The 121,896-nt window shown below is 34.6% G+C and overlaps 11 protein-coding genes across 16 annotated transcripts; 8 read left to right on the top strand and 3 right to left on the bottom strand.

Annotated features, from left to right (window-relative positions):
• Positions 1 to 12,713: 12,713 nt before the first annotated feature.
• Positions 12,714 to 25,573, top strand: LOC105231054 (sodium-independent sulfate anion transporter). Its single transcript, XM_049447198.1, has 7 exons — positions 12,714 to 13,142; positions 16,990 to 17,485; positions 22,377 to 22,624; positions 22,761 to 23,174; positions 23,252 to 23,609; positions 23,693 to 23,995; positions 24,063 to 25,573. Exons 2-7 carry the CDS (start codon positions 17,353 to 17,355, stop codon positions 24,563 to 24,565), a joined length of 1,959 nt encoding a protein of 652 aa, XP_049303155.1. The 5' UTR covers positions 12,714 to 13,142; positions 16,990 to 17,352; the 3' UTR covers positions 24,566 to 25,573.
• A 1,262-nt stretch (positions 25,574 to 26,835) lies between these two features.
• Positions 26,836 to 27,609, top strand: LOC105231055 (60S ribosome subunit biogenesis protein NIP7 homolog). Its single transcript, XM_011212145.4, has 2 exons — positions 26,836 to 27,005; positions 27,066 to 27,609. Exons 1-2 carry the CDS (start codon positions 26,950 to 26,952, stop codon positions 27,550 to 27,552), a joined length of 543 nt encoding a protein of 180 aa, XP_011210447.1. The 5' UTR covers positions 26,836 to 26,949; the 3' UTR covers positions 27,553 to 27,609.
• Positions 27,610 to 27,831: 222 nt separating this feature from the next.
• On the top strand, positions 27,832 to 29,114 carry LOC105231056 (RPII140-upstream gene protein). The gene is made up of 5 exons (XM_011212146.4): positions 27,832 to 28,100; positions 28,163 to 28,328; positions 28,400 to 28,488; positions 28,550 to 28,820; positions 28,889 to 29,114. Exons 1-5 carry the CDS (start codon positions 27,919 to 27,921, stop codon positions 28,979 to 28,981), a joined length of 801 nt encoding a protein of 266 aa, XP_011210448.1. The 5' UTR covers positions 27,832 to 27,918; the 3' UTR covers positions 28,982 to 29,114.
• LOC105231057 (twinfilin) lies at positions 29,036 to 30,912 on the bottom strand. The gene is made up of 4 exons (XM_011212148.4): positions 30,758 to 30,912; positions 30,618 to 30,695; positions 29,772 to 30,547; positions 29,036 to 29,715 (listed from the first exon to the last, which is right to left on the bottom strand). Exons 1-4 carry the CDS (start codon positions 30,780 to 30,782, stop codon positions 29,563 to 29,565), a joined length of 1,032 nt encoding a protein of 343 aa, XP_011210450.2. The 5' UTR covers positions 30,783 to 30,912; the 3' UTR covers positions 29,036 to 29,562.
• Positions 30,913 to 31,143: 231 nt separating this feature from the next.
• On the top strand, positions 31,144 to 37,959 carry LOC105231058 (cyclin-G-associated kinase). Its single transcript, XM_011212149.4, has 12 exons — positions 31,144 to 31,563; positions 31,994 to 32,230; positions 32,293 to 32,423; positions 32,486 to 32,611; positions 32,678 to 32,903; positions 32,962 to 34,075; positions 34,137 to 34,519; positions 34,602 to 34,925; positions 34,980 to 35,230; positions 35,290 to 35,850; positions 35,918 to 36,079; positions 36,161 to 37,959. Exons 1-12 carry the CDS (start codon positions 31,374 to 31,376, stop codon positions 36,269 to 36,271), a joined length of 3,816 nt encoding a protein of 1,271 aa, XP_011210451.2. The 5' UTR covers positions 31,144 to 31,373; the 3' UTR covers positions 36,272 to 37,959.
• A 1,055-nt stretch (positions 37,960 to 39,014) lies between these two features.
• On the top strand, positions 39,015 to 42,341 carry LOC105231059 (protein HEXIM1). The gene is made up of 3 exons (XM_011212150.3): positions 39,015 to 39,230; positions 40,562 to 41,233; positions 41,296 to 42,341. The coding sequence occupies exons 1-3, from the start codon at positions 39,209 to 39,211 to the stop codon at positions 41,862 to 41,864; spliced, it is 1,263 nt and encodes a 420-aa protein (XP_011210452.2). The 5' UTR covers positions 39,015 to 39,208; the 3' UTR covers positions 41,865 to 42,341.
• A 1,312-nt stretch (positions 42,342 to 43,653) lies between these two features.
• LOC105231060 (eukaryotic initiation factor 4A-III) lies at positions 43,654 to 45,343 on the top strand. Its single transcript, XM_011212151.4, has 3 exons — positions 43,654 to 43,946; positions 44,017 to 44,575; positions 44,648 to 45,343. The coding sequence occupies exons 1-3, from the start codon at positions 43,805 to 43,807 to the stop codon at positions 45,153 to 45,155; spliced, it is 1,209 nt and encodes a 402-aa protein (XP_011210453.1). The 5' UTR covers positions 43,654 to 43,804; the 3' UTR covers positions 45,156 to 45,343.
• Positions 45,344 to 45,462: 119 nt separating this feature from the next.
• Positions 45,463 to 47,584, bottom strand: LOC105231061 (4-hydroxybenzoate polyprenyltransferase, mitochondrial). 2 transcript variants are annotated; one of them, XM_049447209.1, is made up of 5 exons: positions 47,419 to 47,563; positions 47,183 to 47,357; positions 46,669 to 47,116; positions 45,908 to 46,605; positions 45,463 to 45,839 (listed from the first exon to the last, which is right to left on the bottom strand). In XM_049447209.1, exons 3-5 carry the CDS (start codon positions 47,087 to 47,089, stop codon positions 45,615 to 45,617), a joined length of 1,344 nt encoding a protein of 447 aa, XP_049303166.1. In that variant the 5' UTR covers positions 47,090 to 47,116; positions 47,183 to 47,357; positions 47,419 to 47,563; the 3' UTR covers positions 45,463 to 45,614. The 2 variants fall into 2 exon arrangements, with proteins under 2 accessions (XP_049303166.1, XP_011210454.2); XM_011212152.4 differs by having other exon boundaries at positions 47,183 to 47,584.
• A 3,399-nt stretch (positions 47,585 to 50,983) lies between these two features.
• Positions 50,984 to 60,444, top strand: LOC105231062 (high affinity copper uptake protein 1). 2 transcript variants are annotated; one of them, XM_011212154.4, is made up of 2 exons: positions 50,984 to 51,327; positions 59,413 to 60,444. In XM_011212154.4, the coding sequence occupies exons 1-2, from the start codon at positions 51,259 to 51,261 to the stop codon at positions 59,875 to 59,877; spliced, it is 534 nt and encodes a 177-aa protein (XP_011210456.1). In that variant the 5' UTR covers positions 50,984 to 51,258; the 3' UTR covers positions 59,878 to 60,444. The 2 variants fall into 2 exon arrangements, with proteins under 2 accessions (XP_011210456.1, XP_011210455.2); XM_011212153.4 differs by lacking the exon at positions 59,413 to 60,444 and adding an exon at positions 54,351 to 55,072 and having other exon boundaries at positions 50,985 to 51,327.
• Positions 60,445 to 61,650: 1,206 nt separating this feature from the next.
• On the bottom strand, positions 61,651 to 103,785 carry LOC105231064 (paired box pox-meso protein). Its single transcript, XM_011212158.4, has 2 exons — positions 102,552 to 103,785; positions 61,651 to 64,593 (listed from the first exon to the last, which is right to left on the bottom strand). Exons 1-2 carry the CDS (start codon positions 102,559 to 102,561, stop codon positions 63,503 to 63,505), a joined length of 1,101 nt encoding a protein of 366 aa, XP_011210460.2. The 5' UTR covers positions 102,562 to 103,785; the 3' UTR covers positions 61,651 to 63,502.
• On the top strand, positions 70,170 to 72,097 carry LOC105231063 (hypothetical protein). 4 transcript variants are annotated; one of them, XM_049447216.1, is made up of 5 exons: positions 70,170 to 70,446; positions 70,520 to 70,610; positions 70,676 to 70,810; positions 71,816 to 71,909; positions 71,956 to 72,097. In XM_049447216.1, exons 1-4 carry the CDS (start codon positions 70,291 to 70,293, stop codon positions 71,893 to 71,895), a joined length of 462 nt encoding a protein of 153 aa, XP_049303173.1. In that variant the 5' UTR covers positions 70,170 to 70,290; the 3' UTR covers positions 71,896 to 71,909; positions 71,956 to 72,097. The 4 variants fall into 4 exon arrangements, with proteins under 4 accessions (XP_049303173.1, XP_011210459.1, XP_049303172.1 ...); XM_049447215.1 differs by having other exon boundaries at positions 70,172 to 70,446; positions 71,801 to 71,909; XM_011212157.3 differs by having other exon boundaries at positions 71,816 to 72,097.
• Positions 103,786 to 121,896: the final 18,111 nt, after the last annotated feature.

The raw sequence follows: 121,896 nt of genomic DNA on the forward strand, positions 1-121,896 counted from the left end.
ATCTATACGTGCCCACATACATTAAGATTTTCATTACAAGCATTACCCAAGGTGGAAGTTATGTTCGTCCAAGCTGTTAGTGGAGGCGTAAGCTCCATATCATAGTAGTATATACTTTTTTACATAAAAACTAGATATATACTACATTTAACAAGAGTTTTACGTAATGTCATACAAACTAATCAATGTGTAAGATGTTTCCGCGACTGCGCATGCGCGTCAATGCATATAGGCGAGAATGACAAGTAGCGCGCTTTCATTTGCATATGACGCAAGTTAACCGCAATGATCGCAGCATTAATGAACGACGTGTAAATAAATATATATATATATGTATATATGTACATAAATGTAATCTAGTAGGGATAGAAATGTGTGCAGCTAAAGGCTTTTCAATATAGTGGCAACCTTCATAGAAATGTGTTAATTTTCACACTAAGTAAAAATTTGTTTAATTTAGAATTCATACATCCTTATTGGCTTTCGATATGCCTCTATTTAATTGGTAGTTCGCCCAAATCGTGTAAAATAGGTAAAATGTACTCTATAATCAATGCTTGGGATAATTTTGCTTTGTTGAGTACTTTCTTTAAGAAGAGTGAATAATTATCTCTTTTTGACACTATTGACCGTTCAAATACTGCTTAAAACAAAAAAAAAAAACAAACAGCACAAATGTTGGAAGTCAACAAATACTGAGCGTACAACAAAATAACTTTGGGATAATGCAGTTGGTGACGTAAACATCATCGCAGGCTGTTACTCTTCAGATTATGTACACCACTAAAAATAAGGGAGAGTAGAATCGACAGAATGCAGGAAATGTGTTGAGGGAAAGTAGTAAATGAAATAAACCAAAAAAGCAAACCAGACGGCTGAAAATTCGAATGGTGGAATGGTAATACTGTGACAATTTTAGTTTCGTCGATTACATTCCTTTAATTTTAATATCGAAATATGCATCTAAAGGCCAAATAATTAAAAATGTTGGTTTAATACTGAAACAATAATGAGTTTGACCATCAAGTAAGCAATTTTCCTTGAGCTAAACATTAAACAAAAAACTGTCTGGAATCTTTCCAACAATATATGACATTTCCTTTAACTCCGGTTGGAACGAGGGGTCAATTTAATAAGATTGCGCAAAAACAGAAGCTCACTATATGGGTGCGAGTTAATGTTATAATCTACTAGATCTTATATTAAATCCAGCAAGTTTTTGAGGGGTTTCTGTGTGGGTCTCACTAGGGAGTTTGTTTAAGGGCAAGCTCTAGTGGTCAGGCCTTATCTTTTAACTAGCTTTTAAAGTAGTAGTAGCTATGATACAATTCAAATATAATTTCCATATTCGATCGAAATATTTCACGATTATTTATTACATATAAATCTGCCCTACGAATACTTCTAATAAATATATGGAACCATAGCTATGATAGATATTTTTATTTATGTTATGTGTAATTTCCCACATAATTTGGGTTTTCTCTTTCATTATAAAACTAAGCACCCACCACAATTAACAAACGTAAACGTTTCAAAGAAATCGCCACATCCATCATAGTGAAACTACTTGTATATGTATGTGTGTAACTTAAGCAATAACTAACCACACAAATGGATAATTAGAATTTCCATTTAATTGCGTTTAAATTGCCGTTGAACAACTGCTACAAATTTTACGAGAATCTTTTACACATATAAATTTATATATCAAATTCAATATTTAAACGAGTATTTAAATATTTAAAAGCTTCTACAATTAATAGCGGTGTTGACCGTTTTTTCCATTTGTTTTTATACCCTGGACAGGGTACATTAAATTTGCCACGAAGTATGTAACATCCGGAATGAAAATTCGAAAATTATATAAAACATATATGGATACATAAATGATGAACATGGAGAGCTATATTGATTCATGACCGTCTATCCTTCTGTATATAGTTCCTCAATTTTTGAGATATCACTCTGGTTTGCACACGACCTTTTCTCACCAAGAAACTGCTCATGGGACAGAACCGCCGCATTTATTTTGAGTGCAAAACTATTAATATGACTTTATAACTTAAAGAAAAATATCACACATTTGGACCAACCAAAACGGAGTAAAGTCGAAAATTAATCTATAGGATATATGGAATATATTGGAATCAGAGTAATGGATTTACTCAGATATATTTGAAAACCTATTTTCAAGCAATTTTATATATATAGATATTTGAATACCGCGCTCTCTCACTTTCATTACAATAGTTAACACATTCGCCGACATACTTTTATGTGGTAGAAAGTCAACAGGAAATTCGAAAATTTTATGTTCGGTATATGGGGGGCTAAGCCTGATTAGATTCAACCAAAGGACATGTAATTATCAAATACACATTTTCCACTAATTTCAATAATAGATTTGGCATATTGACGGAAATTTTCGGCAAAGCGTCAACCATACGCACTGTGGTCCACATTTTCGGTGTGTAGGGGTTGGAACAGCTATGTTGCAATTTTAAAAATTTGTATACTCGAGATAGACACGTTAAGAGCACTATGACCGCAGATTTTCTTCCGAATATGTTAATTAGTGAAAGAATCATACGGAATTTAAATTTGTTCTGTATAGGAAGTAGCCAAATTTTCACAATGTGACATAGATCGTCAGGATAATGTCATATACCAAATTTGGTTGAAATTAATCGAGTAGATCCCGAGATGTATGATTTCACGCTGACTTCTCTAAAGCTTTTTTTTATTATTATGTACTATATATAAAATTTCATGTTTCTGGCGCTTTTGGTTATTGACTTATAGGTCTTTAAGTACTTTATATCAAAGCTTCAGAAGCAGATTGAGATAAGATTGCTGAAACTTGGAAAAAATTATACCTTCACAGTTCAAAGTTTTAAGAAAATCAAGGAGGTAATTACATATAAAATATGCTGACTTTTTGTAAAAACGATTTTATAACAGGTAGCGTTAAAGTTTAGAAAAATTCGATTGGATTATTTAACTATAGACACCAGGTTAGGGATCTTTCAAATTTTTTATAAAATGTTTTTTTTTCGTCAAAAATATATTTTCTTTAAGTTATATACAGTTAGAATACTATATCTCCTATATCTCCGAACTGAATTCTCTGAATATAAAACACCAAAAAATTTCGTTAAATTAATGTTGAATCTAATAAAGTTAATCGAAGGAAGGGGGGTTTTTTGAAAGAATTTTCGGCTTTAAATTGTTTATAAAAAATATTTATCAGTGAGAAAAAAATTTCGTTAAATTACTAAAAAATACATATATTTAAGAAGCTCGTGTTAATTGTTTCAGACTAATCGGTTTAGCCGTTTTCGTGTAATGTTGGTCACCGACTTTGAGAAAAACGCTTTTAAAGTTTGGCCTTGTATTTTCAAGCACTCTCAAACGCCTTTTAAAATTAACGTGTAACTTCGAAAATATTCCCGAGAACGATATGAAATTTTTAAATATTTGTACATTAAGAAAATAAAATAAAATAATCGATTTTTTTAAAATTCTAACTGTATATAACCCCTTAAAATAAGCAACATTTTATTATTGGAAAACATAGTGTATTTGGAAACAACAAACGATTTTGTGAAGTAATCGTTACGATAGATTCAATATATCGGGTAGAACTAAAGTATTTATTTCTCAGAAATCTTGGCACATTACAGAACACTGTCATTATAGCAAATTTATGTAATTTAATTATTATTGCAAAGAAAACAATTCTCTATAAAAATAACGTCACCTCCATTTATCACCTTGACATAAGAAAGTCAGAAGTATTTATTTTTGCATTACGCATAAATGTAAACGTCAGTGAATGTGCGAGATAGATGGTACTTTTTATGCCAGTTTTCAATTCTTGGTATAATTTTAATTCAATTAATTACACAATTCTACTATAACTTCTGTAAATCCTAAACAATTTATGTATCTACGATTATCTATAATAGGAATACAAAAACAAAACAATATTGCGTGCAATATTAATATTATATAAGCATGCCGTTAGTGATGATGAAAATTAAATTAACTTAAATTCATATACCGCATAAAGTAAGTGTTTTGCACACAAAGTTGACATGAATTTAATGCTTGTGACAAATTAGACGTGATATGAAAAATACATATTTTAGGCGGCCGATAAGTGTGTGCATACATTAATTTAGCATTCCAAACGTTGATATTTTCACGTGATATCACATGCGCTCGCCTTACAAATACATACACACACATATGTATAATGTATCCGTTTTTGTTTTTTTTTTGACATTTCCGCATGCCCTGGCCAAAATCTGATTAATTTGTTATTATTTATGAATACCAACCTCAGGAGTCGTTGCACTTCTGACATAACTGAAAACATTATTTATATATAAGTATATATGTATTTATATAAACGCTGAGACTTAGAAGTTATGGTAGGGGAAAGGAGGATTGTGAGCAAGGATTTAGTAAACTAATTAATCCTAGCTGCCTGCCGTTCCTTAAAGGGTGGCAAATCGAACAAGCAATTGATATAAATTAAATGAGCTGGTATAAATCTAAGAGATAGATATAGATATTACTCGTTTATTTTGTGATATGAAATTTCTTAGGCAGTAAATTCAACTCGATTACTATTTTTACGAAAAAGCAGCTGGGAACTGGTAAAACGCAAATGACTTATACACATATGTTGTAAATACATAAAAGTACATCGATCTTTTAAGCGGAAATTGAAAACTCTAGTTTCAAAATGAAATAGCGTAGAAAAAGTGAAGCCAATTAAGCTTGTTATATCCAGAATGAAATCTTTCTACCCTTCTGTCAGAGTTCTCCAGACCAAAAACCTTGCAGTTCTAAGGCATTTGAGGCGCATAAGGTGCATAATTTCATATTTTGGAGTATCCCACTAATATAGAAAAACTTTCTCATAGTTATCACCAATTCCATGCCTTAGCCTTATGGATATTATATGCAATGTGAGGCAATTCAATTGAAGAGCTTGGCGAATTTTTGTCATTAAAATATAGAAGCTATAGTAAAGCAGAGAGGAGGGAGATCGAGACCATTCCTCTCGGGCCTGAAGCTCTCAGAAGAATACGGAACTTTGGAACATTGTTTTACTGATTTTTTTCTCCAACAACTCACTACAATTATCACCAGGCCCCGTTATTCACTCTACCCCCCTGATTACGAGGTATTCAAGTAGAGGAGAAGTGAGCTTCTTCACTGATGGGTTAAAGCTTGGGGGAACGTTGATGGAGGAACCTACTGTCAGTAGCTCACTATCAACTTCAGTTTTAGACTTCCCTACTATTGCAGCGTCTTCCAGGCCGAGGTTGCAACCTTTTACTGCTTCGGAGTGCAGCATCATTCAAGGAAGTGTCCATCCACTCATTTAGCAGAGCGGCGATACTAATCTTGAACTCATTAACATTGCGTTCAGAGCTGGTGCCCAGTGTTTTTGTGCATCGAGTGTTTTTGTGATAAGACTGGTATGGCTTGCAAATCACAGCGGAATCGCAGGAAACTGTAAAGATGATGAGCAGGCAAGAAAAGGCACCCTAAAACCGCTATCGATAGAATGGGAGCGGATCGGTACTCCCGTATCTTCTTGTGTTTTACTACTAAATACCTTGGGGGAAGCATCGAAAGCCGAAGTGCGGAACTTTAATCCGCTAAATCTAACCTACTCCCAACTCAGGAATCTCCCACAGAACCTCCGGCTAGGTATTACTTCGTAAAGGGGCAAGACATTTCAGTCTCCTCTATTGCGCGGAGTGACGGACGCCTAGTCTGTTGAAAAATCTCAGTTTGGTCATTATGATCGCTGACAGCTTTCCATTTATCAGTCGACTGACACATGAGTGTCGTCAAGTTATCGACCGTAAAACTACCACTGAGTGTGGTTTTTAGCTGTTCCCTTGTATTCTAAAATCGAGTGCAATGAAATAATACAAGTTCCGAGTCTTCTATATACTCTGTACATGTCGGACAGTTCGGACTAATGTCATTGTGGAATCTGAAAAGGTAGCTTCTAAAGCATCCATGTCCACTAAGTATTTGGGTGAGGCTAGAAATCCTACCAGGCGCCATCTGCAGAAGCTGTATGGAAGAAGAAGAGATGGAAGCAGCTCAACATTTCCTTCTTGACATCAAGACTTAAACACTTGGGAACGCATACCTTCTGACATCCCACCGAGCTGGCGGAAATGAAATCATTTGTATAGGCCACAAGCGTTTTGTTAATTTATAGCTCGAACACAGGAGTTCTTTTCTATGGAATCACAAAGGATTACATTACAATATGTTACAGGCGATCTTAGATCAGCCATCTAACCTAACCCTTCGCTTTCATTAAATTGGCTGAAAATGTAACATTTTATATACACACAGACTTAATTCCAAATATTAACAATTAATTTTTTCAATTGTCAATTCTAAACCTCTCCTCCTTTTCAAACATACCAGTTTCCCTCAAGCAAAGGCAAAGTTCACATCCCATAAGTGATTGCTTAGTCTGTCTTACTTATTAAAAAAAACAAGATTATATAATCAATTTATGAAAATCAATATTCGCATTGCACCTAGAATGTGTTTGTATGCACTTATCGATGTTCACTAGCACCACAATCACCTTTCTATTAAGTGCAATCAATTTCTTATTATTGATTTATTATCCAGTTTTCCCCACGTCTCTCTGTCAACCTAATACAAATATGTTTGTGTATATGTGTATGCTTTTCGTCCTCCTCCCAATTGATCTTCAATTAAGTTCGACTGCTTTTCAATTCTATTTACAACTTTTCAATTAAGTGGCAACCAACAGGTTTGCTGTTTGCTGTGGCCTATCACTGCCTATCACCGACGCTTTTGTTTTGTCTTTGTGTTGTTGTGTTTTCACTCATTTAAGAATTTATGAACATAAAGCAAAAATTAGCTTCAAGTATGTAATATAAAACTTATTAAGCAAACACACATGCATACAGGTACATAACATACATATGTATATAACTCATAAATCGGTCAGTTATGAATCATTATAGCGTATATTTATACATATATATTTTTGTTTTTACTTTTCAAAGTTCAATACACCGCTGATATTTACGACTAAACGGCAAGTAAATATAAGGAAAGCCAATTTTCTCACAACATACCTACATACATACATACGAAACACACACACACACAAAATTGTTGGCTTTCGCATGCAAAGTGTCCACTCGAATCGTTAATGGCACCGCACTCACATGCCTCGTGAATTATATTCGTATGTATGCATGTGTGTGTATGTTTGTAATACAATGCCTCGCATAAATTTAAAAATAAACAATCAATTTATGATCGCTTTAAACGATCGCCAATACACACACATACTACTAGGTGTCGCGTTGATAGCTTCAATACATACACATACACGTAGTTTGTTTACATAAATGTTCGTCACGTGATTTTGCCAACTCAATTACAAAGTTATACGTTACAAGCCAACTATTATTGCCTCTCTTTTTGAGCTTGTTCTGCTCATTTTCTGACACACATTTCTAAATTAAAAACAACATTCCATCCTAGGCATACCAGCCCATAGACTTACATGTACATATGTACACACATATATGTATTTATATTGAATTTTTATTTAAATAAATGTAAACTGCTATAATTAACAGACTTCAACGAACCTTAAACTAATTTTAAATTAATTAATATATTAGTAGGCATTTTGTAAACCAATGAATAACTGCCAATCGCAATTAAAAGCACGTTTAAGTTACACGTTTGTCTGATGACACGATAAGTTGTTGATAATAAGCGCTTGAAAAACGACTTATCTCAATACTTACAGTTTTTAAACATAACAACAAAGTAAGAACGAAAATATTTTATATTTTTGTGTTACACGCGATCTCCGACATCAATAAAAAAGTTCTTTCTTGCTGCAGTGATTTTCGCTTTCTCTGCGAATGCAACTTCAAAAGAATGTTACGCTAGAAGACATTGCCTACCATCGAAAAAAAATCAAAAATTGGCAAATGACGACGTATTTGAAGTAAATATTTAAATTTTAATATTTAAAATAAGGAAAAAATAATAAATTAATTTTTCAAAATTTTACTCTCAAATATGCCCCGTTAAAGTATGAAACTTTTAAGCCAGAAGTGTCGTCAGAAGTTTTCCAAACTATCGTCTGAAGTTTTTATAGCAACCTTTTAAACAGGGTACTCACCAGAACTCTATTTGCATTTTAAAAAGTGTGTTGAATATTTTCTTGATTCCTTTACATTATCTCATCGTCTTATTTCATCTAGTTTCCTAGATCTTCAGTGTAAAACCATCTTCTGGCAATTGAGTTTATTATATCCTCTTTCCATTTAATCGAAACTTACCGGTTTCGATTATCCGGTAACAAAGTATTAACATTGGATTATGGTGATTCGTGTTAAGGAAATTCAAGTGTTAGATATAATACAGCTGAGTTCCGAAAATGTGTGGACTTTTGTTTACTAGTTACGCCAACTACCGCATAGTATATACATATATAAAATGTGAGCCATTTCGAGGTTCCCTATTTTTTTAAAGGAATTTGTTCATATAGACTTAGACTTTAGACTTTACTTATCCCCACAGGAAAAAGTCTAACGCTGTGATATCACACAATCTTGGTGGTCAATTGACCTGCCTAAAATGTGCATCCATTGATTGATGTGACATCTGGGAAGAGGTTCCGTCTTGTTCAAACCAAATGTCGGCGAGATCACGAGCTTCAATATCAGGCATCAATAGTCTTGTCGCCATTGACGGTGACATTCTCACCTGCTTCGTTTTTGAGGAAATATGAACCGATGATTCCACTGTTCTACAAACCACAACAAACCGGTTGCTTTTTTCTCTCTCTCTCTCTTGAATCTCATCAGATTGCTCTCTGTCCAAATGCGGTAATTTTGCTTATTTACATACTCATTGCGCCAGAAATGGGACTCACCGCTGAACAAAACGTCGGATCTTCTTGGAACTTTTCAAGAGCCCATAGAGTGAAGCGATGTCACTTGGGAAGGTCGAGCGACTTCAGTTCTTGCACAAATGTATTTTGTACGCTTTCAATTTAAGATCTCGACGTAAAATGCGTCAAGTCATTAGTCCGAGTTGCTGCAAACGGCGTCGAATAGACTATTCACGGTCTTCGTGTACACTCTCAGTTACGGCTACTATATTTTCTGCTATACTATATTTTCTTCACTGCGTGCTGAACGTGATCTATTCGGTCGAATATTTTCAAAAAACGAATGTTGGGTCACAAGATAGTTGATGGTGTTGCGAATAGTACCCTCAGTAGGCCGTTTATGTTAACCATAATTTGAGCGAACCGCCCAAAAGACATTCTTAACACAACGTGAATTTTCGTAATAAAGTTGAACGATTTGTAAACGTTGTTCAATGGTAAGTCTTTCCATGATGAAATGTCAAACAATACTGAACAAAAATTACATGATAGCTTGAGGCGACTCACGCGCGATTTTTCAAAAAAAATGCTATTGAAAAATTTGCCTATACATGGATCACCGTTATATACGTATAATAATTTTTGTTATATTAGAAGACAAATATGTTGTTTAGTAGTGCTTGGAGCCATGCTCTCGTACTGTAGTAATGGCTAAAGTTAACGCAATACATCTACTATATTCCAAGCGTCACCCGAACGTTGCCCTTCCTTACTTGTTTTTAATTACCATACGCATTATTGACGTATAATTTAACATTGAGAGTTTTGAATTTATCAATATATTTTATATGTATATTCAATAGTAGCCTTATTTGTGTATAATGCAGCCTAACGCCTTTGACTAGCATCACATGACCTGAACACCTAGTGTGTTAATCTTTTAGGGGATTTTTCTACAACAAAACCAAAATTCAACGAAAATGTCAAGCAGCGACCACGCACACATAGACACAACCACAAACACATACATACAAGTGCATAATTGGAAATAAACGTAGTAGGTCATTGTCGCTATTGATTGGATTTCTCTTTGGCCATTGGGGTTTTTACACAAAAGAACAGCTTTGAATTCAGATGAATTTTAAACGCTATTTCTATTCTAATTTTCCTCATGAAGTTTCAACTAATATACAGTGAAGTGTAGAAGGGGGTTACCATATCATTTTACAGTAAAATTTTTTTTCTACATTAAAACGATCCACGCCCAAAACATCACAATGTGAAAGTGATACCTGTGTCGGAATCTACATTTTAATATACAGTATAATCATATCTATACATGTGGTAAATATATTAATATACATACATATGTATGTACATATGTAATTATGAATGTGTATGAAAGTATAACATCGCAAACCAGATCTAACAACAATTTCCATTCCAACCGCCTCAAGCAAAAAACAACTTCAAAAAATCCCCATATCAACTTTTTCCTTGAAAAGAATAAATGCCTTACGTAGACAATGGTCGATGAAATTAAAAATAATAGCTGGAGGCATAAAAGTTTTGGATAATAACTATAATGAGAAAGCACGAAATTAAAGCGAAAAAAAAATCATAAGAAAGAAAAATAAATTAGAAGTGTTTAATAGTAGAAAATCGGCTCACATTTTTGTTACATAGTTACCTTAACTTAGGTCTGAAAATAAAAAGAGAATTTTAGCAAACGAGAGAGATAATCGACAATAATAGCATTATGGGGCTGAACCTGAATAAACTAAAAAAGATCTCGTAAAACGTATAGAAATTTAATAAAACACATGAGACTAAAAATCCCAGTCACAAGCCTTGTAAAAGCGTGTTATTCCGCTATTAGTATTAACAAAAACTGTAATAAAAATTTAAATTGACTCTCGGTTTTGCAATTAACGTGAAATGATCGAATTAATTTTGTAAGCACTATAATTTTAAAATTATATAAAAATACGATAATATATCTGTATCTATTCTATATGTACTATTTATGCGGAATATTCAGAGGCTTAGTGAGAATTACGTTCCAGTGGGGAGACAGTTTTGTTGTGAGTTCTGCCAAAAAATCCAAAACTTCTGAAAGCCATTTTTTCTACACAAAGCTCGAAAACGACAGAAAGACTTTTTTGTTAATAGCTAATTCTATATGGGTCTCTTAAAGTTTTTAAAATGATATTTAAGAATAAAACTATGATATTTTGAAAACATCGATACAAAAATGCCTCTTATCACAACACAAATAAAAGTGTTGAAAAAGAGAGGGAACGCTGACTTAAATGAAGATATATGTATATGTATGTATAATAATAATAATTCATATAAGACAACAACTTTCTTGAGGATTTCCTCTATACGTAAATGAAGAAGAGACACTGTACGGGAGGAGTATAGTACCTCTATGTACACCGATGGGTTCAAAATGAAGAATGGGCTTCTTTCTAAGTTCATCTTGACTGCACCCAAACGCGAAGGCAGCCAAATGGACATAAATTCAATATTAAAATATTATATGAATGAAGTTATATTTATCTTTTTAGTATATAGTAAAGCTTATTTTTTGTTTTTAATTTTTTAATTTTTTTTTTTTTGTAATTCAAAATATATTCTAATTTGTTATGTAAACTCATATTTTCTATTGCAATATTTTACAAACCCTATAGTTTCTCAAGAGTCACACAATTTACTCAGTACATTTTCAAAGGTTTTAACGCCCTAAACGGATATTTAAGCAGCGAGTAGCAATTTCAATGCCAAATCAGTTGAACAAACAAAAGATTTCGACAACAAACTCGCCGCGAAATTCGCACACACTCGTATTTGTCGTCGTCGTACCCTTGCTGGTAACTTCACGAATGCTGTCGCCTTCTACGGCGACAAGGCATTATGCTAGAATGCCAACATCACCGTCAGCGCATGGTGACTACCTTGCGGCATTGGCGAACGCCTACTGTGACCGATAAGCATGTAGACGGCGACCATACCGACGAAAATATATGGCTCGTAGACATTTGGTGCACAAGCTTATGCTAATGATTGCTCTTCAAAATTTACGAAAGATAAAATTGTCTAAAAAACGATAACATAAAAGACAGACGAATGGAGCCTTAGAAAAACGTAAACAGAGAGCATTTGTGCGGTGAAATGGCAACCGGTTAGAGGCAGTTCGCAGGCAGTTTGACAGCCGGGAAGACACAAACAATGCGAGCGGAAACTACCAGCAAGCGACTAACGCACGCGTTGGATCTACAATGGAGGCGAAAGAGCGCAGGTAACACAATGCATACGCGTTTGTAAATATAACAGCGGCGTGAATTGAGCGCAGTGGAATTTTTGAAAATGCAAAACTCACTTGATGCGACGCAGTGTCTGCGGCATGAATAGCGTGAATTTCGAAAAAAAAGAACCTATCTCGTACAAACACAATTCGTTGAGAATAATGCAACAACAACAGTTGAGCAAACATACTAAACACAAAGTCGAAATAAACAAACAGCAAACCATACACGATCGTAAGTATGTGCGAGCTTTCAAAGCAAAAAAATGCAAAGCCATCAAAAAAATGAGTGTAAATACATAGAAATGTCAGTAAGAGCACAGAAAAGCCGAACGATCGATCCACTGCCGACTCTGCTTAGCTGCGCTGACTGCCGATCAACGACAAGCAACCGAAAGCGACTCGACGTCGACGAAGCAAATAAGCGCTTTGATTTTTATAAAGACACCGTTTGAGCCAAGTTCGAAAACAGTTTAGTTTGAAACATCGTCGTGACGAGATAACTATTTAAAAGTTAAACTTAGTAAAGCTATTTGCATATACGGAAAAAAGAAAGAAAAACTTGTGTGTGCCAGTATAAATAAATGATTAAATTCAATTGACAATAAAACCGTTGCAGCGTTTATAAAGTTAAACAGTTATAGTGTTAAACGGTTTCTGTGGCAATTTAAGCGGCCACAAACATACGTAATAGCGGCTCGGGTTGGGTGATATGAGCGTTTAAATCGCCTTTTATAAGTGAAGTGCGGCAAGTCGGTGTTTTGGCGAAAAACGCCAACAAATTTGTGCTTGTAAACTAGTGAATTAAGCAAAACCCTATTGAAATTTGCATGCATTCCCCGATTGTTTTGAATTGTGGCGCTAGCTCGTAATCAAGCAAAAAATGTAAGCATTCCTAAATACTTTATGTGTGCATATGTGAGTATGCATGTACATATATACATACATACATTCATATAATATGTAACGATTTAGGTAAAAAAAATAGTATTTCTTAAACGAAGTAAGAATTTTCGCTGCTTTTCGATATTTAAAAAAGTACGGTGTAATGGTTTACTGACATTAATAAAAAAATAAAAAAACACGCTTTGCGCGCCTGCCAGAGAAAAGTAAAATAATATAATTTAAATAAAAAACAAAGCATTTAAAATTAAAAAATTTATTTAAATATCCATATCGCTCTACGAAAACATAATTTTCAGTGTGCCCGAAATCTCAGTTTATATAATATTAGTTGCTTTGACTTTTGCTTTGTAAGTAAATATTTGTTTATATTCCATTTTAATTAATTTTTTTTTCATCAACGAATTTAAAAAATTCAAAAATTTTTAAGGGGTTTCCTCATATAAAGATTAACTATTAATCATTTTATTCGAATTTTTTATTGTTACAAACATACACTATTAAAAAAGAAATTCTGAAATTCTGGAAAAATATTTTAAACTCGGCCATTGCGGCGCCATTTCCAGTGACGACTCCGAAAAAAAGTCTAAAGTGAAAAATTGCTTGGTATAGTTAAAACTTTAACTTAGAGCTTGTACGAAGAAAAAAAAACTAAAAATTGTATTTTTGGCAGACATTTAAAAAAAATGAAAATTTCAGTTAAGATTTCGCGACATTTTTTTTTAAATAGTTGTAATCGAAAAAAATTCCTTCGTACAAGTCTTTAAGAATTGTATCTCAAAGACCTGCGTAAAACTTCATGAAGATCGGTTAAATAGTTCTCGAGAAATCTTGCCAACCGACTGCAAAAACACAGTTTCGAGAAAAAGACGGCGCACTTAGCCTATTACTCAGATCAGCTTGAAAGGACAATATTCTAGAGGTATTGTGGAATTTAATACGACAAAAAAAATTGATTTATTGAAACCCGTAAATCCCTTAAGAAATCACTGGAACTATGCAAACTTTCGTTTGTGTGCTAAAAGCATCTTTCGCTCATTAAAAAAAATAAATAAAAATACTTAAAATGAAATGAATTTTGAATACAATAAGCTTTAAAGTCAACAGAATTATTTAAAATAAAAATAAGATTTAATTTTATAAGGTTAATAAAACATAAATAAGTTTTAATTTTATACAAATAATAAGTAGTAAATATACATTAGGGTGTTTTTTTTTATTGAACTATTAATTTTTTTCAGTCCCGTCACGAAAGCTCCTACCCTACCCTAAAAAAAATTTCGCGATAATTTTAGCCCTTAATATTAACATTAAGAACTGGACAAAGGCCTGTAAAAATTCTCCATAGAAAATACACCACAATCGTGAGCTTCTATTTTTAAATTCCAACAGATCAGAGGTATTTTATGGCATCGCTTTGACTTTATGCGCATATTTCTCAGAATAGTTCACTCTACAAAAGTTCTCAATGCAACAAAGTCATAACTCACACCGGCGAGGTAGTACGGGGCTCTAAACCCGATTTTTCCAAGAATTTCGCATTTTTTTGTATATATCTCGTAAATGACAAGAGCTATAGAAAAAATGAACATGACAAATTTGTAGGAAATTTTATTTGCTATAAAAAAGATCCAAAGTCAAAATCGCTATCATTAATACTTCTCGAGTTATTCAGCTTTTTAAGTAAGGCTTTATAGAATTTTTATAGTTGGTATGTATTAAAAAATCTATGAAAATTGTATCGTCAACTAAAATGTAAAATAACGTATCATCAAAAAAATCTGAATTGCACTTTTTATTGCTTACGATTCATATCATATCAGATATAACCAATATATAACCATTTTATAACCAAAAATTAAATCTTGTTTCAATATGAGTGGTTTCAATTATATAGCTTTTCCATCGCCTGTAAATTTATAAAAAGTGATGTTACGTTATTTTGAATTTTAAGTGACGATATATTAAAATGATTTATAAACACATTTTCATAATATATTATTATTTTTTTTAAGAAAAAGAATTTATGCTTGAAATTCTAATAAATTCTAATGACAAACACTTATTCCTAAATGTTTCTAAACACCAAACTCCTAATTTTTATAAATATATATTTTTCAATTACCTGACTTCGGCTCACTAAGCTTTTTTTATATACCATACATAAAATATTTTTCTCAAATGCTCGCGATGCGTTTGTTTGAGAAATTATTTCAAATTAGATCCGATTTTAGCTGATTTCCTTTGATTAGACAAATCTTCAATCAAATTTTATTTTCAATTTCTACAAATTCAAACTCACAGCCATTATTCGCTTGATGGAGGCCAACATCAGCTTCAAATTTCCAATATACATACATATGTATGTACATACATATACCCATTATACCCGACTATACTCGATCCTTTTACAAAACCACAATAATTTATTTATTTTATTAGTAGTTAATTGCTATAAATTATGTACCCCAATATCCTTAGAGTATAAATCTGCGATCTGCCAACGCACATACATACATATACAGCTATAAATGCATTTAAATTACCAATACTTTTCAATACATATACTGTACGAGTATATTATGTAAGCAGTTAAGCAAGGAATCGCGTGCGATATTTGTTAGCGAAAACACGAATATACGAGTAGTTATTTATGTACATACATACATACTATGTATGTAAGAACATATATTAAGGCAAATTTCTTAATACACTAATTCACTAAAATAAATTAACTTAATTGATTCCGATTGTCGTGCGCTGGCTCAGAAATATACAGACATCCTAAATTTAGGCACCCGCCCGGCTGTCATTTTTCTTATAAAAACTTGTATGTCGGATTTTTTCCCCAATTTTATACAAAAAAATGTGTATTTATCATAATTAAGAGTAACTCTTAGTACGAATACAGTAATGCAAAGGTTTTAAAATACAAACAAATGCAATATTATGACGTTTTACAGTATGTACATACAAATGCCATATTATGCAATGTAAGTAAAGCAAATGTAATTCGAGCAAAATTGTGTGCAAAAACAAATGCCATAATACCGATATAGCTGTGGTAATATGTAAAAAAGGCATAAGTCGACTTAAGATAATGTGAAATTATGAGCTGGTTTGACTTAAGGGATTACATGAGTTTCCTCGGGTAAAAACACTATTTTTTCAACAATTTCCTTTTCATATAAAAATTAAATACTTTATTAGAAATTGTTGACATTTTTACAAAAAAATTAAAATTTCGCGATTTTTTTTTCAATTAGTCCTAATCGAAAAGAAGTCCTTTCAAATCTTTTAAGAAATGTATCTCAAAGACCTGCGTAAAATTTGATGAAAATTGGTTGAGTAGTTCTCGAGAAATCTCGCAAACCGACTTCAAAAACACAGTTTTGAGAAAAACGCGTTTAAAGACGGCGCACTTAGTCTATCTCCGAAACTATTTTCGGGTCGATATGAAAATGTAAGACATTATTCTAGAGGTGTTGTAGAATTTATCCCTAAACCCATATAAACCCTTAAGTTTACTTAAGCTTCTTTTAGTTACTTTTTGTCGCGTATATTATGGTATCTATGTATGTATATTTATGTAAATGCATGTCACGATAACTTAAATTCCTGCATTTTATATACGAATATATTCATTCTTTTACTGTACATATGTATGTATATCAATACTCTATTTACGTTTTGAAAATAATTTACTTAATACGCAAAATGTTCGAATGCAAAAACATAAAAATAATAACTCAAGAATGTATAAAAAAATAACAAAAGCACAAAACGGAAACGTCGTCATTAATCAAATCTCATATTTCATCCATTGCAGCAAAATTCCAAACTAAAAACGCAAAAGGAGTAAAGAACACCAAAACACAACAACTTTTTACAAACACAAACAACAAATATTTAATATAAAAAATCTGCACAAATATTTTCGCCTGCAATCTAATTACGACGTAATACGAGCAGCACAGAAATTGCAAAAACAAAAAAAAAACTACACACAAATAAAAGTGAAGAAACGACTACACACACATTTAGCAGACATTAGTGGCTGTGTGTGCGTCTGCGCGCGGATTCTACGCCAACGAGCAAATACTTTCACAACGTCAGCTAAACACACACACCTAAAAAAAGAAGTGACAAGTGACAGGTAGTCGTTTGCAGAAGTGACAAGTGCGCATACACAATGAAGACAAATCCCGCATTGGATCACGTGTATGTGAACGATGGTTTCAAGTGTTCTTCGATCAGCATTACAACGAACGGTACGGAACAGAACGGTGGTAGTGGCGGATCGCAAGGATCAAACGAGTTTATATGTAAGTAGACTAATGCTAAAGTGCTTGTGTTTCTATTTGTTTGAAAGTGTACAGTGTTATCAATATTTTTTATCAGTAAGTGTGTATAAGTACAAAAAGTCATTAGAACCAAAACTTAACCTAAAAAAATTAAGTGCTTATGATTTCAAATAAATGCTGGAAAATTACTGCAAAATCGTGTATCCTTAATAAAGTCAATTAAATCAAAGTAGCTGAGGTAATTATTTATAATAAATTCTTGTACTATAGTCCTTAACTTGGTTCGTCAGGCATCAGCGTGTTTTCTAATGCCAACGAGTTGCAACACGCTACACTTTTTTAACGATTTTTGATTAACTCGTCGGTGTGAGGTAGTGTAGTTGAAGAATATTTCAAATAATTTGTAATTATTTCGAAAAATATGTCTATGTTTAATTTTTTCTCATTTTTATCGTCTAACCTTTCACTTTGAATGGCGGGAATTACTGTTATTAAGAACGCGACGTATAATTTATTAATTAGTTGTATGAGTATTGAGTATTGTTAAATTTTTTTATTCTACACTCGTTGGCACATATACATATGTACATATGTACGTAATCAGAATAAACGACGAAATCCGAGTGATCGCCGAGGCGATAGCTTAGTGTCTATAGTAATATCTGCACAGTGCATGTTTATGCTATCTGTATTGGCTATTATTCCCAGAGCAATATAAATAATATAGAGCTGTAAATAATAATTTTGTAATTTTAGGGGTTACAAGGGTTTCCTCGGGTAAAAAACAGTCCTTTTATAATTTTTTTTCTCATATAAAAAATAAAATATTTTATTAAAATTTTTTATTGTTATAAACATACACAACAAAATTCTGACATTTTGGGAAAAAAAAATATTTTAAACTAGGCCATTGCGACGCCATTTTCGGTGACCACTTGGAAAAATGATGCGTTCGCGTTGGCAGTATAAGTCCTTACAGTATCATCTAAAAAGAAAAAAAAAATACCTGTTTTTGTTAAAACCTTAACTTAGAACTTGGACGAAGGGAAAAAACTGTATACTGGATTTTTGGCAGACATTTTTACAAAAAAAAAATGAAAATTTCACGACATTTTTTTTTCAAATAGTTGTAATCGAAAAATATTCTTCGTCTGAGTTTTTAGGAATATCTCAAAGGCTTGTATAAAATTTTATGAAGATCGGTTGAGTAGTTGTCGAGAAATCTTGCCAACCGACTTCAAAAATACAGTTTCGAGAAAAACGCGTTTAAAGACCGCACACTAAGCCTAGCTAACCACGATCGCACAAGTTCTCAAGGCTGTATCTCCGAAACTATTACTCGAATCAACTTGAAAATTTAGGACAATACAATTACAAAAGTGTTGTAGAATTTAATAAGACAATAAAAAAACGATTTTTTGAAACCCTTAAACCCATGTAACCTCTTAAAGGCCAATATATATAACTATAGCCTTAAAAAATCCTTAAGAGAGCCTTTAAGAGACAATAACGTTAATTCCTAAAAGGTGAGGAAACGGGGCTGAAATGTTTGTTTATAATAACTATGTGAACTCAACATCATTATACAAAAGTATATGCCATTTATTTAATTAAAAATTATATTTACTTTTAATTAAATGATTTCATTCGAAACTCTTCTCTTTAAAAAAAAATTTTTTTACTTGCAGTTTTATCACAAATTAATTTTACTGAAAAAAAATATCCATTCTGAACATGCAAGAACAAATTCATTCGAATGGCAACAAATCAGGCTTAGCGTTTGTTTTAGACACCAATAGAAGAATTAAAAGACAAAAAACAATGTTTAGCCATAAATAAATGTGTCATTCACCTTATTTAATAAAAGGCATGCACAAATATAGCAACAACTGTACATACATGCTTGTATATGACTTTATGTATGCTTGTTTGTATTTGTATTCGAAATCACTGTCAAAAGCCTGTTGAACGATCTCCACGTTGGAAGTGGCAAAGATAAATATTGAATATAATAAGTATCGATTATGGCTTATTTTGAATTCAGCTGTCATACAAATTGACACTTACACATTTGCACGCTTGCATCAACATATGTTTGTAGGTTTATATGTCAGCATAGACACAATTCCGCCGCACGCGAATTTATGTGTCAAACTGCAAATATTTTAACTGCTTTCCCTAATTACACGCATACAAAATTAGTAAGATTAAACATTAGGGATGTTCTGAAAAAAAATTAAGACAGATACGGACATGTATATGAAATATGTGATATGTATATAAATGATCATGATAACGGGTCCAGTTAAATTGTGAATGACTGTCTGTCTGTCCGTGCAAGCGATAACTTGTTTAAAAATTGAGATATATGTATGTATTCATGAAGTGTTCCTTGAAAAAAAGAGAACAAGTTCGAAGGTTTTCGTAATGGGATCACTGGATCACTGATTTGGCAAAAGGGATTGCAATAGCAGGAGAGACATGTAAACTAAAATTGTTGGAAAGATGTGCGTCGCCCGCCGTCTAATACGTTTAATATACGTAATTTCTAAACCATTCAAGCTATAATAACCAAACAGCTTTTAGACGAGCAAAGCTGTAGCAACATGTTGCAAGAGCATAAACATCACAAATTCTTCTCATATTAACTTAGTTCTAAATTTTCTATGCAAAACACATCCCTAATGTATAATTGTATATAAAAAGATACAAAAAAGTCTTTATACAAATATAAAGCACTTTTTCTACAAACACCCACATATTCCCTATAACAATACGCCGCTATCGCGTATGTGAAAAGATTGAGAAATTGACTAAAGTTCGTCGCATATTACGTTACCGCAAATATTTTTCATTTTTATTATTGCCCCCCACTTTACGGTTTGAGTAAAAAATCAAATTCCACACCGGTTCGCACGCCAACGCTATTAATCGAAAGGCGGACAGCGACAATTCGCTGCGCTATTGAACTTGTCTCCGCCACTGACCCAACAAAAAATTATTTATATTGAGAGTTAGCGTGCAATTGTGATTGGCAGGCGTTAAGTCCTACAACAAATATAATAAATATGCATATGTAAATATTGAAACACCAAATTAGTGCATAAATAGCTAACTCTGTATTTGCGCGTAGGTATCAACAAGCCATCAACAAAATCGTGTGTGAAAGATCAATCCACAAGCGCTTAAGCAAACATCGTTTATAAATTATTTCAACGTTGCCAAGCGGTAATAAAACGCATTTACGTAGATATCTTCATCAGATTTATATAAGAAATATTTTTCTGTTAGGACAAATATGTAGGTTTGAGAAAGACTTTCGTAATGGATCACTGATCCAAAGAGAAATACTTTTGTCATATTTGCCCGCGAAATTCCGCTCACACAAACTCCACCCTATTTGCCTGTAAACACTTATTAATTTACAGCTTCGTACTCTCCTAATCAATCACATAATTTGCCGCGCATTTTATTGCGGAAATCTTTTTACCTTATTGATGCATGTAACTTCATTTTCATTCCCCACAAAAACAATTCAAGGAAAAGTATGCAATCGAGCAAGTAATGCACTTTAATAATAGGAAATCCTTAATTGTTAGTTGATAGACAGTCCAATAAAATGAAGTGAGTTTTCTACTTAGTACGAAAATCACTTAATTGCTAGCAAATACAATACGTCATATAATAAATTATTAGCTGCCTACTAGCTCCACACACCCACACGATTAAAAGGCGCGGGAAAATTGTTACACACCACTACAAAGTACATTGAAATGATCATTATAATTACGTTGAAAACTGAGCATTAACTCAGTAACTGTATGTAGTGTGCACCCTTGGCAATGAAAATTGTCTATAGTTAGCGAGAAATACAAAAATAATAATAACAATCAAATTGCAGTTAGTACGCTGTAGTGCGTTAAAATGACTCATGAACTGTTGAGCGAGTGTTTTTTTCGCACACTTTTTGTTTGTGCTCGATAAATACTTTTCCGCAGCGCTGCACATGAGTTATTTTCACAGACAACCTTTTGAAAGTACAATGGACTTACGCCAGTATAAATATACATGAAAATATTTGCTATGTATTGTCGAATTAAACCTAAACTCGTGTTTATTGTTTGCGAAAAAAATATTTGGAGCGCTAATTGGAGGTCAAAATCATTCGATTTATGCAATTTCAGTTATCGAAAGGAAAAAAGTATTTAAAACTCGGTCATTGCGACGTCATTTCCGGTGACCCCACGGAAAAAAGAAACGCCCACGTTGGCAGGATAAGTCCTTACAGTATCATCTAAAGTGAAAAAATACGTGTTTTAGTTAAAATCTTAACTTAGAACTTAGACGAAGAAAAAAACTGAAAATTGGATTTTTGGCAGACATTTTTTCAAAGTAATAAAAATTTCGCGACGTTTTTTTTGAAATAGTTGTAATCGAAAAAAAATCCTTCGTCCATATCTTTAAGAATTGTTATCTCAAAGACCTGTGTAAAATTTCATGAAGATCGGTTGAGTAGTTCTCGAGAAATCTTGCCAACCGACTTTAAAAACACAGTTTCGAGAAAAACGCGTTTAAAGACGGCGCACTTAGCCTAGCTAGCCTCAAGCCCACAAATTCTTAGGGCTGCTTTCCGAAACTATTACTCGGTTCAACTTGAAAATTTAGGAAAATATTCTAGAGGTGTTGTAGAATTTAATTAGATAATAAAAAAAAATCGATTTCTTGAAACCCATGTAACCCCTTAAGGATTCAGATCGGACCACTATATCACAAATGCTTTAAACTGACCGATCAAAATCAAGTTATTTTTTGGAAACATTTTTTATTTACGACTCTTCATTTCAACTCTTTGGTATTTTATAACAGCTTCCCTAATCCCTCATCTTTTTCTCTCTCTCTGTCTCTCTTGCAGTAACCGCAGACGGCAAAAAGATGATTCCACCTATTAAGACAATGGACTGTGCCAAAGCATGGGTGCAAGATCGCACCAGGCGCACCTTCAACCGCAAGACGCTCTACAAACGCCTGCCCATACTCAATTGGCTACCAAAATATTCCAAAGATGATGCTGTGGGTGATGTGGTTGCCGGACTCACTGTCGGTCTAACCGTTATACCACAAGCGCTAGCGTATGCTGGTGTAGCCGGGCTGCCTGCAGCGGTTAGTTAAAATTTTAAATTAAATTATATGTTATTATTTGTAAAAGTAATAAGCGGAACTAATCTTTTTTTAATGATACTCATTTAATTTATATTCTTTTTGTTAAATACAATTTTTTCTTATTTTCTATTTACAGTACGGTTTATATGGTTCCTTCTTAGGCTGTTTCATTTACATTTTCCTCGGCAACTGCAAGGATGTGCCCGTGGGTCCCTCCGCCATTGTGGCGTTACTGACCTTTCAAACCGCCAAAGGTTCATGGCAATTAGCGGTGTTACTCAGTCTGCTTTGTGGCATTGTTGAATTGTTTATGGGCATTTTCGGTTTGGGTTTTCTGCTGGATTTCGTTTCCGGTCCTGTCTCATCCGGTTTCACATCGGCCGTTTCACTGATCATTGTTGCATCGCAAATTAAAGACATATTGGGTATACCGGCGCCCGGTACGACATTCCTGGAAATTTTAACGCATATTTACGAAAATATCAAAGAGACACGCGCCTCGGATACGGTGTTGGGTCTCACCTGCATTGTAGTGCTGCTGATGATGCGGGTAAATTAAAATAAATAAATAATTTATTTAATTCAAATCTGTTTAATATTATTATTGTCTTCTTTTTTCGCTAACAGCTACTGTCATCATTTAAGCTCGGTCCCAAAGAACCCACGCTCCGCTCAAAGACACAGAATGTGCTCAACAAAATCATTTGGCTCATTGGCACCTCGCGCAATGCCATACTAGTGATTGCCTGTGGCATTTTGGGTTATATTTTACATAGCGAGGACGGCAATATACCGTTCCGTGTTATTGGCTACATTCCAGCGGGCATGCCCGCCATACAGCCCCCACCATTCCATATGTCAGCAAATGAAACAGTCTCTGGACATGAAGAAGGCTTCGTAGACATGGTGAAAAATTTGGGTTCTGGTCTCATTGTATTGCCGCTCATATCTTTGATGGAAACCGTCTCTATAGCCAAAGCTTTTGGTAAGTCTTTTAACTTAGCAAAGTGAAAAATTTTCTATAGAAAAATATTTTCTTAATTTAATCAAATAATTTTCTACCAACAGGCAATGGCAAACCGGTCGACGCCTCACAGGAGCTCATCGCTATTGGTATTGCAAACATAGCAAACTCGTTCGTGCAGAGCTTCCCATCCACCGGCGCACTGAGTCGTGGCGCTGTCAACAATGCAAGTGGCGTCCGAACCCCGCTAAGCAATATCTATTCGAGCTCTTTGGTCATACTTGCTTTGATCTTCTTCACACCCTACTTCTTCTTCATACCGAAATCAACGCTGGCGGCGATCATTATTGCTGCCGTCATGTTTATGGTGGAAGTACGCGTAATCAAACCAATGTGGCGCGCAAAGAGTGAGTTCCGCACACTTTTGTCCCAATAAAATGACTTGTCTAATAATTAATTTAACTTGCATTTTAGAGAGTGATCTGCTACCCGGTCTCGGCACGTTCGTTGCTTGCTTGGTTTTGCCGCTGGAAATTGGCATACTAATCGGTGTCGGCTTAAATGTCATCTTCATTTTGTATCACGCGGCACGTCCCAAAATCACCACCGAAATTCTCACAACATCAGCGGGCAATGAGTATCTGATGATCACGCCCGATCGTTGCTTGATGTTCCCCTCGGTGGATTATGTACGTAATCTGGTGACAAAGCACTCGATGCGACAGAATGTGCCCGTCGTCATAGATGCCTCGCATATTTATGGTGCGGACTTTACTGCGGCCACTGTTATAGAGTCGCTGCTGAACGACTTCGCAGCGCGTTCTCAGCTCTTGTTCTTCTACAATCTGAAACCCAGTATTTGCGCGTTATTCGAAACGCTATCGCCGGCGGAATTCGTCGTCTACTATCAGGAGGAGCAACTGGATCAATTATTGAAGGATCGTAATTATGAGCAAAAGAAAACGATAACGGTGTAGTGACACCTGGAAGTGTCCAGTTATGACGGCAATTAAGCATAAATTACCGTTATGCTATTGTTGGCTGAAATGTGATCGTGCTGAGTCTTGGAGACCCACACCAGAAAATGGTTGGTTAAAACTGTTAACTATTCGCGTTTGCTTTAGTTTTATAAATATTACTTGTTGGATTTGACTAGTTAATTATTTGTAAAGTATGCAAGTTCGCTATTTTAAATACGTCCCTCATTTTAGATATGTTTACATATTAAAATCACACACACGCTTATGCATATAATACATATTTAGTATATACATATGTATAGTTGCATAACGGTTTTAATTTTGTAAGCATATTGTGAAACCGAACAATGGAGTATTATTTTAGTATTGATCACCAAAAATGAAAAAAACAAAACAAAAAAAATGGTGTACGCTTTTACATAATGATTTATATATTGTATAATGTAAATATTTGTAATTTAATTTAAATCGATGAAAGTGCCTTAGACCTCATTTAGCGTAGAAATTTCTTTAAAATTTATATTTATTTTATGAAATGCAAATTATGCACTAAACGTGGAATTGTCAAAATGAAATGTAAAGTACAATACGAAAGAAACGCCAAGAGTGCTATGTACATAGTTGTAAATGCGAAACATTTTGAAGTTCGCCGAAAATGTTAAACACTAATACTTATTTGTTAAACTTAAAATCGTAAAACTTAAATTATACATAATAAGCGGTGAGCAGTTGTTATATAACTTATGCAGCATACAAAAGAGTACGCGTTGTGAAATAATTATATGATTTACACAAACAACAAACACTTCGCTTAAAGAGTATGTATGTATGTATATAAAAGTCCTAAAATGCTAGTGAGTCTTACCATTTAAAACTAATTTTTACATATCTGTAGTTACTAAGTTAAGCAAATAATCGTAAATATTTAAATATATAGTATTAATTATGACTTAAATATTTATTAAGTAGCTGTGCAATAAAGCAGAAAAGTTGTGTCCTCAGAAATGACGGATGTTTTTTATTTATGACTTGAAAATCATGTTTTTATATATTTTCTAGATTTGGATTTGGATTTGGTACTATGTTATTTGAGGCAGACAGCGATATTGCAATCAAATACATATGTATGCATGTATGTTTGTAAAATGACTTTCGTTCTTTTGCCACATCACAGTCCATTGTCAATACCTATGTACATACATACAATGTAATTTAAAATTTTATCCACAAAATCTTCACAAATGAAAAAGTTTCCATAAAAGAACTTGGCTTTGAGCGGTCAGTTTGTATGGGAGCTACACGCTATAGTGGTCCGATCTGGACAATATACATATACGGATATTTTAGCGCTGCCTTGAATAATAATCCGAACTAAATTTAGTGAAGATATCTTGTCAAAGAAACAGGTTTTCAGTACAAGCAGTTGAGTTTGATCAGTCAGTTGGTATGATACATATTGTATATGCTTTAGTAATTCTATCCGAACGTTTTGTTCGGAGATTGTAGCGCTGACTTGAATAATAATCCATGCCAAATTTCGTAAAGATATGCTATCAAATAAAAAAGTTTCCAATGCAAGGACAATTCTATAGTGGCCCGAAATCAGCGAGGCCGGTGAAAACAGGAATTGCCCAAAATTTCAGGTGAAAATCTAAAAACTGAAATACCAGTTCGCTATATAGAGGCAGAGGAACAGACAAATAGATAAGACAGCTCATCACCATGACCATTTATATAACATATACATATACTGTATATTTGATAGGGTCTCCGATGTTTCCTTCTACCTGTTACAAACTACGGGGCAAGCTAATATACCCTGTTTAGGGTATAAAAATATGGAAAAAGGTCTAAATATAGTGACGCTTTGATATTACTACTTAGAAATACTTTATATAATACTTATATACATAGACTCAAAACATTGCTTTTAATGCAATGCAAAAATAGAAAATCAGAGTATATAATTGAAAATTGAAACCCCATAAGAGAAAAAACGTCTAATAGTTGTCATAGCCGGATATAGCGTCAAGGTTAGTGCAACCGCGGCAACTCTGCTTTTCGAATTTGTAGAGAAATAACTGAACTTGCTTATAAAAAAGAAAATCATAATAATGCTTTCATTAGTTTAACTTTATAAGTTGAAGTTTAAAAATTATAATTTTAATATAAGTTGGTTAGTAAAATAACTTTTAAATGTAATTTACTGTTTCCGAGTTAATTCCAACGAGTGGCAACACAACATACAAGTTTTTATGCGTACTGCACATAAACAAAGTGCACGTGTGTCAAAACAATTTCACATTTTGGTCCGCACAATTTTTGTAGATTAAATACCTATTTTAACCTTTTATTTAATTAATTTACGTTTCTTATTAATAATGAAGAGATTAAGTGACGAACGTGCCAAGATACTTTTTGAAAAGTTGTCGAAATAGTGAGTAAAATACTAATAGCATAATAAACCAATAAAAACAATTATTCATTCAATATCTAGCATTGGCACCAATGTAAAGCAACTAATTGACCGCCCGGACGGTACGTATTGTTTCCGAGAGCACAGAGATCGCGTTTATTATGTATCTGAACGTATATTAAAACTGTCTGAGTGCTTTGGTCCCGAAAAGCTTGTTTGTGTTGGCACATGCTTTGGAAAGTTTTCTAAAACAAATAAACTGAAGTTTCATATAACGGCGTTGTACTATTTGGCACCTTACGCTCAATATAAAGTGTGGGTGAAACCCTCATTTGAGCAACAGTATCTATATGGCAATCACATACCAAAATCTGGACTAGGACGTATAACGGAGAATGCCGGTCAATACCAAGGTGTTGTGGTATATTCTATGAATGATTTACCTTTAGGTTTCGGTGTGTTGGCACGTTCCACGACGGAATGTAAGACTGCAGACCCAATGACCACCGTTTGCTTCCATCAGTCAGACATTGGCGAGTACATAAGATCGGAGGATACGCTATTTTAGCTTTAAATGTGTATATATGTATGTAATTTAGAAGAATAAAAACTAAAACAGTAAAAATTTGTCTATCTTTGTATTATACTGACGGAGAAGTCAAAAGAGGTGTAATATAATATATTTTTGTTAATATTTAAATTTAGAATTGTGCGAATATTTTAAATTACACTTAAAATATTTCAACGATATAATCTAATGAAAATATCCAAGGGAAAAATATATGAAGAAATGCAACATTCTCATAAATACGGCACGTGTGTTTTGTTGTTGTGTAATCTTAGCAATCAGCTGTTAAACAGCTGTGCCTTAAAATTAATAGTCCCTAAGAATTCATCCGGTATTTAGTATCATAATAATTGTGTTTCAAAAATTATGAATTTTATTAGAAATGGCAGAAGAATACTCTTAGCTGGTATTCTGCCAGGTTTACCGGGCGATCCAACACAGAATGACATAGTTTCTAAAGACACAAAAACATACAAGGCATATCTACAAAGCAAGCCTGATCTAAATGAAAGTGGTTTGGATCGACTTAAGGATATGTTTCAAGTTGAGTAAGTTTGTGAATTAAAATTAATATGTGTGCCGTGGAAAAATTATTGTTCTTTCTCCACAGTGAATTCGGCAGTATCTCTTCCGAGTTGAACTCTATTTATCAGGCAGGTTTTGTTGGTTTTCTATTCGGAGCTATCTATGGCGGTGTTATACAATCGAGAGCAGCCTATTTGAACTTCATGGAAAACAATCAAGCAACCGCATTTAAGTCACATCTCGACGCGAAGGTAAGTTAGAAAACTTATATTTCTCATACATACATACATACATTAATTTTGCTGATTATGAATACATACAGCGCAAATTGCAAGATGAAGTAACCATGAGCTTCGCGAGAGGTGGCTTTAAATGGGGATGGCGAGTTGGTTTATTCACAACTTCATACTTGTAAGCAATAAACTGTATTTTACGAGTACGTTACTTGTAAGCATATATTTTGGTTTTATAGCGGAATAATAACCTGTGTTTCGGTTTATCGAGGGAAGTCTTCCATATTTGAATATATTGGAGCAGGCTTCGTAACTGGCAGTTTATATAAATTGAATTTGGGCCTCAGAGGCATGGCCGCTGGAGGCATTATTGGTGGAGTGTTGGGAAGTATTGCCGGGGCGGCATCATTAGCACTACTCTATGCATCCGGTACTTCTATGGAAGAAATTCGCTACTGGCAATATAAATGGCGGCTAGAACGTGAAAATATGGTGCACGAAGCAATGAAGGTAATTTGTTATATGTAATTAATTTTGAAGAAAAATTTTTGCTTACATGCCAACTTTTTGTTATTCAGAAACAAGAAGATGAGGCTTACCAAAAACCCGGGATTTTTAAGGAGCACGACGTAAAAGTAGGTGATAAAATAACCCTGGATCCCATTAAGTAAGAAATACAGCGAAACAAAATAAGTGTATGTTCTGTGAATTTAAGTAGTAACAAATTTAAGTTGATGTACATATGTATGTATATTTTACATATATTGCAATTTAGACGATCAAATACAGCTACATTGAAGACAACATTGTGTATTATTAATTGTTAGATAAACATGACCATTTACCATTTAACTATTTTATATACTAATTATTTTATTTCAACGAGTAAACTTTTAATCGATGTAATTTTAATGCAATTGAAAATCACGATATGAATTGTTTGAAAAATAACTCGAAGACAATTTCTTATCACTAGAAAGCAGTAATACATGAGAATGCATATGTATATGTATTAGTATGTATGCATAAGATACCGCACATTGAAATACGAGTATTAGTATTGCACACATATGAACATGTGTAAATTCTCCATATCTCATATTAATTATTGTATCAACTTGAAAATGCTTAAAGTCCGGTTTTTGAATCCTAATTCAATGCGAGTTTATCATGAGATGGAAGAATAAGGAAAGCATTAGTCATATTGCTGCGACAAGAACATGCAGCTTAGAACTTTGTGAAGTGACTGTCTTTAAGATTGTTCTTGTGGACGAGTCAAACGTTTTGCACCGCGGTTCGGTGGGCCTTTAGGTTTTGCAAACGCGGGTCTGCTGGCAAGTTTTCTCGGATGGAGTTCCTCGAGCAGAAACTCCTCAGTCAATTCTGCACCGCTATCAATTTCTAACTGTATAAAAAATAAATATTGATATATACTTTAGTAAATATTTGAAAATTGCTTACCTTTTTCGCCACAGTCACTCCAAGGGCATTCAGAGTATCTAAAAAGGGAGCTTTGCAGCTTGAATACATCATACGTTCACGTACCGAACATGTATATCCTGGCATAGAATAAATGAAAATAAATGCCTCTTGATAGTCACCTTCATGAGTATGTTTAAAGAGATATAAATGATAACGTGCATTTTCGTCAGGAATTTGACGAGGCAAATCAATCAACGACACTACAGCTGCTTTGGAGACATGTATGCGTTCCTCTTCAAGATCGATTCGAAATTGTAGATAGTCATATGAACCGCGAAGCAAATCCTTTATAGCTACCACAGTGGCGTCAGTCACTGGGCAGGCAACACCACCTAAAGTTTGGTGTCGCGTGTCGGTATTAATATCGGTGTTGATTTCAGTTTTGCGTAATTCTACAAGCTCTTCTTCGCGCGTTGTTAGTGGCGCTGGTGCCGCGAAGTCTTGTTTATGTCTTACATATCCTTCAAAGGTGGTTTCTTCTATCGATGTCGCATGTATTTCCTCGGTGATATGAGCTGAACCGAATTCATTTTTAAGTGTCGCTTTTGTAGATGCGTAAACCATCTTTTGTCGTATTGTGGCGGTATCTGGTACCCAGCTCAGCAGAAGCCACGCATATCCCAACGATGTTTTACTATCCAAACGGTAGAGAATATAACATGGTACATTTTCTTCTATTAATGGACCTATCAATTTGTCATAGTCTCTTTCCCAGTCTTTCTTCACATCTACTGTAGTAGTGCAATTCAACTCCTCTGCAATCATATTATTATCAATTAATACCACTCCACACCCTTTCCTCTTATTTATCACAAAAAAACTTACCATTTTCTATTGATACTTTTATCACACGTAGCTTTCCATTTTTGCTTTTCGCGAAAACTTTGGTGAGTTTTTCGTTAGCTAGAATTATTTTTTTAATTATACATGATTATTTTTTCGAACTGAAAATATATTACATATACCTTTTATTCCAGTTTGATGCGACATTTTTCTATTTTTGGATTATTTTTCAATTTTCGGCAAATATCTGAATATAAATTACTCACTCCAATACACCAACAAAAATGTTTACTGCTATCAGTGCTGCACCTTTGCTTACATTCTATTTCAAATAGTGAAAGTGTAACTTTTTTGTTGCACATACTTATTTAAGAAATAATTTGATAAACTGCGCTTATTGACAACAAACTAATCATATATGTATATAAATTAAAATAAGAAAAAAAATCATTCATATTTTCTTTGTTAAAAATTTATTTATTCAAAATTTCTTATAAGAAAAGTATATACAATAAACCTTGGACTTGGCAGCACTAGTTCACAGCTGCTCGTATTAAATATTCAGTTCAGTGGCAACGGTAAATGAATTTGATTTAATGTTTTTGTTGTTGCTGTGCTGTCATGGCGTAATTTTCGTTGTTCTGCTTAGAAAACACATACATATATTAAAAAAAATCAAAATTTCTGACTAATTCTTAAAAAAAGAAAACAAATACGAAAGTGTAAATAAAGAGTGCTAAGCTAAAGGTGATCCTTTGTATTATTGTCTATTTGAACAAAAAGTTCAGATAGTATAAAATGAGTGAATTCTTTAAATCGGCAATGGGCTATTTTAATACAGCCCCAAACGCCAACGTTATTGGAGATACTGTGAATAGTATCTCTGGCAGTGGTGCTCCAGCAGCAAATATAACGACAAACGAGTTTTGTGGGCAAATTGTTGAAGTGGCAGGATATAAGCTTCGCGTAAAGCGCATTATTGCAGAAGGTAGGAATTGCATTATTCGCAGTTTAACATATTTTAAAAACGGATAGCTATTACCACCTACTCACGCTTTCAATTATTCTAATAAGAATGAAAAATCAATAACAAAAATGTTTTACCAGATGTAATTCACGCTTAGAAAAACCCAATCAGTTTATTAAAAAACAAGTTAATTTCAAACACAAATTCAAATTCCATCAATTTGTATGTAAGCATATGTTGCACTATTGAAACAAACTTGAACATCTGTATAATGTCATCGTTTTATCAAAGGCCATTTCTTTGAAAAAATATTGAACTATGCTACATAATGTATACATGTACTATTGTTATCTAAATAAAGTACATACAAATGTTATCAAAATTCGCAGTACATTTTTAATATATATATGTATATATTTTCTATTTATCGCTTGCGTTTACTTACTTGTAGGCGGATTTGCCTTTGTATACGTCGCACAAGATGTGCAGTCTGGTAAAGAATACGCCCTCAAGCGTCTCATAGGAACTGATAAACAAGCTTGCAATGCCATCATTAATGAAATTAACACGCATAAACAACTTTCTGGCCACCCAAATATTGTGGCATTTGTTGGAGCAACATTTATTGATAAAACGACAGGACCTCAACAACGTGCAGAATATTTACTTCTAACGGAGCTTTGCAATGGTAACGATTTAAATTTAAATAGTCTGAGAAAAACATAAAAAATATTCTTCATAAAAATTTAGGGGGTTCACTAATTGACTGCCTAAATGTATCGTTTGATCCAGCTTTGGTTCTGCGCATTTTTTATCAGGCCTCACGTGCTGTGGCTCATATGCACACTCAAACACCACCAATAAGTCATAGGGATATTAAGGTGCTTATTGTATTTAATTCAATGTTTTCAGATTATGCTAATTTTATATCTATATTTTACAGATTGAAAACTTCCTTATCAGCAATGATAAACAACTAAAACTATGCGATTTTGGTTCAGCTACTAAGGAGACATTTGCACCCACAATTGAGTGGGGAGCCAAACAACGTAATTTACTTGAGGATCAGGTATACCAATGATTCGTTATTTATTTTGTACAATCGCAACAAATGTATTGAAATTTTAAATTACAGTTGAGCTCAGTTACGACACCAATGTATCGCGCACCCGAAATGCTAGACACCTGGTCCAATTACGAAATTGGTATAAAGGTTGATATTTGGGCTTTGGGCTGCATTTTATATGCTTTATGTTTTCAAAAACATCCTTTTGAAGATTCCGCCAAATTGCGTATTGTAAATGGAAATTATATTCTGCCCACAGATTCTCGTTTTCAATGTTTTCATGATGTTATAAAAGGTTCTAATCAGCATACCATTTGCATTTATGAAAAAATTTAATTTTTCTTTTTCATTAGGCTGTCTTAATGTAAATCCAGCGCATCGCTTTAATATATCGATGGTGCTAGAACGGTTGGCTGCTATTTCAGAAACGAAAAATTGGTCGCTCAAAGGTGCACTTGAATTGCAAGGAAAACCCATAGAGTCCCCACAACCAAGAAGTCCTATAAATGGCACAAACCCTGCGAATATTAGTGGGGGCAGTGTCACACGACCACCAGCAAATACAGCTAAAGTTGTTGAGGGTACTAGTAAATCTAGTTTCTATATGGATGAACCTACAGATAAACCACACACGCCACAAACGCAATCAGCTAATAATTCCGCAACCATTAATACAGCAGGGAATGCCAGTACATCCAATACTAGTTTATTCTCATCATTGCGTGGTGGTGCTGGCAGTTTTCTGAAAAACCTCAAGGACACGTCATCAAAGGTCATGCAGACAATGCAACAGACCATAGCTCGTACTGATTTAGACATCAGTTACATAACTTCACGTGTTTTGGTGATGCCTTGTCCATCGGAAGGCTTCGAATCAGCTTATAAAACTAACAATATCGAAGATGTGCGATTATCCATTGAAAGTCGGTTTCCCCCGCAAAAAGTGAGCATTTACAACTTTGGCCCCAGCAACTGTCCGCGTTTACCACCGCCAGTGCGCACTGTCGAAGTCGGTTCAATATATGCTTGCCCTCAAGCGCATTCTCCTAGTTTGCAAGGCATATACTCGGTTGTCGAAGACATGTACGGTTTCCTAAAAGCCGACCCTAAATCGATAGTCATTGTACAAACGAGCGACTCGGGCGGTTGTTCTGCCGCAACAATAGCCGCGGCGCTGCTTATGTATGCGAACTTAATTAATGAGCCCGAAGATGCAGTCCAAGTATTTGCGGTAAAGCGACACCCAATTAATCTGAGAGCATCCGAGTTTCGTTACTTATATTATTTCGGTGATATTTTACGCCCAACGCCACTATTACCACACTACAAAAGTATCAACTTGGTTTCGTTGTCCTGCCAGCCAGTGCCGCGTATGACAAAGGCAAGAGATGGTTGTCGCATTTACATGGAAGTCTACTGCAATGATCGACTGCTGTTAAGCACTTTGCAGGACTATGAAAAGATGAGGTAAGAATAATTGTGATATTTTTTTTTACAATTTATCAATCATGGAAAAATATATTTTAAGGTTATATTTGTCCGGACCTGGCAAGATAACACTGCCCATTAATCTAACTGTTTGCGGTGATCTGATAATTGTGCTTTACCACGCGCGCAATGCGCTTAAGGGTATGGTGCGTCCACAAAGTTTAAAGATATGTCAATTTCAAATAAACACTGGATTTATACCGGAACAAGAAACATTGATCACATTTACATCGAACGATTTGGACGACTTACCTGATGTCGATCAGGTGCCACCAGATTTTTCTGTTTCACTTTCAATAACTTTCACGGACAACGAATGCCCGCCAAGCAGAAATCCCCCTTGGTTACCAGCCAAGCCCAAACGCAACGCACAACATCTCTTCAGTTCACAGTTGGAGTTCGAAGAAATGGTGGATAATTTTGGTAATTTTTCACACAATTTTTTTTAGAAATTAGCAGTATTTATGTTTAACCATCTCCATATGTACATTCGTTATACATGTAGTAACGAAACCAACTTCCAATCAACAAACGGCGCCGACGAAACCGCAACTTACAACACATGCTGTACAAAAGCCCTTACGTCCCAATACACCGCCTATTTTGCCGGATGTTACTGAAATACGACATGAGTATGCACAACGTACCCAGCCAGAAACATCGCCACCAATAGATTTGCTTAATCTGAACCAGCCGCAAACGCAGCTGCCAGTACAAGATCCACAAGCAACAGCAATGCCAACGAGCGATGCTAGTTTTGACTTACTTGGCGCATTTGGGGATGACAATTCATCTGGTATAGGGTCGGCATCCATACCAGACATTTTAGGTAAAATTTTATAATTTTCGCTTTACCGATGTTTATTAAAGAATATGTTTATAGAAAACAATGTGCAGCCCACTTCAAGTGCCGATTTGGATGATATTTTTGGTTCGGTTGCCTCGACGGCCCCAAAAATTAACGTAGAATTCAATAGCTTTGGTGGAGCTCAGTCGACACTCGCTGATACTGACGCAACAGCTAGTGGAAATACATCCAGACCTAAAGTAACTCCGACTCCGGCAACGGGCACTTTCTTCGGCTCAGTACCAACATTCAACACAAACAGCAGCAAGGAGCCATCACCACAAAACGTTAGAGTAAACAAAAATTGCTAATGTAACCAAAAAATTACTCATTTGATATTTATTAGTCAAAAGATCCATTCGCTGACATTGCCAATCTGGCCTCTGGTCTCAACATCAACTTCAATCCGCACACACTAGGCAGTAAGTCAACAGGTGCTACACCAATCGGAACCAGCCCTTATACCACACAATTCTCTAGCCCCACACACAACACAAACAACGTTAGAACACCACAACCCTCACAGCCAACAACGGCCTCACCAAATCACATGAAATCTCCTAGTGGCGTTGGTAATTTTGGTGCGTCGTTTACAAGTGGCTCAATATTTTCAACGCCTTCGGGTCAAAACTCGAGCCGCCCGTCACCCCAACCGACTGCAGCTTCGGCTGGTGCAAATGCGCAATCGAACCGACCAGATTATAGTCGCTCGAACTTCGATACTTCGAAACCCGCACAGAACACAGGTCCACAAGCTAAAAACGCTGACATCTTCGCTGACATACTGGGCGAACAAGGTTATAAATTCGGGAGCAAAACAAATCAAGGACCTCGTTCCATTAACGAAATGCGTAAGGAGGATCTTATAAAGGAAATGGATCCGGAAAAAGTTAAAATTATGGAATGGGTATGTGTGTGCACACAAATTTCTTTTGCATGCAACTTTTTATTAATTGATAAAATATGTTTTGTAGACCGAAGGCAAGAAGAGTAACATACGTGCGCTCTTGTGTTCCATGCACACGGTGCTTTGGGCAGATGCAAAATGGACTAAATGTGAGATGTCTACACTCATTACGCCAGCCGATGTGAAAAAGTCTTATAGGCGCGCCTGCCTTGCAGTACATCCAGATAAGGTGAGCTAATTAACACTTACAACACATTGGTATTCGTTTAACGCCGATATACGTTTATTTCATTTGTATCATAAATTATAGCATAATGGCACTGAATATGAGGGTACAGCTAAACTAATATTTATGGAGCTGAACAACGCTTGGACTGATTTTGAGAACGATGCCACACAGCAAAATATATTCAACACGTAAAATGCATAATTCAAGTACACAAAGTAATCTGCTCGGAAAGCAAATCAATTTTTAAGTGCATAAAAATAGCTAATACTAAGAAATTTCAAAGAAATTTAATTTACTCTTGAATATAAATTTCCTTAAACTAGTTTTTAAATGACTGGTATACATGCATATATGCATATATAATTGATTAAAAATCTTTAATTATAAGTTTCGAGTAATACCATTATACCAATTGTATTCATATACATATTTTTTGCAACAAGAATTCTAAAAACTAATAGCCAATGTTTATTTTTACAAATGGTCTGAACAATTTACTTAATTTCTCTACTAAGAAAATGCCTTAAATAGTTACTATTATTATGAAAATATTTATTTCACAATCGATTTAAAATCAAACGGTCGATCTACTCAAAAACTTATTTTATCCAAAAGTTAAAAAACTCATTTATTTGCAAATTGTGATTGGTATTTAAAATATTATTTTCTATTTGTCAAACTGCTTACAGTTATGAATATACAGCAAGTGAGTGAGGACACAGTTTACCATATCTGCTGGAAAAAATTTATAACCTTATTTTTAATTAAATTATAAAATTTATATAAACATTGAGTAACGGATTTGGAAAGACTAATTATTTAAAAAAATAATAATATTACACAACTTTATATTTTCTTTCAATTTAATAATTTTCATTTTAAAAATCTAAGTGATATATGTTAATACTTATGAATGTGAGTTGAGCTTGCTTTAAATATCTAACGCTTCTGGTACATCAGATAGATAACAGTTAAAAGTGTTAACAAGAAAAAATTGACTGGATTACTTCTTTGAACTTAGTTTGTGCGCAATTATACCGTTAAGCTTGTAAACGATTTCGCGTGATATTTTAGCTCGCCTTCATTTATAAAATGTAAACTCCCTATGTATTCATGGCGACGAGATTAATTTATAACAGCTGAATTCGTGATGTGGTCGAATTCCCGAGCCACAAAAAAAATTTAAAAATTTGTACAACCATAAGTAATTGCTAGTGGTACGTTTGTATATTAGTAATTAAATTTAAGTTTTTTTTCTTCCGTACAATTGTTTTGATAATATGAAATATACATTACATAATTTTTTTTTAATAAAATAAGTATTAAATATAAATATATAAATAGGCTAGCGCTTTATATATATTTTAAACTTATGCAATCAAGAAATCTAAGTGCACCATTCCAAACTAATTGCATATACATAAGTATAAATAAAAATGCAAACGTTGTATCTTTTGTCCGAGTGCAATTCGTAGACTCTTATTATAGCAACATACCTTATAGTAAGGATTTTCCTATATTTTTACTATTACTTATATTTACATAAAATCTGCATATAAAAATGGAAGAGATGAAAACGTATCCAATTATTTACAAGGAACAAGTTCAAATATATTACATAATATACGATATGTATATATGTATGTAAATTTTATTGAACATATGTATTATATATGGCGACTGCTCACAATATAGCCAATGCTCAGACACCCATATTTATGTATGTATGATATTTAGCATAAGTGTGAAGAAATTGGACATTTATAAGTAGTAAATGGCAAATGCAATCATATTAACTTGCTGCATACATATTACATATTTTTGTGGAGTTGTATTAAATGAAAAATGTATAAAATAAAATAAAAACTGACAAAAACGTATATATTTGATATTTTATTATGCATCTTTAAGCTATAAAATAAATCAAAATTTCCCAAATATGTTCGAAGTGACCATTAGAATACAGCAATTGTGCTTCAACCTGTATCATACCGATCAGGACCAGGACAATGTCACAAGAAGACAACCAATGTATAAATGTTGCCTACTTAGAGACATAAATGGGCTAACCCTTGTTTCGATGTAATCTGGATGCACTTCACCCAACTCCCTTTATGGAACTATTCTTCTGCAACCTTAATATTTTTATTCGCCACAGACTCCCAACTTCGCAAAATTCATCAAAGTCTTTATTTTTGAAAAAAAGCTTTTCAAATAGACCGCCGGTTCAGTGATATCGGAATTGAGCCGGAGCTAATGGGCTGTTGCTTTGGCGCTGTAACCCTGTATTGATCGGTAAATAGCAACCACAAATATAAATCCGGATACGATCCGTTTATGTAGAGGAAATTTCAAGGTATTTCTGATAAACAAATGTTTCTCGCATTATTACATTATTATTTTATAATACATAATATTCGACAATTAAATACATAAGTTTATGTTCCTTTTGCTCAAAGTTATAAATTCGATTTCTAAGGTCAATCGGATTTAATCGAATATATATACAACTGTTGGTTGATTAACAAAAATATTCGTGGAGGGCATAAGATTTTGTAAACAAACATATTATTTTGCCAATATTGTCACTGCTGTGTAGTGTCTTTTATCCAAGTTCACCACCTTTTGTAGCTTTGTAGTTTACAGAGATGTATTTGAAAGTGTGTTACGTACTATTTTTGCGTTTAGGCATATGAATAGATCAAAATTTAACTTAAATTTTCGTTTTAATTTGGTAATTGTTATAATATTCAACTTTGTAAAAGTACATAATATGAGTTCAAGCTTCGCATATACCCGATTTTATTTTCAGCTGAAAATTTAAGACTAAAAAAACCTCTTGCAACTACCTGCGACACCTTGGGGTACAATTTGTTAAATTCGCAAATACTAACTTTCTTCGCTCCGCTGCATATTACAAGTAACAGGAAAACAGTTTAGTAGTCTTGGGGTGTTCTTCTTCAAGGCAGGTTTTATTATTGAGAAAATGGCGATAGGACTCAAATCGTTAAGAACTATTATAGCGGATATATCGTGTATTTTTGATAAAGGAAAAGAGTAAATTTCGAATATTTATAAAGTGGAAAGTGATTAATAAATGTTGTAATTGTTTTTTGGACAAATCTAAAAATGGAAAGTCTCGTTAATAAAGGTAAAAATAAATTTGTGACACAAACGCACAAAGCCACTCCTGCACTTAATCAAACGACGGAAGACGACTATTTAATTTTTTTCTATTTCACTTTACTGCGTTTGTCGTTTGGATGGCGATGGTGAAGTTTTGTGGTATTGCTAGCGTGTGGTCGCGCAGGTATTTTACTTTTTAGACAAGGGTTTCGTGCTCAATTTTTTAAAACGTATCTAAATGAAAAATGTGTGCTCTAAAAGTGATTTAAATGAAAAAATATTAAATATATTGCTTTCCAATTATTTTGGTGGTATTTTTTACTTAATGACATCCGGTTATTAGTTAGTTCCGATTTCTATATCGAACTTGACATAAAAAAACCTTAAGATATTAAGTGGTATATATGAATTATGTTTTTAAACTTTGTTTAAGTAGAAGATTAACTCTTGCTTTATAGCGCACATCTTTGCAAGTAATTACAATTAGGCATGCTTTTTCTAATAAGGCTTTGCTTGTGTTTATTTGTCACATAAATAATTTTAAAAAATTGTTGATAAGGAAAATCAAAAATAAAAAATACTCAGTACCACCCTGAACAAATTATATTAAATTTGCCACTAAGTTTACCCAATAAGTTGTGAGTCAAAATCAAGTATTTGTAAGAAAACTTACTTATTTAACAATCTATAATCTCAAAACGTTGACTTACAAACGCACTGATCAAAATCAGGATAAATATCCTGTAAACTTTAATACTATAAAAAATGCGCCTGTGAAAGGTATTATGCTATCGTTTTTTTTTTGTTTTTGAAAATTCAAAGATAATTTTAAATTATACTGAGATATGTGTACATACATACATACATACATACATTTATATGTAGAGACATAGGAAATTGCTGCAGCAATTTTACATTTACCAAATTATTAAAACTATACATATATTAATTCTGACTTGTATGTAAAATCAAAAACAAATATTTTTTTATAAAAACATTGTTAACATTTTCTATGAGTTCAGGGTTTATACAAAAACTCCACATTACCGATTTCATCAGTACATTAAATTTAGTTTCCATTTTTACAATAATTCTCTTCCAGAAACTGTTCGGTTTCCATACAATTAAGATCCTAACATACATGTATGTATATGTATGCACATACATATGTACTTATACAAATCTTACATTAGACTTCTTTGCTTTAAAAAATAAAAACTTCCATCCAATTCTTCATACAGTGAACTTTGCTGTTAGTGTATCAAAATACCCGTCTAGTTATCATGAAATATAGTTAATATTAGTAAACTTGATTGAAGAATTTCAACTAATAATTAATAATTTTTTCTTGTTTAGATAACTTTGCGCAAGAGATTAAAAAAAATTCAGAAAATGTTGATGTGAATACATTGGGCGTAAATGCAAACGCTACTTCTCCCAACAATCATGTTTCGGAACAGAAACAACAACAAAATCAACCACAAAAGACAAAACGCAAACACCGGCGTGGCAAGCCAAAACCCAAAAATGCCAACAAACCATACAAAAATTGGAAATTTCAGGTACCGCGACCAAATTTCAATGGATGTGGCGGTGGTATGAACAACAGGAATGGAGCACGCCCTAAAATCCTGCGGTCACGATCATTGGTGCCATACAATACGAATAAATTTCTTATGGAAGAGCATTTGGCGGAAGTGCCTAGTTCGCTGCTAACACCCTCTGGCCGTACACGTGATTCAAGTTTTTCTGTCGATTCAGAAGATAACTACTTCTTCTCATTGCCAGAAGATGAGGAAGAATTTCTAACAAAGGAGTTTGCTAATGTCTATGAAAAAGCTCGTGTTGAACGATTGGAAAATTTGACTAAACAACAACTTATAGAGGAATGTCTGCAAATTGAGGATCGATACTCATCAGACCAAGGACGACAACAACAATTAAATGCACAACGTATTAGTTCAGAATTTATGTCGAAGATACGGATTTTGGAGGAAAAAGTACGAGAACTATCACGAGAAAATTATAGTAAGCGCTTAAAGTAACTTTCCTTAAAAAGGCAACTTAATTACATAATTATTTAATTTTAGATTTACGATGTCAATTAATGCGCTCAGCTGCCATGGCTGTGGCCGCTTCGCCTCCCTCTGCCGCACCACCCACGGGAGCTGCCTGTCAACCTACGCCAATGGACTCTTCTAGTGTTGATAGTGAAAGTGATAGTTCTAGCTCTTCCTCTTCGTCGTCTTCATCTAATAGAAGTGCAGGACTACAACGCAATAATAACATACGACAAAGACGAGTTAGACGTAGCTGTTCTTCACATAGTTCCTTAAGTGATTATCGAGCTTCTAATGAAAATGATCAAATGGAAAGTGATGAAGGAGATAATATAGTGAATGGTGCTAATGTTATTGACGCAAATGCCGAAAATAAGTCTCAACGAGCTTTGATAAATTTTAATTGTGAAGGACCCCAATCGAATGCAAACGATAGAAGCATTGTTGTTGATGCAGAAATGGAGGATGACTTCCCATCATTTTCACCTATTTTAGACAGTGTAGAAAGCGCACAATCTTTGGAGAATGCAGCAGCTGCTTTAGAAGTCTCTCAATATAACAAAAATGTAGAAGCAACCGAAAGCGGCGAACAAAATTGAACACAATATCGTGAATATAAGTATTTGTAAAATATTTTTTATATTGTTTGCCGTATCATTTTGCTAAAAATCTAAAACATGACAATTATACGCAGTCATTTTTTTGGTGTTAATGAAGCTTTCAAACATAAAGTGAACCAAATTGTGTCTAACTTAAAAATATCTACGAGTATATTTAATAAATAGTGTTGATCATGTTAATGAGGCTTAAATAATTGTTCTAAGAGAATTTTACATTACATTTTATTGTGCTATTAAATTTTGTGTATACGATTATTAAAACCATTTAAATTTTGGCCGGAGACTTAAATATTAATATATGTAATATGAAAAGCCTAAAACATTTTAATTAAAAGTTTACAATTTCATTTCGTTTCAATTATAATTGATTTTATTGTACGTATTGCTATAATACAATTATGTATAAGCTATTTTAGCTAAATGGAACAATTATTTAAGGTCTCACAAAAAAAACAACGGAGTATGATTACTATTTTTGACTTATTTTTATTTGGTTCTGTATGTTAAAAAGCTCTCTGGTGTGAACATATTTTCAATCACATGTATGCATTTTTAGTTTTAGAAAGTGCATTTATTATTTACATTACGAATTTTCTTCGCCTCATGCATACATACATATACATAAACTAAAATAATGCTAAGATGTGAACTTGCGTTGGTAAATTTATTAATATTTTGTAGACATTAACGAAAATAAAAGTCTTATCCTTTTGTACACAACCCAAAAGCAAAATTTGGAAGCGTACAAACTTTTTGTACAAATTGTTTTAATGCATATATTTATTTATTAGTTACTAGTCGCAATGCTCGAACATTTTTGGTAAACATAAAAATATAGTACATATAAAAATACCAAACTTGTGATATTTTTGTGTATGTGTAACTTTTAATAAAAAATAATTGGAAAAAATCAACCTTTTTGGCATATAAAAATTGAAAAATAAAAAAGACAAAAATATAATTAGTATATTTTGGACATTATCTAATATATTAATTTATTATTATTGAATTAAATTTCTCAAAAACCAAAAACCTAATCATTTAAAAAATGTATTAAGAGAAGACTCCTACTGTTTGTATTTGATATACAGAATTGTGCATGTGGTGATTGGTTGAGAAGTGTGCATGTATGTAAATAAAAACGTGTTGCAATACACGATAAACCGCTCTCAATTGTAACTATCTTGTGTACTTTAAAAACAGATGTTTGAAAAGATTGACTTCTTTTTAAGGATTAGTTTATAAAGACAACTTTGTATATACATAATATAGCAAAAATTTGTAATTCCCATATAAACATTAATATTTTACGTTAATAATAATATAATATACAAATACTTACATACAAATATAGTTTGTAGAAACATATTTTTTGAAAAAAAAAAAAACAAAAACAAGTAATTTTAAAATGCTTCAAACTTTTTGCTTTCATCAGAAAGTCTTTTCATTAGGGGGATTTGAAAATAAGGGATTTATTTATGTTTTTAATTTTAAAGATTAGCAGTCTAGAAAATAAAGATAATCATTTATATCTAAACATTATACCTCCATTATATATTAATATCGCTTGAATACATGACCATGATTGCGAGACAATACATTTAATTGTTTACTAACTGCTCTTACTTTTTTTGTTAAATAATTATTCGATTGTTCCTGGATTACGATATCAGCGCAAGTATATCGATGACATCAATCTATTGTTTTCTGTTTGCGGTGCTTTCACTATAATCAAAGGCAACCCTGTGTAAGAAATGTTTATAAACGAATACGAAGTTGAAAGAGATGTCATAAAGAAGGAAAACGTCAAAAAGCAAACATCGTCCGCATTTTTTACATTTCGATTTGGGAGAAAATTTTTGCATTTAATAAATATTTTATATTTTTGGCTTCGTTGATAACAAAAATATTCTCACAATATGGATAAGATAACACGGAAAAATGTACCAGCAGAGGATTTATCAAATGTGGAGTTTGAGACCAGCGAAGATGTAGAGGTAGTGCCAACTTTCAATGCTATGAACCTCAAGGAGGAGTTGCTGCGTGGTATCTATGCTTACGGTAATTAGCATGTGGAGAAAGTTAATTGATAAAAAACTAATATAGTTAATTTATTTTTTAAAAAATTTAGGATTTGAAAAACCTTCTGCCATACAACAGCGTAGTATAAAGCCCATTGTAAAAGGCCGGGATGTCATAGCACAAGCTCAATCTGGTACGGGAAAAACTGCAACATTTTCAATCTCGATTCTACAAAGTTTGGATACTACATTGCGTGAAACACAGGTGCTATGTTTATCACCAACTCGCGAGTTAGCAGTTCAAATCCAAAAGGTCATACTTGCTTTGGGTGATTTTATGAACGTGCAATGCCATGTATGCATTGGTGGTACCAATTTGGGTGAAGATATACGCAAATTAGATTACGGTCAACATATTGTAAGTGGAACACCGGGGCGTGTGTTTGATATGATTAAGCGACGAGTGTTGAGGACCAGAGCAATTAAAATGCTGGTACTCGATGAAGCGGATGAAATGTTAAACAAAGGCTTCAAAGAGCAAATTTATGATGTTTATCGTTATCTACCACCAGCAACCCAGGTTTGTCTAATATCTGCTACATTACCGCACGAAATACTCGAGATGACTTCCAAATTCATGACAGATCCAATACGTATCCTTGTCAAACGGTGAGTTAAATATTATGAAATATATTTTCTTAAATTAGATTTTATTTATTTCTTTCTCTTTGTATATTATAGTGATGAATTGACCCTAGAAGGCATTAAGCAGTTCTTCGTCGCAGTCGAACGGGAGGAATGGAAGTTCGATACACTTTGTGATCTCTATGATACTTTAACAATCACACAAGCCGTAATTTTCTGCAATACAAAGCGTAAGGTTGACTGGTTAACAGAAAAAATGCGTGAAGCTAATTTCACAGTAAGCTCCATGCACGGTGATATGCCCCAGAAAGAACGTGATGAAATCATGAAAGAGTTCCGCGCTGGCCAATCGCGTGTGCTGATCACAACCGATGTGTGGGCGCGTGGCATTGATGTACAACAAGTTTCATTGGTTATTAATTATGATCTACCAAATAATCGTGAATTGTACATTCATCGTATTGGACGTTCCGGTCGTTTTGGACGGAAGGGTGTTGCAATTAATTTCGTTAAATCCGACGATATACGTATTCTACGTGATATTGAACAATACTATTCCACACAAATTGATGAAATGCCCATGAATGTGGCTGATTTAATATAATTGAAAATCTTAGATTTAATTTTCAAATGATACGTGAAAGTCAGACAAAAACTTAGTAATTTAGTATTTAGTTGAGAACAAATCAACTTTTCGAAATAAATTATTTTAACTTTTTAATAAACATATAACTTACATATTCATTATATATGCAGTTAACAAAGATTTGAATAAATTAAATTCAAAACACAGATCTACAGCAAATTTTTTGTTTAGAGGGCTTAATGGTAATTTTTGTTTTAACTCACAAGTTTGTGTAAATCACAGTAAAACGTAAATTAAATTATTTTAATTATTCAAAACGCGAAAGTAGTCCCAATGTTAATACTCCGTATTTATTAAAAATCTATTTACATTAAATTAAATTAAAATATATTATCCTTTGGTTTACCGAAAAGCCTAATATAGTTGAACTCATCAATAGGCTTGGTCTGTTTACTCCAGAAATTGTTGAACGAACTTTTACGTTAACACCTCCGGTTTTGCGGGTATATTTACAAGGCTGTTTGTAGGTTGCATTTGTGGAAAGGCATTGTTTCCTCCAGGTAAAGGTCCATTATCCATTTTCTCTTTCGGTTTTAAAAGGGTGCCCAAAACAATGCCAAGGAATAAAATTAATCCAACCTGGTGATTCGAGAAGAACTTTTTCGCACAGTCTGTGGGATTATCAATATTTAGCGAATATATCTAAAGAAAAAAAAAAAAAACAAATTATTGTTTGAATATGTGCATACAGCGATCAGTTGTGAAGTTACCTGTTGTACTAAGTGAGCGCCCACCACACCCACTGCTGCGTAGTATGCGACTGTTTGTTCCGTAGCTACACCAGCAAGTGATAGTCCTGAGAGCATAGCTGCTGTAAATCCAGATAGCCATATTTTGGTGTTATTTCCAAATCGTAAAGCAGTTGACTTCACCCCAATTTGCATGTCATCGAATTTGTCTTGATGTGCGTATATAGTATCATATACAATTGTCCAACAAATACCGGATAGATACAATGGTAAACAAGCTTCCCAGTTGACTACGCCTTGAGTCGCACACCAACCTAAAAGAGCGCCCCAATTGAAAGCCATGCCAAGCACAAGTTGAGGCCAGTACGTTACACGTTTCATTAGCGGATATGTTATGACTAATCCCAATGAACTTGCGCCTAATACTATTGATTGCCAGTTTAGCTGAAGTAATACTAACAGGCCCAAACTCAATTGAGCCGATAAAAATACAATAGCATCAAATTGCGTTACTTCACCCGAAGCTAATGGTCGCGTGCGTGTACGTTCCACCTTTGCGTCAATATCTTTGTCCCATAGATCATTGATGGTACAGCCGGCACCGCGCATTATTAATGCGCCTGTGGCAAAGAGGCCCAACATTTTCCAATCAGGCCAACAACCGGCATTCGCGCTGAGCGCAATACTCCACGCACAGGGCCAGAATAATAAATATGTTCCTGCGTAAAAACATTGAATGACTTTGCATTTATATTCACTTATACAAAAATAGTGTTACATACCTATAGGCCGATCCAATCGCATTAAGCGGCAATATGGCGAAACAGCTTCCTTTATGCTTTTCTTTAACTCGTATGATTTACTAACTTTAGCCTCAGGCGCATAGCTTGAAGAGATTCCTTGCGCTGCGGATATATTGGGCAATTGGTTTTTGTCTTTATTGCTTGCATATCTCTTTGTGGTCGCGTAAAGAGCAGCTCTTGAAAGTTGTTTTTCTAATTTAAAGTATAAGTTACTGTGAGTATGATCTAAGAGTTGTGAAGGCGCCTTCGTGAAATATCTGCAACCCATAACACCAGTGTGCAATTTTTTGCTATGGATAATGTTCCTCCTTTCATCCAAACACATTTGTGGTGCAGTGTAGATAACTGTTTGAAATCTTACACATTTCTGGATAGATTGTATATTTCGTAGCACTGACATGCTGACTTATTGAGGCGGGTAGTAGAACTGCAAATATTTAAGAGTTTATTTCCGGTTTGCATTATAAAAGTTATTTGAATATGAATAAATAACCTCTCAGAGAATGGCAAGATTTGGTTAAAATGCAACTTGACCCCTATCTTCTTTCTGTTTTTTTTTTTTCTGTTTTTGTACTTTTTATTGCGCTAGTAATATTAAAACTTGATTATAATCGCATGCAAATGCTCTCTTCCACTGCTTCAGTTGACTTCGGCATTTGTTTCGTAACCTTGAAAATCACTTGCATTTAGTTTTGATTATAACATAGTGTTACGTGAAATTTCTCCAACTTTTTAATCTCAGTTAGCCTTTGCGCTGTCGTTGGTTTTTATGAGATCTTTTCGAGAAATAAATTTGTTTTATTTTATTCAACCACATTCTAATGTGGAAATAAAATACAAAAACATACGACCGCTAGCATGCTTTTGACACTTTGCCTAATCACATTTCTTAGGGGTAGTGCAGGTGTTGCCAACTTTTACGAATAGAAAAATGTATTTAATTCTATAGTCGTTAAATTTGTCCGTTAGTGACGTTACCGAAAAACAAAAGCGAATGAGATGCCGCTAGATAATTGCATGTTTAAGTTAAATGAAGATAAATTAGTTCTACACATTAAACCAAATATTCTGGTTCTGCCAATTATAAGAACTAGAGACTTAACCAAAACGCGAAACAGGACAAATGCTGTCGGTTTGTTATATATAATAAAAAAATACTTGGCATGTTGTTGTTGTTGCAACCACACACAACGCTTCTCATATACGCAACGGATGTTGTTGAAATGACAGTCCTTGTCCGGTAATCCGGATACGATCCGCTGACATGGGTTCGACTGCCGTGGAAACTATTAAGGTATCGTCCCTTAATCCTGATTAGATTATCTTAGTGTCGTTTCAATCGTTATTTCAAATGTGTCAATGATCAACATAAGCTATCTAAACATAAGTAAGTCAACATATAGTAACCAAGTTTTGAATGTTCTACCATCAGTTAGTGCCACACCATCAATATATGTACATAATTTTAACTTTCGAAGATCTTCATTTCAACAGAGTCTTTTTCGTTTTCATAGAAAATATAAGAGTGTTAAACGACAATGAATCTCTATCAAATTGAGACCTTTACTAACTTGCTTTGATATTTATTGCAAATTCGTTTTCTTTCAACAAGTTCACAACTATAACAGTTATAATAATTATGGAAAAGTATAGACTTTATTAGAACTTTTAAGAATTCATGCAGATAACCCGATCCACAAACCTAATCAAACGGTTTACGACGTAAGCTTTACCACATTTTGCACACTTCCCCAAGCGAAAAGAAGTTAACTTCTTGAAAATGAACATCTTTGCGCACGTTACCAATTTTTTCGTGCTACCAACGTTTTTGCACACGTCCACTTAATTGGCCAGTTCACTACTATGAGTATTGCAAGTGCCGTTATCAAATCCATCGAGACATTCATTGTCGGCGCAAAAGTCGCAAGACTAACGTGTACACGGAGTGAAGAATTGTTCACAACAACAAATGCATGAACGTTATTGCCTATATAAATAATGGAATGTTACTTCGAATATTTGCTTTTTTTTTACTTTTTTCTTTATAATCGACCTAATAAATATAATATATATGCTTAGCAAATAATGGAAATAAGTTTGATTAATGAGTTTATAGCGGTGTAGGCGATGGATTACTTGAAGAATTTTGGGTTTTATTTTTTTAAGAAACGAACAGGTGAATGCAAAAAGAGTATAACTTATTTTTAATTTAAAATAATAAAATTTATAATTGATTTGAATAATTTATTTAAGTAATATCATAAGATTATTATATTCTTGCAACATGTTGCTGCAGAGTATAACAGTTTTTGTCCGAATAATGGTTGTACGTATTACCTAAAACTAATCGAGATAGATATAGGATTATGCATATATAAATATATAAAGTTGATGACTGTCTGTCTGTCCGTTAATTCATGCAGGCTGTAACTTAAGTAAAAAATGAGATATCTTGATGAAACTTGGTTCCTTAGTAAAAAAAAAAATTAATTCGTAGAGGGGCGTAATCGGACCACTGAACACGCCTACAAAAAGCCATTAACCGAAAACCTATAAAGTGCCATAAGCACTAAATTTAGATATCAAACTCTAATTTTTGACGGGGGATATGAAGCATCTGTGTGCAAAAATTTAAAAAAAAGTAGGCGTGGTCTCGCTCTCTAATAAGTTTAATGTCTCCTAAACCACCAACCGTCAGTGTCAAAATGGATGAAATCACTCCGCATATAACGGTACTGTTAAAAACTACTAAAAGCGCAATAGATCAGTGACAAGCCACAGACATTAAATTTTACGCCAGAGATGGTAAAAGAAGGTAAAAAGTGGACAGTGGTCATGCTTCGTCCACTTTTTGGTAAAATCACATATCTCGAGGCCCGACCGACCTTTTTCGACTAAATTTGATACGTAACATTTTTCTTACATTCTCATGTCACATTACGAAAATGAGCGAAATGGATCAAGCCTACTTCCCACAATCTGGCACAATTTTAAATTCCATTTGATTCTTTCATTTTCCAGTACACAACTCAAAAAGCAATCAATATAACGTGATAAAACTTTGCACGAGCCTGTTGAGTATGCCATCTTATAACCAGAAATTTTCCAAAACCTACCAAAACTTTCCAAGTCCCAATTCCGGAAATGTGTATTCCAATATCTAAAGTTGACTTTTGCCCGAAAATATCGGTCAATGTACCGGATATACTGTTGAAATTCAAAGAGAATCCTTTCCTAACAATAGTAACTCTGTGTATCAAAACTGGGTTGAATTGGGTCAATACTTCCCTGATCCTCCTTATACCTAATATAAAGATTTTCGAACTTCCGGGTGACTTTATACTGTATATATCGTACAATATTGGAGATATCTAAATGAAAATTACAAAGCGTATTTTACTCATAATAGTGTTCCTTTATGCCTAAAATAGATAAAATTGGGCGAAAACTTGATCTAGCCCCCATATAACTAATATAAGAATTTTCAAACATCCAGCTGAATTTACTCCATATGACGAGTGATTGTATGTGAAGAACCTTGATGAATCTCAGGGAACATTTTAGTAGTATGTGACATGATAATAGTATGTTTCATTGGGAAAAAAGATAAATTCGGGTCGGTTTGGGGTAGTTCCGACCGTATCGTACCGTATCCAATATACTACATATAATTATTTATATGTATGTATGTAGTATATGTGTATATAAAATTGCTGGGTTCCGATCCTCTGCTTAACATTTTATTTAACATCTTAAGATATTTCCCTTGCTTTGATTCCTGCAAGTTACAAGAGTATACTATATAATGTTCGGTTGCACTCGAACTTAGTAGCTCTTCCTTACTTCTTATATCTAAACTTCCAAAAAGTTGGAACTTATTAATTTAATTACTAATAATGATTTTACCTAAATTTGGTAGTGCATTTATTTTGTAATGCAACCGCTTATCATTCTTATCGTGGAATGACCTTTTAACAGTAAGCATTATCTCTCTATTTGTAACATTGTCTATCAAATACAACATTTATTAAGCGCTCATTTCGCCATAAACATGTATGTATGTATGTGTGTAGGTGTAAGTGTTTAAATGCAATTACAACAATAGCGCAAAACGATCGGCTTCTCGTCTCTTTTTGTACTCTTTTGCTCTGCAAAATTCATACAACCGACTCCCAACCACAACAACAATGAATATTGTTATTGTTGTGCTAGTATCTCTTATCTATGGGCGTATATATTTATACTCGCCACACTCGCTGGGATTTGTTGTAGAAATTTTTTTCCTTAAAAAAGCCCAAACTAGCTACATAGCAAACCAGTACAGGTCTTACTCTCATTCCGTGTGTGCGCCTAGCTAACTTACGGACAAATCGACCGGTGAACGATCGACAAAGATTAGTGACCACAGTAGTGACTGCGCTGTTTATAGCGACGACGCTTCGCATAATTAATTCCGTAGCTTTGATTACGTGCTCTCCCTCTGCAAAATTGAACCGCGATAACTTCCTAGTCAACCAAATAATATTAATCATAACAAAAACATTATAAATTACAACAAATTTTATCAAAATGGATATGGGTCACACGCACGGCAATGATAGCACGACGACGACAGCTTCTTGTCCTATGATCATGGTGGTAAGTCTATGGGTTAATACAAATTAGAAGCATGAATTTACGTATATCTTAGAAGAAATATATAAACATCTATGCTAAGTTATTTTTATGTGTATGTATGCATTTATTTATGTATGTTAGGGCGGTTAAAGCTGAGCTTTTAGTTGGTTTTGAGTACGCTTACTTTTGGACTGTACAAATTATCTCTTCTTCGCATTTTGCTTATCAAAATCAAAGTTTGTCTCTTTATTTATACAAATCGCTAATTTCAACAGTTTATACACTCTCGTAATACGGTACGTAAGTTCATATGTACATATTATTGAGAATATTAGCGAAAGAGAAATCATTGAATGTAATAAGCTTGATATAGAGCCTGAATTAACTAAGGTAAATATGTCCACATATTATGGTAGATACTTGTATCATACATCAAGTGACTATATATTATGTATGTACACACACCTCGAATAAGGTCATATTACAAGAAAAATAGGGAATACGTAAATTACTTTTGCCTTCGATTGCGCATTTTGAAAAGTTATAATTAACAAAATCAATTTTTGAAAATTTAGAATTGATCAATGAAATCAAACCTTCACTTTCATGCAAGAAACCATAATGAAACAGAAACGGATAATTGCCAAACGCTTGACAAATTATGGGGTCCGACCGGTTTTGAGCTACCTGAAAAAGTTTCGGAAGCTTTTTTTTATGTCTGAAATGCATTTGGCGGTTTGGTTGCATTCCCTCAGTGCAAAATTTATGTGCTTAAGCTCAGAAATTAGCTTTTTAGATATGCAGCGGCACGAAAATTAAAAAAAAAAATAAATAATATGAATGTGTGCTTTAAAGGTGGAATATTTCAAGGAAACCAATTAGCTAAGTTATAAGCCAACTTAACTAATAACTTCATTGTTTAGAGTTTTCAAGTAACTATAGGCTAAATTACTGAAAATAATGTAAGTACTTTTAAAACTATTAAAATGCAATGTTTCGCGCCCATAATTTTTTATGATAGTAAACAATGTTAAGTTGCAATTATAATAGAATATTTTGTTGAAACAAAACAAATATTTGTTTTTAAAAAATAAGCAATATACAAGTATATGCAATTACGCAAATGTGAGTAGTCACTAGTAGAACTCAAAGTTAAAAACCTATACATATACAGACATATTTCATATATGTTTAACGTAGCTAGAAATAATTATACTATATATGTACATAAATGTGACGGTTGAAAAATTGGCGATTTTGAAAATTAAATACGAAAGTGCACAGTAAAATTGTTAAAAAAACAAATAAAATATTTTTCGAGTTACGAGATTCCGGACTTCTCCATGGATGAAACTTGAAAAACAAAAAAATTCTCACTAGAAGGTATTATGCGTACAGAAACCCACGGCCACAAAAAAAAATTAAAAATGAATAAAATGGCGGCATTTTTGGAAAAAAATTGAAATTTAACGGAAAGTTTGGTCCTTCTTGAACTGTCGAAATTCGACTTTTGATCTGACCAAAAAACTGGCTGGCCGATATAAGAAGAATGTAAAGAAAATGCAGAAAAATATTGATAATAATCAGATCATTTGTCTCTGTGTAAACATTTCAAAAAAATTAAGTATAATGAGTTGATCGTACCAAAGGCTACACTTTAGAAACCTGTAGCTCAAAAATTAGTTGAGATACCTATTGTAAACTTTAGTACTCGTATGTACTTTTTAACTTATCGCAATCGTTTTTAACATACATAGATACATTTTTTGCATTGGTATGATTACAGTTTCCATTTATTTAAGATTAACTGAACAAAAAATTGAGACTAATTTAACTAATTATATTATTAAGTTGAATTACTGATATTATATATATGGATCTCTATATCATAAACGATGAATTCGGTAAAGTAAGAAGGGCGGATGTACACACATTTGTATATTTAAGAGACGTATGTACAATATGCATTTAATATCATCAGACTACTGTCGCTTCTAAGGACAAACATTTCAGAGTACTTTGTTGTTGATTGGGTAGTACTCCCAAGATTAAAAAGTATCGTCGAAATCATAATCCCTATCAAGAAGTGCTTAGCGTCTCAAGCCCTAAGTACAATTCTTGAATTTATTAAACTGCTGGAAACAACGTGAATTGACGAAGGACAATAGGCCACAGGTCGCTGTGCAAATCTCAATTTATCTATGCCATATTCATTTTCAGCTTAATAGGTCTATATATAATCGTGACCCCACCATATTACATTCAGTTAGAATATGTATATGTATAGTGTAATATCATGAAAACTAATTAGTTACAACATATTTTCTCTTATCTTATCGGACTATATATTAACCTTTTTTTTAAATTTTCGAATTAAAGATCTTTTAATCGTGGTTGAGGGAAAATCATTGATAAATATTAAGGAAAGTATGGAGTATACTATACGCATATAAATTAAAGTTGGTCCTTAATGAATCATATTAGGGTGTTATGGTTGCAATCTTACTTTGGGTAAATCGGTTTCGGAGAATATTATAATTCTGAAGGTTAAACAAACCTTGACTTCTAATTATGTATATACTAAATCTTTGCTGACTCACATAGATTAAATGTAGCATAAATTTAAATAATTCTGTATCTTAAGTGATTTTTGAAAAACCTTTGCAGAAATCTAAAATTTGTTTAGACTATTAGTTATATTTCGGTTGAAGAGCTTTGAAAAGTTTTTGTCGGCAATTAGTGTCTATCTATTACTATGTATGTGCGAGTAACAATAAACTGGTGTCGGAAAAGAGGTTAAGGGTCTAAATTTCATCAGCTTCATGCTGAATATGATATTTGGTATATTTTTCCAAAATTAAGTACTAAATGCTTATTAACCAGTATATTGGTCATTCTCAACATCCTGTCTCGCCCCATATCCTTTATATTGTGCATACTAACATTTCCACAAACTAGTTAGTATATTAAATGTGTAGGAACCGTTTTTTATTCACTTCAAAAACACTAATTCCCACAATATTTCTCTTATCTAAACTTCTTAGTTCCATGGCGGACATTGTGAGCGCATACTTTGGAGCAGTTGGGTGGCCAGTACATACGTAGAATTCATATTCTCTTGCTTGGCATTTGTTGTGATGGGTTTTCTATATGAGGCGTTAAAATTTTTGCGCCAACAACTTATCCAACGTGCTGTCCGCAAAGAAGCTGAACGCATCAATTTGGAATTGGAGTCAAAACAAATTACTAGTAGCGCCTCTGGGTCGATTGGGCGTAATTCCAGAGAAGCTTTAGCCGACATACGTGTAACAAAAGCAAATTATATCCAGTATGCAATGACATCGACACACATCATTACGTCACTGCTCTTTTTCGTACAAGTCGCTCTCTCTTATTTGTTGATGTTGGTATTCATGAATTATAACTACTGGTTATGTCTATCAGTTGTTGCAGGTTTAGGTTTCGGTTACTTCATTTTCGGTTGGTCTCAACACGATGCTTATGATAACGAATGTTGTCATTAAATGATAAACATTTATTCAGTAAGCTTTTTAGAAAATGCTCTGTATAATTGTAATTAAGTGAGTTATCGCAAAAATTATGTATATAGTTTGTAAAGAGGATTTTTTTGTACACAATTAGATTAAAAAAACACGATTTTAAATATTGTATATAATATTTCTAAAATATTTTTGTATATAAGTATGTATATATTTTTACATTGAATTATATCACAAAATTCGAATGAATTTTTGAAATTTCAAAACGTTTTTTTTTATTTCCTAAAACAGTGTATAATATAATAGAATAGATAATAACGAATAAAGTGGATAATGTAATGTAGTAGTCTAGTAGCTTCTATGAGACTGAGAAGTTTAAAACGATTTTTTTTTTATTATTTGAGGCATATATGTATTTGTTACAATGCGTCGATCTTTTTTCTATAATCCAATTTTTTTTTTTCATTTTCATTGTCATTGTTGAATATGTAATAGAAAATAACGCGCTCTTAGCTTTTGAATTAAAGGCAGGCTGCCGGAGAATATAATGTCTGAATAATCGGCTGTATGGGAAATATGTGATATAGTTGTCCGTTTTGGATTTCGACAAGTGATCAATATAATATCAAAATGCACCTATGTATTGAATTTCATTCGAATATCGCAAAACTTGTCGGAAAAAATTTTATAATCCCGAAAAATTATACTTCACATAAAAAATTGCTAGCCTGAAATCGTTCTTAGACTTTAGTCTTTTTATCGGTTTTTCCTTTTTTTGGCTCCCTATAAATTGACCCGCTCTAATATTTGTAAAGCTAAGGACTTAACTTTTTGAAATACAGTATAATTAAGCTAACCCTTATATTCTTAAAAAAAATGAGCGCAAACAATTCTTTTTATCGCTTCTATAACAAATATTTTATTAGTCTTAAGTCAGTTATGAAAGCCTAAAAAGCTTATCTTTTGTCATTTAATCTTTTTATCTAAAATATCTTTACACAACTTTGATTTACAGGTACATGAGATAAATTATTGTAAATATCAGAAAAAAACAAGAAAAAAACATTTGATCGATTAGTTTATATGACAGCTATAACCTTTAGTGTTCCGGCGACTGATCAGGTTCTTGGGGATAAAAGAACAATTTTTCAATCGATATCTCAAAAACTGAGGAACTTAGTTCGCATATATACAGATAGACAGACAGCTGGATGCGGTCAAATCGATTCAACTTGTTAATCAGTTATGCATAAATGTACTTTATAGGATTCCGACATTTCCTAGGTGTTACAAACTGCGTAGCAAACTTAATAGATCCTGCTCAGCGTACAAATATCATTATATAGTACTTTCCACATACATATACACAGGATTAATTCTATGTTTTTAGTTTAATTCAGGCATATTTGCTTTTATTTATAGTAAAATCTGAATACTGTCATTTCCTTCATAAAAATTGTAATCGGGAGTAGAGAAGGAATTATAGGACCGACCCGTGGAACTAATATTAGTGACCTGGACATCAAAAAGTAGCAAGTGCTAGGTCCATCTATTAGCAAAATTATTATCAGTAGTACAAAAAAGTATTTAAGTACACAACAATTTTTATGAGAGTCAGCTGAACTCTTACTCTTAGTACGTACAAATTGTTTTGCAAACTTAACCAATCGCCCTTGTTTCTCTCTGGTGAAAAATTGAAAACGAAACACTTTTGCACACTTTTTTTTTATGTATTTCTATTTTATATGTACATAACTATGTAGGTACATATCTATGTATATATTGGCACGTTTGTCTCATTGTTTATATATTTCGTTTGTTTTTTTGACTAATTTTCCAAAAATACCAACAAGTGTTTTTTGTGGTTTCAAGCTGTTATCTAAAATACAAATAAAGACAGTATGAATATCCAAGAACCTGTGTGGAATTATTTTTGCGTTGAGTATTTAAAATCACCCTGGTTATTTAATAATTTCATTGAAATATTATTTAACATTTTTGACCTAATTTAAAGAAGGATATATTGCTGATACAAATTTTAATATATAGATATTAGTATCTATAAGTGCTTGCACTTGATTTTATTGGATAATTTTTATACCCTCCACAGGGTGTATTAAGTTTGCTATGAAGTTTATAGCGCACAGAAGGAATCGTCAAAGGTTCTATAAAATGTATTGTAAATTAAATGTCTGATCATCTGATATCGATTTCATCATACACCCCTTCGTGCTGAATAAGCTACTCATTTATTGGAACCGATGTCACCGACTATAGCATATAACTGCCATACAAACCGAATGATTGAAATGAAGTGCTTGTATGGGAAACATTTTTATTTGACAAATGATCCTCACGAGATCGGCATAAAATATTTTCCAAATCCACAGTAAAATGTCCGAAGAAATTGTTCACCACTGACCAAAGTGATCGATAATAAAGATCTTTTTTTAATAAGTTGTTTCTTTCATTTTTTTGGAAAAGATATGGATATTTTATGTATTTTTTCCACCCCAAACAAGTCAATTCACTCTAATATAGATAAAAACCAAAACAAAAGACAAACATACCATACATATTTGCAAAAAAATTTCATGTTGCGTTGTTATCTTTTATACTTTTGCTACCTATCTCATTAAATAATTATTAAGTTACACATGTGTCCATTAGCAATTAATTAACTCTTGTGTGTACACTGTGGTGTCAGCGGCAAATATTTTGATTTGCAATGGAAGTCAGATAGTCAAGAGTGAGTAACTTCGTGAAGAACTTGACAGGCACACAGCTATGATTTTAACTAATTGCTTTCGTCGTAAATAATTGAAACCATAGATATTTAAATGTAAAATTAATTTGTTAAAAAAATCGAAGCAAAACTATTAAATGGTAGGTATTGAAAGCTCTATCATATGAAATAACTGGTTTTAATGTAATGTAGTTCCATAATCAAATACCATACATACTACAAGTATTAGGAAGGGAGCCAAGAGCTTTTACAATTTTGTGATTCGAATTCAGATGTTAGTGGTCTAAGTGGTCTATGGTTGAACAAATGTCTTAATAACAGACCAACCATTCTCAAAAGTTGTTCATTACAGCAGCATCTTTTTGGAAAATGTCCACTACATATTTACTCGCAAAGAGAAAAATATTCAAAAACAGGAGTTCATATTCGATTTTGAACAGTTGATAGTTTGTATTAATAATTTCAATCTTCTCCTGGTTTCTTCCAAATTAAACTCATATTTTTTTAAATAACCATCTTTTGTTATTTAATTAGTTAAAATTTTTTCTTCTCTAGCATATCATTTTTGTATTTTTTCAATTTTTCCTTGAGCTGTGTCAAAAATATGTCTAACTAAAACTCTCAGTTTTTTTTAAAGGAAATGTCACATGGCTTACAAAGCGTAATCCAGTATAGGACATCACAAAAGAACTGATTTATTCCTTTACACTGTGTCGGAAAAAATCAAACTTTTTGTAGTTTTTAAAATACTGTGGGCGTGGAAATTACCCCATTTTGCATGGCCTGGTGATTTCCATATCTATCGCTGAGTTTGACTAAGATAAGGCTAATCAATAGTTTATAAGATAAGCCCAAATTATCAATAGATGCTACGCCCACTTTCCAAAAATTTGATAATTGGACACTATACACACATAATGTTTATATGTAGTATGTGTGCGTTCACTGTGTGACATTTTAAGATCAATTTTTAATGAGTTTTTTAAACAAACCCTCATATATCAAAGGACGATTCCAGTTTTTTCTTATGCCTAGTTTGGGTGTTAAGGAATTGTTGATTGCTACGAAATTTTTATTTGCTTGAAGAAGAGATGGAAATTCAGGACGAAATCGCATCGTTTTTACTGTTGCAAACTTCTTATTCGCGTAGACCCCGCTCGCGATTATAGCCGAGTCAGCAACAGTGTCAGTTGTTCCCTTTTTTCGCTATTTGGCGGCAATTCGAGAAATCAATCCACCTGATCTCTCCAACGGAGTGAGGATCTTCCTCTTTCTCTGCTGCCACCGTCGGGTACTAAATCAAAGCTGGAGTATTCTCTTCCATCCGGACAAGATGACATAGCCAGCGCCGACGCTGTCTCTTAATTTACTGAACTATAGTGTAAATGTTCCGCAATACCAATATCTCGAAGTCATCAAATGACGTAATTTTCCCTGCCTCTGCACCATATAGCAGTACGGGGATTATGAGAGATTTTTAGGGTTTGGTCTTTCTTCGTCGGGAGAGGATTTTATTGTTGTTAGTGTTGGTTCCAAGATAGGCGTGCAACAGTCACGTGCGAGCCAAGTCGTGAATGGAAGACTGTTGATTTGACGACTTGTTCTCGTTCACAACTAGACCCAAAAGCTTCGCTTACCTATTCAAGTCAGGAGAAAGCAGAACTAATGCCGCTGTTGTTGAGGTCTATCATTGACAATATCATCGGTGTACAACTGCAGCTCTTATAGAAGATATTATATCTTCTCTATTTAACTTTGCACAAACAACAATTAGAAACTGTATTAGCCTTTGCGTGTGTTATGCAAGTCCTAAGTTTAATATTTTATTAATAATTTTTCCGGTTTTTACTTTCATTGCAGTTACACGGTGGTCATTGCGAGCGAATATTATGGCGCGGTTGGGTTGCCAGTACTGTGACAGAGTTTGGTCTCGCTTGTGTCGCTTGGTTTGTTATCGCCTTTCTTTATGAAGCACTGAAATTCGGGCGCCAACAATTACATAAACATGCGGCACAAAAAGCGGCAGAAAGTATGGCGTTGGAGGTTGAAGCGAGACGTGCTGCCCATCCTCCGGGTTGCACACATGCGCCAACTCCATTGCCAGAGATTCGAGTCAAAACTAATAGAGATCATCTTTTTTCCATGCACCACATCATCCAATCACTGCTTAATGTCGTGCAGATTATCATCTCCTACCTGCTGATGTTGGTCTTTATGAACTTTAATTATTGGCTGTGCTTGTCCATGATATTGGGTTTGGGTTTCGGCTACTTTTGCTTTGGTTGGATAAGGCAACAAGGTACCGGCACTGAATGCTGCACATAAAGCTGATCCAATTTATGTTTGGTTGTTTTCATTTTGAATAAAAATTGTTATGTTGAAAAGTAATGCATTTCAAAAACTGCCTAAGTAGACTGTTTGAAATTAATAACTTTTGCGATTAATGTTATCATATGTATAAGCTGACTTAGGTTTAGAAAAGGATTTTTATTTATGTAAGCGCATATTTTATACCTAAATTTTGGTTGTACGAATTTAAATATATTCAGTTGTATTTAAAACAAATAATTTTTAAGTCTAAAACTGTTATGTTTTTATGACAATGGAGTTGCTACTGTACTTGCCCTGTTATATTTTAAAGTCGATCCTAAATAAAATAACACATAAATTTAGCATGTTAAAATTCACTCCACTTAGGAAATTTTGTTACCTTAGTTAAAATTGTTAGATATATGTTTTGTGTTTGTTTGATTTTGTATACATATTTATGTTTTATAGTATCTCGACTTTGCTGACACTAAGCAAATAAGCATGTTCAATGATATTTCAACAGTGTTTTAAAGTAAATGTACGAAAATGTAAAACTTTTAAGAAAAATTTAATATCAGTAAATATTATTTTATGTTTTAATTTCATTTATGGATTAAAAATAAGGAACAATATACCGTCTAAAAAGCCTAATTAAGTTTCATACATTAAGGCAAAAAGCACTCGGAAATTACAATTAAATTCCCCGCGTAAATGATATTTCAAAAAAATATATTTTGCTAAGTTGGTAGGATTGTTCTTAATCACTATGCCAATATGAGCGCGATCTGTCAACCAGTTTGCTTACAGCAGCTTTAAGTCAGTACACATTAGCAGCGCGTTGCGATTTGTACAATGAAGAAAAATATCCAACAAAGAATTTGTTTCAAAATTTGTATTTCTAACCAAAATTCGTATGCAAAATTATTGCGAATGTTGGAAAAAGCTTACGTTGTTTCAGTGGTATCAAAAACACAAGCGCACGAGTGATACAAAGCCTTCAAAGGCGGTCGATAGATCGTTCAAGACATTCCTCGTTCTGGACGACCTTCGGCCTCTTCAACTGATGAAAATATTAACAAAGTAAAGGATATAGTGCGCCAGGCAAGTCTTAAAGAGATGACAAGCGATCTCAACATATCTGGCGAGTCCGTTTGTATGAATTTGTGGGATACTTTGGGTATGAAACGTGTTCTTGCTCCACTCGTCCCGATAAAGCTGAATTTTTTTCACGATTGTGACCGAATTTAATGCCGCAAAAAACGCAATGAATACTAACGATCAACCACCATATTCAACAGATTTAACTTAAGTTGCCGTAGAACCCGTTTTCAGACAATCGAAGATATAAAACAAAAGTCGCCGAAGCAGCTGTAGGCCATCCCAAAAAGTGCTTATGAGAAGTGTTGCAAGAATATTTAGAATTTCCGGGTACTTTTTTGTCACAATGTATAGCTAACCGAATTCTCATCAATGTGACAAAAAAGTTAAATTTACTAAGACTTAGTAAAATGTGTGTTATTATTATTTTTTTTTCTCGAATTTTTATATTTATTTGACGCCATTCCGTTCCTTTGCCTTATAATTTATACTTCCTTTTAGCGAAATATTCGAAAAGTGTAATAATAATGTACAGTACCTTCACTTTTATGGCATACAGTGTGCTACAAACTTTGTATAAATAGCGTATACAAATTTTAAGTGCTTTGGAGAGTTCCAAATAACTTTTTCTCAAAAGTCTTAGCACTTTTATACCGATTTCCATATATCCCGACTTCACTATAATGAGAATTACTGTTTGTATTTTTCATAAAATAAATAATTATTTACTAGCTTATATTGTTTAGTAAACTGAATAGGGTGTTTTAAGTATCTAACACTCAGAAGTTGAAGGAAGACCCTATAAAATACGAGTATATATACTTATGTAAATAGTTCCTCAGTTTTTGAGGTATGGGGTATATACAATTTTTCACACTGTTCATTTGTCGGAACTGTCAATATCGGAACACTATATCGTATAGCTGTTATACGAAGGATAAAAATAATATCCTTGTGTTGAAAAATTGTTTAGTTGATGAAGCATGTTTACGAAATTCAACATGGATTATTGTCCAAGGCAATCATTCAGATCGGACTACTTTAGTATACATATGTATAGTTGTCCTACAAACTGAACTGTCAAAGTTCTTATATGACATACATAAATAATTGTGAAGGGTATTTTAGTTTCAGTGCAACCGAGGTTAAAGTATTTTTTTGGTTTTATTGTTTTTGTTATAGCAAAATATTTATCTGAAAGAAAATAGAAAAGAACAAAAAATTTGAAATTAAATTATCTTGCTGCGGCTGAACTTTCGAAAAATAAATAACAAATGCAAAATGTTTTATGATTGTTTTATTTAAAAAATAAAAAATTATCTTATAAAATTTATAAATGTGTGGCATACAACCAAATTACATATTCTTAAAAATTCACTGGTTTACAATTTAATTTAGAGTATTCTAATAAATATATTTATAATTGCTTAATTCATTTATGGCATGTTTTTTCTAGATGTAGTATATACATACGTATATATATTTACATGTATGTTCATATAAAACAATTAAACATCTTAATTAATTTACAAAAGACACTATATGAAATCAAAATACATTTAATTTGAATAATTTAAAGGAAATATTTAAAAGTCGAGCAAAAAATGTTTGAAATAAAAAAATCATTTAAGCAAACTTCGAACTAATTTTAATCTCCATACTTTATATATTATTTGGAATACTCATTTACTTTGTTCTTTAAAATATTGCCTATAAAAATTACTTTTATTTGAAATATGTAAAATTATTTAATTTGATACTTTAATAAATACTCGTATACATACATTCAATTATAACAAAAGAAGCATGCGTATGTATGCGTGAGTATGTTTAATATGCACGCATAATATATACTACCATTTTATTGTTTATTTTTGTTTTATTTATAAATTATATTTAGATCTCATAAAAAGATATTTCAAATGAACGAATATTTTGCCAATGTACTCCAAGTGTTCATATTCGGTTATGATTTTCTGTAAAATTAAATATTAGCAAAACACTGATAATCCAAAAAAAAAGAGTTATATTTGAAGCAGCTATGTCAGATTATATCATATATTATATTTGAACTTACATACATATATAATTATGTATGCTAGAGTTTGCAAAAATGAGTGAAACTGAACGTAGCATACTTTTAGGCGTAAATTTTAGTTTGATTAAAAATTGCGACGAGTGAGTGGTAAATAAACGCGGAACGAACTGTTTACTGGATGTTTGGATATTTTCGGCTTTAAGTATTTTATTTATAAATCGCTAACTAAATTATGTTTAGCATATCACCCATACACTTACATATATGCATGATTACAAGTACGTTATACAAATCCACACTATTAAAAATAATATATAAAAATCTAAAAGCTAAAATAAAAATTGATGATTTATTTGTTAATCTCCTTCTAAATTATATATATGCTTATAGATTAATACATATGTAATTACTTTTAATCAGCTAGCATATCAAATTTTAACTCTGCTAAAGACGCTTTTCCTACATCTGTTTCCTGCTTATTCTACCATCGCCATAATGCAATTCTCATAACCCTGTTGCACCTGCCGCCATCATGCCACCGTGATGATGATGATGCATACCAGTGTTCTGGAAATACATATAGTAGTTATAGGGCTGCTGCGACGCCGCAGCCGCTGCCACAGCGACTTGTGTTGCTGCCGCCGCGCTGTTCGCCATGCCGTCGCAATCTTCAGCGCCCATAAGTTGTTGCGCGCCCGTGCTCATAGCGCCACCCACCGGTGAAGCAGTCATCGGCAGTCCCGTGGGCAGCGCGCCCATTGTATTGCCTACCTGACAGCTGGCGCGCAACGCAACCGCTTGATGATGCGCCAAAATGTCGCTCACAGAATGCGATGAGGGCCAGCAATGCGCTGCAGCAGCTGCCGCCGCCGCGGTGCGCAACTGATGACTGGTTTGTGTGGCCTGAGGGGGCGAGGGGCTGCCACACGATACCGCCGTTTTCATGCTGTACGCGCTGTATGGCTGATAAATGGAATTGTAGAGATGGGGGTGCGCATGCACAGCAGCGGCGGCGGCAGCATGTTGATGATGCGCCACTGTGGCCACCGTCGAGACACCTGTGCTGTGCGCAGATGCGTGATGATGACTGTGCGGATGTGCATGGGGATGTGCGTGATGGTGTGGTGAAGAATTTGTGCCATTAGCGGCTGCTGCCGCGGCCACCGCTGAGTTGTGATGATGATGCCCAATAGCGCCAAGCTTATTGCGCAGTATGCGCGATATGGAACTAACGCTCGGCACATTCGTCTTATCACAGATGCCTTCAGTCAGCAGGCGATCACGAATTTCCCAAGCGAAAATACCAGGATCGCGCTGCTTCAGTTCGCGTATGTAGTTCACTACTTTCGGTGTGGTGACGCGCGGTTTCGAGCCGCCTATAGCGCCTGGGAGAATGGAACCGGTCTCGTGGTAGCGCGCCAATATCTTCGAAACACAGCCATGACTAACACGCAACTGGCGGGAAATGTCGCAGGGTCGTATGCCGAGGCGTGCTAACTCCACAATGCGCATGCGCGTCGCATTCGGCAGTGGGCGTCCGTTCACAAATACGCCGCCAAGCTGATTCACTTCGCCGTATTGCGGGCACTGATTTTCTGCAATGGCAAAAAAGAGAAAAAGAAAATTCTTTAGCATTTTGCGAACAAATGGTATTTATTATACACACACATATGTACAAATATGGGAAAACATTTGCATCGGGAAGTAGTGAGTGAAAGTGTGTGATGCAGATGGATAAGGCGGCGGTTCTGTGTTTTGTTGTTTTCTATTTTTATTTAGATTACTTGTTCGTAGTTCATGTTGTTGTTCATTAGAAATATGCATTTATGGTTATTTGCACCGCTTTGCAGTTGTGGGATAATTAGTTCGACTTCTGCTCGAAAGGCAGGCGGCAAGCGGCAGTTTTTTTGCAGGGCTTAGTTCCGAGAATTGCGGATGTGTGTAAATTGGCCGATAATAGATTGACTTTGCCATGGAGGCACGCGCTGCTTTTGTGGAGCATGTTTGTTTGCATTTTCAAGTATTGTTGGCCACTTCAAAACACACTATTTGTGAGTGCACATTCATACATACATAGGGCTTAGTAGTAAGCTGCAGCGAACAGATGTTCAGAAAACTTTTTTCTTCGTATTAGAAATTTATTTTCTTTTTCTACTTACAGCACTTAATTTTTTGCTCAGCAGGAAAGGCGCACATACTACATACATATATAGTACATTGAATAAGTTAGCACAATGCACATACACGTACATATGTACATACTCACATGATTGTAGGAATATGTAACGTTTGGTATGGAAAGCAAGTTTGAAACTGAGTGTGTGTGCTTGCTTTCTGAAAGATTCCTCACAAAATATTAACTTTAAAGTAAGTATTTATGGTATATTGATCAGGAATGCAGGGACTTATGTATGATTATATATGTGCATACATTCCATATGATGTGAGTTTAGTTATAACTGACCAAAACTAAGCAATTCATATCAACAATGTTTCCTTAAATACTGCCAAGTTTGTGTGCAAGATCTTTTATGTCGGTATATAATATATCCAATATGTACCCTCGGATGCCTCAAGTTTTTTAATCAGTCTGGAAAAATAACTGGCGATGATAAGTTACTCAGTCGACTATGATTTCTGTCCTGCAAGCGGCTTTTTCAAGATTGGAAACAAAAAATATAATAACACTGACCCAAATCTGGAAAATATGGTGAATTTTAGGCCTAATTCTACAAATGGCTTTATAGCTTAATTTTATCAATACTGTGGCCATGGCGAAAGCGGTGGATAGAAAGCCAATTTATACATAGCCTGCTCCTACTAAACTTGTGGGCCGGCGCGGTATAAAGTTGAAAAACCCATTTGCACTATGTCAAATTGAGGCGTTTTTGTGCAATTCGGCATCAAATAAGACGAATATCTCGTCATGGTAGAGCCTTGTGATCGTTTTACCCTTCTTTAGGTAATCGACAGATAGATCGCACTGAGCTGAATTCCAGCAAGCATTGACTATCGCCTCTTCTTTAGGCTCTGGTGAATCTACGTTTCGTCAAAATTAACGAAACAACTCTGAAAGTCCTTCGAATTGAGTTTAAAGGCCATCAAACAGTATATATATTTTCCCGTAGTTCCTAGGTGGAACATAGGGTCTCACAATCAAACAGTACTGTCAAGTTATATCGCGGTAGTGTTCGTTGTCCGGAGTGAGCAAGCATTTCACCCATCAAGCCGACAGAGTTTTTAGATTCACGAAGAATTTTAAGAGGATTCTGCTAGTTCGTACCCCTTCAGTCAACCAACTTGAGATCGAGGACTTTTTCGTATTATCCTCTGTGGTGGTTTTTCGTGAAACCTAGATATGGTTTATCGAAAACCGACGAGCAACGACGTTAAAAACTTCTTCAATGAGTTTTTGATGGCTGCGATTGAGGAAGAAATGTCACGGTAAAGGTCATTCAAGCTCTCTTTGGTTTGAATTTTTAGTTTTGCTGTTAAATTCGCAAAAATCAGTTTTCATACTAGGTCAATAGAAAACCAAGACTACGAATCGGCTAAAATGTCGACAGTAGTAGTAGCAGTTCTCTTGGGAGGCACGATGCCTAATGCCTGACACGACATGGGTGGACAGTATGCAATATTTTTGTGTTAATTGCACTCAGATAGCAGAGCGGCAACACTAGCATTGAACTGATTAACAGTGCGTTCAGGGCTGGTTAAACAGTACCTAACCTCGCTATAATATCGAGTGTCTTTGTGATAACACTGGTATGGGTACCAGGTAACATCGGAACCGCAGGAAACTGTTAAGCTGATAAGCTAGCAAGAAAAGGCACCCCAGAAACGCTATCGGTAGAATTTTCTACTACTAGATAGCTGGGCTTGGCGCAAGCTTAGCCAGCGCTGGGTCCATATCGATACATGCGCTGTCGCCAAAGCCAGCGATCCTCCGGGAATGGAAATTAAACGTCTGTACAAATTTGTATTAGCTACTAAGCGACTTACATATAAGTTCAAACACAACAGTTCTTTTTTTCTATGACCTCACAAAGGACTACATATAGTACAATTTTTGATCAGCCATTTAACTAACTTGAGCAGCTTATATATGTTAATTAGCTTAATACAATATTAACCTGATATTACTATTTATGAAAAGTAGTGCAAAATTCACCTGAGCTAAATTTTTATATCTCAATTTTTCTTACAAGAATTTACATACAAGGGCTTTGTGCTCCAGCTGAAGCAATTCCCTAGAAAACTAAAATCTCTGGTCTCAAGACGAACACTTGTTGCACTGTGAACACAATGGTTCAAACGCAAAGTACAATACTTCTCATATTGAAAGTGAGTTGGCAAACAATTAAAGTTGTTAAACGCTGGAAGGAGCTCAAGTTACACAAAAACGAAAACACTGAATAAAGTTGAGTGCGAGTAAATACAAAACATTATTACACCCATTTGTGCATAACATATACATAGATATACACACATGTGCTCTAATGCCTTTGCTATTGATTGTGACTTTTACGAGTGACGGACGATTTTTTGTGCTACTGTATTCATCAATACTGTAATGACCACAATAGTTGGCTATGAACCGTGACTAATGTGAAAATAGCCAATTCATGTGCCACTGTTCTGGATTATCCGACGTCTATTTGCACAATTGATGTTGCACTTTTGTACGTGTGTGCACATGTATGGACATATACGTATTTATATATGTGTGCAGGCGTAGGCAATTTGCATAAATTTTAGTTTTATTAGTGGTGATATTTTTTGAAATACAATCAAGTTCACATAATACTGTTTTAGAAGTGCCAATATTTAAAAATAAAATAATAAATTTAGGGTTGACACTCTTTCCTATTAGCTTATTATTTATTGTAAAACTTTATTAGAGAAATCCCTATATTAAAAAGTTATTGCTGTTTAAATATTTCTATCTAATTTGCTTGTAAAATATAGTAGTTTTTGTACATATCCACGAATGTTCATTGATAACTGAAGCGAACAGTGTGTTGTTTTGCAATAGTTGCTGGATATTAATTGGTTTTACTATTGATGTTATAATCGTAAATGTTTTATTTTAATCAACAATTTTAAAAGTTAATAGAATTAAAATTATTTTCAAGCAAAATCAAAACCTGACACGAAATTCACATGCGATAAATCTCGGAAAAGGCCCGTGGAAAGAGATCGGAACACACCAGCTCTTTGTCGACCTTAAAGCTGCATTTGACAACGTCCGGTGTGTTTTACGTGGGTACCTGCTGACGACAGCCTTACTCCACGGCGCTCAAAAGCACAGCGGATCAAATCAATGCGTTGATCAGCGCCCTGAGAATGCTAAGCATTTTCATTGGCAGAGTGGAATGGACACACTAACCACCTTGGTCGGGTTCGAGGCCCATCTAAAACCTCTGCCGTGCTTTGGATTCGGCACCCGGTTGCAATGCAACTCCTCATTCAACCTGCATTTGGGTTTCAACCACAACCACCACGATACTCCCGGAGGGGCCAGTCCGCATGCGCAGGTTGGAGTTACCTGCATTTGACAGCACAAAAAGAAGCTGCCCTTATGCCGCGATATCAAAATTCGGTATCCCCGCAACACTAATCTGAATCGGGAAGGACCTCTCCGAGCCGTCCGATACCAATCGAGGTTTCAGACAAGGCGATTCCCTATCGTACGACAAATCTGCAAATCTGAATAGAGAAGGTACAATCTTCTACATACAACTGCTGGCGTACGCCGTTGGCATTAGTATCATTGGTCTGCTTTATCCAGGTTGAACAAAAAAGCTAAACAAATGGGTATGGTACTCGACGAGAGCAAAACAAAATATCTTCTGTTTTCAAACAAACAGTTATCACAATCACGACTTGGCTCCCACGTCACTGTTAGCTTCGAAGTAGTAGATAATTTCATCTATCTCGCATTAACACAAACGACAACGTCAGCATCGAAATCCAATGCAGAATACCTCTTGCCACAAGTGTTCCTTCAGGTTGAATAGCCCCCTCTCGACAAACAAAGACTAAATTTTGCAAGTCACTCATCATCCAGGTCCTGTTAAATGGTGCAGAAACATGGACGATTGGAACATCTGATAAGTCGGCGTTACGACTTTTCGAGGGAAAGGTTCTGCGGAAGATTTATGATATTCAAGATTTAGAGTATTCAAGGCAGTACTTGCAGGAAGAAGCAGAGGTAGAGGAAGATCCCTACTCGGTGGAGAAGACCCGTCTACACTTGGAATCTCCAATTGGCACCAAACAGCGAAGAACGACTGGGGTGTCTACGCCAATAAAGAAGAAAGAGAAAAATTGGTAGCATATGTAAGTATGTATTTGATTTTTATTTAAAAATAAAATGGTATTAAATACTGCTATTAAACTTCTACAAAGTGAATATGGCATTAATTGTGCATATTTCGATGTTTTCTCATTCCAATTTGAAAAAGTGCTTAAAAATTGGTTAAAAAATTTAGAGATGTTTTGTTTGATTTAAAAATCAAATCACTTTCGGTCTTAATTTTTAATTTTTCCTTTATTATTTCAAAAATATACTAACCTCGTTATTATGCAGATGGGTTACATTTATTAAACATTTTTATTATAATTTTTTTTTCAATTTTGAATTTTATTTTTTTTTAAATAATTTTAAAGCTATCAATGTCACTGTGTCTATTTTTGTGCGTGCAGCTGCATAAATAATAGCAATGCAGTCGGTTGTCCACACACACATACGCATACATACTTACATATGAACTCAAATGCAACATTGAGACATTATTTTAACTCCCTATTGTTCTGTTAGAACTTTTTCAACACTTGCACTAAATACTCGCGCATTAAAACACTTGGTAAGTGTAACAACAACTACGGCAAGCTAATATTGCTTGCAACTGCACGGCAACATATTGTTACATACTTACAAACCTACTTGCAATCATATATAGGCACATATAACATATACATATTTATTTGACGACATAAATTATCAACCTAAAGTAATAAAGCCCAAAACCCATTTTTGTGAACAAACGCACAGACATACTCACATACAAACAAATGCAGCATAAAAATTTAGTCTAAGCTACACATTTTCAAATGTTAATGTTTACAAAAAATGTACATTTCGATATTCAAAATGCCTATATAAGCTTTGGAGTTGTCGCAGCCCAATGCCTAAGTACTCGTATCAGAGCAACGGCTCACAAGCCTCATAGTCATTGCGATACCCACAGTTGTTAAGTGAAGTCTGGTTGTGGAAAATTGTGCGCATAATGTGTGGATTTTATAAAATTCTATTCCTGCTGATTTGCACTGGTGTCGTAATGAGGAGACGAGCAGAAGCAGTGCCAAAATCTGATGAAGCGTTGAAGGACAAAATCAAACTTTCAAATATCGCCACGATCGCTGATGGTAAATTGGAGAGGACCGTAAGTGAAAATACTGTTTAGAAAGATTAGATTAGAAAATAGTTTGATTTTGGTGATGTTCTTGTCATTATAGAAACGCGGCTTTTTAGATTATCTGCTGTATGGACTCTATGAGTACTTCGATTATGGCGAGGAATCTGATTCCGAAGAGGATGAGAAATACTGTGAAAGTTTATTTAAGCACAGTTTTTTGTGTAATTATTATTATTATTTTTATTTTATTTTACAGTAATTTGCCGAAATTGTACGATTCTTATTAACCAGTCAAATAATGAGAGAATCCCGTCTACCGGACCATCAACCGTACCAGCTAATATGACGGCTGGAGTTGTACCGAACGGTAATAATGCGACCAACGGAGCAGGTTAGTATAAATTGCTATATGCAAAACTACGTGGTCAAAAGAGCCGGTATGTTTAAGACATCGTTTTGATAACTTATTAAAAAAAATAAATACATATTATAATTTTAATTATTTTCAAGATGTTTTAATTTAAGATAAAAAAGTAATTATTATGAATTTAATAAACTTAAAAATTTAATAATTAAATAATTTAAAAAAGATCATAATTAAATAAATTTTTAATAATTAAATATTGAAACAAAAAAAAATACTATACAGAAGGAAGCGTCGAAAACCTATAAAATATATATATAAATGATCAGTATCTGTCTGTATATATACGAACTAATTTGTCGGAACTGCCGATATCGAACCACTATAACATATAGCTGCCATACAAACTGAAAAATCGGAATCAAGTTCTTGTATGGAAAACTTTCACATTTGACAAGATATATTCACAAAATTTGGTATAGATTATTTTCTAAGGCAACAATGTAATCTCTTGTTTTTTTTACAAAATTAATAAATGCGAGCCAATGTCAAGCAGACATGAATGAATGACAATTGTTATTATGCCACCGCGAACCAGACGCGGCCAGCGCAAGTCAATTTGTTTGCCGTGATCCTTTTGCGTATAATTCTTAAAAAAACTGTCGCAGAACTCCATCTATGAATGAAAAATATGGAAACTACAAATTGTACATAATTTTCCTTACACGTTCTATAAAGTTTGGCCGTTTATCTAAAATAATTTGAAAGAAATATTATCACATGCCCGTGTCCGGTCGTTGATAGTTACTCATATCCGGTTATAGGAATTACTTTTGTATGAAATATTAATGAAAATGCTGTGTTCATGAAATGTGTCCGGTTGTGAGAGGTGACCGGCTATAAGGACTGTCCGTAATGGGGAATTTAACTGCATATGGAACTAGATTAACATAAAATCATTGCAAAAGTACAATAAATAATTTCCAAATCAAATGTTAATTTCTTTCTAAACTATAGCTCCTCCTTCCTCAGACGTTTCAATGTCATCAGACTCATCAGGTAATGGTAATAAAACATCTGGAGAACCCGCGATGAATTCGGAGATGCGTTGAAGAATTTTTAGAAATGCACATAAAAATTAAAAAAACAGCAACATTCATAATATGGGTCGTTGTTAAAAAATCAAATAAAAACTGAAAAGTAGCACCATTACATATGTAAAATATGCACCTTTATATAGACATAAGCTTACCTATTTACATATCTATGTATTTTAAACATTTTTTATATAATAAGAGGATGTGGTAAAAATTATACGACATAGTTTTCTTATGATTGCCTCTCCTTTTTGTGGGATGTATTTTGTTATATCCGAAAAATGTCGGCTGAAGAATTTTAGATAGAAAAGCAGCGACTAAATAAGTCTCAGAATGTGTTTTGGATTTTTTGGAAAATTGTTGCATTTAGAGTGGTAATAGTCCACAATTGTCTATGCAGATAAGATACAGTTGCAAAAAGTGGTTGAAGTGGTCGGTTGGAATGTACATAAGCGATCTAGCCGCCGCATTTTTCCCCAATCATTAACAATTTTAAATTATATGCTTCTTATTTCCTCTTGAAAATTAGATTTGCATGGAATATAATTTGACTTTTGCTTTCTCTATATGCATATTATAAGTTTTTGAACATATAATTACACTTTAAGAGATTGCTCCCAAGTATTGCCTAATTAAGTGGCGCTAAAAGCAAAGATCCCCCAAAGAATGATACATTTATTCAAAACATCTTGACAACACGGTGGTTCGACTATTCAAACACATTCTTCTGCAGAAGAAATAAGAAAAATTTTGTTGCCGCTACGCCAGAAAATGAAACCAACTTAGTTTATATATGAAAATTAACACTTAACGTGTAAAAATACAAATGTGTCTGATGTATGCATAACAAGTGCCATAAGATTTTCTGTTATGATCCCTTGGATTCTACATGGAAACCATTGCTTTTTGATAGATTTTCTTACATACCTATTAATTTCACAATTTTTTTTTACCCCAGAGTTAAAAAATCCTTTCGGATAGTTAAATTTTTTATTTGGTTTAACGACGAAGGCTTTGCGTTTTCCAAAGAAAAAAGTCCAGAGATGGAGTGTTCTCGAATATTCGGTAATCATAGAGATGCATGAAAAATTGTCTCACAAAACGGAATTTTTACTTGATAATATATGTAGAAGGGGGTCGTGATCTTTTCCATGATGCTTTAATTGAGTACCGAATAGAAACAAAATGCCAGTATGTTACTAGCCACTCGATATACATATGTACATAATATATTTGAAAAAAGCTCGTTGCAAAGATTTAGATGGAGAAAAATATATTTCAGAACTATTATATTAGTTTAAATTCAAAATGTATGCTAAATAGTTTTACAAGTGTGGGGTAAATGACAAAAATATGTAGGGTATTTCATTCATGACATTCGTCGACAGATATTTGCTGGCTTGCAAAATGAAGACGGGCAAATGTGTTGTACATTTAAGTGACGTCGCACGAAAAGTAAAGCGACTGCAAGCAGCAACAGGAAAACACAAGTTGACATTCTGTTTGACATTTGTAATCTTTCGATCGTTAATTATTTTCGAATTGTGAGAGAGCACCACACAGAAGCGGTTTTTGGAATGAACTCAGCAAAAACATACGCGATTGTGACACTTTTCGCCATTCACTAGAGTCTGGTAACGCAGTACTCGAACCGCGTCTGCACAAGTGGTTCGAATATTTGTACATGGGTGTGCAAATATATATACATATGTACATATTTTTAGATATGTCACATATTCATTGTTACAGCGTTGGACATAATATCATAAGTAGTATGCGACGGTGCATTATCGTGGTGCAAAAACCATGAGCTGTCGACTTATAATTCCCATAATTCTTTTTGCGAAAAGCTTGGTGTAAACGACGCAGAATACTCAAATAGCGTTCCTTCTTGACAGTTGGTCGGTCGGAAGGAATTCGGATTGCATTACACCTCGGTAATCGAAGAAAACTGTCAACATAACCTTGCTTTTGACCTTCATTGACGTGGTTTTTTCGGATACCTTCATCATCTTTGCCGCGATATTCGGCTGATTCATCGTCTGTTTTCGGGTCGTAAGCATAGATCCAAGAGTCATCGTCAGTAATATTATCTTTCATGACATCCTGGTAGTCGGAAATCATTGTTTCATAGACGTTAACGGTTGGTTGTCAACGCGTTCTCGACGCTTTTGAATGATTTCTACCAATCAAAAACACTTGCTCACGACAAACAATTATCACCAAAGGCCTTTTCCAACATTCTGCACGATATACTAATCACTAATGATTATTTTGATGTGCCTTTGGGCACAGATGTCACTAACAGTCATACGTATACCAACCTAGAAAAAAAATCGACGAATGATTTCACGTGACATTTAAATTAAAAAGTCTTACTATTTTTTGCCCACAGTAGCGTATATTCATTTTAAAAGTTTCACCAATAATCGATTCGCATCTGTAGTAATGCAAATACAATACTTACTTATTCTTTTCCTTTTTCAAGGCAAGTGAAACATGCTTGGCACGCACGCTTTACAATAGCAACAATTTGTAAAATTTGTTAAGAACATTCTTGCGAACATTTTGATTCGTTTCAATGCGTGTTTGACTCTTTTGTAAAATGTCAATAAATTAGCCTTTATTTGATTTCGCCGCTCGAATGCCTTTTGTGGACCGTTTAACAATACTATATAAGTACATATATAAGTACATACAAGTATATTAATTATAGGTGTTTATACACAGAATTGTAATAACATTACTGCGCCTAAATAGTAGCCGAATATGTTAAATGTTTACGTATGTAGATTCAGTATTTCTTAGTCGAATAAATTTAAAAAAATATTATAAATGGATTTACCAACGGCTTCTCGGCATGCAATGAAATGCGAAAATTTGAGAAAAAATGGCGTTTTAATTCTTTCAGCTAGATACACTTGATTCGTCTGAAATTTCAGCCCGGAAAAAATAATTTTCAGGTTTGGAAGCAAAAATAATCTCACGGGCTTAGATCTGAAAATATGGTGGATAAAACAGCAATTAAATATCTTGAAACACTGTTATGAAGCAGTATCATGGTTACGCTATTCGGAGTGAGCAAAAGCGGTGACAGCTTTTTCATAATAAACATTCCATTGAGAATATAACCACCAAGTATTTTGAGATTTCTACTACCTCAGTAACTCGCACAAAATTTAATCGTTCTTCTGCCAATACAAGATTGTTGACTTTTGTCACGTTACCCTTCGTGATAAACGTTTTCGGGCATTTGAGAGTGCCTTATCAAAAACCGACCGACCGAACACGCGACAAACTAATTTTTGACAGTCGCCACGGAAGGAGAAAAGTCATAGTGTGCAGAATCCAAGCAATCCCTGTTCGATTTTTCTTCAAAAAACAAAAGCCGAATCAGCGACCTGTATCCTTTTAAATTTGTCTAAAATTCGCAGACATGATCGCTTTTACACGCGATCAAAGCAAAACTACGAGTCCGTTTCGACTGTAATTTCGACTGTACGTTAATGGCGCCAGTATACTGTGAGTATAAATGCTTTTTATATTACCTTTGAATATAATCTTTGTCATCTTATAACAAAATGTACATGAGAAAACAACAACAAAGTTATCGAGTTCAATTTCACACCATAGAGTAAGTAAAATAACTCCTTGCTACAATGTCCCCAATTGTTTAAGCCAGTCGATTCAAATTCTATCAGTTGATTGTTCGATGATACTTTTAAAGGCTTGGCGAATCAAATACTTTTAATACGCGAGTACTTTTTTCTAATGTAATAAATTGGAAAGAAGAAACGACGGAACCCTATAAACTTTATACGCTTATTTATGATGAGCGTGACGAACTGCTTCGACTTGGCCATTTCCATCTGGCTTTCCATCTATTTGTACGCGAACCAGTCCCTAAGTTTTTGAGATATCATTTGAAATTTTTTATTTTATTTCCGATATTTGTCGGAATCATCGATAGCGGACCGCTACAGCATATAGCTACTTCAAAAACAACTTTCTTGTTTGGAAAAAAGGTATGACGAGATATCTACTTATCTACTATCTATCTAAATTCCGTATAGATTATTGCTCAAGGCAACGGGTCAATCTCAGAAAATATTGTTTGCATCGAGCTGCTAGAACTTACAGCTGCCATACAAACCGATCAAAGTTCAGATAAAATTATTTTTATCCCTTTTATGCTATAAGAGCTGAACTTGCGAAGGGTATTAAGGGTATTTTCCTATTATCTGATGTTTTTCTAAACCACACAGCTCAAATAAAACTAACTGATAGTCATAACTACTGTCATACATCTGCTCTGCACTAGAATCGATATTATATAATATATTTTCACAGATTTTGCTATGAAACAACGATTTGCAGGCATATGTATGTAAGTATGTATTTGCCAATTTTAAAGCCTGCGCCACAGGAAGTGCTTGTATTTGCAGAAGAGTCTTGAATTTCAAATTATAAATCAAATATGTGGTTCATAGGCCATTTGTAGAAAATTTGTAAATCTTATTTCAACAAAAAAAGTCAAAACAACATAATATAAATGTATATGTGTATGTAAATGTGCATTCGTTCCACAAATTTGTTTAGGTGCACTTCTGCAGCTCATTTGTAAATTCGTAAATAAATATTTATGCACAAATCGACGGATTTCGGTAGCAAATCTATTCCACAAATATTTGCGAGGAAATCCTTAAAAATACATGTATGCAATAATCAGGTATATTATATACACAAATTAAAGTTTGTGGGTTGAAAACATATTTATGTAAGTACTTCATAAGTTTAGTAAATCAAAATTTGTTTGAAAGCGCACTTAATGCCATTGTTTGGAGTATTTTAATCCCACATTTTAGTAGTGGATATTTCATTCAAGAAATCTTCAAGAGAATACTCGTACTTAATCCTGTTAACAGTTCATCCACTCTTTCATACCTACACACAAGCATAAATATATAAGTAGGTATAGTAGATAGATAGGTGTCTGCATTTATTGGTATAACCCTTTTAAAGGCTTCGCGTTGCTTGCGCAAACAAATCCATTACTACTGCTGCAGTTGTATTTGTGGAACTCGACATCATTCCGGTAGTCCGTTAAACATTTTCAATGCAAACAATCGCGGCTACTTAAAGTAAATATAAACCCGCCTTCTTGTCTCTTTGCATAGACTGACTTGCACTCGGTTCAAAGTGGCTTCCGTACTTTACTAATAGTCTCGGCTGCGACCACCAGCGCTCTCGGCAATTTCATTCTATTAGTGTTCAATGAAGAACAAATACATATGTACACAAGAACATATAGACTATGAGTAAAGTATACTAGTTGTACTTGGTTGTGGCTGCATGCATCGTCGGTGGCATATTTGCACCTACGAGAAGATCAACAATGGATCGATTCGTTTTTATTATCTATGTGCCATACTACAATAAGGGCTAGTATGTAGTTTTGCTTGAGGCTTTAATAATTACATATCTATATACTTATGTAGTACCTAAACTTTGAATCATGACAACTCAAAAGATATAGGCATAAAAAGTTTAGAAATCTATAGAATTTTGCGAATGTTTTTGACATCTACCATTACTATTTACTGGTGACGTTTTGTGGTTTTGTTTTGTAATCTATATAAGTGATTATATCACATACTAATGCCACAAAAACTTAAAATATATCTTATTTTTTATATTCTTGCAACATGCTGCTAGAAAGTATAATAGTTTTGTTCACCTACAGGTTGTATGTAGCATCTAAAACTAAGCGAGTTAGATGTATCTACAAAAACTGTTCAAGTTCCTAGATACCGAATATTTATACCCCAGTGCCTCTAGTTAATGTGCCAGATATATAATTAAAATTCAAAAATAAGTTTTTCCTAACAAAAATGTTTTCTGTTATCGGTCAGTGCACGTACATATGCAATATGCATTTGAATATATAGTATATAGTTAAACTTCCATAACTCGAACTCTTGGATTAGTTAGATTAGGTTAGGTTAGATGGCTGATCAGAGATCGCACATGGACTAATAGAAGTAGTCTTTTGTGAAGCCATTGAAAATCGAACTCCCGTGTTCGGACTTAGAGTTCGGCAAGCCGTTTAGTATCCAATACAAATTTGCAGAGGCGCTTAATTTCTATGCCCGCCAGATCGGTGGGATGTCTGAAGGTATGTGCCTCCAAGTCTTGATCTCCCAAAAGCAGGGCAGTCAAGAAGGAAGTGCTGGCTAGTTTCTACTGCATCTTCTTCCAAGCAGCTTCTGCATGCGGCGTCCTGTAAGATTTCCAGTCTTACAGCATGTATGCCAATAGGGTAGTGGTCCGTCAAGAGCCCCATCATTAATGAGAGGCTAACTTTACTGAGGACAAAGAGATCACTAGATCTCCTGCGATCTATCTTGGGCCAAAAGGCTTTTGCGACCGCGCAGGTACCCATCGCTGACCGAGCTGCCGCGAGACTCAGCTATCCAGTAGTAGAACACAAGAGGATGCAGGAGAACCTACCCGTTCCCATTCTACTGATTGCGATTCTAGGGTGCCTTTCCTTGCTAGGTCATCAGCTTTGCAGTTAACTGCGATTCCGCTGTGGCCCGGCATCTATACAAGTCTTATAATAAAAGCTCTCGCCGCCGGAGACAGTGACGCCAGACACTCTTCGACCAATCCTGAACGCACTGTGAATGAGTTCAAGGCTAGTATCGCCGCTCTGCTATCTGAGTGAATGGTCACTCCTCTAAAGATAGACACTATTTTGAGCAGCGTATCTGCTGCTACCTTGATGGCTGCAACCTCAGCCTGGAAAACACTGCAATAGTCGGGAAGTCTGAAGCTGGATTTTATGCAGAGCTCCCGACAGTAGACCCCTCCACCATGGATTGGCAATAGATCTCAAATTTCATACTAATTTCCTTCCATAACTCGAAGTCTCTCTAACTCTCAGTTTTTTGTGGATTATGGAGATTCGAGTTAGGGAAGTTCAACTGTATGTATAATTGCTTGGATTCTGATCTTCTTTTGACTTTTTTGGCTTTGATTATGGTTACATTAATAGAATTAGATTATTTCGAAACGTGCGAACACCAGTTGCTAAAAGGTCGTAGTACCGACGATGACACAGTACTCATTTTAATGTTATGTTCGATTTGATATTTTGCATTGTGACTAATTTAACTCCACCTGCTCAATTCACTAACGAATGTGATTTCTTCAACTCTGTATGAGTGCCTTACTTGACCTGTATTGGCTTAGCGTTTATTACTCACATACTATACATACATATTCATTTATCTAAAGGTTTTCCATTGTGTGCAAACATTTTAAACAATCTCAGTTTGTAGTATTGTATAAAATACATATGTATGTATATACAGGTAGGTATATGTGATTGTACTCATAAACAAATATGGTGCGAGCAAATACACAAGCTTCAGAAACATTATTTATCTTTGCTTGTTAGATAGCGCAATAAACACTAATACTATCGCAATTTGCTTGTTTACTTCGCCATTTTCTTTGTGTTATTACCTAGATTCGCGTGCTGCCAATATTAATATTGCAATAACAGTGGGCAATTTCAGTAGTTTTTTGAAATCAAGGCTTTTTTTTAACGTATTTATAGCCGTGGCATAATATTTAACATCTTCTCAAATGAGGTTCATTTTTGGCTTAATGGCTCCGTGAACAAATGCCCAAAAATGTCGCCTTGGGGTGAGTCAAATGCTCGTATGGTTCAGGAAACCTAATTGCATCACCAAAAATGTATCATTTCGTTCGGATTGTGATATGGCGGCATCATCGGACCTTATATCTTTCGAAATAAGGCAGTAAATCCCATTACCCCATTTTTCTGCCTATTTCCAACAAGAAGGTGCCCAGCCTCATGATTCACGCCTAAATATGTATGGATACATTATGCGCAAAGTTTGGTAATTTCGAAATAACCGCCAAAATACAGTGAATAACGCGTCGAGATTATTTTCTCTGGAGTTATGTTAAATAAAGGTTTTCGCCAATTAACCAGCAACGCTCGAGGAACTTGAAGACAACATTCAGCGCACTATAGCCGAAATTCCAGCCGAAATGCTGCACCGGGTAATCGAAAATTTGCGTAAATGGGTGGGATACACAAACGAAGCCGTAGTGGCCCCTTGGCCGACATTTTGTTCAAATGAAGAGGAGGTTGGTGTTGAAGATAGGTGTAATCGGACTCTTGCCACGTTCGCAAGATGCCATTAAGTGGAAACCCATAAAGTATTTGCTGAAAGTCTGTAAAAGTCTCTCACAAACCTCTGAAGCTAAAACATTCAAACTTCATGGCGAGTAATGGATTGTTTGGATAATGGTTATGTTAAAATCTGATAATTCCCAGAATAAATATGTAAGAAATTTCCCAACCAAGATGGTACGAAAGAGCTTCATAGGATCCGGAACAAAAAATTGATTAATGGGCCTGATACTGTCTACTTTTAGATGAAATCCTATACCTCAGTATGTTTTACCCAAATTCGGTACGGAGTACAGGAACAATATGCAAATGAAATCAGAGTAGAACCACGCCAACTCCTCATAAAATCAAATTCTAACTTCCGTCTAATTCTTTCACTTTACATAGCAATAATAAAGCAAAACCAAATAAAGCAAACACCAACGAAGTTATCGGAATAAATCTTTGTAAAAATTGTCTCCACACGTCAAAAATGGTCGAAATCGGACTATAATTTTAAACTCGCAGTTATTGAATATGTGGACCTGTGTACCTAGTGGCTGAATTTTATCAAAAATATTAGTCAATCCGTGAGATATAATAATGAGACTTTGATTACGCCTTTTCCTAGTCAAATATATATTTAATTTTATAACGCATATATCAGTCAATACGTAAGTTATCTTAATGAAACTCATAGAGCATCTTTTTCTGGTAACAGTATGTGGTATGGCCGAAAACGGGCCAAACCAATGGGGTTGACTGTATTCTAATTTTCGAACTTTTTTTCAACTCTTACCCCCTCAAATGTTAGTGATTGACAAACAAAAAATCCTCCCTCAAGCCAGGCGCTGTAGCTTAACTCTAAGGGGTCGCTATTTTTTTTAGGTTCCCATACATTTAACATAGGAATTTTCGTTTTTTCATTCAAACTAAAATTCAACCTACTAATTTTCGTTTCTCGAAAATAACCATCACATATTCAGAAAGTTCACTTTTCTAACTTTAAAAATTTCTGCCTTAACGCAATCAGTCAAGATTTTCTACTAGCCCCAATATACCCGATATCTATAGTGATTTCTGACCTTAAACCAACTTCGCTTTATATACGTACTATGTGATATATGTATTAATGATATTACATAAGTTGATATGCTTTAATGCTTTGTCGATGAGTATGAATGAAATAGCTCTTGACCTTGGTCTATTCCTCAAATCCCTAATTTAATTATTTTCAATCTTCTGATTGACTTTTTACTCATATACCCAAATATAATAAATTTAGCTACTTCGGTTTAGTTTATATCACATATATCTCATATAAGGTTTATTTTAATACAAGTATCTGAGAGACGAAGCAAAATATGGTCTAGTAATGAAACTAAGTGAGCCCATGATGAACCAAATATTTTTCCAATCCATTTAGTGGTTTTATTCCATGCAAATTGCTAGGATATAAAATTTTCGGTTTCAACCGACTTGTTTTGAATAGCTAGCACATAAGTTATTATTGTTATAATTAAACAAAATCGTCTGTAAATAATAATTTTAATAGATTATTTAGTTGAAAATATTACTGTTATCACTATTAATTTGTTGAATTAAATTGTGCATTAAATGAGATAATTAACAAATTTGACATTTGAGCTTTGAAAAACATTAGTAGACATCACATATGTATATACATATGTATATACGCGCACATTTGTACGTACTCATGTAGGTAACTAAATATGGCATAAGTACATATATAGTATAAGCATCGTATGTTCGTAAGTAGACATTTTGTTAGTTGCGATTGCAATTCCTTTAAATACATTTTAGAAAATACAAATAAGTAAATTATCTTTAAAATATTTTGATGTGGAAACTGCAGCTAGAATTAACATGTACAGCAAATACTGATCGATGTTCGATGCTCAGAGAGGACACAAATTACATATGGACTGCAAGCAATGAAGTAGTGACCGAGCACATTGAGTCAGTCGACAGGTGGGAGATTCGAATTGTCATCGCAGAAAGATAGATTTTGCACTAGTAATCGCACCTCGACAGACAGATTTACATTTCGAATCAGATAACATCTACACAGTAACCTCTTGTCGGAGCAAATAAACGATCGTTCAATATTTTATGAAAAAATAATATATTTTTATAACAAAAACGAAATAAACCTAAAAATAAATAATAATATATATATATTGCCTAGCATGTACATATGTATATGCATATGTGCATTAAATATCGGAAAACTATGCATGTTTTCTGACAAGTTAATTTACCGACGGCAAACTCACAGACGTGTATACTATATTTTCCGCAGTATAATATAGTATACATATGTACATATATTCCACTCAATGTCGTAAGTAGAATATTTAAAAAATAATTATCACTCTGTTGCTATTAACAATAAAATTAGTTTCAAAATGTTTATTTTAAATCGGTTCTAGTCAGTTTGCGATCGTTAATGGGCTTTATAATCAGATTTATACGCATCAACGAAACTTCAATTATGTCAGCCTTAGTTCACTTTACGCTTAGCAAAAATTGTCACAAAATAATCATGTTTATGACCGCACTCCTACACATATGTATACCCATACATCTACGATCTAAGGCATACTCGTATAACTGAGGAAATTAATGACTTTTGAAGCTACCAGATAGTAGCAGCCGTTTGAATGAATTTGCAGGAATGTATATACATACATATATATATTAACATAGTTTTATTTAAGTATATATGTATAAGTATACATATGCTTATAAGTACGCATATTTGTGTATATTTATATAGTCTTCATTTTAAAGCGCTCGTAAGCGCTTAGTTTAATTTCCAAGCTAATTTTGTGTATGTATGTATTATTGCATGCTTTTGGGCGCAAAGCCAAACTTTTCCACGTAAAATGTATGTATGTATCAACATTTCATTAGCGCCAATTTACATAAATATGCATATTTTTAGAGTGTTTCATACACATACATACATAGTATGCATATATACAACATACCACAATAAATGTTTATCACTTTCGGCATTTTAGCTCAAAGAGATTTTTCCAAGAATCATTTGGACTACAGTTATGTATGTATGTACATATGTATATGCAGATGTATGTTTTATGTACATTTATATTTGCAAACATTTGGGTGTGCAGATTTTTACTCTTTATTAGAAGGCAGCTCAATAACATAATACTGTTGCGAGTTGAAAATTTCGAATCGGGCAAAAATGAAACCTTTTTGTGATATTGTGGTAAAATATTTTTCTAAATATTTTTTTTTGCATTTTTCTAACGTAGTCATAATTACATAGATAATGCCTTTTAAAGGATTTGTTCGAAACATCTTAGTTTTTAGTATTTTTTAAAGAACGATTCTGACGAAACTATAAATATAAATATAAACCATCAGAAACCTGAAAATTCCTACTGATTCACAAAACATCTCGTTATGTTTAGAATCAAGCTTTGTTGGATTTATTTTGTTACAGTATTTTTGCGCTTGAAAAAAAAATATCAAAAAAATGCGCTTTTTCAGATTTTCAAATATTCAAAAACGCATTTGTCTATTAATAACTGAGCTTTAAACATTAAGTTCAACATTTTTTGTTGGTTTCGAGATTCTTATGCTGAAATCAAGTTTTTCTGCAATCTATCGAGAAAATTTGAGCGCGGAGCTATGGTCAACAACGCAAGAAGAAATGGTTCCATCGGGATAGTGTAACTGACTATAAAGCTTCTAAAACCATTATTTTATTCTAACGAACTTTTGGTGGCTACATTTTATCAAAAATTTGCTACATCAATACGCCACCCAGGTCAAACTTTACTTAAAATTTTCTGCCCCCAATATTCTTCCACTTAAGAGATACGCACCCTAATGTGCATATGGAAATTTGTACGTTTTTTTCGTGTTACTCATACACTACACTACAACTATGTGTGAGCATTTGCCACGTCCATTTATATTGATAGTGTCCATCATATACACTCATACATACACATGCACATACAATTCAGGCAAGTTAAATTGTATATTATCATTTTGTAGACGGCAATTTAGTTAGAACAATGCGTCTTCTTGTCTTTGCCAATTTCCCAGAATTTATAGTTCATAATTTCGTTTTTAATTAGGCTTTTTATGGTGTATATATACTTATGTATATACAAAATATAAGTAAGTACACATTCATAATTTTGTAGCAATGAGATTTCCCACAAAGCCATCAACAATTGAGAATAGTGATGTTAGGACAGTTTTGAGAAACTTTAATACATTGGAAATCAAGTCGGTTTCTACTTCAGCGGTTTACTATTATTCAAGGCCAAGACTTATTTATGTTCTATTTATACATATTAATGTTATATCATTATTTTTCTTTTATATTATATTGTAAAAATGAGGTAATGTGGAAACTTATTTAGGTTAAGGTATTCATTGTTGATGATGATGTGTTTCGATGATATTAAAAAGGTTAGAAATTTAAATCAAATTATCAAAAGGTGTTATAAATACTCGGGCTACCAGAAAGAATAATTTTGGTGGATATTTTGAGTATGAGACGCGTTCTTGCTCGACTCCTCCCAATAAAGTTGAATTTTTTTCAAAAAGAGTACCGTAAAGAAGTCTCTTTGGACATGTTTGATCGCGAGATTTCCGATCCCACACTCATACAGAGCATTATAACTGCCGACAAGGCATACAACAAGTCAACATTCATCGGATTGGAGGGAAAAAGCGAGCAGAAACCAAAAAACCAAGCCAAAGCCGCCTAAAAATTAAGGTGATACTCATTGTTTATTTTGATATTCGTGGTTTGGTGCATTATGACTTTGTTCCAGAGGGACAGACGGTCAATAAGGAGTTCTATTTGGCCGTGTTGAGGCGTTTGCGTGAGAATATAGGTCGACTGGAATTGCGGAAGAACAATTCATGGATTTTACATGATGATAATGCACCATAGCATCGAGCTGCGATTGTACACGAATTTAGAATTTAAAGCGTAATGAATACCATCGATTAACCACCGTGTTTACCAGACTTGGTGGACAGATTGGAACCAGTTTTCAGTCGATCAAAGTGATAAAAAATATTATCTGAAGGAGCTGAGGGATTGCTTTGAAGGCGACAAAATAAATATTGATTAATAATTAAATATTTTTTCGGTTTATTTGCAATTTCCAGGTATTTTTTACACAATGTATTTGCAAAATAATCGATTTTACGGATTTCTCCAGTGTATCCGTTACAAAGTAGAAACAACTGACAATAAATTGTCGACAAAGGAAACTGTTTGTGACTTAAACATAGGTACTTACATTTCAAATCATCTGGTTACTAAATTAGTGCTAATTTATAGACACATGTAAGATTTTTAAAGCCTAAAATTCACATAGATCGCTTCATCGGCATAGATCACTCTATTAATTCATGACTAAACTAGTTTTTTATTGCATTACATAACTTTATCAAATAGGAGTAGAGCATTTTCTAGATTTTTCACAGACACTTTCGCAAACAATGAAACAATGCATAAACAACATTCACTAATTTCATTCATTTAATAAAAACATTGATTTTTTCCATTCAACTGCAAACACACAGAAAAAATATGGTTCGTGCTCTTTTAATTAACACGTTCCACGCCATAATTTTAATGTAGCATATAATTAAATTTTTCATATTTCGTTTTAATCAAATCTATAAGCATTTAGCCCAATTAGATTGACTCATTTCGGTTTATGGCGGAGCGAAAATTCTTAGCGATTGTGAGCAAAGTAGAAAAGCCGAAGTGAAAAAGGAATAAAGAATGAAAAAATTATTTATTTCGTGCAGGTACCATTCTGTTAACTTATTTGCTGGCAAATAAATTTGAATTTTTTCTTCAATTAAATGCTTTCTTTTTGCCAACAAAGCTTGAAAACAAATTTGAAAAACATACAAAAACATACAGAGCACATACTTGGGTTTGAATATGTGTGTTTATAGATAAACGTGGATATATGTGTGTGTGAGTATTTTTAGTTTTTCTGGGATCAGCAAACACAAATTGAAATATAAATTTGGCATGAAATGGCGTTTTTACCGGCAGCGTCTACGGATTTTCTGCGCCTATCTTCGAATTTAATTTCTTTCGTCACGACACAAAATTTCAAAACGGCATACTCAACGCACACTTACAAGTATATATGTATACACTTATGAATGCTTATTCCTTATATACTATTTTTAATTAATTATAAAAGCGCACTAAATTAAAACGGAAAGTGTGACGCTGCCAGCAGCTGAAGAAGTCGCCTAAAAGCCGCAGGGAGCCGCCGCCCAAAGAAACCTGCTGCCAGTGATTGATAGGTGAATGTGACATTTCGCGAAAAGGGGGCGGACATTTTGTTCTGCGTGCATACAAATAAGCATTAAATGCATACATACATATGTGTATGTGAATATGTTTGCTATGCCTGAGTAGTTCCTGGCTGCTTGAAAAGCAAAAAATTGATATGTTTTGAGTGAAAATCGCAAGTTTCTGCAAAAAAAAAAAATTGAATCGTATTTATTTCGATTTACAATTTTCAATGAGAGAAATGAGTTCATTGCTACTTGAACCCAACATAAGCACAATATATACTATATAGTATATTATTTTTTATGTGTTTATATTTATTTATATATATAACGGTAGCTAATTGTAATGCGTTCTTGCAAGCGCTGTGCAAGAGATTTGCCATTGACAAGCCTGCGCTGGGACTTATACACCAGATCGGAGATGCGCCTATCAGAAATCAAAAGCAAAAGTTCAAATTCAAGTGTTATCAGAGTCAGTGCACTTCAGCGTACGTCGATGCAGACAGACAACTACATGGCTGATATATTTCCGCACGAATATGTATTGAAGCTTATATACAGGGTATCCCAAAATGAACGCAAAATTTAGATTGTCATTTATGCAGTGAAGTGTTGACAACCAAAACAAATCGACAGCTGACAGTTTAGGCTTAGTAAAAATGGAGCGTTACACGATAGAACAACGTGTCTTCATTATGGAAGAATATATGAAAAATAATGGAAGTTTGGCGGCCACTGTACGAAAATTTCCTACAAAAAATGGAGGAAATAGTGTTTTACCTGAAACCTAATGACAAGGCACAGCGAAGAGAGTTTGTTCTTTTCGCTACGTGGCGCCAATTGGATATTCTAAGCGTAGCCAGATGTAGGGAGGCCATTTTCCATATGCGTTATTCTATAAACAACTTTATTTATAGTATGTTCTTTATGATTCAGTAAACAAATTACATTTAATCTCAATCTTACGTTAATTTCAGCACACCCTTTACATACCTTCACATATAAATATAACATTACATTTATATTATATATATGCATCAAGCAAACGTCCGTTGCAATTATTTACCGTATTACTTATTTTTTAACATTAAAATCAAGTCCCTAGTATGACGTGCTTATGATTAAAAGACGTTGTAGTAAATCTTTATCAAAATCAAAGCCTACACAGGCAATATCGATGTGCATTTTCAGCAACATGGACAGATTTAGGCCGAACTTCTAGAATTTGATGTAGACATTTTGGCTAGTTTTTCGATCAAAAGAAACTTTCAATTTTGTATTATTTTCTTTTGTGATTAAATAATTACTAAAGACATTTTAAGATTGCAGCAATTTTTTTCTTAATAATAGCAAATTTGATTCCTCTTGACCACAATTATTACTCATTACTGAAGGGGAACACTTATTTAGACTTAAGAAAGGGCCCTGAAGCTTATATGTATGTATGTATTGTAAAAAATCCACATGTCATGTCCGTCTGTCTGTATATACGAGAAATAGTCCCTCAGTTTTTGAGATATCGATCTGAAATTGTACAGGCATTCTTTTGTACCTAAAAAGCTATGCATTTATCGAAACTGTCGATATCGGACCACTATAGCTTTTAGGTGCCATATAACTTATCGATAAAAACCAAATGCTTATATGGAAACATTTTAATTTGTAAAGAAGATTTGACTTTTTTTCTTGTTTTGTAATTAAGTTAAAGTCATACATTAAATTCGTTAAGAAAAATAGTGTCATGCAAGTTAAAATAAAAAATAGAAAAAATTAAAATATTTTGACCTATGGAATATTTGTATATTAGCGAAGCAGAAAAGTTTGTGGTCTGACCGAAAAATCGTCCTCAAGCTGAAAATCTCTACTGTATTGGGCATTGACCTTAACTAAAATGTTTCTTGACATTTTAACCAAGCTTTCTGATGTTAAAGGTCTAAAGCTGATGCTACCTCTGCTATTTTTGTTTACAATGGTAAAAAATGAATTTCGTATTTTGAAAAATCATTTTTCTTTTTCAATAAAATTTTAAAGAAAATGTATCATTAATCTGACTTTTATTTCGATCTACTTGCTGTATACCTTCTATTGAAACGATTTTGAAAATATGATGCACACTTTATCAATGACGTTATTACTTTTTGTGCTAATATTTCGCACATTATTGCATCGCTTATTTTTCTTCATCCAATCTGTCGTTCGTTCGTGCATGTATATACATGTGTATGTTTATATGTCTCATGCTGGTAAGAGTATTTAAAAGTTCATTTACTTTTGAACAATGCTTAAGATTTCAGGGTACCGATAATGTTCTACGGGTCATGATAACAAATTTATAAATAAATTGGAAATATTGAACTGAGACGGCAACCGATACTGAGTTAAAAAACAACCTCTATTATTGTATATACAAACATATGTTTTACAGATTTTTGTTGTTAGCATTCAAGATTCAATAAGTAATATAAGAATGTTAAATGATTCGAAGCTTAATTTCTATTAGAACTTTTTCCATATATTAGGTTGTCAAAGATCTCCTTTCCGCCATTTTGTCTTTGTATTTTAAGGATTTTCTTCGTTAAAGGCAAATCCGCTAGAGAAAGGATCCGTGTGATTAATGGTATTTTGGGGGACAGTCCTTTATCACTTCGAACTGAGGAGGAATGCTTTCAACGATTCAGAGCGGGTGAAAACGACACCATGGATAAGCCAGCCGGCGGAAGACCTGTGACTACGAATACCGATCAAATCATGGAAAACATCATGTTAGACCGGCATGTGGCATCTCGTGACGTCGCCCAGAAGATGGGAGTTAGTCACCAAACCATCTGCAGAAGGCTGGATACACTAAAGAGCTTGATTCTGGGTACCGCATGATTTGACGCAAAAAACCTTCTAGACCTAATCAACGCCTGCAATGTGTTGCTGAAACAGAACGAATTCGACCCATTTTTGCAGCGGATGGTAACTGGCGACGAAAAGTGGATCACATACGACAATGGCAAGCAAAAACTGTCGTGGTCGAAGGCCAGTGAATCGTCCCAAACAGTGGCCAAGCCGTGATTGACGGCCAGGAAGGTTTTGCTGTGTGTTTGGTGGGATTGGAAGGGAATCATCCACTATGAGCTGTTCTCATTTGGCCAGACGCTTAATTCTACCATCTACTGCAAACAACTAGACCGCTTGAAGCAGGTGATCGACCAGAAGTGTCCAGAACTGGCCAACAGGAAGGGTGTAGTGTTCCACCAGGACAACGCCAGACCACACACTTCGTTGATGATTCGTCAGAAGCTTCGGAAGCTCGGATGGGAGGTTTTATCGCATCAACCATATAGCCTGGACATAACGCCAAGTGATTACCTTCCTGTCCATGGTGAACGCCCTTGTTGGTGTAAAGTTTAACTCAGAAGTTGCTTGTTAAAAGTGGCTGTCCGAGTTCTCCGCAAATAAGAATGGGGGCTTCTACGAGGATGGTATTAGGAAGTTGCCGTCTAGATCGAAACAGTTTATCGAACGAAACGGCGCGTATTTGAACTAAATCCGATACCTGTACCACTTTTTATAAAACATTGAATAAAGAGCAAAAGCGACAACTTACATAATATGTATATTTAATGCTCTTAACCTTCGGCGAAACTACGAATGCGTAATTTGATATTATTCTTATATAACGGGTGATTTTTGAACCGAGGTTGAAGCTACGAGGAGAAGAAGACCGAAAGTTATGATGTATGGTTGATCTCCTCTTTTATGTTTTTTGTGTTTACGCTGTAAAACATTTCCTAAGGGGCCGGGTTGGACTCAATGTCAGCACGGATCAGCAAGTTTACAAGATGTTGCTCGAGGAATGACATTACTTACAACTTAAGGACTGTCGTTCAAATGTTACTTGAGCCTTGAATAGTTTCGCTATAGGTAATATAATGGATTAAGTTTCTACTACAAACTAAGTCGATTTAGCCATCTCAGCATGTCCGTTTTGAGATATCGGTATGCAACTTTTCACAATTTTTTTTCCCCAAGCAGCTGATCATTTGTCGGAATCGGCTATATCGATTACAATAAAGTTTTTTCCTTAACACATTATTTTGCCGAAATGCCATAGATTATTATCCAAGAACCAATATAAAATATATCTGCCACACAAACTGACAGATTAAAATCAAGATCATTAAAATTATTATTTTTCTTCTCAGTAGGCTTAATTCGACTTCCTTCATTTCCCGTTGGATGCAAATTGTTGGTGTGCACGCTTTCAGATTTAGTTATACATATACTATATATAGTTGCTTACCATGTACAAGATATTGGTAGTCGAAAAAGTCTTTTCGTATTTCTAATCAAACTTCAACTTATTTTTTTTATATTTATAATAATAAATAAATAAACAAATACGTACATCTGTTGACAAAATATGAAAATATTTTTTTGACTACCCAATATTGTAGCTTCGTTAAAGCCGAAGTTAGCGTTTTTTATTGTTTTCATCTAAGTTGATGTGTAGAAATTCTTATGACAACAACAGCAGCAAAAAAGCGACACAACCACCACACAGAAACAATATTGGACTAATATCAAGAGGTTTTTCTGTCTGAAATATTTCTTAAAAGATCTATCAGCCATTCGGTGTCAGATTAAACCGTTTACGTTCCTTCATTTGTCACAAAACATCAACGCACACATCAAAAAATAAGTAAAAGCTCAGCCAAGCATTTAACAAAGGTGTTACTACCAATTAAACATAATTATATTGCTTGAGTCCGTCAAATTATATTACCTATTTATAATTTAATTATAAAAAAAACAATTTAATATTTCAATTTAACATCAAGCTTTTTATACAGTGTTTAACAAATCTAGTAAATTATAATACAATTTACTCTAAATATTTATAATGAATAGATTCCTTCAACGTCAGCATCTTTGTCTGTCAACAGAAATTAATGACTTCATAAATTACCGCAACCACCAGCCAACACAACCATCAACAACAACAAAAATAATTTATTTACACACAAACACTGAGATCCCGACACCAAGAGTGATGTGTACTACTAACACCCCTCTGTGTCCATATACCAGTAATGTCCCTGAAAACGGGGCGATTCGAAATATTTTGCGGTAACATCAATTAAACATCTCAAGAATCTGAAGCACCCACTAAGGGCAACAAGCGCTATGTGCGACACACACTATGCACGCCCCTAGAACAAACGAAGCCTACACATAGAAGCAGCTAACTTAGAGCGAAATAACGCCGAATGCCGAACGAGACCGCAATGCGTCTGCACAATAGAATTTTCAAAGAAATTCGACCAATTGCGTTCAATGCAGCGGAACGCCAAGACGATCGTTCAACGAAGACTATTATTTATCATAACAACAAGCACAATAACAATAAAAACATTGAGGCACAAAGAATTAGAAGATTTAGCATATAGTTGAACAATAATGTTGACAGCGAAACATAAATTGTTGACATGTTCGTTTGAATTGAGCATACGAGTACACAGATGTATTCGCCTATAAGTCTCCCGATGCAGAGGCGCATATACATACATACATACATATATTCTACAATACATAAGTTTGTAGATGTTTTAGTGTATCGAAACGATTAGGCGCTCTAGACATGTGTGCGACAGATGAACAAGTGCGCCAGCGATTGATTCTCGGCTAGCCCCACAACCTTACTGGTAGTTCCGGTCCCCCGTTCCCTAAGCAACGATTGAACTTCAACCCTCTGTTTGATAGTCAAAGTTCAAATATTGATCACTAATCCTAAATCACTACTGCTGCGATCTCCACCAGATGCCAGCGGTTTCCAATTGACGTATGCTTTCCCATAAATTACCGACGTCGCCAATAGTGCGTGTACTAAGTGATCATGTGATCATACTTAGTAGCTGGAACGCGTGCCATGGCTTAGTATGATTTTTATACAAATGTACGCCTATTAGAATCTCGTTAAATTTTTGTTAATGCGCTTGTTGCAACAAACTTGAGTACATTAAAATGCAAACATACAAATACACAGAATTATATACTAGTACTATATTCAAGTTGTGTTGTTGTTTGTATGTGCGACTGACGATCCCACCAGCCCAGAGTTCGCTTGCACTTGTCATAGTTAATGTCTGCGTCGCATATCCCATGGGGAATTCCTTCGCTTGTTTGTCTGTCCGTCTGTGGTTTGACATGATGTGGTCACACAGGAGTTGGTGCTGCCTGGTGTTGCACGAAAATTGATGCGGATGTAGCTGTAAGTAGCTCTTACACTTTTCTAGACTTCTAGAGTGTCATCAAGTGGCATACGAACATGACTTCGTATGTGTGGAGATTTTGTGTGGTAGCAGATATCAGGTTTTAAAACAAATTATAATTGCATTGGACTTAAATGTGCATTTATTTCGAAATTTTTCCTTCGTGGATAAACACATTCATAAAATTTAGTTTTAGTTGAATGTAAGCATATTTAGCTTCTTGTGACATCGTTGAATATCGTTTGAGAAGAATATGAATGGACTGGGTCTGATGTTTTAATAGTTTTTAGGAGTTATACAACTTCAGACTAAAGGTCTATTTGCCGCGAGGGTAAATACCTCCAAATTCATTTTCCTAACAAGATAGTTCCTAAATGTCAGACAACTAAACTTCAATAATATGTTGGATATATACATATGTAGATGGTGGTAGAAATCTCACTTGGACAGATTATAAAGCCGGTAGGTTGTGGTACCTTGAACGCCTATAAAATTGCTCATAAAAACCCTCATAAATAGACAAAGCGATTGAAGACGATCACAAATATGTTGAGCCGGTTAATGCCAGTTTCCCCTACATATATTCCTTGATTCCCCGAAGGAAAGATTGCCAAGATGTTTCAAGCTCGGGTATGCAAAGGCTGAAGAATGGAGGAAAAAGTCCCACGATTTTTCCACTTCATTTTATGAATGCCTATTGTACATTGTCCAAAAAGAACACTTACAATTGCGGTAAGATGATTTTCACAAATAGTTCAGAATATCTCCTGCTTTCGACTCTATAGCAAAAAAATCTCGCAATCGTAAGGAAGCTTGCTAAGCACATGCGAGGTCTATAGGTCCAGTGCTAGAACGCAAGATGACAACATAGATTCAATGCGTTTCCATTTCCATACGAGCAGAGTGCTGGGCCTCCTCTGCACCACGCACCTGAAAGAGTGTGATGATAAAGTAGCTGTTTCTTGTGAAAACAGGCACCCTTTGAAATTAATTTAATGGTAGTATCGCCGCTCTATAGACGGATCCTCATCTCTCTAAAAAAAAAGGTGGACTTGGGAGCAGAATGTTTTTTCCTTACTTTTGTCCAGTTCTTATGTTTCAAAACGCTTTAGTGTCTACGGCGGAACTCCAGTTAACACAGAAGCTAATGACTAAGGTCATTGGTCACAGTCATTGACATTTGTCTGGCCTTATAGAATGAAGAATTGTTTAGTTAACATATGTAGACACTAAAGTCGCCCTACACATATTATATAACCGATTAAGGTAAAGGACTAGTAAGACGTATACCAATAAGTTGCTTGTGTAAAAAAAAATTACTGTACGGACAATGAGTTCCTTGGTTTTTTCTCAACAAAAATTACTCAACAAAGCCTATTTATTCTATTTTAAGGTGTACTATATAAGGAGAACTCAAACAAATATCATAGAGTACGCTGCCGGTTATTTAACACCTTGCTTTGGCGTACTTCGGGACGGTGCTCTACAAGCAGTGCCTTGACAAGACTCAACGTCAATCAACAGCTTCATAGATTCCCTTCCTGTGTCAAACTTGCATCACTAATTACAATTAGAGCTCGAATGGACTGTGAAGCATGAGTAATGCTTGACAATTATGTAGTCAATATGTAGAAACTGTATTACGGATCAGCACGTATGATATCCGATTCATGAAGTGTCGGCAAACTCTCTATGTGAACTAAGAAAGACATGTACTTATTGCATTCTGCTTTGATACTCATACAGATTATGCTTACAAAATCATATCCTCTCAATTTTACTAAAACATATAAGGATAGAATTATGTTGAGGGCTTTAAATCCCTCAACGCAGTACTGGAGGAAAGTATGCACCCGTTTCGTTCATCCTAGACATCATATGATATTATGCTAAAGAACAACGTCATTAATACCTTCTTCTTCTTTACTGGAGTAGACACCGCTTACGCGGTTATAGCCGAGTTAAGAACAACGCGCCAGTCGTTTTTTCTTCTTGCAATGTTGCGCGATTGGACATTCCAAGCGAAGCCAGGTCCTTCTCCACCTGGTCTACGGCGTGAAGGTCTTCCTATTCCTTTCCGGTGGGTACTGCGTCGAATACTTTCAGAGCTAGAGTGTTTTCGTCTATACGGAGGACACGACCTAACCAGCGTAGCCGCTGTCTTTTAATTCGCTGAACTACAAGGTGTATTCCAAAGTAAACAGGATTTTGAATCTAGCGCCCCTTGGTGGCGGAATCTATATGACGACTGGTGCGTTATAATCTGCTATCTTTATTAATTGTCTAGTGAGAGTTTTATGACATTTCTTTGATTGGAAGTGAAGCTATTGCGTTTTAAGTGTCAGTATGTTTGTGTTATCGGTGCGAAAATGAACTTCGAACATTGATCATTCATGGAAATGGAATTGAACATCTCCAAAACATCGATTTATCGCATTTTGACCGAACATTTGAGCTTACGAAAGGTGTGTGCACGGTTTGTTCCGCACAAATTGACTGACGACCAAAAATTGCTCAGAATCCAACATTCGAAGGACGATTATTTGACCAAAAATCACATTTTAACCATTAACCACTCCCCGTATTCACCTGATATGGCACCGTGCGACTTCTTCCTTTTCGGAAAAATGCATTTGCCCATGAAAGAAAAGCGTTATGCAGACGTAGAGGTCATTCAAAAGGCTTGCACCGGCATACTGGCGGCCATACCGGCCAACGAGCTAAAACACTCGTTCGACATGCTTTTGGACCGTGCAAAAGCTGTATTGAAGCAGAAGGAGACTATTTTGAATAAAATAAATTGATTTTGCCGAAAAAACCATTTGTTCTGTTTTTTTTAAGTCCTGTTTACTTTGGAACGCGCCTTGTATGTCAATGTCGTCGTATATCTCATACCGCTCATCGTTCCATTGAATGCCATATTCGCTGTGACCAATGCGCAAAGCACCATAAATCTTTCGCAGAACCTTCCTTTGGAAAAATCGTAACGTCGACTCATCAGATGTTGTCGTCGTCCATTCCCGTGCACCATATAGCAGACGGGACTTATAGAGTTTGGTTTTTGTTCGTCGAGAGAGGATTTTACTTCTAAAGGCTGTATGCAATTTTCATAGATTTTTTAATACATACCATCTATAAAAATTCTATAAAGCCTTACTTAAAAAGCCGAATATTTCGAGAAGTATAAACGATAGCGATTTTGACCTTGGATCTTTTTTATAGCAAATAAAATTTACTATAAATTTGTCATGTACAGTTTTTCTATAGCGCCTGTCATTTACGAGATATATACAAAAAAATGTGAAATTATTGGAAAAAACGGGTTTAGAGCTCCGTTCTACTTCACTGGTGTGAGTTACGACTTTATTGCACTAGGCACTTGTGTAGAGCGAACAATTCTGAGAAATATGCGTCTAAAGTCAAAGCGATGCCATAAAATACCTCCTTGGTTCAGTTCTTAATGTTAATATTAAGAGCTAAAATTTTCAGGGAATTTTTTTTAGGGTATTTCCAAGGAAATTTTTGCGACGGGACTGAAAAAAATTAATAGTTCAATAAAAAAACACCCTAATGCGCATACATATATTTGCAATCATAGTAAATTTGATATTAAGTGATAAATAGAGATTATTTCTAATAATTTTGAAAAGCACCGTTAAATGGGCGTAGATATCAATATATTTTGCCCACATTTAGTCACTATACTAAGGTATGAGTACAAGTTTTTTTTTACCAAATTAAGTTGACACACAAATTTTATAAAAATGAACTATGAAAATTGTTAAATATGCTTCATATCGCTTCACTTGAAGTAAATATATATGTACACATATACATATTTATATTAATTTACTTTTTCACCTTACAACTCTTTTCATATTTTTTTTAAATCTCTACACTTGTATGTGATGCAAATGGACAAATGTATGTAAGTCTGTGTACGTATAAACATTTTTATGGACATACTAATAGCGTAATGCTCAGTTCGTTATGTGCTTTACAACGGCAGTAATGCGACTCCCTTGCGTCGACAAGTCATTGCTTTGCTCGGTCTGTTGCAGAATCGGTCACCCAAGTTCCGGAGGATTAAAGTGGATGGTATGTACACATGCACTTGTTCATACATGTATACTATATGAATGCTTTCAGAAGTGCGTGACTAACAGCCAGCAACGGCAGTCAATATCTCTACTTCGGTAGCTAATCACACTTTGGTCCTAAGCAAAGAAATGCTGAGATCGTAAATGAGCAATAAAACAAATGCGTAAAGGGATCAACACAAAAATTAAGCATTCGACGACACAACCATAAACACACACATACATATGTATAATGTGTATATATATATGCAGTTTATATTCATTATTAACTTGGCTGCAGGAATACCAGTAGCTGCACACACACATATACATATACAAAACTTGCAGGAGAGTCAACCGCAACAACAAGACTAGGTAAACACTTGTATAGTCTCGTCATTGTGTACACGCCTTAATGGAAAAGCATACTTGCAAACATGGATGCCAACCGGCACAGCTGTACGGTACCAGCGGTACTTGCAAGTCCCGACTCTAAGCTCACCAGACTTGTCAACGATCGCCATGAACGCATAGCGACACCGACATGTATACATACATAGGTATGTACGCACATATGAATATGTATGTAAGTTTGTAGTACGGTGGAGTTGATTACGGAGACGTGAAAGGTCTCAAAAGTTAAATCTGAAAATAATATGTTCTTACGTACCCATATGTACAATTTATACATATATTTGTATGCAGAAAATATATTTAATGCAATTGCATTCAATAAAAGTCGTATAACAAGCTGTGCTTGATATTTGTCGCGACGCTCAATGTTTCAAGAAAGGAAGTTTAAAATATTATCGTAGTTGTGGTATCAAGTTGGTCTGAGCAAGCCAATTAGGTGGCGTCTCGGAAATGTGACGACGAATTGCCAGTGGCGGCCACAGTTTCGGCGTCAAATGGAAATATGATTTCGAGTATGCACAGATTCATATGTAAATAAAACACGTGTGATTTTGTTGATAGACTTAAGAGTTAATCATTCTATCACTATCGATTTCTTCAATGAGCATGAGTAGTTGGATGCCAAGGAAAAATAAATGATTTGTATGTTTTCAGTTCATTTTATAACTTGTGTTGTGTTAGGTTATGGCTTTTACTAAAGGTGGCGATCATAGTTGGACCATTATATATGGTGAAATCACAAAGTAAAACTCCTACAATCCGATAGAGTCAAGAAAGCGCTTTTAAACCAATTCAGCTCAGCAGGTTATCTGAAAGTATGAGCATTCAGGCTATTAAGATTTGATCTTTCAAAGGCTGAACAATCAAAAAGGAAGTGCTGAAATGTTTTTAACTCGTCTTCTTCCAAAAAGCTTCGACAACTGTCGTCCACCGGGCCACCGGTTATAACACTTACAACTAAGGAAAAACTAGCTTTACTGAGGACGAAGAACCCACTACACCTTTTCGAGTCATTTTGGGCCAAAATTATCTTGGTAGCTCAGCGCTGGTCAAACTCCCGTGAAACTAGCCACCCAGCACTAGAGCCCACGAAGAGAGCAGAGCTCCTAAACGTTTCAATTCTATTTTTTACAGCTCGTTTCTTTGATAAGTTAATAGTTTCCGATTTGTGTATGTATTTTGCTAGTAGAACTTTTTTGCTGTTTTCCTAAACGAAGTTAACTTATTGTAATTTTGATATAAGAAGGATGAGTATACTTTTAGAATTCAGTTAGATGAATATTTTATGTGATACCTCTTAAGAGTACCTAACAATTAGTTGCTGTAAATCCTATAAAAAACATACCTTATATATGTACATAACTTTTGACGCTAGGACGAACCAAATGGAAGCTTTAAACTCATCATCTCTCTACCGAAATCTGGTAATATGTAAGTATGTATGTTTCTCTTCATCAGCTGAGGTAATCTGAAGTCAATATTTAGAACTTCCTTCTAAGCTATTAACCATATAACTTCATGATTTTAATTAGCTCTTGTACTATAAGATTTCGACACTTATAAAATACTTTTTTTCTATAGATGTCGGTAAGTACAGTGCTTTGTGTCTGCACATGTATGTAACTTAAAGAGAGAAAATGAGCTACCACTTGAAGTGTTTTACCAACAACTTGAGGAACGCACGACAAACAATATAAACACTTTAGCGCTGAAATCTCAATTCTTCAAAGCCTCCCGCTGCTAAATCGAGATTTCAACCTGTGTTCGGGCACATCAATAGCTCCCCAAACCATACCTGCGCACACAAACATATGCGTAAAGGCATAGGGTTACACTCGCCGGTGTTGATCATTCCATCATTCACGGCTAGAGAGCTACCGTGTTGCTAGATTGCCAAGTACAAAGTAAACATAGTCGACGGTATATAGGCATAATATCTTTTATTGGAGTCATACATATGTTCGCTGTACCTTTCCAAACGTGCTATGCTCTTATATGACTTATGCTATACTATATGTTTGCCGACGGTTTTCGATGCAACGTGTCGTTTGTAGTTGCGCATGATCGCCCGCCAGTCGGTAGCTGTTTGCCACCATTGACTGTGGTCGTTGGTCACTAACAACAACAACACTTCGATATGTAAACACATACATACACACGGTACACAATACGGGTCAAGAGTGGTGTCTGGTGGTACCATTAGTGTTGTTGGTCTAGTTGTGAGGCAGACGTCCGATGGCTTACTGATCGTTGACTGACTTCCTAATTTAACTAATGATCGTTGTAATGTTTGATGTTTGTTTGACTTGCTGAATCGTAAATTTGTGTATGTATGTATGTGTGTTTGGTGCGAGTAGTTTCATTGATTTTGGAGACGTCTTGCTACTTTAGCTCTTCTCTTGACTCTATCATCGTTTGTTTACTGTAAAGGCTGTTGCGCCGACCCTTTGGTAGTTACATACGTACATATGTATGTTTATATGCTACTGATTTGGTGGTCTAAAATTTACGGATTTATTTGACAACATTTTTGTTGAATGTTTATTTACTTATTAATTTTCATTTAACAAATGTGTTCGATTTTGAGAGCGACTCACCGCCACGCACTTTACGCTATACTTTGGTTTGTAGTAGTTATGTCTATAAATAGGTAGAGACTTTTCGGTAAATGTGCACACATATATAAATAAAATATGTATATTAGCTCTTATGTTAATCAATTTGTAGTTTTCTTGATGTTTTGCTAATTTGGCACATGTCAAGAAACCGCAAAATAAGTTAACGACTATTTTATTTTTTCTGAAATTATGAATTAATAATTCAAATAAAATAATTTAAGTTATAAAAAAGAAAAAATAAATAAAGTAAGTACGCCGGCCGTACTTTCAGCAATTTCTTCATATATATAGATATACCTATAATATGGCGCCTTTGATACCTGATTGCCACAGCTTCTCCTTCAATTTGTGGCGTGTGCCTCGATGCTATCTGATGAGTAAGCGTACTTACATGTAATAAATCAACTCCGAGCTACGTATACATACGTACGTAGGTCTGTTGAAAAGCTTTTTCGTGGCATGTCCAAGTGAGCTCGATGTATACTATTGCCCACCAGAACGCAACGGCTTTTGGAAAAAAATTTTGATGACGTTAGTTTCAGAAATTTAGTGGTGTACTCTTTTTTCATCCATTGTCATAAATCGACGAGAATACTTGTCTTTAATGCTTGTGATCAGTGAGAGGTTGCCATTTGGTTGTTTGCCTTTTTGACTGATGTTCAAAGTTTCATTTGTAAAAACTCGTATTTGATATAGCCCTTCGAGTACTTGACCATAGTATGTACCTAGACAGATTTGCCGTAAAGTTTGTTAAGTCATAGCTTTGTTTCAATGGATTTTTTTTCGTCAGAAAATATTACCTTTTGCAAAATACGAATTTCACTTTTTTCCATTGTGGCAAAAATAGCCGAGGTTGCATCACATTGACACCAATATCTTGAGACCTTTGACAGTATATTAACTTGTTATTTAGTACTATAATAAACGATAGATTTTTTTTATTTTTTCCGTGATCCCAACAGCGTCCAACAACTCACAGCAGCATATAATCAGAGAATGCTACACTTTCCATAAAGATGCGATCCTTTTGTATAATTATTGGAATTATTTTAGTTATAACGGGTGATCGAAGTAGAGGTACTTTTTTCAATAGTGTTCTAGTCTGTTTTGACAGATCACGCGTGAGTTCTGTCAAGCTGTCATGTTATTTTTGTTCAGTATTGTTTGGCATTTCATCATGGAAAGACTTTCGTCAAAAAAACTTTTACAAACGACATGACTTCGCTATAAGGGCTCTTGAAAAGTTCCAAGAGATCCGACGATGAGACGATGAGGACCCTTTCTGATTCATTGGGTATGTAAACAAGCAAAATTGCCGCAGTCGGGACGAAAAGCAATCGGAAAAGATTCAAGAGCTGCTATTTCATCTAGAAAAAAATAAACGGTTTGGCGTGGTTTGTAGCCGGTGGAATCATCGGTTCATATTTCTTCAAAAATGATGCTAGTGAGAAGGTAACCGTCAATGGTGACCGTTATTGTGCAATGATAACCGACCATTTGATGTTTGAAATAAAGTTCGTGAGCTCGGCGACATTTGGTTTCAACAAAACGGCGCCACTTCAAACACATCGTACCGATTAATGGATGTATTGAGTGAACATTTCGGGGAGCAGATAATTTCACTTTTTGTGCTGGTCGATTGGCCACCAAGATCGTGTGATATCACACCGTTAGACTTTTTTCTGTGGAGATATATAAAGTCTAAAGTCTATGCGGACAATCCCGCTTCGATTCAGGCCTTGGAGCAAAACATCACGAGTGTCATTCGCCAGTTACCAGTCGAAATGGTTGAAACATCATCGTCATCGAAAAACAGATGGACCATCTGAGACGCAGCCGCCGCTAACATTTGAAAGAAATAATTCAAAAAATATATGCCAAAGAATGTTCTTTCGAATGATAACAAACATTCGCCATTAAATTTCTGTGTTTTTTCTTCAGAAGAATAGGGAACCTCGAAATGGATCACTCTTCAAAAAAGTATTAATTTTGTTCGATTTGCTTGTATGACATTATGCTTACTTTTTGCTTAAACTTTTTACCTAAACTTTTTTGCCGTTAAGTGGAGATTGGAAAAATTGTGTAAATATGAACACGACATGTAAACAAAACTTCAATAAAAACAATCTAAAACCACTAAGAAGCTCTACAACACTATAATTTATAAACTTGTTTAATTTTATATAAACTTAATTCGTCTGGCGCTGAACATGGTGATATACTAATTGGTGAGCTAATGAAGACATAATAAATATATACTATGTTTATATATTGAGACATATTTAAATACAAATCTGCTTTTTGTTCAAGAATATGAATAAGATTGAAGTAAAATTTCGGTTGTATTTATTCTTTTATAGAAAAATAGAAACATCGAAGTAGTCACGCTTTAAGCGAACTTAAAATGCCGACGGCTTATAAGAATATTTTTTTCGCCCGAAATATTATCAAATAAAAGTTTATCAAATGCAGTGAGTCGTTAAGTTGCTTAGCTGTGACTCACTTCTGATGGCTTAAGCGCTGTCGCTTGCAGTCAAGTGATCGTGGGAGCTTTCTTTTCAGCCAGTCAACCAACCTAATTATTTATATACAAAATCTCATATTTGCAATGTTAGTAATGGGTTTGATGCTAAAAAAAAACTCACTTTTACGTCTATCGTCTTATGCTTTCATATAAATTCAAATATATAATATATATATATAATTTTAATGTATGTATATGGTCGATTTCTGTTATTCTTACCTGGATCCATATGTAAGCCAGTTAATAGTTTTGCGCTTGCCTATGTCACTAAATAATTATGGAATTTTCTTTAAACCGCTTCGGGGAATTCCAAGCGCAAAATTGTGTAGCTTTTACCGGTATAAATTGTTATTTTTGTTGTAGTTGCGTTCAATTTCTTAATGTAAGTATGTATGTACTTAAGTACATATACAAATATGGGCTTAAAAAATCACTTTCTGCTTCTTCGTTGCGTTAGTTTGGCTTGCCACTGCCTATTCATATACTTCACTTGGCAGTAATAAATTTTATTAGCACTTTTCGTAATATTTTTTTCTGTTAAGAAGTTTAGCTTGCACTTCACTTTTTGTTTATTCAAATATTTTGCACTAATTTCGGTTTTCGTTAGAGACAGAGGTACTAACAAGCTTGATAGCCAAACTCACGCTTATTGATTGCTTACCTCTAGGGTCATACTATTGATCGGTGTTGCTTATGTTTAACAATAAGCTTAAGGTGCGCTTATCATAGCAATGCCACAATGTTTGATTGTCTTTTTTGTGGTTCAAAGCGTTATACAGCCAAAAAAAAGACCAGTTCTACTATCGGCGCGGAGTCTACGTAAAATATTTCTTTCAAATATGTAATATGTCTATTATCCGTGTTATTGTCACCGTTGGCATTTAAACGCGTATGTCAAATGCTAAAAGCCCTTCACCATCACACAACGTTCGAGCAAAGCTCAAACACAGTTTCTATGAAGTCAAATGCATAAAAAAGAACAAAAACGCACACACACATAAACAAACACCTCCAAAGTTTGAAAATCGTGCGAAAAAGGTGGCGAAATGCAAAAACAAATTTTAACACCCACAACTTTTTTTTATTTTTACCGCACTTTAGTGTTTATTTTCTTTTTCAAGCACTCATTATTTGAAGTTCAATCTTTGTATGAGTATATATGTTTGTAAGTATGTTGTTAGTACGTACGACAATGTTGAGCTCTGATCTGTTTCGATTCGATTCGATGCGTTGCTCTGCGATGCGATGTACCACGTTACGATCAATATAATTGATGCGATCTGATGCGAAGCGACGCGACACGTTCTGCCACTTTTTCTTACTCGACTACGCATACGACGAATGTGTGCCCCAACGTGTTGTTCGTCAGCCGCCGCGCTCGTTTCAACTAATACCACATTTAGCGCAACGATCAACAGCATCCACCAAGAGTGATCGTTTCGGCCATGTCTGGCATCGTGTGTATGAAAGTGAGGAAAAATAAAAAATACCACATTGTTATTGTTGGTTTTGCTGTTGTATTTTGTTGTTGCATTTCAATTGCTTGTGTATTTGTGTTGATTCTGTTTGGTTATTCATTTACGTCGATCTATTCTTGAAGACAGCGACGGTATACACACTCGGATACGTACATATTGTGCGCCTATAGGGCGACTTTTGTGTTGGTGAGCGCTAATGGCGCTGCAATGCATTCGTGTGTGCGCAAATGCATAGAAAAAAGATGAAGTACATCATATAAGAAACACAGGGGCGGATTCAAAGGTGATAGGAGATAGGAATTTTTCTTTTTGCTAATAATTTGCTATAACAGAAAAGCCAAAGAAAAAGTTTTTTTTTGCTAAAGTTAAGCTTACGATTTTAAACCACAGTGTTTTTAATTTCTGAACATTTTTAAAGCGCTTTGCCTTGGTTTCCTCGATAATAGCCATTTTACCGGGCAGTCCAAAAGTGCAAAAACTGAGCCTAAATCTAATTTTTTTCATTCCATTAATCGCGGATAAATATACCATCCTCACGTAGCCTCAGTAGTTTTTAACGGTATTTCCACAGAATCCAGGGGGTATTCCGGAGAGGGATAAAAATTCTCGATCAAGTACAACTGAATTCCGAGGAGTTTCTGCGTCATTTCACATGATCTACCAATCGTGGGTCCCCAGGTGCACACCGGAGACCAAGGACCAGTCGAAACAGTGGACATCACTAGGCGAACTTGTACCAAAGAAGACGAAAGCTACACTAAATCTTTGTCTTGGTATCAAATGCATAGCAGAGGATCCTACAACCTTTTATACTATTGCAACCTGTTGCTCCAGAGTATTCTAGTTTTGTTCACCTAACGGTTGTACGTATCTCCTAAAACTAATCGATGTGAAAGACAAGAAAAGTTGAAATCCGGGTGACCAAATTTGCTGAGCGAAAATGTTATAAAAAGTTCTACCGACAATGTGAAAATGGAGGATATCGGAAAATAACCCCGCTCACTTAGCGCAAAATTTCTAAAAGCGCAATGAATCAATAACTAATTACGCCATAGACCTTAAATTTTACCTCCAAGATGGTATGAAAAGGCTCTATGGAAGCTGGTGTGAAAATTGGACGATGGGCGTGGCACCGCCCAGTTTTTGGCAAAATCACATATTTCGGGACCCAACAGACCGAAAAATCGTCCAAATCCAAACAAAACTGTCCAAGCCCCTAGGTACTATGTGGTATCTATAGTTGACTTTTGACCGCAAATATGGGTAAATGTATGAGATATACAATTAAAATTCAGACAGAAATCTTGCCTGACAATACCATTTCTGTGTATCAGAAACGGGTTGAATAAAGATTTTCGAACTTCCGGGTGATTTTATGCTGGATACATCGCATAATATTTGGTCTACACAGGGGCATTTCTTTTAGTAATTATGTGTTCAGTTAGTATGATTGATTCCCTTGATTCCGATCGTTCGGTTTGTATGGCAGCTATATGCTATAGTGAGCCGATCTGAACAATTTCTTCGCAGATTACGTTGTTGCCTTACAATATATTCTGCACCAACTTTTGTGAAGATACTTTGTCAAATGTGAAAGTTTTTCATACAAGAACTTGATTTCGATCGTTCAGTTTATATGACAACTATATGTTATAGTGGTCCGATATCGACAGTTCCGACAAATGAGCAGCTTTTTGAAGAGAAAATGACGTTTGCAAAATTTCGAAACGATATCTTAAAAACTGAGGGATAGTTCGTATATAGATAGACGGACAGACAGACGAACTGACAGACAGACGGACATGGCTAAATCAACTCAGCTCAACATACTTATCATTTATATATATACTTTATAAGGTCTCCGACGCTTCCTTCTGGGTGTTACAAACTTCGTGGCAAACTTAATATACCCTGTTCAGTATAACTCATATCAGGACTTTTGAACATCCGGCTTACTTTGCTCCATATGATTGGTGATTGTATGTGAGATACCTTAATGCAAACTAGGGTTTTTTTTTAGTTCATTACATCTAATTGTTAATAAATAAAATCGGGTCGATACTCCCCAACTCTCATATAAGTACTACGTGTAATAATTTTCGTTTTTGTAATAAATCCTATGCCGAATTTGTCGGTCAGTGCATGAGTTATGTAGAGTACATGTGCGTATATATAAAATTGCTTAGATTCCGATTCTCTGGTTGACGTTTTATATCTTAAGGTATTTTGCTGGCATTTATTCATCCAAGTGGCAAGTGTATAAAATGTTCGGTTATACCCGAACTTAGCCCTATCTTACTTGTTATGGATAGAATCAACACATTTTGTTTATAGTTTGGATAGGAAGCGTATCAAAGCTAGATTCGTACTAAGAGACCGGAATCTGTTGAAAAACGATATGGAGTATAGGTTGCAAAAGAAATGCTTGACAACGTAGGTAAGGGTCGTACCTTATCAACCGATTATTGGACGTCAAAACTAGACAACAATCTAACATATGACCGTACAAAAAATATACGAAACTGAAAAGCCAAAATTCGCCAAAAACTTGGAAAACTTTCCAAGTCAAGGCTTATAACAAGTGCATGGAAAAATGGATTAAGCGTTAAAATTTTTGTATTTGTTTATTTCGATAATAAATACAAAAACATTTGTCCTAAAATTCTTGAAAATATAAGTTATTTTTTAGTAAGTCCGGGTAATATTTGATCAGATAATAATGAATAATAATAATAATGAGTATAGATTTGGTAATTTCATCAATCAACTGTCTATTCTGTTACCGATTTAGATGCAGGCGACCTACATACATATATTATCTGTACCATGAAACACTAAAAACAATTTCCTCTTCGATCAGTTCTTATAACTTTAATAGTTAGTGAAAAAATAAAATAAACCAATTGGCCGTGGCCTTTAAAGACCTGAACCTTTTGGATATTATCAAAATAAGTTCCATTGGATACAATATGTATATTTGTATGCAATTAATAAGAATATTCTTCAGTTACTGCCACATGAATGGATGGGATATCATTATAATATGCTCCTTTTATGTCATTTATCAGTTTTGGAAATAAAAAACAATCACATGGTGTTAGCTCAGGCGAAGAGATAAAGATGGCTGATGAGATAATTCATTTTATCATTAAAAACACGCTCACTTTCTTGGTGTTCTGATAATTCATAATTTTTCCGAATAAGATTTATTCATAATAAATTTTTATAAAAGCGCCTCTTTGTGGAAACGGCCGTGAATTTTTAAAAAGAAACCCATTCAATATTTTTCTCAACACACCAGCATAAAGCTACAGCAATTCTGTACACAAGCAAAATTATTTTCACTCTGCCTTTAAGCATCGATCGCCTCGTCTCGCATTTAGATATGTATCCACGTTGTATCTGTATATGGGTGAGCCTTTCTATATGTGTTAGTCACTTTGCGATCGCATTGGATATGCATGTGATGTGTATTGGGGCTTATACTCGTATGTATGTGCGTATGTTTGCTTGTGTGTGTTAAAAAGAGCATTGTGTTTGTGTAACTGGTCGTCGCGGCTGTTTGACTGCTTTGAATGGCTAACAATACGCAACCGGGCGGAGTTAATGCTTGAATGGCCAATCTGAAGCAAGTAAGCGTATCCGCAGCGTTACGCCGAGTGCGCGATGTCATGACTTTTTAGCGTCATTGCGCTCGCGTCGCGTCGAGTGACATTGTAGGCGGAGCAGATCCAACTCATTCAGGTATGTATGGTAATATATACATACATAATACTACATATGGATTTATATGGAGGTGTGTATGTATGCCGAAATCATTGTACTTTAAAACGCACGTATGCATGTATGTACGTATGTATGTATATATGCATGTACATATGTACATATGTTTGCATGTATGTTCACTTGTAATATTTTAATTTCATATTTATATCCTGATGATTTTTTTCAGATTTTAAATTTTTTTTCGAATTACTATGTAAATGGATTTAGTTAGAATTGAATTTTCTTAAGGAGTGCCCTTAAAGCTCGAATACTAATTTAAGCATTTAAAAGTATTCATTAAAACCCATATGTAAACATATTTGTATATATACTACATATTTATATATAAATAGCTCTATTCCTAGTTAGAGTCTCTTCGCTGCAGTTTTCCTCAGTTACATGCTCTGCTTTGCTGCATTTCCAATTGCGTTGAGCCGTTGCGTCTTGGTTGGTTAGTATTAATTACGAATGCAAAAATGAAATAAAGTACACGCATACATATTTACATACACACATTCCTTCATACTTGAGATCCTGTCACTCTGCGTGCTGATCCGATCAAAGTTTAATGATTTGATTGTATAATTTTGTGAGCTATAAATAAATATGTACGCAATGAATATTTATATGTGTACAATTTATTTTAATGTAAAAATTACATTTTTCCTCACATAATAATAAGCAACCCAATAGTCCGAATTACGCAGCTAGAAATTTCGTTTTTTTATTGTCTTATTTAATTCTATAACATTTTAAGAATAAAGTTGACTTGAGTAATAGTTTTGGAGGTTCCGCCTTGAAAAGTTGTCATTTATAGGATTGTTATTCAGCTTTCAGTTTGAGGTTAGACTACATAGTCACTCAAAACTTTAAACGCGTGAACAAATTTTCGCCAAAATTTGCAATTTTTTATTAAAACGTCTACCAAAAGTATTATTTTCACTTTTTTGTTCTTTCGTCTTGAAATGCCTTGTTTATGGTCTTAATTAAAATATGTATTTTTTTCTTATTACTTCCGATGATCCTGTAAGAAGCTTTGATATCAAAGCGGAGGCACTTTTTTTTTAGATATTTCAATCTCAGTCTAACAAATAGAATAGGAAAGTTACAAGGTGATGCCACCTCCATACAGCTTTAGCAAAGAGCTGTCGACACCACGTATAAACCTATTATATATTGTAAAAATTTCAGTTTTTATCTTTAGCTGTTTCACACGTCTAGAAATGAAAAGTGGAGCAGCTTATTATGAGGGGAAGTACCATTTAACAAATATTAGGAGTGAAAGGAAAAATCGTTACTATTTTATTTACAAGGCATTTCTAATAGTCAATTATAATTAGTGGGCCAAGTTGCAAGATTTAGATTCTATTAAAAAGAGAGCTAGGTCCAGTTCTTTCTGTTCGCTTTGTATTTAAAAAGACTAGATTAACTTTTGTCCATATATACTATTCGGGTAATAAATGAAACTTACCCGAATCCTTTTGATATTTGTTCGTCGAAAAAATGAGCGATTTCGACAAATATATCAGAGAGTAGAGTATTTCTTCGTTTTATTACTTTCTCGTCGTTAACTTCGCAGACCAGAATTCTGTTGAGAAGTATTTAGGTATTCCTAAAGTACCCAAAACGATATCAAGTACCGGTGACTTACCATGGTTAAAATTAAATCAGATCACAACTACAAACTTTTCAAAAACATAATTTACGGGCATTGAAAAATATCGAGAAATAATAAAAAAAATAGGATAATTTGATAAATATGTACGAGAGGGGTCCTCTAATAACTTTTAGGATGCAACAAAATTTTTAAAGACAAAAATTAAATAGTTTTCAAGTTACACGCGATCTCCGACGGCGCACTGCTGCTATGATTCCAGCCTTCTGCGTGGTTGAAACCTAATGTCAATAGAATAAACTATGGTAAAACAAGTAAGGAAGGGCTAAGTTTGGATGTCACCGAACATTTTATACTCTCGCATGATAAAGTGATAATAGAGATTTCATTATCCGTCATTTACATATTTTTTTATTTTGCTGTAAAATTAATTAGATTAGTAGTTCCTGAGATATGGTTTTTGGTCCATAAGTGGGTGACGCCACGCCCATTTTCAATTTAAAAAAAAGCCTGGATGCAGCTTCCTTCTGCCATTTCTTCCGTAAAATTTAGTGTTTCTGACGTTTTTTGTTAGTCGGTTAACGCTCTTTTAGTGATTTTCAACATAACCTTTGTATGGGAGGTGGGCGTGGTTATTATCCGTTTTCTTCCATTTTTGAACTGTATATGGAAATGACTGAACGAAACGACACCGTAGAGTTTGGTTGACATAGCTATAGTAGTTTCCGAGATATGTATAAAAAATTTTTTAAGGAGCGGGGCCACGCCCACTTTTCCAAAAAAATTACGTCCAAATATGCTCCTCCCTAATGCGATACTTTGTGCCAAATTTCATTTTAATATCTTTATTTATGGCTTAGTTATGACACTTTATAGGTTTTCGGTTTTCGCCATTTTGTGGGCGTGGCAGTGGGCAGATTTTGCCCATCTTCGAACTTAACCTTCTTATGGAGCCATGAAATACCAAGTTTCATCATGATATCTCTATTTTTACTCAAGTTACAGCTTGCACGGACGGACGGACAGATGGACGGACGGACAGACAGACATCCGGATTTCAACTCTACTCGTCACGCTGATCACTTTGGTATACATAACCCTATATCTGACTCTTTTAGTTTTAGGACTTACAAACAACCGTTATGTGAACAAAACTATAATACTCTCTTTAGCAAATTTGTTGCGAGAGTATAAAAACCGGCAACTCATCATTATTGAAAATTACTATATACAGAACATGAAAAGTAAAATTGATTGACCTACACTTTCGAAGCCTTTAACTCAAAAAATATTTCAAAAATTATATTTCCAAAGATATAGACTATCGAAATATGCAAAAACTTTTCACATATTTTACAATAGGTGTACCTTAAAATCGATACACTTGATTCAGAGATGCTTCAAAATCTTTTAATCCATCTGAAAAATACGTTTTCTGCATATCGGTAAAGAAGAGTGACTTTTTAAAATTTCCAGACGAAAAAGGAGAATATGGTGGATTCGTATCGAACAAACTGAGCGTGGCGACGGCGGAAAAGTCAGCCGATGCAATGTCATGGAGAACGGACACTTTCTTCTTTGCCAAATTCGACTGTTCTTCACCAAATCGGCCTACTAAGTCGCCATGGTAGAGCACAGAAACGGTTCCACCCTTACAACTCTACACCATATAGCTCACAAATTGTGAATCCTAGAAAGCCGAGCTCGTCATCCTCCGATAAGACAGTATTCGTGTTCAGTAGAGCAGGTTCGCTCGTGAAGCCAACTAATACTCGTATTAATAATAAGCATCTTCGTCTCTTGTTGATGGTCATGAAACGTGTCAGGAGCTCCTGAGTAGGCAAATGAGAAACATATCGCGTCAAAAGCTTTTTCTTTCCAAATATTCCTTTTGGTGATATTTTCTTCTTTTATTAATTTTCTAATATAAGCCCAACAAAGGGTGTTTCGTTACAAAATAATTGGCTGAAAAGGAAAATATATTCGTTTCACAAAAAGTTGAGTAGTGAAAACAAATTGGTTAACAATTCTCAAGCTTTGAAGTCACCGATGAAATGCACATGAGTGACAAAAGACAAGCATGGCAAATTAATATAATTTTTATTGTGCTGAGACAGAATATAAATAAACAGAAATCATGCAAATTCAGACAATTACAGCGGATGCTATTTGTACATGTGTCGCCATATAAATGTAGGTGTATGCATGTATTTAAGGCCTTATATTTTAAACACAAAAGGGTCCATCAATATATATGTATATGTATGTATATATGTTCATGAATGTATGTATCGTATTCTCAAAAGAAAAGATGTGCGGTAAAGGCGCGAGTCAAATATCAAAAGAATTGAGGCAAGAAAATCGACACATACTACCAGTGTCAAGCGGACAGCCTCCAAAAATATGCTCACGTACACATACATACATAATTGCGTAACAACACATGTAATACTTGCACATATCGACATACATATCTACACATGTATGTATATAAAATTTTATTATTTATCTTTTTTTGACCTTATCTGCATATGAATATAGCCTACATACCATATATACATACATACACTAATAGTTATCTAAATTATTACTATTTTTATCCAAATGAATATATGCAGTTTGTAGTCTCACACCGTTCAAGTGCCAACAACACATAGAATGTAAGTCACGGCTGATCGCTGCGGGGTGCTGCCTGTCACTGCCTACTTGTACGGAAGCGTCAAATTGTCTACGCTCGCAGGAAAACGTCCTACTTACTAACAGTTGTATAACGGCACTCGAATATGAAGCTGTAAATGTGCCATATGTAAGAACATACAACGACATAAGTGCATGCGACTCAGTAATAAAGTTGTAGATCATTGCATGATTAGTGCGTCAGGCGTGTAGTGTCCACTTGAGCGGCCAAGCTGTCAATGGAAGTTAGACAATGAGTTATAGTTAGTTGTAAACTAACACTTGTAAGTGGCGCGCCTTTGTATGCAGTGCCTCTACTGCCGCACCTGAACCTTATTACACAACAGTGTCACATAAACCCATGGTATATATGTACATACATATGTACGTTTGTATGCAGCTCTCGTGGCTTGCACCGTTTGGGAGCAATGCAGATAATTGTATGCATAGCAATGTGTCAAACCCGCAATTGAACATTACCAAAAACAACAAATGCCGCTAAGAATTTATGTCAACGCCATGTGCGTTTCAATTCCACACACAAAACAGAGAAAAAGATGGAAACTACAAAAACAACATCAGTTTTGGTAATGAAAACATTTCGGTGTTTTTGAAAGCAAATCTGCTCCGGTTGTGATTTTATCGTTGCCACTGACTTTGGTGACCAACGCTCCGTTATTTGCTGGTTATGTTATTTTAAGGAGCAAGTCGCGCAACCCCACAGAAGGAAGTGTCTTGATCGCATTTCATAAATTTATTTCATCTGCGACGGCGGTGTAGGGAGAGGAAATTGGGGCGATATGGTTCATAAATTTTAATCTCTGTAAAGTTTCTGGGGACTTTTATGTGCCGCCTGAGATTATGCTCTGACTCTTCTTTATTTATTTTGAAAATAATAAAATTTGTTGACGCTACAAAATCAAAACGTGTACGAAGTTGCTGCCATGGAAATGATTCGTATCCTTCAATGTCAGGAGTTTTTTATACACATATAACATTATATAGGAGTATTAATGTACCGTATATAGCGCTATACATATCAATATTTGTATAATTAGCATTGGTTGAGTTGCTTAATTCCAACTCCAGCAGACTATTATATTTTTAATTCGTTTTATGACCGTCTAAGTTATGCTTTATATGCTGATAAGATCTATAATTCAAAAATGAGGTTATGTAAAAGAATAATATTATGTAATTCTCTACTAAAACAATAAAATAGGGATTCAATTCCGATTTCACAAAAATTATATCACATAATTTATAAAAATTGTAAGTGCAAAATTATAAAACAGGCAATCGTTCGAGATCAAGTTTTTTCAATATATAAGTATTAGTATTCAATATATCCACTTTAAAGCCTTAGGACTAGCGGAATATAAAAATGGACCAATAGTTTTGCGATTGGTAGTAATACCGGCTACAATCGCGTAAGGGGTGTCTACGCCAAAGGAGAAGTAATACCAACGGCGAAATCTATGTATTCAACGATAAATGAAATTAGTTTAAGATGAGATATTTTTCACGTCACCTCCAACTTAAAGAATATTGGGCAGCTATGGTGGAGTGAAGCGACCGAGGGAAAGTATGGATTTATTTTATAAACTTATTCAAAAGATGCTGTGCTAAGTTAAACATACGAAGTGACACATAAGTAAATATTAAATTTCACCAACCGAGGTAAGAATATGAACCGATATCTACCTTCTCTTTGGAGATCCGCCCAATATCTTTTTATTGAAGTGATTCGTAACAAGTTTTTCGAAAGAACATTCTTTGTCATTTATTTTTCGAAGATTCAAATGTTGGCCACGACTACGTCTCAGACAGACCATCCATTGCTTTACTTTCGAATTTACACATCCCCTTAGAAAAACGTCTAATGCCGTGATTTCACACGAAGGGTTCTCTCAATAAATCCATCGATTGCTGCGATTCCGGACCTCACCAAACCGTTGTTATTTCTTAATGAAATGTAAGCTATTGAATCTCTTCAAGTTGCTTTCGTTCTAAATGGGGCAATTTTGCTTGTTTACATACACTTTGAGCCAGAAATAGGCTTCATTGTTGAATAAAATTTGGCTCGAAAACGTCGGATCTTCTTGGATTTCAAAAGCCCATAGAGCGAAGCGAGGGAAAATTCGAGCGGCTGCAGTTCTTGCAAAAGCCGTATTTTGTATGCTTTCAATCTCTCTCGACATAAAATGCGCCATGTCGTTCCATACGTCAGTCCGAGTCGATTCTCCACGGTCTTCGTATTCACTCTCAGCTACGGCTGCTATACTTTCTTCACTGCGTGCTGGACGTCGTCTATTCGATGGAATATTATCCAATAATGAATGCAATTGAAAGAAAGTACCTCTAGTTATAAGATAAATTTACTCACTCGTTAGTAACCACGAAACTTATTACAGATTGAACTAAGCTAGATCGCTTAGTTTGGACAAAAAGTCATCTACAGAAAAGTTGCGAAACCCATGGTTGTGAAAGCGTTATCCACCGCCGATTAAATTTTATTATTTGTTGGGAAACGTATAGAAATTAAAATTACCTAATTATATAAAAAGCAAATAAGTTAATGCAAAAGAAAAAATCCCTTTCTAAATATATGGGAAAATATGATATATGTATAAATTGATTTAGGCACGATTTAAAGTAAAGGGCTTGTTTACGTTAACACCTTTTGACCAACAGAAAAGTCGACAGGTCGAAAGATTTCACACATTTTCGGCTTTGTACTGATTATTGCTAAATATCTTACAAATTGATCGATTTATGCGCTATAAAGCTAATTTAAAGTTTAAAATACTGATAGTTGGTATACCTGTATTAAGGGTAGGAGTAATATTGATGGTTTTATCTATTTTTGGTATCAAGACACTTTATTACAAGAAAAAAAGCTCTCCAATTTACTTTACAAATATGTCAAATATTTTTCAGTGAACCGGAATTTTATAATTAGTTTATTATTAGCCATACGGAGCCAGGAAAGTTGTTGACCCGATTTTATCCATTTTTTACTCAAGGGCACATTATTATTAAAACAAGATTATCTTTGAATTTCAGTAATAAGTACAAAATAAGACTACATACATATATTGAAAAATGGAAGAATAAAATGGAAGATAAAATTTGTATGATAAATACGGAAAGTAGGTGTCTTTGTTGTCCGATTTCGCTAATTCTTACAATATAATATAAGCATTTGTAATTGAAATTTGGTTGAAATTGGTCTTGTAGTTCCTCAAGTGTAAATATAAATGCCTCTGACACTTTTATTTATGAAGTTATCGCACTTCTAGTGGCCTTCAACAACTCGCTATATGGAAGTGGATATCCTTTGATTTCACCCATTATCACAGTGTATAAAGAGAAGTCAAACAGGCTTTTTCTCAGCAAGTTTTCTGAGATATATACACATTAAACCCATTAAAAAGCGAACCACTCCAACTTTTTAAAAACTTTTAAACCGCAAGTGCCCGTCTCTACACTTATTCCCCGTACCAACTTACAGTTTTGTATCTTTGATTGAAACTTACTACTGTGGGCAAAAAATAGTAGCACTTTTTAATTTAAATTTCGGGCGAACTATCATTCATCAAAATATTCTTTTTCTATATTAGTATTACTGTTATGTCAAAAAAATATTTAATGTTTAGTATACGCTTGTCTTTCTGAAGTAGATAAAGGGCATTCGGCCGTTTTTGCGATGAGTGAATTTATTCAACAAAGAAGTTCGATTAAATTTTGTTAACGGAATCAATTTTGTGGCGTGGAAACGCTCAGAATATTGGTGATAATTGTTTGTCGCGAGCAAGTGCTTTTCATTGGTACAAATTTTTCAAAGAGGGTCGAGAACGCATTGACGATTAACCAAGTCCAGGATGACAATGAACTGATGATTAAAACGTCAATAAAATAAAGGAATTGGTGCTTGAGAATCGATGATTAACAGTCAGATATCTTACTGGCGTCGTTACAATATCGAAATGACAGTGAAAACCACTTAAAAGATCATTCGGTCCTAACAAGAGTGAGAGCACGATTGGTTTCAAAATCACTAGATTTTCGAAACAACAACGTTGGGTGAACGCCCCGACTACCAGGATGTCATGAAACGTATTCTTACTGGCGATGAGTCTTGGATCTATGCTTACGACCAGGAAACAGACGATGAATCAGCCGAATATCGTGGCAAAGGGTGACCCGAAACCGAAAAAAACCCCATCAAAGCAGATCAAAAATGAAGGATATGTTGACAGTTTTCTTCGATTATCGACGATAACGCACCATCGCATACTGCCTTGTTCTTTGTGAGTTTTTCGACACATTTTCAACTAACATCGTGCCGCAACAACCATATTCGCTTGATTTAGCTCCGTGTGCCTTCTGGCTATTCAGCAAACTCAAACGACCGACATATATTTCGAAGAATAAATGAAGAATTTCAAAATTATGAATATAATTTTACTATTTCTTTGTTTATAGTATCAGTTATAGCACTTAATAGATTTTAATTAAAGGCATTTTGAGGGTGTGATAATTGTCCGGTTCCGTCCACACGCAATACCAACCTCCTAATATTGCTAAGTAATTTGTGTACTAAGTTAATAAGTCAAGTTATCTATTAAGCCGACAGACAGTAATCCGAATTTCAACCTTTCGTCATCCTCATCATTCGCACATACATACATATGTATATGTACATATAACACTGTATTCAATATCTATCTTTGTCGACTAGTTTTAGCTGTTACAAACAACTCTAACAAAGCTCTGTACATAGCTATTATAATCTCTGTTGCAACATGTTGAGAGAGTATAAACATTATTATTTTAAATTTAAATTTATATACTTTTAAATGGTGATAAGTAAATTAGCATTTTAATACATAATTTTTATATTGTATTAATATGTACCACACATCCCAGACTCTATTCAGATTTATTTACCATCACATTTCGTTAAAATAGCTGCTAAAAATTTCAGCAACCTAAGTGTTTCGCTAAATTGCTTCTATAAATCCAAAAATATTTTTGTAATTCGGTTAAATTAACTTAGCAGTGTTAATTTTCCTAACTTGAAACAGAGAAGACCGCCATCGTAAACTGAAATGCTAACAAAAACAACAACATAAGCACCACAATACACATGTAAGTAAATACAACAACAAGTAACCTTCAACCAAACACATTTAGGCGTAAATGCATTGCCGAAACATTTCTAGCCAATGTTTTCCTTACCGTTGCCCGCGCTTTAGCCATCGCCACCGACCCAGCAACCGCAGCTACTGTATGGTGTACGTGTATACATGCTTGGCGGTGACACCTGCTGAACTGTCGATTGTAATAATTAAAAACAAATAAGTAAACACATTTTGTTGTTCAACTAATTGAAGTTCAAATAACTCATATTTTTACTAATGGCACCGGCCGGACCACCCAGAAAGCAAATACTTGCATCGCAACTTGAATTCAATTCAACAACAGCAACCAATATCAGTATTGTACTTATGTATGTACATACATATGTACCGTTGTATATCGTTTAGAGGGAATTATTAAACCGGTTTTGGGTTGCAGCAAAGCGAATGAAGGTATAATACCCAGCCTTTTGGGGTTTTCCAAGCACAACATCTTCAAAAATATTTTATATACAAATATGTAAATTTTATTAAATAAATAAAATAGACATTGATCGGCGATTGGCTGTCGAATTTGCTGCGGTTGAAGTGGAGCTAACCTCCACCATTCACGAAACACTCTCATTCACAAATATTTCGAAAGAGTAGGCGGGAGTTAGAAATACAGTTAATACCTGTATATGTAAATCCATAACTCGTTCCCAAAAGGATATTTTCAGAATGATAAAGGGTGGGCCATCTAACGTTTTAAATTTGAATTATCTATATTTCGACATTGCAAACGTCAAATTCTATTCGGAAAGTGACAGATATTCAGTAAAAAGTCTAAAATTTACGAAATGGGTCGCTATTCACTATTCTACAGTTCGCAGATTGGGCAGAAGATCGTTTGACCGCGGATGGTCAATTTTACCGAAAAATCGTCTTTTCGGACGAGGCTCATTTCCACCTCGATGGTTACGTTAACAAGCAGAATTGTCGCATTTGGGGCACAGAAAACCCGCACGTAATCATCGAGAAGCCAACGCACCCAGCACGAATCACTGTATGGTGCGGATTTTGGTCTGGTGGAATCATCGGCCAATTTTTCTTCGAAAATGAAGAAGGAACCCTAACCATCAATGGTGAGCGATATCGCCCAATGTTAACCGAATTTTTCTTCAAGCAAATTGAAGAGGAAGACTTGGAAAACATTTGGTTCCAGCAGGACGGCGCTACGTGCCATACAGCAAACGCTACACTCAATCTTTTACCCCCTATCTTCGAAATTTAAAATTTTATATGGCCCACCCTATATTTCACCTTCTTGTTTTAAAATTACACATCTATGTAGTTATATGGTATGTTTGCGATATTCGCCGTTGCCAATGCGCAAAGGACCATAAATCTTCCACTGAACCTTTCTCTAGCGTAAATATATCTATACTTTTAATTTTGTAACGTATTTTAACACATACTTTTATTTAAATTACCTTGAAGCAATACAAGCATCTTTTAAAATTTTACCGCGGGTAAAATATCATCTCATCAAAACTGACCCCGACTTTGTCAACCACTTCGGAACATTAACCAAAATGTGCTGAGTCGATCTATAAGAGATGTTGTACTCGTAAGACACTGCTATCTCTTTAATGTCAACAGGACGATTTCGAAGCACTGTTTCTTTAACTTTTTCGATGTTATCGTCATTAACAGAGGTGGATGGAAAAACTCTCATGAGACAAGGTTTTGATAACTTCACGGCTTTCATGGAATGCTACATGTTACTCAAATATTTTCTTCGTAGTAAGATAGACAATTGCCAAACATTTTCAATGATTCCGCATATTTGATTCCATTTCTGGTTATTAAATATTTTTCCACGGGAAAGACTTTATATTTGATATATGGAGACTAAAGGACATAATGACCTTATTTAACCCATTTTTGGCACACAGACAAAATGTATTTCTCTTCAATAAGATTTGCCATTTCATTTTGGGAGATATACGATCCAACAAAGAGTAAAAATTATTGAAATCTACTACCGAAATTCGGAGCCAGTGACCTCAACTTTAAGAATATCCGGTCAGATTAACAATTGAGCGTCTAGTGGCAATTTAAATCCACAGGTATAAATGTGAGACAAAGAAGTACCCATAGTGTCAAGAATATTGCTGCCGCTAACGCATCAATTAAGGAAGATCCAAATCAATCTCTCACGCGTCGTTCTCAAGCGTTGGGTATCTCTGAGATGTCGTTGTGGTGAATTTTGCGAAAAGATCTTGGTCTACATTTTTACAAGGTCAAATTGACACAAAAACTGAAGCCGCTTGACCTCCAGAATCGTCGCATGTTAGTGAATTGGGCTGAGCAATAACTTGAAAATGATCCGTTATTGGCCAGGCAGCAATCCACACGGAGTCATCATTGCATGCCGAAACAAATACGGTTTGGTGCGGTTTATGGACCGTCATTTGGATGTTCTTCTTCCGTTATGATCAAGACACGCTGCTGTGAATGGAAATTGCTACCCCTCAATGATATCACAATTTTGTGAACAAATTTTGTGAACAATTTGGTGGTGGTCACGAAATGGCCCAGTTAATTGCACGCCTTGGTCTTGCGATTTGACTCCGTTAGACTTTTTCCTGTCGGACAAGTCTATGGTCTATGCCAACAAGCCAGAGACAATTGATGAACTTCGTACGAATATAGAATGTGAAATTGCAGCAGTATCAGCCGATTTATGCTTGAAAAGCGTCGAAAACTGGGTTCAGCGTCTGGACTTTTGCAATCCGTGGTGGCCATGCAAAAGAAATCGAGTTCTATACATTATGGCATCGAATATACTTTCACAGCGCGGTGCCACGCCCACATTTCAGTTTTTACCTCGCTTCCGCTTCCCACTTAGCCCTCTCATACCATCTTGAGTGCAACATGTTATGTCTCTGGCGAGTTTAGTTATTGATTTATCGCACTTTTAGTAGTTTTTAATAGTACCGTTATATAGGAAGTGAGCGGGGTTATGGCCCGTTTTATTAATTTTCACACTGTCGGTAAAAGTTCTCATAAAAGCTTTCTAAAACGAATTTTGCTATTGTGGATTTGGTGGTCTAGGGTATATTTACATTAAACCTATTAGAGGGCGGGGTCAAGCGCACACAAAACAATGAAAACAAAGAAACAATGAAACAATGAAATTTTCGGTCCCGGCCATTTTTCACTTCTCTAAAGCCAATAACTAAAGAATGTTTAGGCAATCGTTCCTATGGTGAAGTGTTTGAACACTTCACCTCTGGATTTTTCTGGTGCAGAAACCAATTTTTTTCTAAACTAGCACAAGTTTCAAGTTCCACAGCTGTCAAATTTGTACATATTTGTTTTTTTGGCAATCCTCAGCAAACACCAAGGAACTGTCGAAGCAGTGTACTTTGGCGGTAAACCTATCGGGCTTCAAAAAGAGTTACCTACAATGACTACCTCGAGAAGACTAAATGGTCACAGATTTGAGTCCATCCTTTTTGTTTCAAAAAGTCACGCTCTACGTGGAAATTGGATTGAAATCAGGAGATAATCACCGTCACAGAGACATACTTTGCTCGGAAACATACTTTGCATGGAGACATACTTACTTTGCAGACATACAGGAAACGAATTTTTCAGATGTGTTGAAAAAGTTGAGTTAAATGTTTTGAGCGAAAAGGAGACTATATTAAAAAGTATAGTATATCGCATTTTTTCCAAAATTTTCGTTTCGTAGTCATCGGAAGGTCTACGTACATAGCGAAAAGTTGAGAATCGAAAACGGTTGAGACATAGTTCCAATGTATAGTATATATTCTACTTAAAGGATTTAAAGTTATATAAATTGGTTCCGTGGAAACACGAAAAATGTTTACTTATTATGGCATCATTTATATGGGAGTTATAAGCTATAGTGGCCCGATCTGAATAAGGATGACAACATCTGATTAGTCGGCAGTGCTTTGCGCATTAGATACGGCGAGTAGCGCATTCAGTGGAAGGACGAGCTGTAGGAGATATACGACGACATTGGCAAGGTTCAGCGAATTAAAAGACAGCGGCTACGCTGGCTAGGTCATGTCGTCGGAATGAACGAAAACACTACAGCTCTGAAAGTAGTCCTCGCAGTACCCGCCGGGGGAAGCAGAGGAAGAGAAAGACCTTTATTCCGTTGGAGAGACCAGGTGGAGAGGGACCTGGCTTCGCTTGGAATCTCCAATTGGCGCCAAACTACGAAGGGGAAGAACGACTGGCGCGCTGTTGTAAACTCAGCCATAATCGCTTAAGCGGTGCGGTACGCCAATAAAGAAGTAGAAGAAGTTTCACCAATATATCATATCAAATAAAAAGGTTGTCCATACAGAGGCTTCATTTTGATCGATCTGTTTGTATGGCAGCTGTATCCTATAGTGGTCGATTTCGACAAGTGAGCAGCGTCTTGGGGAGAAGAGGACATAAGTAAAACTCTAGATCGATATCTTTTAAATCGAGGGACTACCTCGCGTATTTACAGACAGACGAACATGGCTAAATAGGCTCAGTGCGTCACGCTGACCATTTATATATACTATATATTTTATATTGCCTCCGACGTTCCCTTTTGGGGGTTGTAAACTTCGTGACAAACTTATTGTACCGCGTTCAGGGTATACACAAATATCCGGTCTTGATTGTATGCCTTCTGTGTGTGGAAACCACTGATTAATTAAATCGTAAAAGTATATTTTATTATGATTTTCAATACTATATGTTACGTACCATAAAAATAGTGATTATACTTATACATACATATGTATATAGTGCACACAAATATTTTGTTGAAATGCTTTTATTCTTGTGCAGATTGCGTGGAATGTAGAAAATCAGCGAGTTGTAGTTGT

The sequence above is a fragment of the Bactrocera dorsalis genome, chromosome 2, assembly GCF_023373825.1.
Source record: "Bactrocera dorsalis isolate Fly_Bdor chromosome 2, ASM2337382v1, whole genome shotgun sequence".
Classification (NCBI taxonomy): domain Eukaryota; kingdom Metazoa; phylum Arthropoda; class Insecta; order Diptera; family Tephritidae; genus Bactrocera; species Bactrocera dorsalis.

Bases quoted from the DNA above. Each gene is read 5' to 3' on its own strand.
- LOC105231054 (XM_049447198.1), top strand. From the start codon at position 17,353: ATGAAGACAAATCCCGCATTGGATCACGTGTATGTGAACGATGGTTTC. The intron at 22,625-22,760 runs GTTAGTTAAAAT...TTCTATTTACAG, and splicing joins TAGCCGGGCTGCCTGCAGCG to TACGGTTTATATGGTTCCTT. The intron at 23,175-23,251 runs GTAAATTAAAAT...TTTCGCTAACAG, and splicing joins TAGTGCTGCTGATGATGCGG to CTACTGTCATCATTTAAGCT.
- LOC105231055 (XM_011212145.4), top strand. From the start codon at position 26,950: ATGAAGAGATTAAGTGACGAACGTGCCAAGATACTTTTTGAAAAGTTG. The intron at 27,006-27,065 runs GTGAGTAAAATA...TTCAATATCTAG, and splicing joins TTTGAAAAGTTGTCGAAATA to CATTGGCACCAATGTAAAGC.
- LOC105231056 (XM_011212146.4), top strand. From the start codon at position 27,919: ATGAATTTTATTAGAAATGGCAGAAGAATACTCTTAGCTGGTATTCTG. The intron at 28,489-28,549 runs GTAAGCAATAAA...TTGGTTTTATAG, and splicing joins TTATTCACAACTTCATACTT to CGGAATAATAACCTGTGTTT. The intron at 28,821-28,888 runs GTAATTTGTTAT...TTTGTTATTCAG, and splicing joins TGGTGCACGAAGCAATGAAG to AAACAAGAAGATGAGGCTTA.
- LOC105231057 (XM_011212148.4), bottom strand. From the start codon at position 30,782: ATGTCGCATCAAACTGGAATAAAAG. The intron at 30,696-30,757 runs GTATATGTAATA...AAATAATTCTAG, and splicing joins GCATCAAACTGGAATAAAAG to CTAACGAAAAACTCACCAAA. The intron at 30,548-30,617 runs GTAAGTTTTTTT...ATATGATTGCAG, and splicing joins AAAAGTATCAATAGAAAATG to AGGAGTTGAATTGCACTACT.
- LOC105231058 (XM_011212149.4), top strand. From the start codon at position 31,374: ATGAGTGAATTCTTTAAATCGGCAATGGGCTATTTTAATACAGCCCCA. The intron at 32,231-32,292 runs GTAACGATTTAA...ATAAAAATTTAG, and splicing joins TCTAACGGAGCTTTGCAATG to GGGGTTCACTAATTGACTGC. The intron at 35,231-35,289 runs GTTAGAGTAAAC...GATATTTATTAG, and splicing joins AGGAGCCATCACCACAAAAC to TCAAAAGATCCATTCGCTGA.
- LOC105231059 (XM_011212150.3), top strand. From the start codon at position 39,209: ATGGAAAGTCTCGTTAATAAAG. The intron at 39,231-40,561 runs GTAAAAATAAAT...TTTCTTGTTTAG, and splicing joins GGAAAGTCTCGTTAATAAAG to ATAACTTTGCGCAAGAGATT. The intron at 41,234-41,295 runs GTAAGCGCTTAA...ATTTAATTTTAG, and splicing joins ACTATCACGAGAAAATTATA to ATTTACGATGTCAATTAATG.
- LOC105231060 (XM_011212151.4), top strand. From the start codon at position 43,805: ATGGATAAGATAACACGGAAAAATGTACCAGCAGAGGATTTATCAAAT. The intron at 43,947-44,016 runs GTAATTAGCATG...TAAAAAATTTAG, and splicing joins GCGTGGTATCTATGCTTACG to GATTTGAAAAACCTTCTGCC. The intron at 44,576-44,647 runs GTGAGTTAAATA...TGTATATTATAG, and splicing joins ATACGTATCCTTGTCAAACG to TGATGAATTGACCCTAGAAG.
- LOC105231061 (XM_011212152.4), bottom strand. From the start codon at position 47,089: ATGTCAGTGCTACGAAATATACAATCTATCCAGAAATGTGTAAGATTT. The intron at 46,606-46,668 runs GTATGTAACACT...GTTTTTACGCAG, and splicing joins GCGATTGGATCGGCCTATAG to GAACATATTTATTATTCTGG. The intron at 45,840-45,907 runs GTAACTTCACAA...TTTTTTCTTTAG, and splicing joins GCGCTCACTTAGTACAACAG to ATATATTCGCTAAATATTGA.
- LOC105231062 (XM_011212153.4), top strand. From the start codon at position 51,259: ATGGATATGGGTCACACGCACGGCAATGATAGCACGACGACGACAGCT. The intron at 51,328-54,350 runs GTAAGTCTATGG...TAAACTTCTTAG, and splicing joins CTTGTCCTATGATCATGGTG to TTCCATGGCGGACATTGTGA.
- LOC105231063 (XM_011212156.3), top strand. From the start codon at position 70,291: ATGTGTGGATTTTATAAAATTCTATTCCTGCTGATTTGCACTGGTGTC. The intron at 70,447-70,519 runs GTAAGTGAAAAT...TTGTCATTATAG, and splicing joins ATGGTAAATTGGAGAGGACC to AAACGCGGCTTTTTAGATTA. The intron at 70,611-70,675 runs GTGAAAGTTTAT...TTTATTTTACAG, and splicing joins CGAAGAGGATGAGAAATACT to TAATTTGCCGAAATTGTACG.